Genomic DNA, 136,238 nt, shown 5'->3' on the forward strand with positions numbered 1-136,238 from the left:
TCTTCCCTTGGTTGGGAGGGACTTAGCAACAGTGGGGAGGAGAGGTATGTTTTTAGATCATCAAAAGCTTGTTGGCATTTAGGCGTCCACTCAGACTTCTTCAGCATGTGGAAGAAAGGTAGACACTTTTCCGTCACCCTCGAAACGAACCTGTTCAGCGTAGCTACCTTGCCGTTAAGGCATTACACTTCTTTTGTGTTCCTTGGTAGTGACATCTCTATTATGGCCCAGATCTTGTCTGGGTTGATTTCGCCACCTCTCTAAGACACCATGAACCCTAAGAATGTTCCAGCCATCACCCCAAATGTGCATTTGCTTGAATTGAGCTTCATGTTGTAAGAGTGAAGGGTGTCAAAGGTCTCCTTGAGGTTGTCTAAATGATCATCCTCCCTTTGGCTTTTCACTAGCATGTCGTTCACATAAACTTCGACATTTCTTCCAATCTAATGTGCAAACATTTTATTCATGAGCCTCTGATACGTTGCACTCGCATTCTTGAGACTGAACGACATCACCTTATAGTAGAAGAGGCCTTGGCTGGTGACGAACAAAGTTTTCTCTTGATCAGCTTCGTCCAATTTGATCTGGTTGTAACCAGAAAATGCGTCCATGAAGCTCAACAACTGATGTCTTGCTGTTGAGTCTACAAGGATGTTAACCTGCGGGAGGGGGTAGCTATCCTTGAGGCATGCCTTATTTAAGTCTGTGAAGTCTACAAACATCCTCCATTTTCCATTGGCTTTTTTAACCATCACTACATTGGCCAGCCAGTTGGAGTAGTAGACCTCCTTGATGAACTCCGCATCTTGCAATTTGCGGACTTCTTCCATTATAGCCTGATCTCATTCTTGGGTGAACACTCATTTCTTTTGATGGATAAGAGGGAAAAGAGGGTGACACATTCAACTTATGCACCATGACTGAAGGATCAATCTTGGGCATATCTTTATGACTCTAAGCAAAGACGTCCTGGTTTTCTCTTGGGAATGTTATGAGCACTTGAAGGACTAGCGAATTGGCAAGGGTGCCAATCCTAGTCGTTTTGCCTAGAGTTATCGAGAAGTATCTCCTCCAATCCTTCAACAGGCTCTACGACTGCCCTCTGTTCTTCAATGCTCATAGTTTACAAGTGGTCATCCATATCCAACATTGCTATGTAGCACCCTCGTGCTGCCACTTGGTCCCCACGTACCTCTCCTACTTCATAATTGGTGGGGAATTTGATCATCAGGTGATAGGTTGAAGTCACAGCCTTCCATGAGTTGAGGGTAGGTCAGCCCAATATGGCATTGTAGGCAAATGAGCAGTCGACAACAAGGAATGTAACATCCTTAGTAATTTGTTGAGGGTAGTCATTGATCGTTATAGGTAATGTGATCGTGTTGAGGGATATACCCTCGTTCCTTCGAACCCAACGAGCGGTGTGTTGGTTGGTATGAGTCACTCACTCTCGATCATCATCTATTGGAATATCAGGTAGTAGAGGATATCAACAGAGCTTCCATTATCAACCAAGACCCGGTAAGTGTTGTAGTCCCCTACTTGAATACTAACAACAAATGCATTGTCGTGTGGGTGTGGAGATGTAAAGCATCTTCTTCCGAGAATCTAATTATAGGGTTGTCGACTCGAGCCATTTTTTAGACGAAACTTGTCAGTTGGACGTTCTGAACCATCTTAAGGTAGGTCTAACAAGCCTTCTTGGATGAACCAGAAGCCGTGGTGCCCCCTACTATCATCCTTTTGTCCCTTATGGGTGGCCTAGGGCGCTCGTTATCCCTTCTAGCAACCTACTCTTATGATAGGTCTGCCCTTTCTTTACTAACAAATCGTTGTAGTTTCCCTTGTCTAATAAGAGCTTTAGTCTGCTGCTTCAAGTCATAGTATTTAAACGTGTCGTGACCGTGGTCCCGATGAAAACGGCAATACTTATCTCTGGACCTCTTGCTAGGATCTCTCTTTAACTTGCCAAGCCACGTCAAGGTCGTGTCGTCCTTGATCTGCATCAACACCTGATCAATCGGGGCAATTAGTGGGGTGAAGTTGGTGAACCTTCTAGTGGGGGGTTTGGAGCACCTTTCCTCCCGTTAGTCTCCGGTTCTAGTCATCTTCTGTCCCCTTTCTTGCTGGGCATCTTCTTGCCTTTCCCTCTTCTTGGGTTTCTCCTTTCAGGCTACAGCGCGTCCTCTGCGTTCATGTACTTAGTAGCTCGATAAATCATATTTGTCATGGTCTTTGGGTCGTTCTTATATAAGGAGAACAAAAAATTTCCCTTTCGCAGACCATTAGTGAATGCAACAACAAGTATCTTGTCATCAGCTTCATTTATCGAGAGACCTTCCTTGTTGAAACTGGTTATGTAAGACTTCAGTGTCTCGTCCTCCCATTGCTTGATGCTCATCAAGCATGCATTGGATTTCTTATACTTGTGTCCCTCGATAAAGTGCAAGGCAAATTGAACGCTCAGCTCCTTGAAGGTACCGATGGAGTTAGGCGTCAATCTGCTAAACCACACCCTTGCGGGACCCTTCAGCGTAATTGGGAAGGCTCGACACATGATCTCATCTGCCACATCTTGTAAGTGCATGAGGGTTTTGAATTACTCTAGATGGTCCAAGGGATCCTTTGACCCGTCATAGGCTTCTATCTGCAGCATACAGAACTTTGCAAGAAAGGGGAACGAAGTGACGGGTGCTATGAAAGGCAAGTCCATCTGATGGACCAACTCTTCAAGGTTGTTTGACACCCACCCCTTGATGGCATTCATCATGAAGTCCATCCTTTCCTTCATCATCTACATCTCCGCGACCATATGTGGTGGTGTCGTATCTGTGACGGATGGACGATTGGTATCTTGTCACTCTTGCCTACTTAGGGCATGGCTACCTTCTAGTCCTTCTTGGTCCCTCCTTTCGGCGCTAGTGCCTTCTTGCTCCTTTCCGTGACTGTTGGGCCCAGCATCCCTTTGGCACAGTTGTTCCTTTAGGTTGTGGTTCTGCTTGGTAAGGCGTTCCACAGCCACGGCTAGGGTCTGTACCTGTCTTTCAAAGGCAACAGTGCGTGGTTCTTCTCCAATATGGTTATTGGTTGCCATCGAGCGAGTGAGTACCATACAACTCTTTGTCTGAGAAGTGGTAATATGGTTGTTACTATTTTACTCATTCCCACAGATGGTGCCAACTGATGATGCCAAAAATCGTCAATGAGTTGCACGGTCCTCACGTGCTCTAGACAGAATCTGTGTAACAGAGACAAAGAAGACCTTGTAGAGAGTACCAGTGTGGTACCGGCCAAATACCCTTCGAAGGTTAAGTTAGAAAACTTTCACAATTCTAGAGTGCCAGAGTTGTGGTAAATTATACATACCTTGGTTTGTGAGGGTTTTGAGGTTTTTATAATAGTGTAGAGCTAGCATTCATTTCTTGGTGGAAATGGTCTTTCCTTGTAGCGAAGATCCTTATAAATACACGTAATTAGTGAGATCCTTTCCTTATAGGGATTCCCTTGATTAGGGTTAATCGTGGGGTGCAAGATATTTCCTTGTATAGATATCTGTGGGGGTTAAGCAAGGCCATGCTGGACTCATCATACTCTTTATTCCCGTTGGCTTCTTTTACTCCCGTCAACCTCTCTCTTTTTGTCGGCCTGGGGATTCCCATCGTCTCATGCAGATACCGTCAGGTATTGGGGTGATGTTGTTGGCTTATGGCATTATCAATTTCGTACTACTTCACATGTGTATGAAGCTTACGGGCTCAATGGAGTCGTCAGCTTCTTTGTATGTAACGAGTTTATTTCTTCCTAAAAACAGCCTTGTCAGTATGTATGTGTGAGGGAGGAAAAATCTTGAAACATTGAACCAAAGGAAACAAAGAATATTTATTTTTTAATATAAAAAGTTTTAAAACATTTAACCAAATGAAACAAAATAGTCAATATTTAATTTGTTATTTTATATATATATACAGGACCGGCTCAACAACTTTGGGGGCCTTAGGTGAAAATTTTAAGTGGGCTTTTTTATATTTAAATATTAATCAAATAATATATATATATATATTGAATTTTTTTATTTAATGAGAAAATATTTATAGATAATAAAACAAAATTTATAATTAAAAATGATAATTTAACTAAAAATAAAATTTAAAGTATAGAATAATAGAACCTGATTATTGAATTTTTTTTAAGTCGTGACCATTTTGAAGTCTAAATCTGCACAAATAAAAATTAATTTAATATATGGTTCAATAAATTAGTATCACTATAATATAAATGAGTTGATATGATACACATCAAATTATTAAGTGAGAAACTCTGTTAAAAAAAAAAAAAAAAGGAGGTGAGAAACCGTGTTGTATAACTATGGGCTACATTGCATAATTGCGCACTGTGCAGCCTTTGCTGCTGTGTGCCTGTGCAGCAGTGCAGATCAGCAGATGTCTAGCGTCCAGCCTGTACTCTATCATCCTATGGCTAAGTTTTAAAGTAAAAATCATGCCCTATCATAGTGAGTAGTTCTGGTGCCACAACTCTGTGCACAACTTTGTGCACAACTCGGCCACGTGGCGAGTTATGGTTGGTGGAGGGGTGATCACCATCACCCCTCCACCAACCACAACTTGCCACGTGGCCGAGTTGTGCACAAAGTTGTGCATAGAGTTGTGGCACTAGAATTTTCCTATCATAGTAGAAAAAGGTCCATATAAGAGAGGGGCAGAAAAGGGTCCTATCATAGCAAAAAACGTGTCTCATGATGGGACTCCCATCAAATTGTGCAGTGAAATAAACTAAAAATATATATAACTTAAGTTAAATAAATAGAAGAGTCATCATCTTCATTTTCGGAAAGGCAGAGAGGAAAAGAAGATTACCTCTGTAGCTCTAAATTGAAGGGAATCAACAAAGTAAAATTTTAAGCTAGACTGACTGAGTGAGTTTATGAAAAAAAGATCAAGAATCAAGATGAAGATGAAGAAAAGAAAGGTAAGAAGATAGATAGAGAGGCAGAGAGAGAGAGAGATGAGAGTTTTTTTTTTTTTTTTTTTTTAAATTTATAATCTCTATTTTAGCATATTTTAAGACAATTGCGTTATATTATTAATGAATTTATCTAGTATTAATTTTGATTTTAGCATATTTCAAGAATGAGTTAATAAATTTATCTCCTAAAATTTAAATTTGTTAGCTAAAATTTGACTATTTTTGTTTTTTTGTTTTTTAATTTTTTGAATTTTAGGATACAATTGGGCCTTTTTAATGCATTTTATTGACCAATAAAAGTGCTTAAAAATTTTTTAAATTAAAATATATAGATAAATAGATTATATATATAATTCTTTTACAAGTGGGTCCTTCTTTTATTTGAGGGCCTTAGACGATTGCATCAATTACATCACCTATTCAGTCGGCCCTCTGTCTGTGTATATATATATATATATATATATATCTTTTTTTTGAGGTTGGTAGGTTTCTTGGCACTTTGCTATTCACATGTAAAAGGAAGGATTTAATAAAAGAGAGAGCTAGCTCATTTTCACGCTTCCAAAACAAACAAACAAAATAATAATAAATAAATAAAAAGAAAAATAAGCTAAGTTTAGGAAACTATATAAATCAAAAATATGTTTTTACATCCTTATAAAATCAGTGCTACAAAAAAGAGGCAAAAGCCTTTTTTTTTTTTTCTTTTTTTTTGGGATTGACACCCACTTTTAAAAATAAACACCCTCTCTGGATCTCTTTTCCTCCCTTTCACTTTCTCTCACTCTCAACCCCTTCTCTAGAAAAATTCAAATGACATAAATTGAAACTAGTTAATATATCTTGCTACAATTTCTTCACATTCTCCACTATTCTAGGGAAAACTTTTTCATGGTCTCCACTTTTCGTATTATTCTTCCTTTTAGTTATGGGCCTACTCCGATGCAAACTGGGCTTGTCATCCTATTGACCACTGCTATACAGTAGCTACTATTTATTGCTAAGCTCCTCCCTCATTTCTTGGCTTAGTAAAAAACAATCTGTTGTAGTCTATTCCAGGGTCAAGTACCGAGCTCTTACTGATGCTTCTTTTGAGCTTTTGTGACTTTGCTGGCTCTTTGGGGACATGACTCCCTAGACCCTGACTACTCTTATCCACAACAATAATCAGAATGATATCCATATTGCCCATAATAATGTCTTCCATGACTGCACACATTAAACCTATTAAGATTGAACGTCACTTCATCCAGCCTTCATTTGCACTCAGTTTCCTCTAAAAACCAGTTTGTTAGCGTTTTCACTAGGTCTTATTCGCCAGGCCGTTTTCATGATCTTATCTTCAAACTCAAGTTGTCTTCGTCCTCAGTCCTCACCACCCCAAGTCTGAGAAGAATGTTAATATATTATCACATGTTTAAATCTTTAAGACATTAATTATCCTTGATCTTAGCCTAATCAAGGGCTACACATAGGTCAACTAAAATCAAGGAACCTGAATTGTCCCTGACCATAGCATACTTAAGGGCTCCCCATAGGTCAAATACTATGTGTGTATATATTCACATAATCACATTTGTACAACACTCTTGATATACGTAAATACAGAGATTATTCAAAAAATTTCGGCTAGTTCTTTCTTTGTCCTCTTTATTCAACTATAGGAATGGAATTCAGTGTTTTTAGTTTACTTGTAGGTCAACAGTTACTTTATCAGGGCTTATACAAGATTTAGAACAAACAAACCACAATTGAATTTAGGAAGATCCACTTAAATGCTAGAGTAGTTCCACCACCGCAGCTAGCTTTTCTGACTGTGTACCAAAATGGCATTCACTCCGGGACTATATTCTAATCTATCAAGCCTGGGTTGCTGAAATAATTACAGCCACAAAGAAAATTGCCAAACCAAATAGACCAAAGTGATCCCATAGGCTGCACTTTTTAGACTGCTTGAAGGTGTAGAGTTATGTGAGGAATAACCTGATACAGAAAACAAATTATAAAATTAAATTAAGAAAAAGAAAAAAAAAAAGAAAAAAAAAAAAGAGGTTAAAATCTAATTTCAACATTTTATTTACACGACTTGTATTCAAACACCGGGCATAAATTTATATATATATATATATATATATATATAAAACATGTAACTATAACTAAGAATAAAAGCAATTCAAAAGATTAAAAGATTTCTACTAATTACCACTGCGCACCCGTGGTGCGGTGGTCACCCCACAAGTATAACTGCTTATGGGGTGTGAGGGATAAGGGCTGAGGTTCAAGTCTCCAAGAAGTAGCTTTACACACATATAAACTTAAATTAGGTTAAAGTAGAAATTCTATCTTGTATTAAAAAATTTAAAAAAAAAATTTAAAAAAAAAACATTTCTACTCATTGTAACCATATATCAGACATTAAAGGTTGATATATTAAAGTAATTAAATACAAAAACAAAAAGAGGAAAAACTCTTAGGTTAAAGTGAGAGCATCGTAAACTTGGCATTATTCAATAAACATCTTAATTAGAATCAAAATTGGATTTGAACATATTCACTCTCCTCTAGGTTGGAGCTTTTCCTCCACTACCTCCATCACAATAGTAGTGGATTCTATTCTATTACTTCCATTTTGTCTATCACAATACCATAGAGTCACAAACATGGATTCAGATTTTATCGAAAGAATGCAGAGAATAAACCTCACAGCAGAGGAGGGTGAAATTATCCAAGTGTGTCCAAGGCAAAGGGAAAGATTACTAGAAGAATGTTCACTTAGTTTGTTTGGAAAATTCCTAACAAACAAACCAATTAATCAGAGAGTGGCGAAGAACTTGTTACACACAACGTGGAAGTTTGGCTCTAGCCTCAAAATCATCGATGTGGGAGAAGGGTTATTCCAATTCCAATTCACTATGAAAAGCCAACTGGTGTGGGTACTTAACAATGGGACATGGAGCTTTGACAACTATTATCTACTACTTCGGCAAAGGGAAAAGGGAATGAACGCGAGCACAATCAAGTTTACACACTGCTTGTTGTGGGTGCAAGTGTGGGGACTACCATTTGAATTGTTTAGTGAAGATGTAGCAATGGACATAGGAAAGGGGATTGGAAAGGTGGTCGAGGTGGATTGTAAGACCATGCAAACACCAATGGCGGCAGTTGCTTTTCAGCCCTGCGCTCGAGAGCAATGATTGTCCTAAGTTGGAACTGCCGGGGGCTGGGGAACCAACGTGCAGTGAATGTGCTCTCTCACTTGGTGAGGGAAAAAGCTCCCACTATTTTGTTTCTAATGGAGAAAAAACAAACCATTAAGGAGATGAGGTGGATACAAGATGAGTTGCATTATGATTCTGTTGGTAGTTCCATGCCTAGGAAGAAAAGGAGGCCTAGCAATGCTCTAGAAGAATGAAGTGGACTTGCACATCCAAACCTACACACAAAACCATATAGATGCCCTTATTATGTCGAATCAAAATTCACCATGGCGAATTATGGGTTTCTATGGTAAGCTGGAAGAACAACTAAGGCATGAAACTTGGTCGTTGCTCAAGCACCTGAAATCAAGGAGTTCATCCCCATGGTTGTGTATTAGGGACTATAATGAGATTTTGCTATCAAGGGAAAAGGAAGGGGGAAATCCTAAACCACTACAGCTTATGAATAATTTCCGCAACACGCTACTACACTGCGATTTGATTGATTTGGGGTATAGTGGAAACATTTTCACTTGGAATAATGGAAGGGAGGGTGATGTTTTTGTTCAGCTAAGGCTTGACAGGGCATGTGCAACAATGGAGTGGAAAGAATTATTCCTACAGGCTCGGGTCTCTCATCTTCAAGCTTTATACTCTGATCATGTCCCTATCCTCCTTACCACACATCCTCTAAGCCACCAACGTCAAGTTAAAAAAATTCCATGAAGATTTGAGGAGAAGTGGGTGACACACCTTGATTGTGAAGCTGTTATCCAACAGGTTTGGAGTAATATTGTGACTACAGGCAGCCCTATGTATTGCTTATTTGAAAAAATTAAACAATGCAGGAGTGCTTTAGTAAGGTGGAGTCGAGTCACTTTTGGTCAATCAAAAAGTAAAATCCAAGAGAAGCAAAGGATATTGGAAGAATTGACCAGGGACAATCCAAGAGGGTGCTTGGAGTAAATTAGGAGGGTGAAGGAGGAAATTAATATAATATTGTACCATGAAGAGATCCACTGGAGACATAGATCTAGATCCATTTGGTTGCAAGCAGGAGATAAAAATACAAAGTTCTTGCACCAGAGAGCAAGCCAGAGACGTCGGAAAAATAACATTTCAAGAATATTTGATAGAGATGGTGTGTGGCAGGAAACTGATGGGGGTATAGCATAAGCTGCGGAAAATTATTTTCAGGAGTTGTTTACTTCAGCAAGCCCCTCAGAAATGGATAAAGTGTTGAGTTCGGTGGATAGGGTGGTCACTCCAGAGATGAACCAAAGCCTCCTCCAACCCTATATAAAAGAGAAGGTCCAAAGAGCTCTCTTTTAGATGCATCCGTCAAAGTCTCCGGGTCCCGATGGTATGTCCCCTTTTTTCTTCCAAAATTTTTGGCATACTGTTGGAGTTGATGTCACAAATGCTATTCTATCTGTCCTCCATTTGAGTTATATGCTACATAAAATGAATTATACACATATTGTATTGATTCCAAAAAATAATGAACCACTGTATATGACTGATTTTTGGTGTATTAGCTTAGAAAATGTGGTAGCTAGAATTATATCAAAGGTTATTGCAAATAGGCTGAAATTGATTTTGCCAAATGTAATATCTGATGCCCAAAGTGCCTTTGTACCTGATAGGCTGATTATTGACAATACCACTATAGCTTTTGAAGTGTTACACAGGATGCGAAATAAGAGGAGTGGAAAAAAGGGACAAATGGCGATGAAGCTAGATATCAGTAAAGCATATGATAGGGTGGAATGGGGGTTCCTTAGACAAGTGATGCAGAATTGGGCTTTGATGAGAAATGGGTCTAATTGGCAATGGAGATGGTGAGTACAGCTTCATACTCAATCTTGATAAAGGGGAGCCAAAAGGTTTTATCCAACCATCAAGGGGTATTAAGCAAGGAGACCTCTTATCACCATACCTATTCTTACTTTGTGCTGAAGGTCTATATGGAATGATAAGAAGAGTTGTGGAAAATAGAGAGCTACATGGGGTCTTATCTAGCCCAAATGGAGTGTGCATATCCTATCTATTGTTTGCTGATGATAGACTACTATTTTGTGAAGCATTAATAGAGGAATGTTAGCACCTAATGGACATTTTGGGCCTTTATGAAGCAGCATCCAGTCAAGCAATAAATAGGCAAAAAACATCATTTTTCTTTAGCAAAAATACAAGAGAGGAGGTCAAACAAACGATTCAGCAAATGTTGGGGGCGAGAATTATAACGGATTGTGAAAAATAACTTGGTCTTCCAATGGCATGCGGAAAATCTAAGGTAACTACTTTTAAAGAAATGCAAGAGCGGATTACAAAGTAGGTCATGGGATGGAAGGAAAAATTTATCTCCAAGGCGGGTAGGGAAATATTGATTAAAACTGTCACATAAGCCATCCCCACATATACCATGAGTTTCTTCAAGCTCCCAAAATCCCTATGTGACTCTATCAACTCTACAATAGCTAGATATTTTTGGGGGAAAACAAAAAATGAGAGGAAGATACATTGGATAAATTGGAAGAAACTATGTACAACAAAGAAGAAGGGAGGAATGGGATTACGAGACATACAAGCTTTTAATTTAGCTATGCTAGCTAAACAGGCTTGATGATTGTTACACCATACACACTCTTTGTTCTACCGTGTATATAAGGTGAGATACTTTCCAGAGTGTTCTTTCATGGAGGCTGAGTTGGGCCACAACCCATCCTACGTGTGGCGGAGCTTGTTGGCTGCAAGAGAGGTGATACAAGAAGGCTCTAAGTGGAGAGTGGGGAATGGAGTCAATATTATGGTTGAATCAGACAAGTAGCTCTCCCATAAGCCTGTCTTTAAAGGGGATGTGTGACCAAGCCTAAGAGTTGCGGAGCAGATTGACAAACATTCTTGGCAGTGGGATAGAAATAAGGTGGATGGGATGTTTGCCACAAAAACATACGCCGAGATAATGGTTATCCCACTTAGTAGAGACAGAAAGAGAGACATTGATAAGGAAGGAAAACAAGAAGCACGAGTTCTCCGTTAAGTCGGCCTACCAGGTTGCTATTCGACTGAAATAAGGGGTGGAAGCGAAACACTCACAAGCTGGGGAGGAAGGCAAGCTGTGGAAGATGATTTGGGACCTCAATGTGCCACCAAAGATCAGAAATTTTATGTGGCGGGCAGTGTCCAATATTCTACCGACGCGAGATAACTTGTATAGGAGAGGAGTGGCTGTGGAGAGTACCTGCGAGTTCTACCGCCAACACCCTGAAACGGAAGCTCACTTGCTGTGGGAGTGCCCCTTTGCCCACAATGTTTAGTCGTTGGCTGGAGGAAGAGTGCAGAAATTCAGCAACAATGCGTGAGATTTTTTCCAGCTCTTCAAGTTGATGCAAGAGAAACTGACACGGGAGGAGATGAAATAGTGGTGCACTACAACTTGGGCGATATGAACGCAAGGAACAAAGCCAACTTTCAAAATGTTCAGTCACAACCCAAAGTGATATATGAAGGGGCCCTTGAGTTGCTTGTTACATACCAAACCCTCTCGGCTACTCAAGCAACTACGTGACTGGGGAAAATGTTGCTTGTTTGGTGTTTGTTTTCAAGGGTATGGTGGGGTACGTAGTGCCTATTTCAAAAGTATTGTCTTTTTAGGCGTAAAACAGTGTTAGTTTTCTATTCATTTTGCTGATATGGTCCCTCTGGTATACAACCACCGTGTCATGTTTTCAGTAGCTGCTTGTAATGTTTCTCTTTGGTCTGGTGACACACGGCCATGCATGTACCTTATTATAGTTTTCTTACATCAAATAAAGTTATATCTATTACTTCAAAAAAAAAAAAAAAAAAATGTTAGAGCATCAATTCAATTTGTGAGTTCTTAGGCCCCAAATTTCAAACTCTTCCCGTATGTATGTTAAAAATAGTTAGTATTCTTAATTTAAAAAATTAAAAAATTAAAAAAAAAAAAAACAAAAAACAAAAAACAAAAAACCTAGGTTGATCATCGCAGAAATTCACAATTATTTGTACTCGAAAGCAAAGGAGATGGGTCCAAAAAATATGTACTTCACTGGCATCCAACTAGTAACAAAGAAAATCTGGGGACTTACCATTGGTGGAAGATCCAGGCGGGGGTGCAACTGTAATAAAAGAGAAAGAACAAAAAAAAAAAAAAAAGGTGTCGGATGAAACAACCATAACATGCTTATAATATTAACAAAAAAAACTTACCAGATAATCTAAAAAGAATTGATGTACAATTTAGGCCTTCGATGAAGTCATCTTCAACATCATAGTCTAATTACATTGATCCCATGTTAATCCTTTTGGACCTTTCCCAATTGCCCAAACTATTCATCTATGAATTAGCCTTTTTAACCAGTTCACTCACCAATTGATGAAAAAGCAGTAAGCAATTTTGAATAGTGAAGAAAGTTGCGAAAGGAAATACTATCAATATAACCGTAAACAGCATTTGGAGAAGCCTATCATTGAAAAGCCCACTGAAACCTGTAAATTCTATCACGATTTTTCACACAGTTTGATCAGCTAAAGGACACGGACAACAAGATCCAGATAAATGGAGGTCCATTTTAAGGCAAGGATTTGGGAGAAAAATAATTTGGTAACAGTTCTTTCTTTTTGCCTTTTAATTACAATATTTTTTTTTATAATTTAATAATTACAAAGGGAATGGAAGCTTTTAAATTCAAATATTATGTCTTACTTTTCTTACTTCGCTCTATTTCACTTTCTTTTTCACAAATAAAAACATATCACGTATTCACTTATTTAATTAAATGTTAAATTTAAGGCTTTCTTAATTATAATAACCTAAAATAAATAAATAAACAATCATGGTATTCCCACTGCCACCACCACCAGCCTTCGCTGGCCACCCCTATATATAAAGAGCGCCGATACCATCAACATCACTGGTAATAGCCGAACACTGCCACCAACCCACCGCCTAGGAAGAAATCCATCACTCTACTACTTTATCCCTCTCAAACCCATAAAAAAAAGCCACCCAATCCTCATTCACAGACCTTTGAATCAGTGGCTATGCGACTCAGACGTCCTAGCCTCAACCACAAGGCCCCATCTCTGCTCAAACATAAAAAATTTTCCATTCATTTCTTTTGATTAGTAGGCATGACATCTATGTATAACTTCTACTAATAATTATTTGAAACCATTATAAGGATACAACTATAAGATCCACAAGAGTGAAAAACTAATAAACCAGATTATAATATGGTGATATCCTGAAGGGTTAATTTTGGTTGATGAAATGGAGAGAGGTGAAGGGAGGGTGGTAGTGTGGTGGTGCCAGGTGGGTTTTTCTTAATGGGTTTGAGACGGACGAAATGAAAGGGCATAGGTTTCGTCGGAGTTAGTGGGTTGGTGGCGGTGGTTGGCTGTGACTTGCGGCATTGATGGTGTCAGAGCTCTTGATAGTGGCTGTTAGCAAAGGCTGGCAGAACACATTGGTTGTTGTTTTTTTTTTTTTTTTTTTTGGTTATTGGAATTGGAATCGGGAAAGGCATAAATTTAGCATTTAATTAAATATGTTGATATGTGACGTATTTTTACTGACAGAGTATAGAGTGGAATAAGAAAGTTGAGAAAGAAGATTTAGACTCAGAAGGTTTGGACAATGGATATCTCACTACATGTTTTTAAAATCCTACTTAATATATTTACAGGGTTGAAATCTCTCATTCCCCGACTATATACAACTATACTTAAAACAATATTCCACAAATAAGTTTTTAACCAAAAAAAAAATTTGCATTTTTCTCCCAAAATGAAATGTAGAATATATAAAAAAAGAAAAATAGAAACTCAAGATCTAGGACTGAGGGTAAAAAAAGATATGTACATTCATTGTTGCTACGCTTCTGTTGTACCACATCAAAGGCCACACTATCCACTTATTTTTGACACTATCTCTGACCTTACAATTACACTTCCTCCAATATTTTCCCATCACTTTTATCTTTTCATCTCTCCATTACTACCGTACCATAACAATTCTTCCATCCTTTCATCATCTTTTATTTTTTCTTTTCTTCTCTCCATTTTATTTACTATAAAAACTGTTATTTTCTTTTCCAGTCCATCCATATTTTACGAATGACATCAATCAATCAAGCCTAGAGTTTGATAGCTTTGATCCTAAATTTAGGCCAAAAAAGAGAGTAAAAGAAAAACATAATGGCTATATAAGAGACTGTAAAAATAATAAATTTAGGAACAGAGTAAGTTTAGGAGTACAGTAAATCCTTAAAAAAATTGTCTGTTAATGATGCATGAAAGATTTGTCATTATGGCAAATTTTGGCCATAAAAAATTGAACCTCTATGAAACCAATTCAAAATTTCTAACAAAAAATTCAGAATTGAGACCCATAAGTTGATACTAACCAGTCCAGATCCACAGTTTAATGGATCTCATCAATTACTTTTCAAATTCATGTTCAATGGTAAAATTTAGAACAAATCTTTTGGAATTTGTGACATCAGGAACTTTAAAATATCGGAAAAGTTATGGTGATGATGAAGACAAATAATAACAGGCAAGCATTTGATGACACATCATATATACATGATTAAACCCAAACTCATCTCATTAAAAAATTCAACCAAAACATATTAAACGATATCAAAACTAAATATTCAAATAAAAACAAATCAATTTACATGTCATAACTCACAAAACAGCTAAAAGTACTCTGGTAACTCAATTGATAAATTTTGATATTTCTAACAAAGACATCCAAAGTTCAAAAAGTCCCACATCAACTATTGATGTATAAAAAAAAATAAAAAAAAACCCACAAAGCATATCAATAATTCAAATGCAAGTCACTCTAACTAAGGAAATAAAGATTAATACCACCAAAAATAACCATATAAAACCGAATTCTAATTAAGGAGAACCAAAAAAAGAAAAAGAAAAAAAGAGAAGAAGATCTGAAAAACCTTTGCATGATGACTTCTTGGTATCAATACCGCACTCCTTAGGAAGCTTATTAACCTCCTCCGAGGAAATGTTGTAACTCTTCAAGACGTCGGTATTGGATAACAAGTCGCAGAGGCACTTGAGATCATAGGTGACTGTCTCATTCAATTGCTCACAGCATGTCGCCGTTGGATTAGAGGAACCCTTTAAGTATGGTTGACAATGAACTAGGTTCTGCAAGCATGGGAATGATTCAGCACCCCCTGAACTTGCCAGACGAAATGCGTCGGAAGTTGTTTGAGAGAAACCCACAAAAAACCATGAAGAGAACAAAGCAAGCAATGTTAAAATATGCTGCTTGTTGGAAGCCATGATGTTAATTATAATGAGAACACAAACAAGGGAGGGTTTCTATATGCAGTATCATGTAAAGAGCATAGATGGAAACTGCAGCTATCTATGTTGGTTTTAAGAGTACTCCCTCGTATACAACAATTTCACGAGCCCATGGGTTTAAGCCTGTAACTCTTAAAAGTTTGTTAACTAAACTTTGTTGTGAAAATATTGTAGCCATAGCTTTATAAGGGTTTTAAATATTTGTTTTGGAAGTTATTCCTACTTCCTACTTTGTCTCTGTCTCCACTAAATAACCATTTTTTCTAGAAAAAATTATTCAATACTTTGTGATGTGGGAATGAAAAATTTTTATTCCATTTTTTTATTCCACTTGATGCTAGTATATATACATGTACTTAGTATTTGTCCAATTATTTTATTAGTAAAGTTAGACCCATTGCAATGGTGACATATATCTATTTTTGACCACATGTTATCATCGTAATAAGTTTTGTACATTGGAGATACCGGTCCTTAGCTTTACCCTATATATAGCATAAACCCTAGCTATGCATTATGGTTTAAGATTATGCCAAGTGACACATTTTTTAAGAAACAATGAGATTCTCTTCCTTTAACATTCAACCTTACCAAAATTGAAAGTTTGCATGGATTAATTAATTGTCCTATCTAAATTAGTCAAATGCATTGATTCTCATGTATTCATTCTTTATAGATGATGACACCAAATATACAACAAACAAAAGTATATACACACAGGTGTAGGTAGGGGGGCTAGAAATCAAGAAGAATAAAGCAAAGAAGAGAAATAGGGTTTTCAATGTCAAAGCTAGGATTTCAGTTTTTTTTTTTTTTAATTATTATTTAAAATTGTTTAAATTTGTTACCCACAATTACACAAAAATAAAAGTGTAGATGTGTGTGAGAGCATATGGTACGCGAACATATACATGCAATATAACACAATAAATTTAACAATAAATATATAAATTGTTAGGAAATTAAATTAAACTATTTACACAAAAAAAAAAATCACAAAAAATAATTGCATTAAAAAACCATTTTTTTAGGGAGCAGCAATGCTTTTTGGTTATTGTATGTGTGTGTATATATATATATATATATGATTGAAAGTACTACTCCTTATCTTTCAGTTTCATTTTACCCTTACTTGCCTTTGTTTTGAATGATGAAGTAAGAAAAGTAAAACATTTTTACTAAGAATATTTCCTGAAAAGTGTTTGAAACATAAAAGGGATTATAATCAAATATTTTTTTCTATGAAATATATCAGCAAAAAAATACATATAAGAGAATCCACTATATTTATAAAATAAAGAAGAAGAAGAAATAAAAAAAATTTATGATAACAAGTTTTTTGTTCAAATGTTTTTTTCAATATTTAGAATTGTGTGTATATATGTGTGTGTGTGTGCACACACAAGTGTGTATTCAGATATTTGATTTGGCCTCCCAAAATGACCTTCCAATGAAAAATGAACAAATATTGGCTAACTGAATTAGTATCCCTCAAAAATACAATTGGCTAAGATTGTCCAAAAAAGAAGAATTTTTTTTAAAACAAAAGAAATCTATCCTTTTTAATCAATTGTTCATTTTGTCAGTCATTTTCTTTATGTAGAAAAGGATCATAAATGTTTATATTTATTAAAAAATTCAGTAGTTAAAAAATTCAATATATATATATATATATATATATATATTTTGATGATTTTTTTTTAAGCCAATTTATTTTGATGATTTTATATACATAATATATTAGACTTATAGGTAACTCTAATATTAGAAAGTTATTTACTGACCAATTTATCAATCTCAAATTTGGCCTTCCAAGCAAAATTTTCTAACTTCATCTTTGCTCACAACTCACAAGGATTCGAACCTCTCTTTTTTTTTTTTAATTACAAATTTGCCACATTGTTTGCATTTTTTGATTGAAAACAACTAAAAACACCATTTTTTTTCCTACCTTTTTTCCATTTGCACAAGGATTTTTTTTAGCCATAATTAAAAATTAAAAATAGAAAACACCCAACCAAACAATATTTGTAAGTAATTGTAACAGATTTTTTATATATTCTGTTTTTGAAAAACAAAAGTTTTATCAAATGCAACCAATCAGGCTCATTCATCATTTATAAATGACATTTTAGTTAGTTGGAATTATCTGTTTTCACTAGTTGCATATACATCGGATTTTTGTTGTTTGATTTTTTTTTTTTTTTTTTTTTTTTTTTTGGCTTCACAGATAACAGAGGTTAGACCTGGGGTGAGCCTAGTTGTTAGGACAGTTTCAACCATTGGCAACTATGACTATATCATGGATTGGGAGTTCAAGAAAAGTGGTAGTATTAAATTTGGGGTATGGAAATTAAATAACCAAACCATCTGTTTATAATATTATCCTTATTGTTTTTTTTTTTTTAATTATCATTATTGTTTCGGTTGGTTTCATTCGAAATTGTGATGATCCATTTCATAGTTATAATATTATTTTTGAAATCTAACTATGTATAGAGTACTATGTCATTTAAATTTAATTTTTTTTAAAATTAAAATTATTAGTAATATATGTGTCTCTAAATATACCTTTCAAAATGCTCTATTTCAAATGGAAAGATCATTTTTGATCAAATGGTACCTAAAAAGTCTTTATGAGGCTGTTAATCATTATTACTAACAGTATATGTTGTATGCACTATTTAATTAGGTGGGTTTATCAGGTATTTTGGAAGCAAAAGCTTGAACATACACTCACAGAAAACAAGTCAAGGAAGACATCTATGGTACATTGGTAACGAAAAACACTATTGCAATAAACCATGACCACTACATCACTTGTTATCTTGATCTTGACATTGATGGTGAAAAAAATTCACAAGATGAAAACAATGAGAACAGATGGTAGCACACCCAGAAAGAGTTACTGGACCATGATTCGAGAGCCAGTGAAAACTAAACTAGATGCAAGAATTTGGACTAACAAACCAACTGAATTATTGATAGTGAACCCTAATAAGTTTACCAAAATAGGAAATCAAGTTGGCTATCGATTGGTTCCTGGTCCGGCTGCTATTCCACTTCTACTAGAGGATGATTACTCGCAGATCCGCGGCACATTTTCGAATTACAATGTATGGGTTACGCCGTATAACAGGTCAAAAAGATGGGCTAGTGGGTTATATGCTGATCGAAGTCATGGGGGTGATACCTTATTTACTTGGACAAACAGGTAATATTGCATGGTTTTTATAACGGTAAAAATTCTCTCACACTCTTTTTTTACACATTTGTACACACAATTTTCACAATTGTGTGTGCTTGATATAAAAATTTTTGAAACGAGAAAAGGGTGATATTCATCATTAAAACATGCAAAGTGGATGTGTATGGAAGATGTTAAATAAGTTTTGGGAGAATATTATTGCCCTTTTTTTAAAGTCAATATATAGCATTGGTCTTAGGGGCACACCAAAATACCTAATACTGCTTTTTCCTTCTTTCCTTTTGTCTTTTTTGTTAATAAATATATTTTTTAATGTTTAAAAGTTATAAAAAAAATGATAAAATAAAATTAAAACAAAAAACAAAAAATTTTAATTAAAAAGTATGTTTTTCAAATTCGTTATGTATCAATTAATAATAAACTCCACAATAAGTCTTTGAGTTATACTATAAAAATTTTCCCGTACAATTGATTACCATATGATTTTAAAATGTTATAATATAATCATTTTATGAGTTAACTAAAAACAGAAATAAGTTGTACTTGAAATTTATGTAATTACTAGAAATTATTACATGAGAAATATAAGTGCCATACGACTTATTCATATATTAAAAGGCCTTAATAAGTGAAGAAAATATAATAGACATGCTATCTTCTTACAAGTTTTTGAATGTTAAGATAACACTTAGTATTAAAGTGAGTAATATGTCTCATAAAAAAGAGAGTAATATGCTATTGTCTAGTTTGATTTTAAGTATTATATATTTATTGCGTGTTCAAAATATGTTTATCTAATTATTTTTGTAAGTGTATTAAAACACATGTATATTGGATATAAATTTGTTACTCTAAAGTTAAATCTTGACTCTTCCACTTGTAGATCCTCAAACTTTAGCATAAGAGGGATTTAAATTATTCACTTAAGTTTAAAGTATTCGCTTAAGTTAAATCTTGACTCTGCCACTTTTAATTTGTTAGGAACAAAAGGAGATTACTTTAAATTTAAGTGATCGTTTGGTTGCTAAAAAACTTAAAGTGATTGATTTTAGTCTCTGACAAGCTTTAAAAGATCACTTTTAGTTTTAGTATTTATTGAGCAATGACATGATGGTTTCTAGATCAATTTGACCATGTCATCTAAGTGACAAAAAATAATCACTTCAAACTTCTAAAACTAAAATTGTGCTAAATTTTAAGGATAATAGCATATTTAACTCTCTTTTTTATTAGGTACTGTATCCTTCTATTCGTTAGCTAAAACCACAAATTCACTTCGACTCAAAGAAATTATGTTGGTGGAAGGTATATAAAAGAAAATTAAAAGAAGGAAAAGAGAAAGTTTTAGATAGTGGGGATGGAAATGGGGTAGAGTTGGCATGACATGTAAAAGCCATGCCTAAGTTTATATTAATATTCAAAATAAATTTATAGTTATTTAGCAAAAAAACCTATAATTAAATACTTGAAATTTGGGTGTGGGTGAAACTTTATTAAGCTAATTAGGTATTTAAAACATACATATTGACTTGAATTAATTGGGAGGTGGAGTTATATAGAAGTAATTATTAGGAGTTCCCAGAGTATGGTGATCTCGTGTTTACTCCTCTCACATTCATAGTAGATTCCACTAATTAATTCATGGCGTTGTCTATTGTGAATTTAAGAGGAAAGTGTACTATGTTATCCTGTTCAAGAGCAACTGGTAATTTTCAGGAAAAAAAAAAAAAACATGGAAGTTTTGTTGCATTCAATTTTTTCCTGTAATAAAGCAGGTAGCAATGAAGAAAATCAAACTGGTTGATTTGGTTCATTTTGCAGGAATAGGGATATTGACAACAAGGACATAGTGTTATGGCACACAATAGGCTTCCACCATAGCTCTTCTCAAGATGAATTTCTAGTGATGCCGACTTTGAATGGTGGGTTTGAGCTCCGCCCTTCAAACTTCTTCGAAAGCAACCCAATCTTGAATTTAATGCCTCCTAAGCCTGTGGACTTACCCACATGCAATGCCATCACTCCTTAGAGGAGGAAAAAATAATCGGAATAACTAGCATCTTCAGTAGAAGTTCTAGATAAATGTTATTTGTGCTATTAGATATTCTAAATAATTGTCAACTTTTAAGTTGTTTTCAGAATAAGAATTTGAAAAACTATTAGAACTTTTAAAATGGTGGAATTTAGATTTGTGGGAATTTCAATCTCATCAATTAAGCTTTTATTAATTTTCTGGGTATATCCAAGAGTTAAGAATTTTGAAGCACTACAAAAAAAAGGTCCTCTATATGCCAAAAAAACGTGACTATAGCTTATAGCCGCGTTTTTTTAGGCCGCGGTTCAGAATGTGGCCTAAAACCTGTGACTATAGGACTGATGGTCCTATGGCCACACTTTTTAAACGCGGCCCCAGCTCGGGCCCTATAGCCACGTTTAAAACGCGGCCATAGGGTGCAGTCTTGGGCCACGTTTTAAACGTGGCCATAGGGTGCAGTCTTGGGCCGCGTTTTAAACGCAACCCAAGGTTGGACCTTAGGCCACGTTTTAAACGCGGCCTAAGACTGGACCCTTAGGCCGCGTTTAAGAAGTGTGGCCATACCCTCCATGTTGAGGGCCTCTAACACTCCTTTAAGCCGCGTTTTAACCGTGGCCTAAGGTCCAACCTTGGGTTGCGTTTGAAACGCGGCCAAAGAGTTCACCCTTAGGCCACGTTTCAAACGCGGCCCAAGCAAATACCCCTAGGCCGCGTTTTAAACGTGGCCTAAGTTCCAGCCTTGGGCCGCGTTTTAAATGCGGCCTAAGACCCCCGAATTCCTATTAAGAATTTGTCTATAGCCGCGTTTTTAAAAAGTGGCTATAGTTTTTTTTTTTTTTCTTTTTTCTGGGCAGATGAGTTTTCCTGTATTACAATATTGTAAAGCAACATAAATTTTCTAAAGCAAGAGTTTTCAACAAAATATCAAGCACGAATTTTCTCAAACCTGTCAACAATCGATATCCCTAAAGAATACAAGAAATTGATCAATCTTAATGGAATATGTCGTTCAATACAGCAACTAAATGGAGGGAAAAAGTGTAAAATCCATTGGAGACAATATTACAATCATGTTTACAATATTTTGAATATCCACAAAGTTACAATATTACAATATTCCGAATGTCCACGAAGAGTCCTCCCTATGATGTAGCGCTATCCTGAATATATTATATACATTCTATTAGCAGCACATAACAATGTATTACAATAAACACACAAGTTTCATTAAATTAAAGGCAAAGTTTGTATTACCTGACAAATTGCTTAAACCTAAACTGCTTGGCGTCTTTTGTAAGAAGGCTAGTATTTCATCCATTTTCCTCTTTGTTTCGGCCATTTCTTGCTTTGTTTCGGCCAGCTGCTGCTGATGCCGTGTTTCTAATTCACGCATTGCTTCGGCCAGTTGCTGCTCATGCCGTGCATCTGACTCCTGCTTTGCTTCGGCCAATGCTTCAGCAATTTCCTCCTTGTGTTGTGCATGCAATGACGCCATTTGGTCTTGATGCCTCTGCTCTGCGTAAGCAAGTTGGTCCCTCATCGAATTTTCCAATGCAGTCATCCGTTGGGCCGTTTCAGGGGACGACGGCCCAGGCAAACATGGAAGGTTGGACCCACTTCTTCCTGTTGGGGTTGGTCCAAAACCGACCCCACGGACACGTCCAGAACTTTCTTTGCCCATCACTTGAGCGAATGCATCATCATGTGCCCAAAGAATTCCATCGCGACGGTCTCCTTTTAGTTTGCCCCCGTTGTATAAAATTTCTTTCATTTTATCCTGTTTTCATACAAGAACCAAATAACATATTATTTGCTATAAACATTTCACACACAAAATAGAAAATAAATAGGTTATGATATAGGGCTTACAATCTTATGTAGCACTACATCACTAATAGGAGTCCCATCTTTCGTGCAGTATGCTTTTATGAAAACATCTGCACGCTCCACTGCTTGGCCGCTCTCTTTTGCCTACATCATATTCATCAGTCTCATTACAATAGTGACAATTTATGTTGGTGATATGAAGCGACAATCGACAACCAAACATAGCAAATGAAATTTGGAACATAACATGCAATATAAATGTAAACAAATTCCGTAAACATGTAGTTTATTACGTTCAAAAAGACGAGTTGTACATCAACCAAAAATTGCTTGATACAAAGCATTCACATGAAGAGTACATGTACTCTTCATGTGAATGCTTTGTATCAAGCAATTTTTGGTACCAACACTCTTGCCGTTTGAAAAAGTGCGGCCATAGCACCCTTGTTGACAACTTTGAAGACATTTTCGCCGCATTTAAAACGCGGCTATAGGCCACAACTATAGCCACGTTTCTTAAATGTGGTTATATCTGTTACCTATAGCCATGTTTAAAACGCAGCTATAACCCCCTAACTATTTTTAGAATTTGTCTATAGCCACGTTTCAAACGCGGCTATAACCCCCTAACTATTTTTAGAATTTGTCTATAGCCACGTTTCAAGAACAACCAATTGCTATATACCAAACCAAACTCTTGCTAACAAAGTGGCAAACATAAATATTAATGAAATCACTAATCAAAAACAGGAAACATCACCAGAAATGTCTATTGACAGTCGTAAACATGCAAAAAAGCCAAGTCTTCCTTACCCCAACACTGTGCTCTCCATCAATAAACTAGTTTCTTCCTTACCCCAACACATAATAATTTTAATTCAACCAAACAATATGTACGGAAATTTTGTTGTGAATTTTCCATATTGATTATTTCTAAACCAAGAAGTTGTGGATTGCTTAGTTTGGACCCTACGACAACGTTGGGCATTGCCACCATTACTGTCATCTCCATGCAAGCCCTTCCTCAATGCTAAACTCACGCCGACAAAATCTATTTTAATTTCCATGAATTCGAATCGACCATGTTCTTTCAACAACAAAATAAATAAATAGTAGAGCATTATGTCAGAAGTTCAATTAAAATATGTCAGAAGTTCAATTAAAATAGTAGAGCATTAAAACTTGGCTAGTTGTTGTATAATGCATTTCTTACCATATTGTCAGCAGTTTGGGCAAAACTTATAGGCCCTGTCCTCACTATATCCTTCTGAAATGCACGCCTTCTCTTGTTCTTATCACTTAATATCTACAAACACATTCTCGCCAACAATTTAAAACAAAGAAATCAATTAAAACACTGCACTCAGTATATCCAAATACCCCATCACATATATTACCACTAAAAAATAATAGAGCAAGAAAATAGTGCAACCTTCGTTTTAGGATCAAACCAATAGTCAACTAGTGCGCGGTAGTCCTGCTCCTCAGCCCAAGATGGTTGATTTTTAATGACATCTTCTTTCAACGCATCTTTTGGGTAGCATTTCTTTTTTAACTTACTCCTTCGGTTCCTTCTCAACTCCCCTAGTAAGTGCATTGCCCAGTTCATTTGATTAGCTGGTCTGATAATTTCTGGGTCAATGATCCACTTTTTTTGAAATGCAAAAATTGAGTTAGCATAGTGCAATAATTCACCCTAGTGAAAATGCCATTTAGCACATACACGGCTATACACAACAATTAAAAGTAGCTTAATTTGATACAACCTCTATCGCTATCCAGGCTTCTTCTTTGTATTTACGGTCGACATGCGTCCAAGTACTTGGCATAAGTGGGCAATAGTTGTGGCAGATGCATAAGGTGCCTAACCACCTTTTGAATGTTTGCCCGCTTTCTCCAACCGGTTGCTTGCTCCCATTTAACCCACATACAAGTTTCTTGTTCGCTGGAAGAGCCCATATCCGCTGCATTAGCGTTATTCCACGTTTTTTATTTAAATTATTGGATATTGGGGTTTCTCGAACTGAATCTTCTGCACACCCATCAGTGGATGGTGCGGTTTCTTGGACCAAATCTTCTGCATATAGTAAACCATTATTAGGAATGAAATTTCAAAGTTCACAATTAGAGAGAAGTCACTATATATAGCTCAAGTGCTCAACTAACATGATATATGTGATCTTTGTAAATGTGGACATTTTGATACTTAAAGAAACTGATAATAACAAATAAGTCGATGTCTCTATCTAAAAGCTGTTTTTATCCCTTACAAAAATAAAAAACTGTTTTCATCCAAGGAAGAAAAGTTGCATGTATTTATCAATCATACAAAAAAATTCAAACACAGAGATGGAGGATTATGTCTTGGGTTTGAACTTATTAGCTGCTTGTGTTACTTATCGATAATAAGTAAAAAAAAAAGTGTTAAATATCTGTTGGTGTAAAAAAAAAAAAAAAAGGCATAATGTTTGAGCGTGTCTTAATATTTTAATATTATTCTCTAAAGAAACTCTTGTAATAATAATAATTTTGTATTAGTTTCACCACATAATACACCTCATCCCCTCCCCCCCCCCACACACACACAGGCATAAAATTGACTTGGACCATAGTGATGAGAAAATCTTTTGCATAATTATATAGTCTTATTTTGTTTATTATTCTACAAGTGCTTATATGTTCCAGAAATGGAAGTATTTATTCACTTGAACTGGTAAGTTCCAGCAATTATCCCGACCAAAAATGTGTTCATGATAATTTTTTTTTTATTGGTTATCTACACAACCTCCCAGTGGTCTGTCTTGAACATCTCATTATTTTGGAGAAATGTCATTTGAGCTAGAGCTCAATGGCACAAAAATTTGAAGATAAATAGTTTCGGTCTTCTGTAAAACGTGGCTTCAGACGAAATTTAAAGCTGCGTTCAAAACGGGGCTTTAAGGTTCATTTGGGCCGCGTTTTTTAAACGGAGCTTTAGGATGGGACTTGGGCCGCGTTTTTATCAATCAAAAACGTGGCCTCAGAACCTGTCTATGGCCCCACGTTCAAAACGGGGCTTTAAGGTATCATTTGGCCCGCGTTTTTTAAACGGGGCTTTAGGATGGGAGATAAAAAACGCGGCCTCAGAACCTGTCTATGGCCCCGCATGGAAAACGGGGCTTTAAGGTTCTTTGAAGCCACGTTTTTGAAAACGGGGCTTTAGGATGGGTCTTGGGCCGCGTTTTTTATGGCCGCGGCTTAAAAAACGCGGCCCAAGGCCCCCGCGTTTTGTAGTGAAGTATTAAATTAGTTACAACAAAGATGGTAACAGGGATGATAACGAATTTGTGACATTGAAAATATAGAAGGCATATCTGAAGGCGATATCTTAGAGATTGGTGATTGCTTGTTGAAGCTGCAAAACATCCAAATTGTTGTTGTGAAGAAATTTTGGTGGAGGTCCTCAGAATCATCATTTGTCTGTGAGTTTCTGGTTTTTTTTTTTTTTTTTTTTTTTTTTTTTTTTTATTATTTTGAGTTTAAAGATAGGACTAATTATATTTTGTTTTAGTTTTTGTGTGAATACCCATTTGCTTTAGAGCTGTGATATGGGATATGAGACAAAGTTTTAATTGATGTGAAGGACTATTTAAAGTGTTTTGAATTTTAAATTTTAAACTAATATTTTTCTATTTGTTGGGGTAGGGGACTAACAATTAATTTATTTTTTTAATTAATAGTACAACAGGAGAATTTTGGACAAGGTCTGGGGAAATTACCCCCCTTGTCTCTACTTATGTGAGTGATTGATATGATATAATTTAAAAGTTACAAATAGCCCAAGTTTTATTATTACATATTTTGATACTCCTAGTTTTAAGATCCACTAGTTAAGAAGGATGTGTATAGCTTTGGAATTTTCCATTTTAGAGATGGATTGAAATGGCCCAAATAGACTGAACTAGACCGTAATGGACCATAGTGGATTGAAATGGGCCAAACTAAACCGAAGTGGACCAAAGTGAAACGAAATGGACCAAATAGACTAAAGTGAACCGAATAAGACATGTAAGCTAAAATTGGGATGTATATATATATGATAAAATTGTATTAAAAGGGGGGGGGGGTGGGGGGACCCCAAAATAAGGTGACGTGACCGATGATGTAGGGATCATTCTACAATACCCACCTATTTTTAAGTGGGTACCGTACCCACCGAAATCTTAGCCATTTATTTTTATTGTTTCAATCCTAGCCGTAATTTACTTGAGTTTAGTAGTAAACCTATTACCGGTAGAATGGGTAGGGATATAAAAGCAAAACAAAACCAAAAAGAAAAGAAAGAAACAAAGACCGAATGATTGGTAAAAAAAAAAAAAGGATGAACGAGACTGCCACTGCCACTGCTCACCATCCACCACCTTCAAATAATCTACCACTATCACCGGTGATAATTTATTTATTTATTTATTTATTTGCTGTGATTCATATTGATTTTAAATTTGACTCAGATGTCTCATTTTTGTTTGGTTTTGATTTTAAACGAGTGTATTTTTCAAATTCTCTTTATGTATCAATTATAAAAGAAATCCAGAATTTTTCTTCAAGTTATATTATAAAATTTTTCATGTACAATTGATTACCATATAATTTTAAAATGTTATAACTTAATCCTTTTATGAGTTAAACCAAAAAAAAAAAAAAAAAACATATGTAAGTTGTAATTGAAATTTCTGTAATCACTAAAAATTATTACATGAGAATTATAAGTGTAATACGACTTATTAATATATTAATTAGAAAGCCATAACAAGCAAAGATAATATAATGGATATGTTTGGTAACTGTTTTTTTCCCTTATTTTCTGTTTCCAAAAATAATTTTTTATTTTTGAGACTAAAAAACTTGTTTGGCAACCCAAAATGGATAGAAAATAAAAACTGTTCTCAAAACTCAATTTGTGAAAGAAATTGAAAACACTCAAAAGGCTGTTTTCAGTTTCTAGTTTTTAAAGCCAATGAAAATATGTGTCTGATTTAATGAATCCATCCCATTTAATAAGTTAGCGCTAGAGTTTGAATCCTAGTAATAACATATTTCAGTATTTTTTTATTTTTTTCTTCAAAAAATTATTTTTTAATTTCAACTAATCAAATATGTTTTTTATTTCAAAAATACAAGAATTTTTTTTTTTTTTTTTAATTTCTATTCTCAAAAGCAAGTTTTTGAAAATAGAAAACAAAAACTATTACCAAACATCACCTCACCACTTAGTATTAACATGAGTAATATGTCTCATTAAAAAGAAAAAATAATATGCTATTATCTAGATTGATATTAAGTATTATATATATATTGTAGGGACACGATTCTTTGAGGCCCAACAAGGATGTTGGGCTCTCACATGAAAGATCCCTCACAATATGATTTGTAGAGAGTGGGCCTGAAAAGCTTGCCTTTGGTCACGGGGCGATGTTCCGGTCTTGATTTTAGAGGAATTCATGCAGAAAAAGGAGTTGGGTTTGAACATTTAAGCAATTTTCGCATCCTATAGGGTTGGACTCCTCGGACTTGATCCGAGGACCATTAAGGTCTTACTCCGGTTACCCAACGATGGGTTTTTTATCTGATGTGCATGTGTTGTTAAGATGTTTTCACCCATGGAGTCTTTTTCGGAGGTGGGATGGAGACCCCCCTTCTTGATTCACTTGCTTTTTCTTTTATACTAGCCTGCGTTCGCTCTCCTTCGTCCACGTGTAGGGTCAACCTTTACAAGACTGATATTTGTCCCATTAGTCTAATCCAAGAATTGTTGGGGATGGTTGATAAAGCTGAAGAATACGGCTCTGTTAGGTGCAGAGTCTTATCTGGGAAGGGTAGTAAGGATAACTTTCCCAAGATATTTTAGATCTCTTTACAAATTTGTCCCTACACCCCTTTTCTCAATGGAGCTTTAGGTCTGCCGAGGACTAAGTTGTCCTCGGCTGCATCTCCGGGCCATTTTTTGCCTTACATCTTTGGGCTCGGGCCATAACCTTTTTCGGCTTGGGCCTTTGGACTCCCCATGAGCAAGTGGGCCTGGCCCATAAATTATTGGGCCCCACAATAACCCTCAAAACCCTGCTGTCCAACATCCTGGTTGGAGTGGGGGGTTTTGGTAATACCAAACATTTATTATGATTCACTTAATTCGGCCTTTGACTGACGCTGGCGACTCTTCACCTGCCCAGGAAGTGTAACGGTCTACAAGATGCTCCTCTTAATTTCTTCACGATGCGCCTATGCCGTTTGGTTATCCGAAGCGCGTCTTTAATATCTTCCCTTTACGAGACATCCCAGATGTAACGGTTATTGATGGCGTGGGGGAACGAAACGGGCGTATTCTTGTTTGCAAATTCCCTTGGAGATCTGAATACATTAAGTACTCTCCTCTTCGTCCCCTATATAAAGAGGAGAAACAAGAGTTGTTCCTCCCACAGATGAATCCCTTAGATTCCTTCCGGAGTTTACTTTTACTCTCCGGTTATACCTTAACCTGAAATACACTCTCCATAGTAATAAGCAATGAAAAAACCATTCCCCTCCCAGAAACGCCATGTCCTAACGAAACTCGAAATGGCTCGGTCAGGGCAAGGATGGCGGAGACTTAAGATTTGTCCCCTCTTCCTTTTAGCCAAAATCCGAAGCAGGGGCTCATCACGTCAAATTTTCGGCGTGACTGAGTCGAGAATTCCCATCATCATAACCAACCGCTCTCTTACGAGCATTCCTAATATGGCCCCAGTGTGTTAGGAGTCAGGAACGAGGCAGGGACTAAGCGCCTCTGCTTCTTCCTCTCTTTGTTCACTGGTGGCCCCCTCCGCCTCCCTTTCTTAGTCTTCCCAGCACCAGATCCATCCTGGTGCTTTTCCTTCTCCCTCTTTTGCTCCCTTCCCTTTCTTTTCATCTCTTCCCTCTTCTTCTCCTCCTTCTTTTACTCATGTCCTCCATCTTCCTCGTTCATCTCCTCCATCTTCCTCATTCATCTCCTCCATCCTCTTCTTCCTTCTCCTTCATTTTTTTCCAAAGAAGGTTCTTCTCTCAACATGAGCAATACTGAGGCAGAGATTGGAGAGACTTTGAAGACGAGTTCAAAAGACACCTGACTGTTTACTTATCTGTACTGCGGATGTTAGTGTTGCTTCGGCAGCTCACCTTTTGTATAGGCTTGTTTGAGCCCCTCTTTGTACGTTGTAATAATTTTTCATATTAATAAAAATTGTTGTTATTTTATTTCGCATGTTCTGTCTCTATATTTTTATAAATTTGCAAGCGCTGCTCGGCACAATAATACAGCATTTGAATCAATGACAACTAAGGCCAAAATACTTGCTAATGAAAAGGTGTCACCATAACCTTAACAGAATTGCTTGACATAGCAATGCGTACTTGTGAACAACGTTACTTGCTCGAAACAATGCCGAGATTAGAACTGGATGCTCTATGCGGTGTATGAAGTAATCATTCGAAGACATATCACCCGCAAAAATGAACAGCCCCCTTAGGCTACCGAATAGTGGAGCGCTCCACCATCGTCCTAACACCCTTATTGGCCTTAACATTTTACAGTATTTGAGCCGAGGACTTTCCCCATCCGAGTAGTTGGTTTCCCCATAGGCTTGAGTCCGAGGACCATGCAAGGCCTTGGTTCTGTCCAAAACTTGTAATTTTTCTTTTTTGTACTTGGTTTCCCCATAGGATTGAGTCTGAGGACCATGCAAGGTCTTGGTTCTGTCCAAAACTTGTAAGATTCCTTTTTTGTACTTGGTTTCCCCATAGGCTTGAGTCCGAGGACCATGCAAGGCCTTGGTTCTGTCCAAAACTTGTAAGATTCCTTTTTTGTACTTGGTTTCCCCATAGGCTTGAGTCCGAGGACTATGCAAGGCCTTGGTTCTGTCCAAAACTTGTAATTTTTTTTTTGTACTTGGTTTCCCCATAGGCTTGAGTCCGAGGACCATGCAAGGCCTTGGTTCTGTCCAAAACTTGTAATTTTTCTTTTTTGTACTTGGTTTCCCCATAGGCTTGAGTCCGAGGACCATGCAAGGCCTTGGTTCTGTCCAAAACTTGTAATTTTTCTTTTTTGTACTTGGTTTCCCCATAGGCTTGAGTCCGAGGACCATGCAAGGCCTTGGTTCTGTCCAAAACTTGTAATTTTTCTTTTTTGTACTTGGTTTCCCCATAGGCTTGAGTCCGAGGACCATGCAAGGCCTTGGTTCTGTCCAAAACTTGTAATTTTTCTTTTTTGTACTTGGTTTCCCCATAGGCTTGAGTCCGAGGACCATGCAAGGCCTTGGTTCTGTCCAAAACTTGTAATTTTTCTTTTTTGTACTTGGTTTCCCCATAGGCTTGAGTCCGAGGACCATACAAGACCTTGGTTCTGTCCCTGGGCCCCCATGCAGAACGGGCCTGGGCCGCGAATTTACTGGGCCCACGAATTAAGGGGTATTTCCGTAGTCCTCGGTCACGCGGTACTTTTTTGGCGTCCCAGTGTTCGAGGTGCGCCTTCACGAGACTCCTTTAATCTCAGGGTTGCAGATGGCGTTGGAAATCGAGCCGGAGACACTTTGTCTGTAGCATTCCTTAGGACGCTGCGTGAATTAAATGCCACCACCTTACCTTTTTAAATAAATAGGAGAGAAAGTTGCTGTACCTGCGCACAAATCCTTCAGTTTCCTCCCTTAGTATATCATGTTTGAGGCGAGGGTTGGGGAAAAGGAACTCTCTCCGCCACAAAGGCGCCGTGTCCTCCTGAGACTCGAAATAGTGAGGTATGGGCAAAGGAGGCATAAATTCAAGGGAATATTCCGTTTCGACAGAGGGGAAAGGGCGTTTCTCCCTCTTTTAGTCAAAATCCGAAGCAGGTTCTGTTCATGCCAGAATTTTGGTGTGTCAGAAGAAAGATTCTCCGCCATCAGCACCTCTGCCTTGTTGCAGGCAAATTTTTGGTGAAGGCTCCTCAACTTCCGGCTCCCTGCACCTTTCCTTCAGCGGTGCGAGGCTCAAGTTGGGTTTCATGCGCCTTTTCTTCAGCTACGCTAGCCTGAAGCTGGGCTCTCTCTGCGCCTTTTCTTCAACGGTGCAGGCCCCAAGCTGGGTTCTTTTGCTGCCTGAGTTATGGGCATGCAAAAGCATTGAGGAAGAACAAGGTCTTGAAGCAGTAGCCAACTTCTCCTCTGTGCTACCTCCTCGGCTTTATCTTATTTTCTTGTATCTTTCCTTTCGATTATGTAGTGAGCTTTGACATAAGCTGATTCCAGCTTTTCATTGTACGCTGTACTATTTCTTTGTTTTAATAAAAAGGGAAATTTATTTACTTGTTTTGAATACTGTTCTTTTTGCAACACTACTTTGTGAAAGGGTGTACTCCATGTGTGTGTTTCTTCGATGATACTTAGAGCGGGAAACCTTGAAACATAATCCAACTAATTCTAATTTACCAACACTACCAGGCATTACGACGATAATTCATAGTAAGTTAAACTTAGGAGACTAACCGAGGTAACAATTGAATATTCTGTAATAAGCGCGAGAATACTGTCCGAGAATGATAATCTCTAAATAATCCATCCGAGGAGTTGACTGAGCAGTAGAGAACTCAGATTGTTTTTCAGGCGACATATTGCTCTATATTGCATCGATCCTTTTGGTGCTGCAGATCCGAAAGCAGACTTGAGAATCCTCGCAATTTAGGAACTAACCCAATTGTTAGTGGAGAGTTTTCCTCGGATAAATCCTAAAGTCCATGTAATGTAGTTTTTCCTTACAAGTAGTTGGTTTCCCCATAGGCTTGAGTCCGAGGACCACGCAAGGCCTTAGTTCTGTCCAAAACTTGTGATTTTTCTTTTTTGTACTTGGTTTCACCATAGGCTTGAGTCCGAGGACCATGCAAGGCCTTGGTTCTGTCCAAAACTTGTAATTTTTCTTTTTTGTACTTGGTTTCCCCATAGGCTTGAGTCCGAGGACCATGCAAGGCCTTGGTTCTGTCCAAAACTTATGAGGTTTCTTTTTTGTACTTGGTTTCCCCATAGGCTTGAGTCCGAGGACCATGCAAGGCCTTGGTTCTGTCCAAAACTTATAAGGTTTCTTTTTTGTACTTGGTTTCCCCATAGGCTTGAGTCCGAGGACCATGCAAGGCCTTGGTTCTGTCCAAAAACTTATGATTTTTTCTTTTTTGTACTTGGTTTCCCCATAGGCTTGAGTCCGAGGACCATGCAAGGCCTTGTTCTGTCCAAAACTTATGATTTTTCTTTTTTGTACTTGGTTTCCCCATAGGCTTGAGTCCGAGGACCATGCAAGGCCTTGGTTCTGTCAAAACTTATGATTTTTTCTTTTTTGTACTTGGTTTCCCCATAGTAGTCTTTGAGATCACGTAGGACCATGCAAGGCCTTGGTTCTGTCCAAAACTTATGATTTTTCTTTTTTGTACTTGGTTTCCCCATAGGCTTGAGTCTGAGGACCATGCAAGGCCTTGGTTCTGTCCAAAACTTATGATTCTTTCTTTTTTGTACTTGGTTTCCCCATAGGCTTGAGTCCGAGGACCATGCAAGGCCTTGGTTCTGTCCAAAACTTATGATTTTTTCTTTTTTGTACTTGGTTTCCCCATAGGCTTGAGTCCGAGGACCATGCAAGGCCTTGGTTCTGTCCAAAACTTATGAGGTTTCTTTTTTGTACTTGGTTTCCCCATAGGCTTGAGTCCGAAGACCATGCAAGGCCTTGGTTCTGTCCAAAACTTATGATTTTTTCTTTTTTGTACTTGGTTTCCCATTTCTTGCTTGACTTATGTTTCTTTTTTGTACTTGGTTTCCCCATAGGCTTGAGTCCGAAGACCATGCAAGGCCTTGGTTCTGTCCAAAACTTATGATTTTTTCTTTTTTGTACTTGGTTTCCCCATAGGCTTGAGTCCGAGGACCATGCAAGGCCTTGGTTCTGTCCAAAACTTATGATTTTTTCTTTTTTGTACTTGGTTTCCCCATAGGCTTGAGTCCATGGACCATGCAAGGCCTTGGTTCTGTCCAAAACTTATGATTTTTTCTTTTTTGTACTTGGTTTCCCCATAGGCTTGAGTCCGAGGACCATGCAAGGCCTTGGTTCTGTCCAAAACTTATGAGGTTTCTTTTTACTCGGTTTATTTTTCGACCATAAGCCCCTATACTAGGGCGGGGAAAGTTGGCTTGAGGCCGGAAGCCCCTAAGAATGCCCGCGCCCTTGGCATTGCAAGTCGTAGCCCCTAGCAGAAGTTTATGCCGGGGCAACAACCGTATGTCGCCGGAGACGGAGGAAACCCCAGGGATTTCTGCTTGCTAGAGAGTTGACTCCACCGCCACCTGCGCCAACGCGCAAGCTTCCCACAGACGGCGCCAATTGTAGGGACACGATTCTTTGAGGCCCAACAAGGATGTTGGGCTCTCACATGAAAGATCCCTCACAATATGATTTGTAGAGAGTGGGCCTGAAAAGCTTGCCTTTGGTCACGGGGCGATGTTCCGGTCTTGATTTTAGAGGAATTCATGCAGAAAAAGGAGTTGGGTTTGAACATTTAAGCAATTTTCGCATCCTATAAGGTTGGACTCCTCGGACTTGATCCGAGGACCATTAAGGTCTTACTCCGGTTACCCAACGGTGGGTTTTTTATCTGATGTGCATGTGTTGTTAAGATGTTTTCACCCATGGAGTCTTTTTCGGAGGTGGGATGGAGACCCCCCTTCTTGATTCACTTGATTTTTCTTTTATACTAGCCTGCGTTCGCTCTCCTTCGTCCACGTGTAGGGTCAACCTTTACAAGACTGATATTTGTCCCATCAGACTAATCCCAGAATTGTTGGGGATGGTTGATAAAGCTGAAGAATACGGCTCTGTTAGGTGCAGAGTCTTATCTGGGAAGGGTAGTAAGGATAACTTTCCCAAGATATTTTAGATCTCTTTACAAATTTGTCCCTACACCCCTTTTCTCAATGGAGCTTTAGGTCTGCCGAGGACTAAGCTGTCCTCGGCTGCATCTCCGGGCCATTTTTTGCCTTACATCTTTGGGCTCGGGCCATAACCTTTTTCGGCTTGGGTCTTTGGACTCCCCATGAGCAAGTGGGCCTGGCCCATAAATTATTGGGCCCCACATATATATATATATATATATATATATATATATAATGTGAGTTCATAATATGTTAAGGTTATGTTTGGTAATAGTTTTTCTTTTCTATTTTCAAAAACTTATTTTTGAGAATAAAAATAAAAAACTTTTTTTTTTTTTTGAAATCAAAAACATATTTGGTTAGTTGAAATAAATAAATAAAAGAAAATTTTTTTGAGGAAAAAAGTAAAAAATACCGAAATATATTGTTACTAGTATTTGAACTCTGGCGCTAACTCATTAAATGAGATGGATTCATTAAATTAGAGTCATATTTTCATTGGCTTTGAAGACTAGAAACTGAAAATAGCCTTTTGACTGTTTTCAATTTCCTTCACAAATTGAGTTTTGAGAATATTTTTTATTTTCTATCCATTTTTGGTTGGCAAACAATTTTTTTAGTCTCAAAAATAAAAAATTGTTTTTGAAAACAGAAAATAAGAGGAAAAAATAGTTACCAAACATATCCTAAGTATTTCTCCGAGTGTATTAAGACAAGCGTATATTGAAAATCAAACTAGTTGGTTTGGCTCATTTTTGCAGGAATAGGGATATTGACGACAAGGACATAGTGTTATGGCACACAATAGGCTTCCACCTTAGCCCTTCCCAAGATGAATTTCCAGTGATGCCGACTTCGAATGGCGGGTTTGAGCTTTGTCTTTCAAACTTCTTCGAAAGCAACCCAATCTTGAATATAAGGCCTCCTAAGCCTGTGGAATTACCCACATGCAATGCCACCACTCCTTAGAGGAGGGGGAAAAAATCGCAATAACTAGTATCTTCGGTAGAAGTAGAAGTTCTAGTTAATTGTTGTTTGTGTTATTCTAAATAATTGTCAACTTTTATGTTGTTTATAGAATAATAATTTGAAAAACTATTAGAACTTTTAGAATGGTGGAACTTAAATTTGTGGGGATTTCAATCTTATCAATTAAGCTTTTATTATTTGTCTGGGTATATCCAAAAGTTAAAATTTAAAGTATAAAATTAGTTACAAGAAGGATGGTAATGAGGATGATAATGAATTGGTGACCATGATAATATGGTACATCTCAGGGTATTGGTGGTGGTGAAAATAATAACATAATCAGCAATAATAGTTGGTCATTGGTGGTGGAGACAATGACAATGGTAATGGTCATAGCAATACTTTTAGTATTAATGTATTATGTTGTTTGTGATGGTGGTGGTGGTGGTGGTGGTGGTGGTGATAAGCCACTTTGTGTTTAATTGAGTTGACTCTCTCTCTCTCTCTCTCTCTCTCTCTCTCTCTCTCTCTCTCTCTCTCTCTCATTTTCTTCTTTTGAGAGTACTAGGTAGGGTGGCATGTGCTACCTCTTAAGTGAGAAAATTAATATAAAATTTGTATTTGAAGAAGTATGAAACTACATACATAAAAAATATATGTCATAAAAAGTTAATCTTATTTGTATAATAATTTCAATAGTTAATTACACACAAAGTTATGGTAACTATTTAACATATGAATATCTATTTTACTATAGTAGTTTCTTAGTACTTATTTGCTAAAGACAATATCCACTCACTAAAAACTTCTAAGAATGATACCAAATATCATCATCTTTCAATAATAAGCAACTGAGTTTTTCTAGGACATTGTCACAATTTTTAAATTTCGTAATGAATAATGTCATATGCTACAATTGAATTTCTTCATCAAATACCTTTAACCATACACAATGAATTTTTTTTTTCATTCATACTTTCTTCTTTATCATTCTACATGAGTCTAGGTTGTATATTTACCTTACTTAGTTTTTAGTGAACACCCATTTTAGGCAAGAAAAGGAAAAAACAAAACAAAACAAAAGGCATGTGTCATCGAATTTCCCATTAGATAAATTATAAGTTTTGAAGATTTAAACCTAGAAAATCAATATTCTTTAGGTAATAAATAAAACACCTTATATCACCATTCCAACTTCTAAGCATTATTACCATCTAAAACTCAAAATACATGAAGAAATTTTTGGAATGTTAAAATTTAATGGGAGTATTTTAGACATTACACAATTTAATATTTTAAGAATCATAAGCTTTGATTAGGATTTAATTGAGAATATGACATATTTGATCTTATCCAAAATATTAAGGGGAAAATTTCTTGATTTTAAAGTTTAAGGAAGAATTGTGAACTACCCTAAACATAAAGGATGAAAAGTGTTTTTATCCAAAGTTTTTTATTTTTATTATTTTGTGTGTGTAAAACAATGTGTTTTTACTTAAAATGGTGTATAAAGATAAAAATACAATAAAAAATACAAAAATTTAACCTAAGAAAACTGTATATGAAATAGTTAATTTTGGCTCAACAATGTTGACTAAACTAAAAAAAAAAAAAAAATTATAGAAACACAACATAATGGTACAACATTTTTGTAATAACTTTATAATTTTGTTATATTTTATTGACTCATAAAGAATTGAAACTTTAGTAATTGTGAAAATATTATGATGACAACAAAATGTCTTAATATTTTTACAAGAGAAATGTTATTATGTAACGACTAAATTTAGAGTTTGAAATAAAGTCAAACAAGTAAAATAGTTTCACAAATATGAATTTGTATTGACGAATGTGTGGTTCGATTCTCTGAAATTACAAAAGAGCGATCCTCTGATTCGATCTCCTTGAAATATTTGTTGATTAGAATTGTGGTAATGTGATTTTGATTCGAACACCAAATATCTTTCAATTTGTTTAAGGAATGGATCGAAGATCTTTGAAACAGAATTACAACAAATCTCTAGCTATGAGCTTGTTAGAAATCCTTTATTCTGCAAGTTCTTTGTATTCTTCATGTGTTCTTCATATTTTTCTTTCATTCTTAATCTTTGAAGGTTTGTGGTGGAAACTTTTTGGGGCTTTGGAGGCTTGAATCTATAAAGCTTCACCAATTTGTGGTTTCTTGGAGTTTCTGGAGTCTTTTGAGCTTGATTCCAATGAATTTAGAGATTTAGGAAGATGATTTGGATGATTTCTCTTCAAATGTTCTTCATATTCGATTGTTTATGGCAAAAGTTTTTCGGAGCTTTTGGGCTTGAATTTGTAGAGCTTTGCTGATTTGTAGTTTCTTGAAGTTTCTGAAGGCTTTTGGGCCTGATTCCAGCAAACTTTAAGATCTAAGCAGGTAGTTTTGATGATTCTGCTTTGAATGTTCTTCATATTTGAGGTTAAAGTTCTTGAAATTTCTGGAAGCTTCAGGGCTTGGTTCTAATGGAGATTCTATAATTTTGAATCTTCCTTAATGTTGCTTGTGGCATGGATGCCTTGGTATGTCCCAAGATGTCTTGGTGTGTATCCCAAGATGTCTTGGTATGTTCCAAGATCTCTCCCAAGATGTCTTGGTGTCTTGAAATGTCTTAGAAAGACTTCTATTTATAGGAGTTTAGGGGTGGGTGAGCGACACGTAACGAAATCTGATTGGTGAGATGTGTCATAGTTTGATTGGAGGATTTTTAAGACTTTTTCTCCAAGACACATGGCATCATTTGATTGGCTGAAATGTCTTGATTTTCAAAGTGACACATGTTAGAATTGATTAGATTGTTATGTCATCGCTTACATGCACCGGATGTCATTGCTTACATGTGCTAATGTGTGGAATTGTCATTACTTACACGCACTGATGTGTGATTGGCTTTTTGCATGCTTTTTTTTTTTATGTTTTTATTCCAAAACACATGAAAAATTTCTGTTGGTTCCTGAATGGTGATGGTAGAAACTAGTTTTAGTACGTGGCACTTTGTCATTAGCTGTACTTTGTGAACTTGGTAGTATGATGTGTTAGCTTATGATAGGTTGGGAATTTTCCCTCTCTACAGTTATATTCACAATATTATCATAACAAATCATAAAGTAGAAGGTTGTTACGGGTTATTGTTGGTAGGCAAAAAAGTAATTTCATTGGTAAGTTTAAATTAGAACCAATAACAATTTAGCACCTATAATTTGTTATGAAAATATTGTGAAAAATGTTCTGGATGTCGCACTTTTTTTTCACAATACCTTTATTTTGAATTGTAGTTGGTTCCAGTATGATATATATATATATATATATATATATATTTATATATATCATTTTAGCCTATAAGAATAACACATGAACATGTTAGTTTATTATTAGTATGATTTAGTCGAGTCCTCTACAGGTGATGCATCTCGACCTCCTCCTTCTAGTGATCCTTCTGCTGAGGCGTATGTAGACCCCACAGCTACCGTGGATCCTCCACCATCTACATCGAGCAACTCTTCCTTGCGTGCTATGTTGATAACATTTTGACCGTTCAGGCGGCGCATGGACAGATTCTATTGGATGTGCTCAATGAAGTTACGGCCTTACGAGCAAATTTTGCGCATGCTAGAGGTTCTACTTCACAGGCTCCACCCTCTGATGAGTCATGATTGCCCTTTGGCAATTCGTCACAAAAAGGAGGAGTACATACGTATGGAGATAGGGGGAGATTATAGATTGTATCTAGGAGTTTTTGATATGTATTCTATTTATTTTGAATTTGATGTATTTCTTTTTATATGGGTTGTATATGTTAGTGGGAGACAGTATGTTTATGTGTTTTTATGTTTTTTTTTTTATGTTTCTTGTTTCACATATGGTACATTGATTATTGATTTATATTATGATATTATTCATGGTGTATGTCTTTTATTTTATGTTTTGTGAAATCAAGAAGTTAAATTTGTTTTACTTGTATTTTCCACACATGCGTTTATGTGTTTGTTGAGTGTTTCAAGAATTTATAGATTACTTCAGTTGTGGCTGCTATCTACTTTAGCAACTGATAGATAGTGGTTTAGGTTGAATTGTAATTAGGGCTTTTTAATTGAATGGGCTGTTTTACTTTAAGCATTTTAATTTTTGTGATGTGTTTTGTCATGAATTGCCAAAGGGGGAGTTTGTTAGGTTCTAAAACTTGAGGAACTAACGTATTAGAACTTTAATTTGTAATATGTTGGCAAACCGTGATCAAAACATAAAGTCTAGGTTTAGGCTTGCTCAAAGTGTGTTTAATTGTAAAATTGGAATTGAGTGATTGTAGAAGTTATTGGACAAAATCTACAAGACTCAATCGATTGAAAATTAGACTTGATTGATCGAAACTCGTGCAGATTTAATTTTCAACAGAATTTCAAATTCAGCCCAAGCCCATATGACGTGTAAGGTTAAGTGTTTTACTTCAAGTATAAAAGGAAAAACTCTAGCTACATTTTAGAAGTCTTTGGAGAGTTGTGTGTTGAATCTTCTGTAAGATCTAGAGATGTTTACCTTCATACACACACAAAGAGTTATCAAGATCAAGATTCACATCAAGAACTTGATGATCTCTTCAGTTGCTGCATAAAGAACTTTAAAGAAGATCTGAAACTTTTGAGTGGAGTCTTAAAGTTACAAGTAGGAGAACTTGTGGTTGCTGAAGATCAAAGAAAGAAGTAGTCCATGGACTCGAAGCTGTCATGTGGTCGTAGTAGTAATTTTTCTACTTGAAGTAGCAATAGGATGTTATTAGTCTAAGTTCTATTGTAAAAACTTCAATTCTTTCATAGTGGATTTGTTTTACCTTAAGGATAACTAGGTTAAATCCTCCCCAGGTTTTTTACTGGTTAGGTTTTTCTGGGTTATCATATCATTGTGTTCTTTATATTTTCGCACTATTTACATGATATGATTTATTTTGTTAACCTAGAATTGAATAATTTATCTAAGTAATCACTTAGCTAAATAACTAGGTTAAACAACTTGTGTTAAGAGGTCTAAAAACATACAAGTGGTATCAAAGCAAGTTAGCTCTTGTGTTTTAGATCTTTTGATCTAAGAGTTGATCATTGACCTTATTGTCATGGAACATGGTCACTCTCTTGTGATCCCACCTCACTTTGATGGTAACAACTATGCCTACTAGAAAGTAAGGATGAAAGCATTCTTGAAATCTTTTGATGAGAGAGTTTGGAACTCCGTTGAATATGGATGGGAGAAACCAACTACTACTTTTAGTGAGTGGTCAACTTCTCAAAAAGAGGCAGCCACTTTTAATAGCAAAGCCATGAATGCTATTTTTAATACTGTTTTTATGGAGAAATTTAAGAAATTCTCAAATTTTGAGGTTATTCATACTGCATGGAATATTCTCCAAACTATGCATGAAGGAACAATGGCAGTTAAGATTAATAAGTTGTAGCAATTAACTATTAAATTTGAAAGTATTAGTATGTCTAATGATGAGTGTTTTGATGAATTCTATGCTAAGCTTAATGATATTATTAACCTTGCTTATAATTTGGGTGAAATTTATGATCAACCTAAGATTGTTAGGAAGATTCTTAGATCCTTGACTAAGGACTTTAAACCCAAAGTGACTACCATTACAGAAAGTAAGGATGTGGACTCCATCCCTATTGATGAGCTTGTAGGATCTCTCCAGTCCTATGAGTTAGACCTACCCAAGATAAACAAATCCAAATCAATGGCTCTTAAGTCAATTGATGATGTTGATGGAAATGGATTTTGTGATGAACTCTCTTCTAAAGAGATTGCATATCTTGCCAAGAACTTTAGAAACTTTATTAGGAACAACAACAGAAGGGCAAAAGGTAAAAACAATGCTGAACCTAGGAATTTTAAGAGGAATGAACCAACTAAAGTTAACAATACTAATAAATCTAAAGAGAAAGTTGGTCAAACCTCTAGTAATTCTCTAGATCAACAATGTTTTGGCTGTCAAGGGTATGGTCATGTGAAATTTGAATGTCATACATTCTTGAGGTCAAAGGGTAAAGCTATGGCTGTAACCCTTAGTAATGATGAAGTTTCTGATCACGAGTCTGGTAGTGATGAAGATAGAAACTTCATTTCTTTCACAGCTACTGCTGTAGTTGATGAAAGTGTTGTGATTAAAGAGAACCCTTCTAATGGGGAACTCTCTGAGTATGCTGATTTGCAAGAAGTTTTTAATAAGCTATGCAAGGTTGCTGCAAAGGATGCAATAAGTGTAGACTTAGGATTAAAGAAGATTGCCTCCCTTGAACTTGAAAAAAAAAACTTGTTGCTGAAATTGCTTGATGCTAATAATTTGATTGATAAGGTGAAGACTAAAAACATGATGTTGCTTGATAAGATTAAGAATCTAGAACTAGAATTATCTGTTGTTAAAGAACAAACTAATAGGTCTGCTAGTTCTAAACTTGATCACATGTTGAGTGTTCAGAAGTCTCCCTTAGACAAAACAGGAATAGTTTTTGTTGATAGCATCTATGTGTCTGAAACTCATTCCACAAATTTTGTTTCTTCTTTTGAGCCTCCCAAGATTGAGATTGTCAAACCAGTAGAAGTTATACCACCCCCTAGGAAGATTAGGGTTGATCTTAAAGAATCTAAGCTTAAGAATCCTAACCTCCCTAAGGATAAGAAGTATGATAGACCTTTGTGGGTTTGTCATTTTTGTGAAAAGGCTAGGCATACTCGCCCAAACTGTTTTAAGTTGCAAGCTGCAGAGCGAGCAAATAAGCCAAGAGTACTTGTGCCTCAAGCACAAGATCCTATGGTACTTATTGGTGAATTGGTAAAGGCTTTAAACCTTTATACCAATCCTGGAGTTGCACATCATTCTAATATGAATAATAACTCTAAAGCCAGAGCTGCATCTAAGAAGTTTAGGATACAAAAGACTCAATCTAATTGAGTCTTTCTGACATGGTCATTGTGCTTCATCTCAAAATTCTTTGTCACCATTCTTTTCTTGTTGTTTTGTTTCTTTTTGCTTATAGGATTTGCATTGCATTACATTCATGCATTTCATATTAGGTTGTTTTTGTTATTTCTTTAAACAAAAACAAAAACAAAAAAACAAAAAAACAAAAAAAAAAGAGGAAAGAGGGATGTGTTTTGCATTATATATCTTGGATTTATAGTTGAGGTTGGCCATATTTTGGTTTATAACATGCTTATGTACCTTGTTTAGCTTGGATGAGCTTTTTTATTTTTGCATTTTGCTAGTTTTAGCTATGTAATGCATGTTGTGTGGGAGTGTTTATAGTTTTTGATCACATGATCTTGATTTTGAAGTCATATGCTTTTGATTGTTAGGACTAGAAAATCCTAAGAGAAATGCATAAATAACCATCTCACTATTGTTTACTAGCCAATTATGAATACCTTAGTGCATATTGTATGATTTTGTGCTCAAGAAAGTGTAGCACATGCACAAAAAGAAAATAAGGTGTAACCTTGGAATAATAATAAAATTAGTGTGTACATTATGTGGCTATAATAAAGATTACACAAAGAAATAAAATTGGTGTGTACATTATGTGGCTAAAAATAAAAATTTCACAATAAAATAAAAATGGTGTGTACATTATAAGGCTAAAAAAAAAAAAATTACATGATTGCAAGCTTGTTTTCTAGGAAATGTGAGAGTTATATGATGTAACTCTTTAGGTGATAGTCACTTTCAAACTTATGTGATAAATAATATAGAAATTGTGATTGATTACTATCTACATATCACCTTACATGTGTCTCATACTGTTACTAGTTGCACACACTACACAAGTTATTCTTTGCTAAACTTAGTACAAGAAATTGTGTGTGAAGTTTGGTTTGACCATCCAAGATTATATGTTTCTTGATGTTGGTACAAAATATGTTCATTGATTGATTTTTGGGGACAAAAAGTGCTACATTCTTGTTTTGGAAGATCTGGGTTGAATTCCAATGTTTTTGAAAAACTTTTAAACTCATACTCATGCATTTCATTCATGAAATAAGTTGGTTTGAGTGTTTTCTGCATAAAACTTCTTCTGTTTTTCAAAATTTTCAAATTTTCAGATTTTCGATCAATCGAGGGTGTTTTTCGACCAATCGAAAATGCATTAAAATTTTTGGTTTGAATCTGCCTAACTCGATTGGTGCTTGATTGGTGCTCGATCAATCAAATCTATTTTTCGATCAATCGAACCCCAATTTCGACCGATCGAATTTCAAAAGATAAGTCTTTTAAAAAGCTTCTCCCTCACATGCTCTTCATATTTTCAAAAGCTTTTCAGACTTTTTCTCTCTTTTTCTCTTCGACCAATCCAATCTAAGTGATTTTTGTCTTTTTCTTCCTCAAAATTCTCCAAGGTTTTTGTTCTCAAGCATTGGTAAGACCTTTATACCATTTCTTTTTCAATTTAATTACATGTTTCATGCATTTTCATGATCTTTTCTTGAAAATTTCGAACATAGGAATTTAGGGATTTTTTATTATTTCAATTGTTTTTAATCATTTTTTATCAATGGGTTTTTGTTCTTAGTTCATATACATGTGATTCCCATGCATTAATTTGATCAATTTTGTGATTTAAGGAGAATTGAAAAATCTAGGGCTTGGAACTTTGAGAAATTGGGGTTTTTGTTCAATTGGACTATAATTGATGAAATTGACTTGTGTAATTGATGGATTAATTCATTATATGATGTTTTATAACTAGTATAATGGTTAATTGATCAATTTGGTTTATTTTTTGAAATTGGGTTTTTCAAAATTTGGGGTTTTTGGATTAAAACTATATATTCAAGTTAATTGTTGGTTTATAAAGTGAAATTGAACAAATCTTAATGCATTAGAGCTTGCATCATATGTGCATTCATTACATGCATCATATAGATTGTTATTTGTTGCATTTTTGTGCTCTAACCCTCTCTAATGCAGTCTGCCCTTGGTTTTCTATTTTGTTTTTATTTTCCTTTCTTCTAAACTCTTAGTATCATGGTTAGGAAGACTAAAACTAAGAAAACCCCCCACCCCATCTATTCCTGAGTTCTAGAGTGATAAGTTTAGGACCTTAAAAAACCAAGAAGCTTATGAGAAGCTTAATGTCTTTAGACCGGTGTAGGCTGAGCGTAGGGTTATCTTAGATGAGGTTGATCCTGAAATACGTAGGAATTTTAAGTGTAGGGGTTGGTTACCACTCTTAGAGGTAGAGCATCCTCCTTCGACTTCATTGATTAGAGAATTCTATTTGAACCTCTCTGTCCACTCCAATGATTCCAACATTCAATTTATGAAGAGTAGGATAAAGGATGAAAAGTATATCATTACTCCTGAGGTAGTGGCCTCTACTCTTGGTGTACCTTTCATACAGCAACCAATGTACCCTTACACAGAGACCCCTCACCTTGATGACATCATGTCTCTCATCACTGGTACTTCCATTAGTTGGGGTACTGATCCTCGTGTCATCTCTCATAAGCTTACTAAGCTCAATTATTTGTTTTTCAGGATTTCTTGTCATTGTATTTGGCCTATATCTCATCTTCATACTATCCCTATTGAGAGATGTACGTTCTTGTACACTCTCATCACTGATGCCCTTATGAGTTTTCCCACTCTTTTCATTCGCTCACTTGTTGAGATTCATAGGTGTAGTGCCAAATCCTATGGCTTGTTCTTTCTGGTCTTTATTCATAGGATTCTTTTGAACTTAGGATTAAAGGACTCTCTCGGGTCCAAGCCTATACATATCATAGCTCCTATAGGTGCCACCTTCCTTAGGCAAAGAGCTGCTCAGTTGAAAGCAAGCTCTAAGCGTCCTAGAGTCGAGTCTTCTACAGGTGATGCATCTCGACCTCCTCCTTCTGGTGATCCTTCTGTTGAGGCATATGTAGACCCCACAGTTGTCATGGATCCTCCACCATCTACATCGAGTGACTCTCCCTTGCGTGCTATGTTGGATAACATTTTGACCATTCCGGCGGCGCATGGACAGATTCTATTGCATGTGCTCAATAAGGTTGAGGCCTTACGAGCAGATTTTGGGCATGCTAGAGGTTGTACTCCACAAGCTCCACCCTCTAATGAGTCACGATTGCCCTTTGGCAATTCGTCACAAAAAGGGGGAGTACATACATATGGAGATAGGGGGTGATTGTAGATTGTATCTAGGAGTTTTTGATATGTATTCTATTTTATTTTGGCTTTGATGTATTTCTTTTTATATGGGTTGTATATGTTAGGGGGAGACATTATGTTTATGTGTTTTTTTGTTTTTTGTTTCACATATGGTACATTGATTTTTGATTTATATTATGAGATTATTCATGGTATATGTCTTTTATTTTATGTTTTGTGAAATCAAGAAGTTTAATTTGTTTTACTTGTATTTTCCACACATGTGTTTATGTGTTTGTTGAGTGTTTCAGAAATTTACAAGTTAATTCAATCGTGGTAACTGTCTACTTTAGCAACTGATAGATAATGGTTTAGGTTGAATTGTAATTAGGGCTTTTTAATTGAATGGGCTATTTTACTATGAGCATTTTAATTTTTGTGATGTGTTTTGTCACGGATTGCCAAAGGGGGAGTTTATTAGGTTCTAAGACTTTATGAACTAACGTATTAAAACTTCAATTTGTAATATGTTGGCGAACCATGATCAAAACATAGAGTCTAGGTTTAGGCTTGCTCAAAGTGTGTGTAATTGTAAAATTGGAATCGAGTGATTGCAAAAGTTATTGGAAAAAATCTGCAAGACTTGATCAATCGAAAATTAGACTCGATCGATCGAAACTCAGTACAGATTTAATTTTCTATAGAATTTCCAATAAGCCCATATGACATGTAGGGTAAAGTGTTTTACTTCAAGTATAAAAGGAAAAACCCTAACTATGTTTTAGAAGTCTTTGGAGAGTTGTGTGTTGAATTTTCTGTAAGACCTAAAGGTGTTTACCTTCATACACACACAAAGAGTTTTCAAGATCAAGATTCACATTAAGAACTTGATGATCTCTTCAATTGCTGCATAAAGAACTTTAAAGAAGATCTGAAACCTTTGAGTGGAGTCTCAAAGTCACAAGTAAGAGAACTTGTGGTTGTTGAAGATAAAAGAAAGAAGTATTCTGTGGACTCAAAGCTGTCACGTGGTCATGGTAGTAAGTTTTCTACTCAAGGTAGCAATAGGATATTAGCGGTCTAAATTCTATTATAAAAACTTCAATTCTTTCATAGTGAATCTGTTTTACCTTGAGGATAGCTAAGTTAAATCATCCCCAATTTTTTTACTGGTTAGATTTTTCTGGATTATCATATCGTTGTGTTCTTTATATTTCCACACTATTTACATGATATAATTTTATTGTGTTAACCTAGAACTGAATAATTTATCTATATACTCACTTGGCTAAATAACCAGGTTAAACAATTTGTGTTAAGGGGTCTAAAAACGTACAATTTATGTTCTCTCGGATTTGTAACAGTGTTTTTTTTATATATCAATCATGGTTTAATGATTGCATTCTTAATTGATATCCATGTTTGTTTACACAATATTACTATGCATGTTGAATATATGCTTGCAATTGTGTTAATTGATATCCTTGTTTGTCTTGAACTGTAATTGATTATTATTGTTTTCCACATGATATATACGCCTATTGTGTTTCGTTTTGTAATTCAAGAAACAAAGTTATAAAGCTTATCACGTTAGTCAGCCAATTCCAACCAGTGGCTTATTAGGGCTGATTGATTTTAACAAGTGTTAGTGAGTCATTGATGCATTTGTATTCTTGGAAGTTTTCCGATATTATTGTCAGACCTAATGACTAATTAAATGGAATTTTTGTCCGTATGCATCTTTTCCTGTAATAAAACAGTTAGCAACGAAGAAAATCAAACTGGTTGATTTAGCTCATTTTTTCAAGGACATAGTGTTATGGCACACAATATAGACTCCCACCATAGCGGGTTTGAGCTCCGTCCTTCAAAATTCTTCGAAAGCCATCCAATTTTGAATACATGTCCTCCTAAGCCTGTTGACTTACCCACATACAATGGCACCACTCCTTAGAGGAGGGGAAAATAATCGGAATAACTAGCTAATTGTCAGTTGCGTGATTAGACATTCTAAATAATTGTCAATTTTGATGTTGTGTGTAGACTAAAAATTTGAAAAACTATTAGAAATTTGAAAACGGTGGCATACATTTCAATCTTGATCAATTAAGCTTTTATTATTTGATCAATAAAACACATACTCCCCTCACCACATTGATGCAAAGGTATATCTAAAAAATAAATTTTTATAGTATTAATTTACTTACAACAATCTATGTTAAATCACAATGATAATGAAATGGACCAATCACAGACTGCCGTCTCTGTAGAAGTGACATTTGTTGTGAAAGTCTTTGTATTCTTAGACTTATATTTACATTGTCATTCTTAGACTTATAGTTTACATCGTCATGAATTATATTTGCCAACACTAAACCTAACCAAATTATAAATTTGTAACTATAGTAAATACAGTACCTCACTATATTTACCAATAAAGGGTAATATGACTATATGAGTATTTTTTTTTATGTTGAGAATTCAGATGAATGACCCAATTTTTTAAGAAAGCAAATAAAATTCTTAATAAATAAAAGATGGACAAAATTTGGTTACAACCAATAGCTACAACTCCCACTAGAAATACTAACATGAATATGTATTTTGAAAATCTAATCGTTGGATTGTATGTTCTTTATATTCTTAACAAACATGTCAAATTTTGTGTTAATTATATGTTATTTAATATTAAATCCATAAACTTATTTTTTATTCATAATTTTAGACTACAAAAATTTAAAATTTAAACATTTGATTGATGATATAGCTATTAATATTTGATTTTATGGAAATTTTGCAAATATGAAAAATATACGAAAAACATGTAATCTAATAGTGGATTTGTCAAATTTCATATTTAATACAAAGATATTGAGTGAAGTTGTAGCAAAACTTTGTCCATAAAAGACTACTCAAAATAAAGGGTTCGGAGCTATTCATTGAAAGTCCAAATCTTCTGTCTCATGATTTCTGTTTCACTTTATACTTTACCAATAAAAATAAAACATATACACGCCCTCTTTTAATTAAATCCTTATTTTTAGCTTTTTCCTTATTTCAGTCTCCTAAAATAAATATAAATAAATAAATAAATAATTCAAACCAACCCCACCACTACTGATCACCACCAAGGTGCACTGCTAGAAAGATCTCGTCGACCTCATCAGCAGCCATACACCCTTGCCGGCAGGAACCAAAACATAATAATAAAAAATAAAAATAATAACCAAACAGAACCCCCACACACCCCAACTAGCCACCACCTCGAGGGAACCAGACATTTGGATCTGGAAATAAACAAAGGTTCTTGTTTTCTTTTGTTTTGGTTTTGCAAAGAATCAAAAGCGAAGTTTACAATATTTAGCAAGAGCTAGAAGTAAAACAAGGCAAGAGGAGAAAGAAGCCACCAAAAGAATGTGGTAGCACCTCCTTTACTCAAATCTTGCATTTAGTCTTATAGTGCCTCACCCACTAATGATGCAATTATTAAAAGGAAATACAATTTGTGGTTTCACAATCCATCAATGCCGCACCGTTGCAATCGATTTTGAAGAAGATGAATCAGCCATATGGTACCTACTAGGTGATGGCTATATATATATATATATATATATATATATATGTGTGTGTGTGTGTGTGTGTTATTTTTGGTTACTGCCATGGTGGTGATGGCCGTTGATGATGGCCGGTGAAATCTTTCTAGTGGTGCCCGCAAAGGACGTTAGTGGTGACTGGTGAAATCATTTATTTATTTTAGGAAATTGAAATAAGAAAAAGTCTAAAAATAAAGATATATTTAAAATAGGTGAATATTTATTCAATTTTTATTGATGAAGTATAAAGTGGAGTAAGAATTATAAGACAGGAGATTTGAACTCGTTAACTTAAGAAAACAGATAATAGGAGAAGTTTTTGTAAATCTTGCTTTTACTTAAATTGTTAAAAGAGATAAAATATGACCATTGAATGGTCTTAAATAAGTTATAAATTGCCATTGGGCATTCCGAAATGCTTATTTAAGAGCAGAGGCTTAATAACTATCCACACAAAACCATGGCTTCAACTTTGAAACCAATACTTTTCTTACTCCTATCCTTCCACATCTTCTCACTTGTCTCAAGCCACCAGCACCACCCTCTAGACTCTCTAACCCCTTCCGAGTTCACCCTGGTCCGAACCATAGTCAATAAAACCTACCCCAGCTCAAAGCTCAACATAACTTTCCAGTACATAGGTTTGGACGAGCCAGACAAACCCATCATTTTCTCATGGCTATCAAACCCCAAGTCCAAACCCCCACCTCGCCGCGCCTTTGTGATTGCACGTCTCAATAAACAATCCCACGAGATCATAGTCGACTTATCAACCCGTGTGATAGTCTCTGATAAAGTTTACCATGGACACGGCTACCCTTTGCTTACCCTTGATGAACAATTTGCTGCCATCGAATTGCCACAAACATATGAACCCTTTATAAAGTCTATAAAGAAGAGAGGCTTAAACTTGTCTGAAGTTGTTTGCTCAACTTTTACAGTTGGGTGGTTTGGAGAGTTGAAGAGCAAAAGGGTGTTGAAGCTTTTGTGTTTTTATATAGATGGAACGGTGAATTTGTATGCGAGACCAGTGGAGGGAATAACGTTGGTGGTTGATCTTGATGAGATGAAGATAGTTGAATACAATGATAGGCTTATTGTGCCTGTGCCAAAAGCTGAGGGAACGGAGTACAGGGAATCAAAGCAAAAGCCACCCTTTGGTCCTCGTCTACATGGTGCAGCCTTGGTGCAACCTGATGGGCCAGGGTTTAAGATTGACGGGCACACTGTCAGGTCAGTCTTCTTTTTGTTTTGTTTAAATGTCTTTCTTATAGATATTACGTAGTCAAGGTAATTGAAGTTCTGCTTGGTACATATATTTAAACACATGTTTTTAATTTTTAAATAATATTATATTTATTTTCATACACTTTTTTACACATGTATTTTCAATAAATACAAACAATGTTACTAGAATAACATTATCAAACAACCCCTAAGTTCATTAATTTTTTTTTTTATCGTTATTCAAAGTCTTTGACAGACACCTAATTCTTTTTTTTTCTTTTTCTTTTTTTTTTTTGGAGAGACCTCATTGTTAATTATATGATATATTGTATTACAATCAACTCAACCTAGGGTTTATAAATTAGACAACTCTTAAGTTATTTCTATAATTAATTTATACATTTTTACATATACATCATATAAGAGTTTATAATATGTTTGAGATTTTATTTTTTATGGTGAAATTACAACTTATCTACCTGTGTGGTTTGGTCGAAATTTAAATTGCCTACTTGTAGTTTTAAATTTATCACTTTACCCACCAGAGGTTAATTCAGTCAAATTTCCTTAACCCACATCTATTAAAAACATGACTAAATAAGTGATTTTGCTTCACTCTCATGTTTCTCTCCTCCAAAAACACAAAAAACATAAAAATACAAGATCAAATAAGATAAAAAAGAATCCAACGGAACACTTACATCATAGGATTTCAAATCACAGGTAAACAACTTAAATTTTGATCAAACCTTAAGTGGGTAAAGTATCAAATTTTAAACCATAAGTAGGCAATTTAAATTTCAGTCAAACTACAAGTGGATAAGTTATAATTTATCTTTTTTATTTATAATTCAAAAATATTATTAATGAAGCTAAAATGATAATACAACACCCAATATATGAGCCTTTCTTATTGTAGGAGTTCTATTTTACATTCATTAATCACAACTTATAATATATTTATTTTACATTTTCCTTTTAAAGTAAATAAAGTTTAAAATAAATATTTAAAAAAATTAACCCTTCCATACTAACAATTAGTGTAGTCTAAAGTAAAATACAAAAAAAGTGAGGGTTAAGATTTTTATTCAATGACAGCTAATTAAGTGGCAAAACAAATAAGAGAAGATGCATCGGCCAATAAAGAAACAGATGGAATTTTCAAGCCAAAAACAAGGCAAAAGGCGTGAAGCGTAACATCTATAAAATAGTCAGGACAAAACAAATTAATGCCATATGTCTATCACTCTTCGTATAATATTCACTTTGGCAAGGTTTGACACTGCTCTTATTGATTGATTTACGCATCTGTCTCTGTCTGTCTCTCTCTCTCTCTCTCTCAATTTCTTTGATTATACAATGACTACTACCATTGACCATCATTTATATCAATGCTGAAAAGATGGGACTACAGAGCTCACCTAATACTTTTGTGTTTCTTTTTTCTTAAAAAATTTTAAAACCACGTAAAAATGCCACGACTTGACGAGTAGCAGAATGGGAGAGATAATACATGTTTCCGTTGCATGTGTCTTCTTCTTATATGGGGTGAACCTTACCCCTAAAGCATGGGATCTACCTCCATGTGAGGAGATAACACATGCAATAAAAACAACCTATACCACCTCCAGAATGTGAGCTATAACTCCCTACAAAAGAGATAGATGGAAAATTATAATCATAAAATAATTGTGATTAAAATTATGAATTTTTATGTGGTAGTAAAATTATTTTTTGAGTAATTCTAATATCACATAAAATGTCACAATTATCCTGCATGTATGTTAGATTGTGACTAATTGCCTATTATTTTTACATAAAATCACTATTTTTTCTTCACTATTTTCAATTTGTCACATGAATAGTTGTGGTATTTTTACATAATTTTAGATTTCTTTTTTCTTTTTTTTTTCTTTTTCTTTTTTTTTGGGTTTAGATAGCTCACCTAATCCTAGGTTACACAGTGCGGGCGGAAATGTATCATTGAAGTTTCATGGTACGTTGAAATTGTGCCAGTACTAAAGTATTACACGATTGAAGTTGCCTTGTAAAAGTATTACACGATTTAGATTCAATGGACCAAAATTGTAGCAGTCCTTTTCGGTTATATATTATTATATTAAACATTTAGACTTTGACTCGATCAAGCAACACGTCTATGTGATAAAGTACAATATTTGGCTCCACATGCTGAGGATGCTTGCCCAAACCTCGTGAAGTTGACCTGGTCACAGCCGACCTCGTTTGGGCTAGTTTTTTTTTTTTTTTTTTTGCTGAAACCTCATTTGGGCTAGTTGGGAACATGTCATTCATTTGCTGCATAAATGACTGTTCTAAGTCTTTTATATCTATGGCTTAGAGTGAATTTAGAAATATTACAAATTTTATGTAAAAGTTTTTACAAAACTTATTGCAATCCTGGCCAAATTTAAAGGGTTGGGCTAGGACTACATGTTCTTGAACCTGAAAATTTTAACAAGCCTCAATTTTTCTTTGTATTTAGTTGGGTCAACTGGAAATTCCACTTAGGATTTGACGTACGAGCTGGTCCAATAATTTCTCTAGCATCAATTTATGACCTTGAGAAGCAAAAATATCGCCAAGTTTTATATAGAGGATTCATATCTGAGTTGTTTGTGCCATACATGGATCCAACAGAGGAATGGTACTACAAAACCTTTTTTGATAGTGGTGAATTTGGGTTTGGTCAATCCGCAGTGTCACTTAAGCCCTTAGCCGATTGCCCTACCAATGCAGTATTTTTAGATGCATACTATGCTTCGAGCGATGGTACACCAGTGAAGATATCTAATGCCTTTTGCATATTTGAAAATCATGCTGGAAATATAATGTGGCGTCACACTGAAACGAGTATTCCTGAGGAAGTTGTAAGTGATATTATTGTGATTGTTGTTGTATTGTTTGAACAAGTAGTAGTTTTAGTTGACAATTTTATGGTATTGCAGATTAGGGAAGTTAGGCCAGATGTGAGCCTAGTGGTGAGGATGGTCGCAACTGTGGGCAACTATGATTACATTATTGATTGGGAATTCAAGCCAAGTGGCTCCATCAAATTGGGGGTATCTTATCAACTTGAGAAATATTTTTCCATCAACACTACAAACACCAATAAATCTCATAACAAATTTTACAATTATATATTGAGCTAGCAAATTTTGATTAGTATATCACTTTCACTTAGAACTATCACTGACATAATTTATATTGTACATCAATCACAATCTGTTACTACAACAAGTCAACAATTGTGAAATTTATTATGACTTCATACTTATTGTCAATTTTTCATCAAACCTAAAATTTTTGTCAGTATACATAGCAAGTTCCTATGAATTAATAGTATGTCTTCCTATTTATTTCTGTCTCTTACTATGAGTCTTTCTCAAACTATCTTAACAGATTGGACTAACAGGAATTCTAGAGATGAAGGGTGTGATATATACTCACACAAATCAAATAAAAGAGAATGTGCATGGCACATTGTTAGCAGAAAACACTATTGGTGTGTACCATGATCATTTCTTAACGTACTATCTTGACCTCGACGTGGATGGTGAAGACAATTCCTTTGTCAAAAACAATTTGGAAACAATCAAAGTAACAAACCATAGCTCACCAAGGAAAAGTTATTGGACAGTAGTGAGTGAAATTGCTAAAACTGAATCTGATGCCCAAATTCAGTTTGGCTTGAAACCAGCTGAGCTAGTAGTTGTGAATCCTAATAAGAAAACCAAAGTTGGGAACAATGTTGGTTATCGTCTAATTCCAGGATCAGCGACACGCCCTCTCTTGTCGTACAATGATTATCCACAAATTCGAGGAGCCTTTACTAATAATGATGTGTGGGTTACTCCGTATAACAAGTCTGAAAAATGGGCAGGAGGACTATATGTTGATCAAAGTCAAGGAGATGATACCTTAGCAGTTTGGAGCCTCAGGTAGTAGATAATGAATACAAATCCTCTATTCTACATTTAAACTTTGCTAGCTAGAAATTTACAAGAAAATAATTGTTGATTATGGTACTTGTGACTAATGTTTTCTAATGCACTTTTTTTTTTTTGGTATTTTTTTTTTTATATAAATGCAGGAATAGGAAAATTGAAAACAAGGACATAGTATTATGGTACACCACTGGATTTCATCATGTGCCTTGCCAAGAAGATTTTCCAGTGATGCCAACCTTGAGTGGTGGGTTTGAACTCCGGCCAACCAATTTCTTTAATAGTAATCCAGTCCTTAAAACAAGACCTCCAAATCTTGTACGGTGGCCTAACTGCACCAACAAACCATGAGATTTTACATCATAGTGTAGTAAATCAGATTCAATAATGATATCCTTTGTCATTGATTATCATAAAATGGATAATGAATCCAAATAAAAGATGAAGCTTTAGATACCATTTGGGGTTGAGTTTTTTTGCGTACAAGTTAATATGAGGGAGTATTGAAATATTAAAACAGGACCTAAAGTTTTTAAAGTAGATGGAAGATGATCTTGTTGGTTTCATTAATTTGAGATTGACTTCCATTAGTGTTGAGAAGAGGAGAGACATATAACTTAAAAATGGTCGGTGGAAAATGGTCAGTACAGACCTTAACATCCTCTTCTTTTCTCTTATTATAATTGATCATGATATTATCAAAATCTGATTTAAATGTTGTTATCAATGGTTAATTTAATGTCCAAGTTACATTAAAGTACATCTCTAGCTTCCCAGAAATCACACAACTTAGAACCCAATTAGAAAGAATTAGATCATCCTTTTCACTCTCCTCTTCGACCTGGTTCAATTCAATGTGCCTTCTTCCACAAATTATCTCAAGTAACCAAATATATTGTACTATGGTAATCAAGTACAAAATATAAGTAATGCTAGGGTAACTAAAAATTTAATAAAAAAAAAAAGGAAGGTAGAAATGACAAACTCCTAACCATTTACTCACACAATTGAGCTACAACTAGTGGGGATCGTTACAATAACAACTTCTTGGGAGCATTGCTCCTTAGATACTACAGACTGAGCACAAAATATATCTATCTATAAACTATAAGATGCCATTCCTGAAGCCCTAAAAGGAGAAACTTGGAGCATACAGTGTCCACCTGTCCATCCTATCAAATTAGCTTGATTTTTTTTATATATCTTGAGCTTGACTAAAGCATTTGTCATAGCAAATCTAGGACACATCTATGTATGGAATGGGGGAGATGGAGAAATAGGAGAGGAAAGTAGAGAAGAAGATGGTTAGAATATATTAAAATATAATATATTCAAACATATGGGTAATGTTATTAAAATATACTTCTTGTGCCTCTCCTTACTTCCTCTCATTTTCCTTCATCCAAACATATGGGTAAAGTCATCATTTAACTATCTTTTTAGGAAGGTAGGACAATCTCTACCTACAATTTAGGGGGCAAAAAAGTATCCAATTCTAAAGGTTTTTTTTTTTTTTTCTTGAAATTTGTTAAGACTGCTACGCTAACCACTACTTCTAAAACCAATTTATGTTAAGAAGAGACACACTTTAGTTTTTGCAGGACGCAAAGTCCGGCCTCTATACATGTTGCAAGTGAGCATAAGAGGTTTTGCAATGCATTGTCCCACAAGCTGGGCGGTCAAGCACCAATATACTATGCTTGCACATTACAGCGACCCCATAGGGTGACCACTAAGTACCATCCCCCCATAAGGCCAACAAAATTATTTTAACTATTTCTCAAAAAAAAAAAAAAAAAAAACATTTTAACTAGAAAAAAGGGAAAAGAAAATGTCGAAATTGGGTCCTGCGCACTTTGACTGTCCCATAGTAACCAAAAAAGGAAGAACTTATTATTGGTTCCTACGTCTCCCTTTGACAGTTTGGATTAAAAGTTAGATTAGAATATGACAGCATTAACACAATACTTCTTCTTTTTTCAAAAAAAATTCTTTACTTTTTTTCCATTTGAAATTGTACTCTTTTTTTTTTTTTTTTTAAAGGAAAAATTATTACAATCTTTTATTCTTCCCTTTCTTTTTTATTTTAAATTTTAGTTTTGATGAGTTTTATTAATTTTTTTTTATGTTTCTTAGTGTTTTTGATTGTATGGTAGAAAAAATTGGGTTTGAGAAAGTTAATTTAAAACTAAAAGAATCATTTTTAAATTCTATATACGTTTTCAATAATATACAAAATATTATAAAAAAAATTTAATAAAAAATAATATCTTCACTAACTTACTTTTTAAATTCTTGAGAAAAATTGTATTGTTTTGATTTTGATACGAAAGAAATTATATATATTACATTTGTGATTATCGCTATATATAATAAATGAAAATATGATTGTGAATTACATTATTATTTATTAAATTAGTCCAAATTGAAAAATGTATATATATATTAATGAGACTATCCTAAAAATATTATCACGTGCGAGGTCCGTGACTAGTTGAGGCAAAAATATATTTTGAGCAACAGTTGAGACAAAAATAGGTAACATTGTAAAATTAAAAGATTCTATAAATTTCTTGTAACACTCGGCCTCTGCCATAAAAAATGGGCAGCCTAAGTTGTTGTTTTGAAGTTTGAAAAGAGCCCCATTTTGAGCAAAAGAGCTCGATTGAGCTCATTCTTCCACCCAACGCCACGCAAATCTGCCACGCATCCACCACCACCATTCTGACCAATTTCCACCCATCGCCACCCAAAACCTACCACCTTCCATTAACCTCAAACAGCACATATTTAATTCTGCCACAGTCAATATAAATTTTTAAGAGGGAGTTGCTCAAAAACTTCAAGTTCATCCACATCCCTTGTATCCAAAGGCATGCAAGACTCGACTGTGTAAGCGAAACTGAGCTAAAGCAAAACGCATATTCTATTTGCACAAACCAAATCAAGATAGAACTCCCTGATGCTGGGACACCAAAAGTAGGCCATAGGTGCCCACTTTTCAAAAAGAGTAAGAAAAAATTTGTCACGGAAATTAGAAGCAAATTTATTTTTATTATAATCGCAGTGAACACAACTCAGCATATCAGATACAAGAACCGGCACTATCTTCACAGGCATATGTTCCATGTACAACATAATAGACAAAATCAAACAACATAAGGCAAGTGCAACAAGAAATAACTGGAATCCATGTTCTGATCTAAAATTAGTTCACATCTATCCTGCATGCTGTGCGATCTTCCTTTCAAGAGCACTTTTGTCTGCCCCAACAACCTTGTCAACCTCCTTACCATTTTTAAGAAAGAAAAAGGTCGGAACGCTACTAATATTCCAGCGTGCGGCTACGTCCTTCGCCTCATCTATGTCAACTTTCAGGAAAACAACTTTTGGGTACTTGCCAGCTAAGCTTGTGTAAAGAGGAGAAATCATACGGCAAGGACCACACCATGTTGCAGTGAAGTATAGGATTGCCAGGCGAGCTGTTTTTGAAGCAGCATTCAACTTTGGTTCCAGTTCACTAACAGAGTGAATACTGATAACCTCCCCTGTTATAATTCCAAAGCATGATAAGATAACCTCCAATAAATAATTGCAAACAAATTATCATATAACTTCATGCCTCAAAGTGGTTTTGACATACTAGAAGTTATAGCAAAGGGAGCTTCGGCTTACTATCTGTCAATCGAGATGGTCAAATACAAAAGGGAACTCTTAACTATTCCTCTAGCCTCAAAGCACCCCAACAGTCAAATGCCCAAAAAGATTGAAATTCAATCATCAAACACCACCCCAAAAATATGCAACCACAAAACTTAAAACTCTCTTTTATAGAAAAAATAATAATAATAATAATAAAATAATAATAATAATTTACCCATCTCACTATTTATTAATTCTTATATTCCCAATCAAATTCCAACAGAAACAAAAATCCCAAAACAAAACTTCCTACAAAAATCAAAAGTATAAAAATTTATCTAATAACTTACTACATCTTCATCTTATAGAAGCCGTTCTCCATCTCATCATCCAAAAGCCTCATAAATCTGTTCATCCCCTTTAACATGGACTCAACCCAAAACCCGTTCTCCTGGGTGTAGTTGTTATCCATCTCATCATCCAAAAGCCTCATAAATCTGTTCACCCCCTTGAACATGGAGTCATCCCAAAACCCATTCTCCTGGGTGTAGTTAAGGCAGCATCGTTGATGTCCAATATAAGGTAACTTATAGGGCACCATGAGAGAGAGTACAAATAATTTCTGGGGCTTCCAGCGGAAAAGAGTGATAGAGTTAGGGGAGGGGGTTCAAGAGCTGCTATTTTAAGTTCCATGTGTTTTGAAGTGGCTTAATTTCTTGGAGTTCAAATTAAGTTGGTTACAACTTTGAAACTAAGTTTGACTTGTATTAGGTTTTCATTGGGCCTTCGCCGTGTACAAGTGGTATTAGGACTTTCGATTGATACTGAATTATTTCAAACATATATATGGGCTTGCTCCCTTGGTTTGTATGTGTTCTCTCTAATGTTGCAGCTCAAGAATAGATTCAAGAAAAATTATCTTCTCTTGTCGTATGCCTGTGATATTTGAGAGAGAGAGAGAGAGAGACTATGGTATATCTGGGGGTTTAGGTTTCTTGAGAAAGTCCTTGTCACTGTTGTAATATCCCTATTTTTATAGTGAAACTTTCTTGTTCATTTTGTGTGTACTTGTTGATTTATTTTATCTTTACAGTTATAGGTTTGAATCTTGAGAGTGCTATTTACACAAATGGTATCAAAACAAGGTTATCATTGAATGGTTACAGTGAAGATGACAAAAACCAAGTATGACATAGAGAACTTTTGTGGTAAGGAAAATTGTTCTCATTGGAAAAGGAAGATGAAGGATCTCTTAATCCAACAAGAGTTCATAAGGCTTGCTTGGGAAGGAAAAGAAGCTCAAAAATTTTGAGTGACGAAGATTGGAAAAAGATAGGTGACAATGAAGCCAATGCAATTCGTTTTAAACCTGGGTGATGAGGTATGAAAGTTCAAAAACGTGTAAAAACACCTTTGAACGTTTAGACCCCCAAATAACAACTTAATCAATTCAAGCAATATGTCAAACAACTAGTGCGCGGAAACTTAACATATGCTATCATACGAAATTGATTAAATACTATCTAAGCCATAACAAAATAAAATCCACAGCAGATAATTTAAAGGCAAAGATAGAGGAAGGAAGATGCAAACACAAAGACAACACGCGATGTGTTATCGAAGAGGAAACCGAAGTCCTCGGCGAAAAACCTCTTCGCCGCCCTCCAAGCGGTAATCAATCCACTAGAAAATATAGTTGGGATACAAGGACAGCAATAGACCCTCCAAGCCTAATCTACCCAGTGCACCTAAGCCCTCCAAGCTTCTTGCTCCAACGAGGTTGCGCCGAACCTTTTTCTTTTCTAGCTTCCCGGATTCCGCTACTAGACCGTAGCATCAACCAATGAAGATTGGTTCCTTCCTAACTGCTTCCCAGAAATCCAAACAGCAGACTCACAAAGATGATGATGGTGAGAACCTGGTTTGGTATAATGCCTCTCAAGGATTTGACAATGGAGAGGAAGAGAGTTGAGGAATTTGAAGAGATTCTAAGGTAGAGATTGTGGGTGAAACAATCTGGTTTTTCTTTAGGGTTTCTCTCTCAAAATTCTCTCTGGAAGCTCTCTTTCAATCGTGGGTAATAGGGGTATTTATACTGGAGTGGAGAGGAATGTGAAACGTCAGAATTCTACAAAACAGGGGTGGCTCGCGGCTTGACCTCGCGGCTTGACTAAGTCGCGAGATCCAGTCGCGAGATAACCGTATGGCCAGTTGTCCTGTTTTGTCCTGTAGTGCTCCAGCTAGCAGACTGTTCACCTTCCAGCATGCTTGGCACGTGAGGTTGCTTCTGGCGGCTTGAAGCCGCGAGTCACCCGCGAGACCCAGCCGCGACACTCTGTTTTCTTGCACACTCTTGAGCAAACTTCACTCTATCTCACTCACTACCCTTACATCAAACCCACCTAAATACAGGGTTACTAAATGCTGAATTACAAGCAAATTTGGCACGGAATAAAGCCAATAAGATGGTTGAATAAATTCAACCTTACAAGGTAATTCACAACATCCTATAAGTACAGACAGTAGAGCAGATTTGGAATAAATTAGAAAGTCTCTATACGAAAAAGAATCTAACAAAGTGTTGTACATGAAGAAGCAACTTTACAGTTAGTAGATGAAGGACTATTCAGATTTGTTGGAGCATGTCAATGTGTTTAACATGTTGAATACGCAGCTATCAAATTTCAAGGTAAAGCTTGAGGAGGAAGATAAAGCAATACTTCTATTAGCATTGCTCCCCACATCTTTTGATCATCTGATGACTACCTTGATGTATGGGAAGGAGACTTTAGAACTTGAAACACACACACACACACACACACACAGATAATGAAGAATGGTGATGACTCTTAATTGACTTGTAAAGTCAGAGTCAAACAATCAGGGTAGATGAAACATGCAAAGTTAAAAGGAACTCCAATAGAAAGAGATCACAAATATCAGTGTGAAAGAAGAGAGGAAGAATGAAAAGGAGACCCTCAAAATCAGCCAATGTCGCGAAAGAAAAATCTAACAGTGAGGTTGATGCATATCTACTTTAAGTCTCATCAGGTAACGATGCTCAATCAAAATCATAAATTTTAGATTTCACATGTTCATACCATATTTACCAAGGAAAGAATGGTTTGGCACATAAACACCTTGCAATATAGTTATTGTCCTAATGGGCAACTTTGTTGCTTGCCCGATCATTGGGATTGGTACTGTCAAGATCAAGATGTTTGATCGAGTTGTTAAGAGACCTTAGACGTGCCATACATGTTGAGAACCCTTAATTTCTTTGGGATTATTAGACGATTTAGGCTGTACTTATTCATCAAAGGGTGGAGTCATGAAGATCGCAAAGGTAATGCAATAACATCACAGGTTCCTTCAAAGAAAGGGTGAAAATGATTGGTTTTGGCAGGTGGGGAGGTAATCCTTAACCCTAAGGAAGATATTCTGCGCCTCAAAACACGTCATAAAGACGAAATTCTCATTCATCAAAATCTTCCTTTACAAGGCCATAGCATGGCTATTTATACAACAAAGAGTTAGTTGTGATGTCATCACTGTAACTAACTAGATCCTAAGCACATGGGTGAATAAATTTGATGCGTGCTAAAATATTCACAAGCTAAGCTAAACATGTTCTAAAATATAGCTCTGCTTGGATGTAGTGACTTGCCGACATGGTTCTACTTGAAATGACAATGCTTTTTTGAGTTTGTGTGATACAACCTTCTCTGAGTTGTGATGCCAAGGAAATCCTAGGTGTGATATCTAGAAGTTCATTATTTTCCATTCTGTTATTGAACAATAGCTTAAAACCTTGAAAACACAGATAGTGGTTTGTCTCCTTTTAAATCCTAAATCCAAAACTTCAAAACCCTAAACCACAAATCCATCAAATAACCCTCAAACAGTAAAAATACAGTTTATATTACTATTCACATCTCTGGAACAGGAACCCAAGTCTTAGTTTTCCCCCTTTATTTCATCTCTAAATCCTAACTATTCCTTTTCAGCATAAGAAACCGCATACTCCTTACTATTTTCTAGCCCTTCTCCCACCAAACGCTATTCTTAATCCCATAAAATCTCAGCTGTCCAGATCTGCCGTACTCTCTCTCTCTCTCTCTCTCTCTCTCTCTCTCTCTCAATTAAAAAGAATATTAATAATCAACCATTTTGTTTTGTCTTGTTGATTTTCACAACTAACAGAAATTACTACTTAATGATAATATAATTACCAAACTGTGTATAACCCATAACAAGGTTTGCAGATTTTTTGAAACTCTACTCTAATTTTGTTCTATTGATAAAGCTCTGAATCAAAATACTTATATGCATATATAGTATGAGTTACAAGTTGTAACCCAACCTATAGGATAAGATTCTAGGGATATGATTCTTATTGACAGGGCCTTCTTCTGACAATCAATAGACCTTCTTAAAAAAGCAAACAGTTAATCCAGCATTTGAAGACATTATAAATGGAAAGGGGAATCAGCAGCCATACCATCCTTTAAAGCAGACAATGCATCTTGATCCTGCACAAAATTCAAAAGGGCTATAAGAATCAGAATCAAAGTGATCAATCTCTAATATGGGCGATACCTTGAACCAGCATAGGGATAAACAGGGAGTGATCATAATAATTCAAAAAAAAACAGGGAGTGATCATTCAATTACTTGAGATTTATGACCCTTAAGTATAACAATTCCCAACCCTGAACATCTCCAAAATCCCTCAGCAACTCCAAAAGGCAAAAAAGGAAAAACAAATTCTAATAGCAAAGCTCTGATTCGAGGCCTAGTTTACACTTCATACAAAAATATGACATTTAATTGATATAAATGTTGCCAATGGACTTAACCATAAAGTTAGCCAGGTCCACTTTCTACCTAATAAATGAGAGGATTTTTAAAAATGACTTAGAACTTGACAACAACCCAACCGACTCTGCTAAAGATGAAAGCATCTAGCTAACATTATCAGATATACCAAGTTTTATTTGATGTAATATTATGTAACACAGAAAAGGAAACGGAAATGAAACAAATAAAATGATGTTTACTCTACTTACTGCTTCAGCTTGAGGCCTTTTCCTTTCACGTTCAGCTTTTTTAAGCTCCCTTTCTTTCCGCAAGCGTTCGTATTTCCTGTGATGCTCTTCAATTTTGCGGGCATTGGGTTCAACCTACCAATGAACAAATTGTCAAGCAACAATTCCTTTGGCAACTTTTCAAATCAAAAGAAGATGCTTTACCTTTTTAAGCACCAAACCAATCTCCTCATCATAGTCCAATGTTGATGCTACATGCAGATCACTTGCTGATTCTTCCCACCGGCCCAAAATGGCCCTTGCCATTCCTCGTATTTTATATCCTTTGGCTGAGTCAGGGTTGATCTAGACAAACAAATATAGATCTTTACGTCTAAAGAACACATAAACAGAGTTCTGGGAATCAGATTAGTGTCAGACATTATAAATTATAAAGTAAGATGCATGATTAGTTCATTTCTAATTTTAAGAGAAACTTGATGTGCCGATTTTAAGGGCCATTAACCAACCTGTAAAGCTGCATCAGCATCACAGATCGCAGCATTTGGTTTTTTCAATTTGACAAAGACACTTGCTGAAAATGTGAAAATTAGGCTTCCATGAGAATAAAGCAGTGATGGGGTAAGGCCAGACAATAAAGGCCAAAGAAGGTTGACACAATAAATTAAGAAACTTTCATTTGAAAACTATTACCTCGACTTGCATATAATATTGCTGAAGTTGGGTTCAGCATGATGGCTTCAGTTAGATGATCTATGGCTTCATCCATTTTACCTGAAATACAGGATCTAATTAACAGACAGAAAAGCTGCCAAAAAACATAACCAAAGAAATGTTCAATTGAAAATGTTAATAATAACAAAGGACGCCATGCCTTCAGAGATAGCATCCATAGCTTTTGATTTTTCAATTTGCGCAGCTTCCCGATTCTCTTCTGTAACTTCAATGGAAGGGTTTCCCATCTGACATTAAATAATACACAAATCTAATAGTTTGAAGACTAATTCAATTATAAAACAGGCAAAAATATCAGGCCTAAGCATCCTCAACCAATTTTTTATACCACCCACCTTTTGTGGAGGATCATTATCAGGCTCCACAACATCAGTAACATCCAACTCAATATCAGACTCAACAAGTTCATCATCATCATCATCTTCAGTAGCTGTATGAGGATTTTTGGCATCAAAATGTTCCCCAGTGCCTGACATTTTGTCACCACCTTTTTCCTGCATATTACTCTTCTAATAATCAGAGCATGCATTATCACAAATATCTAGCAAAATGAACTACAAAGAAACTGATGAGAGAAATGAAAGGTTAAGCGCTAGGATGCACAAACACGGACAGGGGTACGGATACGATACGACAACACGAGCAATTGTTGGAAAATTATAACATAATAACACAGATAGGACACCATTATGACACAAATATGACATGAGTACGAGACCCCAAATGATGCTTTCAATGGTTTTGATGGATTATTGGCAAGGAATAATAGGACCATTGAAGGTATTGAGATAGGAAGCAACACCGCGACATGAGCAATTTCTGAAAAATTATAACATAAAACGGCCTGTACACCACAGACAGAACCCTAAATGAAGTGTCCGTGCTTCGTAAATGGTGTTGAGCAGACAAGTCATGTACTCTTTTAAGTAATTGATTTTGAGGTCTCTATACAAATAAATAACTGCTTTAGGCAGTATCCCTTTTGTCTTGTTTTGATCTAAGCAACAGATACTAGTAGTTTGTACTAAAATAATATATTTAAATTCAAAAAAAAAAAAAAAAATCCTATAGATTGTAAATTGCAAGGCTAATTGAATTGAAGCTGCTAAAATAATAGTAGTAGTTTGATATTTTTTTTAAAAAAAACTCACCGTTTTTGGTTCTGGTGGAATTCGAGCTCCCAAGCTTCAAGCAAAAAAGAAATTCCAACGTGACTCTCAATCAAACAGAGAATTAAAATCAATTAATATATATATAGTAAAAGTAAAAGCACCTTTGGAGATAGGACTTGAAGAAAGCAAGAGAGGGGTTGTGGATAAGTGAGGGGTTAGACTTGCATTCGCTTACGAATTGCTTTAGCTCTGATATCTTTGCCGATTCCATTCGCTGCCTACTGCCAAACCCCAAACCTCTCTCTCTCTCTCTAGATTCTGGAAAGTGATTGAACTATGGAGAACTTTTTGGAATTGGTCTTTTTCTTTTCTTTTTCTGAGAAATGGAAAATTGGGATTTTATGCGGGTGAGCAATGTCGCTTGTGATGGATCTCACTGCCAATCATTTGATGTCAAAGATACAAGATGGTGATGGGGATGAAGATGGAGATGGATGTCGTGGTTGGTAACATACTAACATGGGAGAGTACAATACTAATGATGGGCCTGATCGACCACATTACTATAGTCACTACCTTTGAATATATTCGCGGGCACGGATCGATTCTCATATGGGCCTGTCTGCCGTTATGACAGAATAATTTTATCCGAAAGAATTTCAGAATCGAATTCCTTTCAAATAAAATTATTTTCGTTTAACATGTTTAAACATCAAAATATGTATTTTTACTTTTTTTTTTTACCTATATATATTTTTACAAAATTTAAATAACGTTATTAAAAATCTCTTACCAAATGGGCCTTTATTAAAATACAGCTAATATGAGCTAAGAGCACAAAAATTTCAGTATATTTTTAGCATATAAAACATTTTTTTTTCTATTTTACATACTTACTTATTAAAATACTCTTATCACATTATTTATTTTACAGATAACACTACATTTTACTAAAATATTTATTTTTCTTAATTTTTTTTAATTAACTCTTTCTTGACTCATATCGACGACTCTTGACTTGGAATGGTGTTTCAATAAAACTAATATACAAATTAAAAAAGCAAAAAATAAAGAGAAAGTAACAAAAAAGAAAATTGACCTACCAAAAATCATTATAAACCAACCATAAATGAAACTTCATTCTTGATTCTACAAGAATTTTTATGAAAGCTTTTCATTTTCTTCTCTTTGATGGAAGTCTTATTTTCCCAAAATATATCCTAATTTTTGGTTTAATTCTTCTTCTGACGATCAATTTTACCTCTGATTAAAAAATATATACCTTGGTTATATTTCTTCTCTTCAAAAGTTTAGTAATGAGCATAACAACCCATTGTTCCGATGGAAAGAAGAACCTATGATTAGCTTTTCAAGAAATTTCCAAAGGAACAATTTCAACAAAATCTTGCAATTTCTTTTCTAGGAGATCACCAATTTGTTGCGTGTTAGAATTTTTTTAAAAATTGAATAGTATTAAAGGAAAAGAAGTAAGGAGATATATATTGGTGTAGTTCTAAATTCTTGAAACTGTGAAAACTAATTGGAGATATGAAATGTGGGTAGAAGAAACTATTTTTTTCAAATTTATCTAAAATTTATGAATTTTTAAATTAGTAATTTTACGTATCTAGCTCTATTATCTATACTTTAGGCATGTAAAAGTAGGAATCCAAATAAGGAAAGCCCTTTAAATTGATGTTTGAAGCTCTTGGCCTGGAATGGTGTTCTGGCAAAAACACGGATAAGTAAAAACTAATGTATGAATTAAAAAAGCAAAAAATAAAGAGAAAGTAATAAAAAATATTGACCTGCCAAAAATATTATGAACCAAAAATGGAAGCCTTATCTTCTTTTTGGGAGAGCACCAATATTTTTCCGTGTGATGGAATTCTTTTCAAAATTGAATAGTATTAAAACAAAAGAAGTGGAAAGGTTAGGGGAGGTTGTACATAGGGGTGTCAATTGGGGTTAGCGTGTTCGGTTTGTGTCGTGTCGAGGTAGGGGTATTCAACTAAATGGCTCAACCCTAACCCGTCCCATTTAATAATCGTGTCATAATCCTTCAACCCTAACCCGACCTGTTAATAAGGCGGGTTAACCTGATCCAACCCATTTGACATGCTTAATAAACAAGTCATGTTGAGTTGATACAAATGTAATACAACCCATTTCAACCTGCATAATATTAAATATAACATCCATCTAGAAATAATTTTTTTTACATCCCAAAAAGCAGTGCATACACTTCAAGTCTTCAACCCACATTCAAAATAATATAGTTCAACAAAAATATAACATTAATCTAGAAATAAAATTCTTTACATTCCAAAAGAAGTGCGTACACTTCAACCCAAATTCAAAATAACAAAGTTTAACAAAAATAAAATAACATAGTTCGACAAAAATATAATATCCTTGGAACTTGCCAAATGCTAAGTATCAATATTGAAAGAATTTGAGTAAACAGTAGACTAATCTTGACTATGACCACGATTACCATCTATAGATTCTTTGTTGATGTCCAAATTCATAACGTCATCCGCAAGCTCATCCAATTTCATTTGTGCAAGTTCTATGCCAAAAAAAAAAAGGTATTAGTGGTTCTAGGGTCTATAAAGTTTCAATTTCCAATTATATCCCTTGTAAATTTTTGTAATTATTCACTTTTCTTTTTAAATTTAAAATATATGTTGGATATAAAAGGTATTTGACAAATCTAAAATAAAATAAATATTTATTTGTTATACGAGTTAAACGGGTTGTGTTAAATGGGTCATTTCGGGTTGACACAAATAAATTGGCGTGTTAAACGTGTCTATTGTGGGTTATATATGCGGGTCGACCTGCTTATGAGACATTTCTTATCGTATCGCTTTCGAGTCAACCCGTTTATGACCCAAACCCATTAAGGCCCAACCCTAACCCAAAAAAATCCATTTCGGGTTCGTGTCATATTCGCAGGTTGGGTCGAACATTGACACCCCTAAGTTCTACATTATCTTCAGGGGGTTCATTTGATATATATCTTATATATATAAGGACAAAGTTTAGCTAACTTTAACTACAAAATTGATTGTAACTTTAGGTTACAACCTTACTTAATATTTTTTTATTGAAAGTAAATTTTGACAAATCCACCATTGGATGACATCTTCTTTTTATATTCTTCATACTTGCAAAATTTCTAAATAGCTATGTTATCAATAAATTGTTTAAATGGCAAGTTTTTGTAATTTAAAATTATGCATAAAATATAAGCTTATAAATCATATAATAAATAATATCCGATTGATACAAAATTTGACATTTGTATTAAGAGTGCGAAAAACATGCAATTCAACGGTTAGATTTTCAAAATATGTAGTAATTTTTATTTTATTGAATAAGGTTGTAGCCTTAGGCTACAACCTTACTCAATATCTTTTTATTAGAGGTGAATTTTGACAAATCCACTATTAAATTATATCTTCTTCTTATATTTTCCATGCTTGCAAAATTTCTAGAAAATTAAAGATCAATAATTATGTTATCAATAAATTATTTAAATTGCAAGTTTTTGTAATTTTAAATTATGCATAAATTATAAACTTATAAATCGTATAGTAAATAATATTTGACTGACACAGAATTTGACATGTGTATTAAGAACATAAAAAACATGCAATTAAATAGTTAGATTTTCAAAATATGCAGAAGTGTTTATTTTATTGAGTAAGATTATAACCTTAAGCTACAAACTATTTTGTAGCTAAACTTTGTCCCCTTTTTTTTATTAGTTTAATTTACACTTAAAAGCATTTTTGCACCCCCTAATCACAAATCAACTGGTATGCGTATATAGTATAAATATAATATAACTTACACACATATATAGGGGAAGGGGGATGAGATAAGGGAATACACTCACACACCAACACCAAAACTGCATGTGGTAGGTAGTATCGCGGAGCAAGTGATAAATCCCTTCTCAATATCACACCTTACCGATGTGGAATGACTCGACAACACTAAGTATCTTTTTTTATTTAAGAAACACACACACATAATAATAATTATTAAAAAACACAACGAGCTTGTTACATATGTGTATTATTATTATGTTATAATAATTTTTTATTATAAAGTCAGTGATTCATGGAAAAAAAAATAAAGTTAATGACATTTTAAGCATTTGATTAGTTAAGTTGATTCTTAAAAAAAAAAAATATATATATATATATATATAGTTAAGTAGATACTTAATGTATTATTTATGTATAGATAAATGTAGATATGCGTGTCAATAATTAATACAATGCCAAGGAATTGAGTTTTTTCGTTTAGTTTAAAATATTAAAATAAATAAATAAATAACGATAAGTGATAACCACCTAAAAATACAAATATTAAACAAACTTAATAAAATATAAAATTATCACACCTACTCATTGACAATAAATAATGACAAATTAATGATAATGAACTATCACCTAACTGTTTCAAAATACGAAACAGTCTTTACTTCTGCACAAAGGTGACGGCCAATGGTTCAAGGATAGGAACACAGCCTACGGTACATGGAGGTCCCGAAACGAAAAGCCAGTATATCGAGATGAAGCTAAGAAGAACCACATTGGTTTTGTGAAGACTCTTACTTAATTTTGTGCCCAATAAAGGGTCAGAACATTGGTCGATGGGTCATGCATGAGTTTAGACTCAATGGATGCAATAAGCAGGTAACTATCTTTGAAAATTCTGAAAGAAAGAACGTATCTTTGTTGCATTTTTTATTTCTTGTGGTACCATTAATTTCAAGATTCTATCTTTGAAGGATATTTTTTGAAGTCAATAAAAGGCTCCTTTTAAGGAAAAAAGTCTAGGAGTCAGAGGTGAGGCTGGCACTTGCTTAGACGCTCGAGTGAGAATGCATTAAAAGGCTCCTTTTAAGATCCTTGAGGTGAGGCAACTCTAATAAGGCACTCACTTTTTGTGACTAATTGAACACCTTGGTTGAGGGGACAGGATTTAGAACGGTGCTTCACTGAAATAGTGACATTTTTACTGAATTAAAACTCAACTCAAGAAATTTTTACCATTTTTCATATTTTCTACTAATAATTCTGGCTTTATAAAATAAAGAAAATTCATCAAGGCCTATATATTTTAAGAGTAAAACAAAGAAAATAATTAAGGCCAATATATTCTTAAAGAGTAACAAGGCCTCATGAACAGCATGAGCATCTCAAATATTGGTGCCTACTTTACTGGGGCCAAGTGCTTATTTTGGCACGAGGGCCTTAAATGATTAAGGGACATACTTCTTTGAGGTTTTCTGTTACCCTTTCCTACTTTGTTCCTTTTGTAATACTGTATCTATGACTGTTGTTGCTAATTACTAACATCCCAGGACCGTTTCTGTTTTGTTTTGCTCAACTGTTTCCATAATGCTAGATGCAACATTAGACCCATCACAAGAATTTGGCTTGGATTCAACTAAATTTCAATCAAACTTGAGGGCCTTAAGCATCTCATAGAATAAGGTAGTCATGATGTTATAGACTCAAAACATTTTCACGGGCATGCTATGAGAGCAAAACTACCTAATTTTGATCATAGAATTGGTCCGGATCTTTCTAGTGGAAAGTATATTTGGCTGATCCCTTTCATCAAGTAAGATAGGTGACATAGAGTGAGTAGGCTCATTACTTGATAGGTGACATTAACTGAGTAGACACATTTTTGTCAACAATTAGAGAATGTTGATATTAGCCAATTGAAGGAAATAGTTGGTGAAACTCAGGTGAGTGTGATAAGGATTTTATATACATTGTTACACTGAGCATTGATAAGCAGATCTTAGTTATTATGCCCTTTCCACCCACAGTATTCTCAATTGTTACCAGATGTTTACAGACCTTGTAAGTTGCTTCATCAATAAGGAAAAATCGGTTCCCAATTGATGCAATAAATTTTACCAATAGGCTTCTTAGAAAATTTTAAAATCCTAGTAAAAAAATAATTTTAAAATGAATTTTATAAATAAAGTTCAGAACAAATGTCAAATCATCAATCATCAATATATATATATAAAAGCAGAGACCTCATGCGAGAGAGCATGAGGTTCTGCCATGTGTTGCACTCTATGAATAAATTAAAATACTCTTAATCCACATCAGAGATAAGAATAAATATAAAAATAATGACTCTTTATTTCTTTTGATTCAATGTTTCATGACTAATTTTTATTACATTTTTTATTCAATGTTTTAAGACTATTATTTGCTTCATTTGATTGTTTCAAGACTTTTCCTCTTTCTCACACACAAAAAACTTTTTGCATTTCCATTCCCTCTTTTAACTTCTACTCATTTATATACACATGCCCACAACCCTTGGCTTCATGCCATCCCATCTCAAATACACTGAGACAAAAAAACGATACCATTTACCTTCAACCTTTCAACGACACCTACATAGCTCTAACATTGCAGTACCATTTGATCCTAACCCATATGAGTAGGCTTTGACCAAGGAAAGGGGCTTGAGTTTTTATTTAGTGACGGAAGCTTACGGTTTTGATGTTATAGTCGAACATTGTGGATTTTGTGAAGGTTGTGATTCGCTTTGAGTCTTTGGATGTTTGAGATTTTGGTTTGGGAAAGTCATAAATGTATTTTGTTTTAGAACTAAAGAAAAAGGAAAAGAAAATTCTAATTGATTATTTATGAAGTTAGCTTTTCTTTTTTTCTTTTTTTATTCTGTGTTAGAACTCATAATTTGTAGGTTTCTTTTTAGGTTTTTTACTGCTATTTTGTGTAGTATGAGCCATAGTGATAAAAAATCAAAATCGATGATGATTTCAAAGAATTTTCCACTTTTTTTTTTTAAAGGATACGGAATCCCAACTAAAGACAATTAAATTTTGAAAAAAAATCTTATTTATGCTTTAAATTCTTATCTAAAGATTTCAAAATCATTTAATCAGTTTAAAAAATAAAATCTATTTTTAATGGTAAATATTATAATCTGTTATAGTCTTATAGCGTTATACAATTTTTTAAAAATAAAATATGAATTAAGAAAATCAAGTTTCAAAGTATTCAACAATATTGTGGGCAAACATAAATATTATTATATAACAAAAAAAAGTATTATATGTAGGTCTTAATATATATAAAAATGATTTCAAATGAAATTGGAAAGTAATCCGCGCATCGCGTGGGACATCATCTAGTAATAGATGATATCCAACTGACACAAAATTTGACATGTGTAATGAGAGCATAAAGAACTTGCAATTCAACGGTTAGATTTTCAAAATATGTCATAATTTTTATGTTATTGAGTAAGGTTGTAGTTTTAGGTTATAACCAATTTTGTAACTAAATTTTTTCTTTTTAAATTTACATATTTTATAAGCCTTAATATTAGCCCAATTACATTAACCCAATATATTTGCTTAAATAACATGTGTTTTTAACAAAATTTTCAAATGTTTAATATATTTTTAAAAAAATTATTGTAATTGCCAAAACACCTAAAATATCCCATTACAGCCAGTACAACCCAATATTTTATCTGGAACATTTTAAAGAGAGTACCAGTACCAATTTAATAGTCGATATGATAAATTTTCCTGGTATGACCAAGTATTGATATGGTATTGTCTTCTTGACTTAATCCTCCTGTGGTAATATCTATGCAAATAAATGGTGAGTTCATGTAATGACTCATGCCCATGTTATCTCAACATAAAATAGTATTATTAGGGAGTTTTGTGTCACATTCAAACCCTCCAATGGATGAAGGGTATTTGAAACTTACATGGATGAAGTGTTACACAATTAACAGTTTATACATGGCCACATAAATAATCTCTATTTTTTTTTAGCACCAAAACAAATTATATAACGATTCATCACCTTATCAAAGATAAAGTAAATCTCCTTTCTAAACCGATAATAAATTTTCATCTTCTTTCTATTAAATTTTATACTTGAACCATGAGATTGTATTATCTAGCTATATGAAATTAGTTTAGTTCGATTAGTCTTAATTTATCAAATTAACTTTGATTTAGTTAGTACAAAATAAATTTATTTAATTAATATTTAAATTAAAAGTTCTCATTTAAATTTATTGTGTTAGGCCTCAACCATATGGAGCCGGCCCTACTTGGGTCCTTGGGCCGGAGTAAGCCCAATGACCTTTTAGTGGTATATATTGGAACCCGTTACAATTAATTAAGGATTGAAATGGTTGTTAATTTTAGGACACGGATTCTCTACGGGAAAGGAATCTATATAGGAAACTACATTGTTAAAGGTATATTGTTGCCACCTAGAGGTGAATACGAGTTAGGAGCAAAAATTTGTTTAAGAATTTTCATTAATAGCAAAACTGATTTTAAAATTTCCTATATATTGTTCTTCTGTGTATTGTACTACATGCTATCGCAAGGGTTCTCTCCAACTGATCCTCAAAATTTTGTAATTCACCTTCTTCCTCTAGTTTTGTTCCTTTCTATTTTTTATTTTTTCCTAGATGATGATTCTATCATTGGGATCTTGTATAATTTCCTCACTTCTTACATTTTTCTAGAGACCAATTGACACTTCAACATAACACTTTATGCATGTTTCTCCAAGTGAGGAAATGTTATGTGGATATGCTATTTTAAGTAAAACATGTATTATAATTTTTATTAGTAAATTAAACACGCACCAAATGGATCTTGAACCCAGAAGTTATTTCATGATGCATGGTCTTATAAGGTTTAAGTTAGAGCTCATAGGCATTCAAAATTCCATATTATGGTTTTTGGTATTTGATTGAATCACCATGCATGCTTAACACTCTTAAAAAGTGATCACAATTGTAGTATTCTTTCCTTCATAAATGATATATGTATCTACCAATATTTCTCAAGTAGTCTTTGCCTCTGTAAGGTGTGCAGTAAATGGAAACGATGAAGAAGTTTAACTTGGCTCGCAACCACATGAAACTCGCGATTGTGCTAATGGTTATGACCCTCCTGCTTACTTCGGCAGCCGCCAAAGGTAGATTTGGAGGTGGAAGCAGAGGTATTGGAGTTGGAAGCAGAGGTATTGGAGGTGGAAGCAATGGTATTCAGCCACGGGCACAGCCCATCCCCTACTACCCCTACTTCCCCTACATTCCCATTTTTAGGAGGAGTAGTTCAAACACTACCCATCACAAAAGCAATGGATCTGCCTTGGGTGCATGGAGCACTGCAACAATGATATCCCTTGCACTAATTCTCTATATGATCTAAACTCCAATTGTATGCATTCAATGTCTGGAAGGTTTGACCTCTTTAATGTCAGCCAGTACAATTCTCTATTACCCTACAATAGTAGGGATGTAATACTAAGATTTCTTATACCAAGGTATCGTTTGACAAACTTGATTGAATTGGATTGGAAATGAGAATTGAATTGAGTTAATACTAGACTTGATTAGATATCTTAAGTCCTTGATACTTTAATGTACACCCTAATTAATTATGTTCTTTGTTATGAGGGATTTAAGAATTTTCATACGTATTTTATTTATATTAAAAAAAAAAGAATGTTATATATATATATATATATATATTCTCTAGGTAATTGATTAAACACATTTATAATTTCTTATAAAATTACTCAAAATTTTCCATACAATTTACTTTCAAATGTTCATCCAGACTAATCCCAATACAAAACATTAAGAAATGCCTAGGTTGAACAACGTTGGTATGAAAACAAAGAGTGTGGTGGATTCAGGTTGGGAAAAAAAAAAATGATCATATGAAAAGTGAAAGTACCCGGCAAACATATTCTCAAAAATAAAAACGAAAGTGATGGTCTTGACCCATTCTTGACTCCCCATCCGTCTTGGATCCAAATTCTCTCCATTTCACTTTGAAACGAAGAGTTGTCCACTTAAAGGTCAGGATCTATTTAATTAATTAATTTTTGGACCTTAATGTTTTGTTTCTTAACCACGGTTGAATTTTTTTAGATTTTAGCATAATCTATTTTCTTTTTGATGAATAGAAATGTTTCTTCAATGTCCACAATAAAATCTCACAACATTTTCACAAGAAGTTAATTTCTCAAATCGTATTGCTTAAAATAAAATAAAACAAATATGTGAAGACCCACCACAACTTAAAACAAGAGTATTGTGAAAATATTGTGAGATTTTGATGCATCTTTGTATTTTTCAGAAGGTATTAACTATTTTAGTTGTAATTCAAATTTGATTCTAATTAAAAATATTTGTGAGTTAACTTTTGGTAATAGGAAATGTATGATTTCCCATTATCAAACTGCTTTCCATATTTGTTAGTTGACTTAAGGTTTTTTTTTTTTCGAGAATAGTTGACTTAAGGTTGATTTCCTTGTATTGGTATCATCTTTGAAAACATAGTTTTCTTTCTTTTTCTAGCTCTTTATATTTTTTTTTGAGGGAAAACTGAAAAATGTTTTTTTTTTTTTTTACTATCATTAAGTCACCAAAATAATTAATAAAAAAATTGAAACAACATTAGCTATTGGATCGATTTCTACTATCATGAAATTGTTAACAAAACTGATAGTGCTCAAAGTATAAGCATTGAAAATTTGAAAATTTGAAAATTGAAGCCTAGTACAGACTCTCATTAAGGCTAGTAGCATCAAAAGCAAAGCTGATACAGTTCCACTTATATATATACAACATTGCATAGACAAACTGTTGGGAGCATTTTAAGACTCAAAATTTGTTGACTCCTCAACTGGGATGCACGGACGCGGCTCCCAGGCCCGCGCACCCGCGTCCGACACGGCGGGACGCGGCGACGCGGGAGGGACGCCGCAGACCGCGCGTCCGTGTCGTGTCGTGCTGCGTCCCGCCACGTGGCAGTTCCCGAATCGGGCCGACGCAGGCCGACGCGGCTCAAATCGGCGCCGAAGTGGCCAAAATCAGCACCGATGCGGCCGAAATCGGGCCGACTCGATCCGTATCGGCCGAAACGGCCGAGTCAGGCCGAAATTCAAAAAAAAAAAAAAATGGTGCAAAACGCACCGTATGACTAAACCTAAATACCCAGACCCCCTCAAACCCTCACACTTCGTCCAAAACTCCCAAAGGCCCTCTCTCACTCCGCCCCTCATCTCCCTTCTCTGTGTGCTGTCACTGTGCTCCGTCCCTCATCTCTATTCTCTGCGTTTTGAGCTTTCTGTGAGTGCTGTGTGCACACTGCACTGCTTCAGCCTTCAGGTGTGCTCTCTCTGCTCTTTTCTTGAATTTTTATTCTTTGTTCTTTACAATTTCTCTCTGAATCTGAAAATTTATGTCTTGACTGCTTGCTGTGTTTTTTTACTTGTTTTTTCAATTATTTCTTGTGGGAGTTAAAGGGTTTTGTTAACCTATGATTTGTGATTTGTGGTTTGTGGGAGTTAAAGGGTTCTGTGTTTTTTTTGCTGTGAACCTGGTTGCTGTGTTTTTTTTACTGTGAACTTGGTTTGATTTATCATTAATTTATTTAGTTAATAGTTATTATTTGTAGGTTATTTGTGGGAGTTAAAGGGTTTTTTTGGTTTTGTGGTTTTGTGTTTTTTTGCTGTGAAGTTCACAGTGTGAACCTGGCTGCTGTGTTTTGTTGCTGTGAACTTGGTTTGATTTATCATTAATTTGTAGGTTAAATTGAATCTATTGAATTTACAATGGACGAAGTTAATAGCACAGAAAGTTCACAAGAAGTGTCAAATGCTGAATCCCCTCTTTGGCAGTATGTGACTAAAGTAGAAAAACCAGCTGGTGCATCTGTGAAATCTGGTGGAAACACATATTTTAAGTGCAACTATTGTGATATAGTTTTTATGGGATCCTATTCTAGGGTTAAGGCTCATTTATTACAAATTTCTGGCAAAGGTATTAGAGCATGTCGTAATGTGTCAAAGAGCCATAGGTTGGAAATGCAGCGAATGCATGATCAAGTTGAGGCTAATAAGTTAGAGCAAGAACAGAGAAGTCATATTCCCTTACCCCCACCTCCCCCAGGCCGTGGGATACCTATTTCCCCATTTCGGAGACAAGAAGGGAGTGATAGTAGTCATAGTACAAATCCGGTTGATGCTAAGAGGAGGAAGGTGACTATGAATACTACTTTGGAGAAAGCATTTCAGAATAATGCTAGACATGATTTAGATAGTAGAATTGCTAGGATGTTTTACACCGGTGGGCTTCCGTTTAACTTTGCAAGGAACCCACATTATCGTAGTTCCTATGCATTTGCTGCTACTCATAGCATTCCGGGTTATCTTCCTCCTGGATACAATGCTTTGAGAACAACACTTTTGCAAAAGGAAAGAGCTCATGTTGAAAGACTCTTGAAACCAATTAAGGACTCTTGGCTTGAAAATGGTGTAAGTATAGTTTCTGATGGATGGTCAGATCCACAAAGGAGGCCTCTTATTAATGTTATGGCTGTATCAGATGGGGGTCCAGTGTTTATAAAGGCAATTGATGGGTCAGGTGAGTTCAAAGATAAGCATTACATTGCTGGGGTGTTGAAGGATGCTATAAAAGAGATTGGACATGAAAAAGTTGTCCAAGTCATCACTGATAATGCAAATGTGATGAAGGCTGCTGGAGCTCTTATTGAGGGTGAGTATCCTAAAATATTTTGGACACCTTGTGTTGTCCACACTCTCAATCTAGCTTTGAAGAATATTTGTGCAGCAAAAAACACTGAAAAGAATGAAGTTACATATGAGGAATGTAGTTGGATTACACGTGTTGCTGATGATGCATCCTTCATATGTGTTTTTATCATGAACCATTCTATGAGGTTGGCAATGTTTAATGAATTTTGTCCATTAAAATTGCTCCAAGTTGCTGATACTAGATTTGCTTCGGTGGTTGTAACGTTGAAAAAGTTGAAGTTGATAAAAAGATGCCTTCAAGCCATGGCTATTAGTGACCAATGGGCTTCTTATAGGGAGGATGACGTTGGAAAAGCTCAAAAGGTGAAAGATATGATTCTAAGTGATCTTTGGTGGGATAATATTGATTATATCCTTGAATTCACGGCACCCATTTATGATATGCTACGAATAGCCGACACAGATAAGCCTTGTCTTCATCTTGTGTATGAGATGTGGGATTCCATGATAGAGAAGGTGAAAGCAGTGATATATCGGCATGAAGGCTTGGAAGATGATCAATATAGCTTATTTTGGGGTGTCGTGTATGATATACTCATTGATCGATGGACTAAAAATTCTACACCACTACATTGCTTGGCTCATTCCTTAAATCCTAAGTAAGTACATTTATTATCTATTTTCCTTAGTTCACCCTTTTAGTAAAACACACATTTGATTTATATTTAGTTTTTAATCTTTAACTAGGTATTACTCCATTGAATGGATTTCGGAGAATCCAAAACGCATCCCTCCACATCGGGATCATGAAATTTCTATGGAAACAAGCAAGTGTTTGGAGCGATACTTTGAAGATGAGAATGACTTAACGGTGGTGAAGTATGAGTTTGCTAAATTTTCAGGAGGGAGGTTTCCTTCACCAAGTGCCTTGACGGATAGGTGGACCTTACTACCTTTGGTTTGGTGGCAATACCATGGCTCCGCATTTCCAACTCTTCAAACCCTTGCCCTTAAACTTCTTGGACAACCTTGCTCATTCTCATGTGCTGAGAGAAATTGGAGCACGTACAAATTCATTCATTCCTTAAAAAGAAACAAATGGCTCCTGCACGCGCTGAGGATTTGGTATATGTGCATTCTAATCTTCAACTCTTGTCAAGGCACAATGAAGAGTACATACATACCGCAACAAAGATGTGGGATATTGCAGGAGACTCTTGGAATGAGAGCGACATGCATGGAGGAGCTGGAATTCTTGAGAATGCAGCTCTTACACTTGATGAGCCAGAGTTGGAGGCTATAGTTATTGGGAATGTTAACACTAGTGCTACTACTAGTGAAAGTGAAGTTCGAAGTGAAGCTATTGATCTTGAGGATGATGATATTTGTGTTTGATTGCCTTGTAGATTATCTTTTATTTTGTTTTAGTTTCAAACTTATGAGTTGTATTCTAATTTCCAAACATCATGGAATGTTTTAGTTTCAATCTTGTGGATTATATTTAATTTATGAACATCATGTTTTAGTTGTTATCTACTATTGCTCTTAAATTTGGTATTTGTTTATATAATGTGAAAAAGTAAAAGTATGCTTAGCAATATATTAAACATATATTATAAAAATATTTTTAATAATTTTTTAATCGCCGAGTCCTGCCGCACCCGCACCCACCTTTTTCAAAAATTGCCGAGTCCCGCACCCGCACCCGCACCCGAGTCCTGAAACGCACCCGTGCTTCATAGCTCCTCAACTACAAGCAGAGGATCTATTGGGGGAGGAAAAAAGAAGAAAAGAAAAGAAAGGTTAGGTTGATGTCATTTCATTTCATCTAACTGTCAAATATATAATTGTCATCTTTTCATCTATACTCTTCTTTTAATTTTGCAATACTAAAAATATAGGGGGTTTTTTTTCCCTTTGTAGATATCGTCTTTTTGGAAACACTTTTATAAGAAACTTTCAATCTTTATTTGTAATAGAGATGAGCTGAATAAGCTAATTTTTCTGACAACACATTGAAGCCTTTATATGGTGCTTCCAGTCCTATTTCTAGCCTTATCCACAATCTATTATCAAACATTTTTGGAGTAATGAATAAGGGTAAATGATTTCTGCTTTGCATGCCTGTAGATTTGCCTACTTTTTTTGTTTGTCTTTTAATGAAAATTCTTTAAAATAAATTAAAAATTAAAATAAATAAATAAAAACCATAACAAAATCAAGTGAAAAGTGCACTTGGTACATATAGAACCCATGAAAACACAAGCATGCTTGACAGCTTGAGGCCAGGATAGATGCATGTAGGACTTTGAGGCTTCATTTGCTAGGGTAGGGATATAACATCCTTCAGTACCAGCGGAGAAATTTTATTGGTGGAAATCTGCATTTCCCTTCCTACCAGTTCGGCTATATCCCCATAAACTTCAGATTCTTGCCGATTCGCACAGTGATTAAGTAGGGAGGTGCTAAAACTACGTAATTGTTTGTTAGTATCAGGATGTTGGTGCATCCTTTTCTCATTAAAGTGACCAAAAATATTCTGATAGTTGAGCATAAATCTGTAGCCTTGCTAATGCAATTCGAGTTGCAATCACCTAAAATTCGATTATCCATCATGTTCTTACAAATAAAAGTTTCTCCCCTCCATTTACTTCGCTTATTACCTGTTGCTTGAACAAGTAGGATTGCCTACCACTGTAAGCCGTGTACTGTGGACATCCGATGATTTATCTGTGTAGCATCCTGGTAACAGATCCATGATATGCCATAGTATTTTATAGCATAGAGCTGGGACGCCATCTGGTCCAAGAGCTTTTATTGTGCTCATTTGGAAAAGGGCATTCTGCAGCCTTTGCACATCCTCAGGTGTAAAATCTGTATTTAAATATCTTTGCTGATCTTCACTCAGGCTTGCAATTCTCACCTCAAGCTTAAGTTGCAGCAGCATTTTCTCTGTTGTTAAGCTCTTAGTCACTCCATAAATACCACTAAAATGAGCAACAAGCAGTTGTGCTATCTCCTTGATTGGCCATTGATGATGCCGAAAATCGTCAGTAAGTCGCACAATCCTCATGTACTCAAGACAACACTTGCACAACACAGAACAAGAAGACCTTAGGAGAGTATTAGTGTAGCACCGGCCAAAGACCCTCTGAAGGTTAAGTTAGAGAACTCTTCACAACTGTAGAGTGCCAAAGCTGTGGTGAATTCTGCGTACCTTATTTTCTAAGGGTCTCGGGTTTTTATAGTAGTGTAGAATCAGCCTTCGTTTCTTGCATCAGAAGGTGTTTCCTTACGGGAAAAGATCAACATAAATGCGCGTATATTACGGGATCCTTCTCACGTTGGGATTCAATTAACTAGGGTTAATCATGAGATGCAAGTTGTCTCCATTTAGGATTCCTTGGAGGCCACTTAAGTCATGTGGATGCCACGTGGCCTTGGGATCCGTCCACCTCATGTCCGTGAATCTTGGATCCATCCATGTAGAAATGCTAACCATCCATAATCTAGTGTCGTCAGGTCTAGATCCGTCATCCCTAATTTTGTACTCTTCAGTTGCCCCCTCATTCCATGAGTCCGTCACCTCCCTTGGACAGACCCGTGGAGTGACGGTTTGACTTATCTCTTGAGAAATGCACATAGGTTGATAGGTTGGCCTAGAGTCATTAATGTCGTAGGGGTACTTATCATTCCCTTAGTGGCCAATCTCTTGGAACGAAGCGTCCCTTCTTCTTCCGTGCCGTTCCTTCTATATAAACCTGCTTTCTTACTTCTCTTTTTCACTTTCCATGGTGAATTCATAATCAAAGCACTACCGTCTACTTTGTTAAACCATCATACCGTCTACTTGGTGCATCCGTCATCTACACCTTTCCTACTGCTCATCTTCAACTAGTAAGTATTCTTTACCTTCTGTTAAATTCTATTGTTATTTTTTTGACTTTGCACACCCGTCGTCTATGTAGATCCATCAATGTCTTAGGGTTTACCCGTCACATGTAGGTGACAAATGTCTAGTGCGTCAAGTAACCAATCGTGTGTCCACGAGGGGGCGGGCTACGATGAGGTATTCCCGTCAGGTCAGAACGACCCTGGCACCTCAAGTGAAGAAAGGAATCTGTCGGCCACCTCACCTTCCACAAGGGATGAGGATTTGGACACTAATAGGTCAAAGGGTGACTCTATTGATGGCCTAATTGGTGCTAAACCCCCAACCCAATCTGTCATAGGTCCTTACATATTTAGGGAGTTTATAATACTTCCCTTATGGACGGTAAACAACTTCATTTCTACCATCAAAGAGTCACACTTCAAAATGCTTATGGAGAAGTACCAGATACCCGACCACATACCCCTCCGTCTACCCTACAAATCAGAGAAGTGTTACTACAAGAGCGTAGAAGGCATCAAAGTCTATGAGAAAATGCTGAAAGCAAGGCTTAGATTCCCCCTGAGTGCCCTCCACCATCGCCTCCTTCAGTACTTAGGGTTGACCGTCACCCAAATCGCCCCAAATGCCTAAATAGTTTTCCTTGGTGTAGAGGTCTTGTATGGGGCCGTGTCCAAAGGGGCACGTAGGTTGACGGTGGAAGAATATTTTCACTATTACCGTCCGACTAAGATCGTTCAGTCCAAGGGTATGTACAGTTTTGTGCCCAGGAGCCCGTTGTTGAGGCTCATGTGTGACACCCCCGACTCTAACAGAAATTGGAAGAGTTGGTATTTTTTCATAGAAGGTGACGAGTGGATGTGTCACCTTGGTGACCAAGAGTTCATGCCCATCAACAAGACATGGGGTATAATGCCCTCAATTTGTATGCATCTGTCCGTGTTTAAGTTTTTAATTGTGTTAATTTACTCGCTACTTTAACCATCTCCTTTTGCAGCCCGAGACCGTCCACAAGTCTCCCTTAAGCAGTGGAGCTTTTTGGAAAAATTTTTTAACAAAACTGAGCTGTCAGAGAGGACGTGGGCTAAGTTAGTCAACTTAGATACTCTCTTTTGGTATTGTGACGAACCAGAACCCACAAAAGCTACCTGACGATACGGCCGTCAAGTTCTTCATTGTAAGTCCGTCACCTATACTTTAGTTTCTTTTCTTTGTTTTTACATTATCTAACTCCTAGTATCCGTCCACCTTTGTGCAGAAATGGAAGACAGCAAGAGAATGGCCTATATTAAGCAGCAAGCTGTTGCGAAGAAAAACCAACAGGGGAGTCAACCCCCTAAGGGGACGGGTTAAGCCAACTCGTCCACCAAGAGGAAATTGTCAAAGAAGACTGACCGTCTTCCAAAAAAGCCAAAAGTTGTTCCCGAGTCCATTGTGGGGTTAAAGGCCGAGACTAAGAAGACGGTCATTCCAATTGGTCAAGGAAGGGGCAAGGGACTCATGACGGGCCCTATCCCCGTTACTGAAAAACCACCCTTCCTCCTTCGTGAGGATTCTATGTATATGTTGGAGCAACTCTCGTCCATGATCACAACTAACAACTATGAGGACTTGAGCTACCACGCGCAACTGAAGCCATGGGGGAGACGGGGCTTTTTAACATTGCACAAGTAATTGTGTCCATCCACTTTCTCTTTTTCTTCCCTTTAACCTGCCTAGTTACTAACCCCTCTTTTACTTATAGGCGATGCTAATGATGAAGGGATTGATGGGTCGTTTCCTGAACCATAAGACAGCGTTGGACGGTATTAGGGCGAAGGTGAGGTCAACAGAGGATGAGCTGGCTGAGTTAAAGGCCTAGAAGACGGTCCAGGAGAAAAGCTTGCTTTATCTGAGCAAGTTAGAGGTGAATTGGAGAAGTAGATGAAGATGCTAAGGCAGGTCCTTGAGAATAAGGAAAAAGAGATAAATGCTGCTAAGGATCGACTCTGTCAGGTGAAGGAAGACGTGACACAGGAGTACCGTGACTCCGACACCTACCTGACAGAGCTTGAAGGCATTTACGCCGATGGCTTTGATGACTGTCTCCGCCAAGTCAAAGCTTCTTTTCCAAACCTGGACCTGTCGCATGTATCAATTAACGCTCTGGTCCAGACCTCAATTCAGCCCGTCCACTCCGAGAGCACAGATAAATTATTCACTGATAATGCCTTCGTTGACGACCCTCGTGGTGACGGAGAGACTGCTCCAGTTAAAGCCAAATCAAACCCGTCGAGGACAGCGCCCGTCAATGTGATGAGGTTCAAGTTGTAAAGAGAGATGAGGACGCTCCCGTTCAGCAATAGTTTTTTTTTTTTTTTGGCTAAAATGTAAAGATTTTGAAGAACAGTTTATGTTTAATTTAACCGTTGCTTTTTGTATCTAGATTTCTCCCTTTTTGGGCTTTCGTAATATAATGATTACTTACTTTAAATTATCCGTCTACTTTTATTTCCTATAGATGAATCTGTTTAGTTTAGGGTTATATAAATATAACTCATCCTTTAGGACGAATTCATCTACCTTGTAAGTTTAAGCAAAAACTTTGGAGCCCGACAGGTTTAAGTCATCCCCTTGGGATGATCCGTCCGCTATATGGACTTATCAAATGTTCTTTCAAGATAAGTCCGTCCACTTTATGGACTTCAGGTTGAACCTGTCCACTTTTATGGACTAATGAACCCATCCTCTTATGGACTTGTGATTTTAACTCGTGGTTGAACCCATCCGTTTTATGGACTTACCATTGGCCATCCTCTAGGGATGAGGCCCGTTCACTTTGTGGACTTGATAACTTGAATCTGTCCACTTGACAGGCTTGTCTTTAGTCATCCTTTGAGGATGAAACCCTTCCACTTTTGTGGATTTGAATCTGTCCACTTTATGGACTTATAATAACTATCCATGACTTTAATTTGTTCACTTGACAGGCTTATCATTATTCATCCTTTGAGGATGACACCCATCCACTTTTGTGGACTTGAATCCGTCCACTTTATGGACATAATAGCCATCCATAACTTTAATTTGTTCACTTGACAGGCTTATCATTAGTCATCCTTTGAGGATGACACCCATCCACTTTTGTGGACTTGAATCCGTCCACTTTATGGACATAATAGCCATCCATAACTTTAATTTGTTCACTTGACAGGCTTATCATTAGTCATCCTTTGAGGATGACACTTGTCCACTTTTGTGGACTTGAATCCATCCACTTTATGGACATAATAGCCATCCATAACTTGAAATCGTTCACTTCATGGACTTATTCATTAGTCATCCTTTGAGGATGAAACCCGTCCACTTTGTGGACTTGAATCCGTCCACCATATGGACCTCATACTTTTCTAATTATCCTCTTAGATGAACCCGTCCTATTATGGACTTGATTTTAATTTGTTGTTGAACCCGTCCACTTTTGGGACGAGCCCGTCTATTACGTAGGCTATAAACAACTTGAGATCATCCTTTATGGGATGAGCCCATCCATTACATGGACTTTTTCCAAATCATCCCATTGGGATGAATCCATCCCTTTAGGATTTTTAATGAATATGTAGACGTGTAGATATCATACACAATATTTCTGAATAACTCCTCTTATTGTGTGGTAAACATGCGTGTAAAAATTGTTCTTAAAAAACCTGTCCTTTGGGCTTAAAAGAAACTATGAATAATAAAATCTTAACTAGAAAGCAATAACTGGAAATGAAGTATTATATCATTGTTCATGTTGTCGCCTAATGATAGTATTTCTTCAGATGCTCTGTGTTCCATGGGTGATGCAGCTTTTGCTCGTCCAATGTCTCCAAGTGGTATGTTCCCTTCCTGTGCCATGATGCAATTCTATATGGCCCTTCCCAATTAGGCCCTAATTTTCCCTGGAAGGCGTCCTTTGTGGCACCTGTTACCTTTCTCAAGACAAGATCTCCAATCCGAAAGTCCTTGGGTCTAACTTTGGAGTTGTAATGCTTGGCCATGAGGTTCTGGTACCGTGCTAACCTTTGCTCAGTCGTTGCTCTGACTTCGTCCACCAGATCAAGCTGCAGGCGCATAGTTTCATCATTCTTGCCCTCGTTAAGGTTCACTATTCTGTAGCTTGTAAGTCCTACTTCAGTCGGGATGACTGCCTCACTTCCGTACGCTAGTCGAAACGGTGTCTCTCCTGTACGCGTTCTTGCCATCGTCCTGTATGTCCATAAAACACTTGGTAGTTCATCCGGCCATATACCCTTCCGCCCCTCAAGCCGAGTCTTGATGATTTTGTGCAAGGATCAATTCGTGACCTCAACTTGTCCATTAGACTGAGGGTAAGCAGGCGATGAGTAGTGATTCTTGATCCTTAGCTATGAGCAGAAGTCTCTAAATACGTCATTGTCCAACTGTTTCCCGTTGTCCGAGACCACCACCCCTAGGTATACTGTACCTACAAATGATGTTCTTCCATACAAAGCTTCGCACATTCTTTTCAGTGATTGTGGCTAGGGCTTCTGCTTCCACCTACTTGGTGAAGTAGTCTATATTGACTACTAGGAACTTCAACTGTTTAACCACCGTTGGGAAAGGGCCCATGATATCCAACCCCTATTGAGCGAACGGCAAGGGGCCGTCATTGGGGTGAGCTCTTCTGTCGATTACCTGATGAGGTTGCCAAATCTCTAACACTTGTCACAAGCTTTGACATATGCATAGGCATCCTTTTGCATGGTTGGCCAGTAGTATCCTGCTCGGATTAGTTTATGCACCAACGATCATGATCTAGAGTGATTTCCACAGACTCCTTCATGGACTTCTCTCATGACATAGTCTGCCTCCTCGGGGACGAGGCACCTTAGGTACAATCGAGAGAAGCCCCTCTTATATAGAATGTCTTTTATCAAAATGAAGCGAGCTACTTGAACCTTCAACTTTCTTGCGGCCTCCTTGTCATCTAGTAGCACGCCATCCCTCAAGTAGGAGGCTATTGGTGTCGTCCAATAATTCTCAGGACCTATCTCATGTGCACTGGTATCGTCTATTAATGATGAGATTTGAACGAAGGACAATACCTGATTGGGGATGAGCATGTGTTTTGCTGAAGCAGCTTTAGCAAGTCGGTCAGTGTGCTCGTTCTCCTGCCTTGGGATTTGAACAAATTTTACTCGGAGGCTTCTAACTCGATCCTTCACCTACTCAAGGTCTTTTTTCATCCGTTTATTCTTGCATTCATAGTCGCCATTAACCTGACTGGTTACTACTTGGGAATCATAGTATACGACCAAATTTTCAACTCCTGCCGCCTTGGCGAGGTCTAGCCCTACTATCAAGGCTTCATACTTTACTTCATTATTGGTCATAAGGAAGTCCAAATGGACCATGCATTCGATCTTATCTCCTTCCGGGTTATGGAGTACCATACAAACTCCGCCTAGTTGCTTATTGGAGCATCCGTCTATGTGGATGCTCCATTGTGGGATCTTTTCTGCCCTCTGGCCTTCTACGATGGCGAATTCCACGATGAAATCAGCTACTACTTGCCCCTTCATAGCCGTACATAATCGATACTGTATGTCAAATTCACTTAACTCGACTACCTATAGTGCCATCCATCCTGCAACTTCAGGGCTACACATATCTCTACATAGGGGCTTATCTATCAGGACAATCATAATGTGCGCCTGGAAATATGGCTTGAGCATTCACGCCATAGTTACTAACGCAAAAGCGAGCTTTTCCATCTGAGGGTACCGCTCTTCCACTCCTCGGAGTGCTCAGCTTGTGAAGTATACAGGCTTCTGCACCCCATCCTCTTCTCTGACCAAAGCCACGCTGATAGTAGTTGGGGAGACGACAACGTATAGGAACAATTTTTCCCTTGTCTTAGATGGGCTTAGTAATGGCGGAGAAGAAAGATATGCCTTCAAGTTTTCAAATACTTGCTGGCACTCAGTCGTCCATTCAAACGACTTCCTCAACGTGCGAAAGAAAGGTAGGCATTTGTCTATTACTATTGAGATGAACCTGTTTAATGCGGCTACCTTTCCATTCAGGCTCTGTACCTTCTTGACCGTCTTTGGTGATGCTAACTCCATTATGGCCTATATCTTTTCCGGGTTAACCTCAATACCCCTTTAGGATGCCATGAATCCTAGGAACTTTCCTGTCGTTACCCTGAACACACACTTGTTTGGATTCAACTTCATGTTGTACGACCGCAGTATGTCGAAGGTCTCTTGGAGGTCGCTCAAGTGGTCATCCTCCCGTGTACTTTTTACTAGCATGTCGTCCACATAAACTTGCATGTTCCTTCCAATCTGATGCGAGAACATCCTGTTCATCAGCCTTTGGTACATGGCACCCGTGTTCTTGAGTCCGAACGGCATCACTTTGTAGCAAAAGAGCCCCTGGCTGGTGACAAATGAGGTCTTTTCCTGATCAGCCTCATTCAGTATGATTTGGTTTTAACTAGAGAATGCGTCCATGAAGCTTAGCTGCTGGTGTCTTACGATTGAGTCGACCAAGGCGTCAATTTGCGGGAGAGGATAACTGTCCTTGGGGCAGGCCCTGTTTAGGTCTGTGAAATCTACGCACATCTTCCGCTTTCCGTTGGCTATCTTGACCATGACCATGTTCAACAACCAGTCGGGGTAGTACACCTCTCGTATGAAGTCTGCTTCTTGTAATTTTTGAACCTCCTTAACTATGGTTTTGTCCCGCTCCTGTGCAAACACTCGCTTCTTCTGCCAGACGGGAGAGAATGAGGGCGATACATTCAACTTGTGGACTATGATCGATGGATCAATCCCTGGCATGTCCTCATGACTCCAGCCGAACACGTTCTAGTTTTTCCTCAGGAACGTCGTAAGTGTTTGACGCACTGGTTGGCTAGCCAAAGTACCTATCCTCATTGTTTGTTCAAGCTTGAAATCATCAAGGAGTACTTCTTCCAACCCTTCCACCGGTTCTACTACCGTCTGCTATTTGTCTATACACATAGTTTGCAAATGATCATCCATCTCCAGCATGGCGATGTAGCATTTGCGTGCTACCATTTGATCCCCTCTTACTTCTCCTACCCCGTACTCGGTGGGAAACTTGATCATCAAATGGTAGGTTGAGGTCACGGCCTTCCATGAATTCAATGTAGGACAGCCTAATATGGCGTTGTACGTGGATGAACAATCTACAACTAGGAATGTGACATCCTTGGTGATCTGCTTAGGGTAATCTCCGACCGTTACCGACAAGGTGACTGCTCCTAGGGGATGCACCCTTGTTCCTCCAAATCCTATAAATGGTGTGTTGGTTGGAATCAATTGTTCTCTCCCTATTCTCATCTGTTGGAATGTCAGATAGTACAAGATATCGACCGAGCTCCCATTGTCCACAAGGACTCGGTGGGTGTTGTAATCCCTTACACGTATGCTGACTACAAGTGCATCGTCTTGTGGGTGATGGAGACGTCGGACATCTTCCTCCGTGAACCCAATTACGAGGTTGTCAATTTGTGCCATCTTTGGGACGTACCCTGTCAGTTGGACATTTTGAACCATTAGTACGTAGGTCTTGCGTGCCTTCTTGGAAGAACTAGAAGCTGCGCTTCCCCCTATAATCATCCTCATGTCTCCCAAAGGTGGCCCAGGGCACTCGTTTTCTCTCCGGGCAGGCTGTCCTTGGGGTTGCTCTGTCCCTTCCTTACCGATGAACCTCTGCAACTTTCCCTGCCTGATGAGAGCTTCTATCTGCTACTTTAAGTCATAGCATTCGAACGTGTCATGATCGTGATTGCAGTGGAAACGATAGTACTTGTTTTTGGACCTCTTGCTGGGGTCTCCCTTCAACTTGCCATGGAATGTCAGGGCCTCTTCATCCTTGATTTGCATCAAAACTTGTCAATCAAGGTGTTTAGAGAAGTGAAACTTGTAAATATTCCAGTTGGAGGCTTGGAACGTCTATCTTCCCTCCTATCTCCTGGCCTGGCCATCTTTTGCCCTCTGTCCCGCCGTGATTCCTCCTGCCTTTCTCTCTTTTTGGGCTTCTCTTCGTGAGCCAGTAATGTGTTTTTCACGTTCATGTATTTAGTAGCCCTATAGAACACATCCGACATGGTTTTCGGGTCATTCTTATACAAGGAAGATAGAAACTTACCCTTCCACAGCCCATTTATGAACGCGGCAACGAGTATCTTATCATCAGCTTCATCGATTGAAAGCGTCTCCTTGTTAAAGCGGGCTATGTAAGACCTCAACGTCTGATCCTCCCGTTGCTTAATACTCATTAGGCATGCAATGGATTTCTTATACCTGTGCCCTCGATAAAGTGTGAGGCGAACTGGGCGCTTAACTCCTTAAAGGTACCAATGGAATTGGGCGTCAACCTACTGAACCAAATCCTTGCGGGGCCCTTCAGCGTAATGGGGAAGGCCTTGCGCATAATCTCATCTGTCATTCCTTGCAAATGCATCAAAGTCTTGAAAGACTCCAGGTGTTCGAGGGGGTCCTTGGATCCGTCGTAACTTTCCACCTGAGGCATTCGAAATTTTGGTGGTAGGGGGAAAGACGAGATGGATGCAATGAATGGTAAGTCAGTTCGATGGACCAAGTCGTTGAGGTCACTAGACACTCATCCCCTAAAGGCGTTTATCATGAAGTCTATCTGTTCCTTCATCATCTGCATCTCCGCGACAATGTGAGGAGGAGCCGTATCTGTGCCGTATGGACGGCTGGTATCCTATCGTTCTTGTCTGCTTAGGGCGTTGCTACCTTCCGACCTCTCTTGGTTCCTTCTTCCAGTGCTGGTTCCTTCCTGGGTGTTAAGCAGTACATTCTTTTGGCGTAGCTGCTCCTTTAGGTCATGATTCTGCTTGGTAAGGCGTTCCACGATTGCTACGAGGGTTTGAACCTATCTCTCTAAGGCAGTAATGTGCGGTTCATCACCCTGATTATTAGTGGTTGTTGCCATCAAATGAGTAAATACCATGCAACTTTTTGTCTAGGAAGCGGTAAGTATGGCTTATCTCGCTTCCCCACAAATGACGCCAACTGATGATGCCGAAAATTATCAGTAAGTCGCACAATCCTCACGTGCTCAAGACAACACCTGCACAACACAGAACAAGAAGATCTTAGGAGAGTACTAGTGTGGCACTAGCCAAAAACCTCCAAAGATTAAGTTAGAGAACTCTTCACAACTCTAGAATGCCAGAATTGGGGTGAATTATGCGTACCTTATTTTCTTAGGACCTCGGGTTTTTATAGTAGTGTAGAACCAACCTCCGTTTCTTACGTCAGAAGGTGTTTCCTTACAAGAAAAGATCATCATAAATGTGCATATATTACGGGATCCTTCTCACGTTGGGATTCTATTAACTAGGGTTAATCATGAGATGTAAGTTGTTTCCATTTAGAATTCCTTAGAGGCCACTTAAGTCATGTGGATGCCACATGGCCTTGGGATCCGTCCACCTTGTGTCCGTGAATCCTGGATCCGTCCATGTAGAAATGCTAACCGTCCATAATCTAGTGCTGTCAAGTTTGGATCCGTCATCCCTAATTTTGTACTCTTCAGCCATTATGTAGTTTGAGTCTCAAAATTCTATTGATAAACCTTCTCTTGTTCACTAAAAAATGATAATATTTAGCATTCCTCTCTCCTTTTAACTTTAAGTACCAGTCAGCTCTTGCCTTTTATGCCCACATAATTTGTTCCTCTACTAAAGTAATTCTACTAATATAAATTACAGATTGTCCCACAAGTTTAGGCTGTTAGGAAATGATGAATTTAACTATTTAACCAATATTCTAATGTGCATATAGAACTCTGTCTCTTGATACATCTTGTTCTGTATTGACAGACTGTTGCCGTGTGATAAGACCTTGCTGGAATATGAATATGAATTGTGGAAAAGTAAGAATGGTGAATAGGAATTTGTAGTTGATGTAGGCCACTTCAAGGGACCTAGACCTCCATAGAGAAAGAGAGAGAGATTAAAAGGCCTTAATGAATAATATTGGAGATTAAACCACCAACTGATCAAATAGTGGCTTTTTTGAAAATTGTTAGAGATCTTGCATATTAAGAATTAGGGTTCATACCCAAATTGGTGGATTTTGTGATTTGGCTATCAATCCATTGAAACGATTTCTCAATAATGTAATTAAGGGTCCCAATTTAATATATAAATCCCTAGTTTGGTTAGAGTTTGACCAGAGTGAAGTTATTTAACAAAATATGGATTTTTTAAGTATTATTTCATGACGATAATTAGGGTTTTTCAATTGGGTAATGGGTTTAACCATATTGGATGAAATATTACTTAATTGGGACATATAATTAGGGTATGTAACAAAAAAATGTGTGGAAATATCATAGATTTGGTATTAATCAAAGAATCAAAATTGCTAAGATTAGGATTTAGGTCAAATTTAGGGCTTTTGGTGTTCTTGATGATTTTATGTCAAATTGAAGGTGCACTTATTAAATTAAGATAACTAATTACAAGTTTGAATACATAATTGGGTGAGGTGACTAAGACCAAAGGTTAGGGTTAATTTAAATTTATTTTAGGTTAGTATAAGGATCATTTTTAAGAAAGGCAAGGATCAATCAGTCATATACTTATTGTTGACACTTGGCCGCCAATCTTTGGATCAGTTAGTCATATACTCAACTATATCAACAACTAGTCACTAACCCTTGCAATGCACGGAAAAACTATTGACTCTGAAAAAAAAAATGATGAAATATTTAACTTCTCTACTTTTCCATAGTTTAAAAGTGTTGTCTAACATTGAACATTCTTGAGTTGCAAGTGCATAGTTACCGAAACCGACAGTAATTTACAATTATTAAATTAATAAAGCAAAACTCCTAATAGTTATATATACACACACACTCAAAACTAATACAAACTGCAAATATATAAACAAAGATCATGATATGAGGAAGACACACCAAGTTTCAAATTTGAGTAGTAATATGACTTTCTTGTATTAATAACAATATAGACAATTCAAAACATGGAACAATATCAAAATTGTAATACCTAATTCCATTATCTTTTATGTTGAATCCAAACAAATAATTAATTGAAATTAATCCAAAAAAATAATTAATCAACCAAAAATCATAGCTTTTAATAAGAAAACCAAAAATCACATGAACCTAAATAAAATGCAATTAAGGTGAAGAATTATGACCAACTTGCTGAGACGCAAATACCAAAAACCCCAAGACTTAAAAATTCAAAATTTATAGAATCTCCAAATTCTACTTCAAAACCAAACCAAATTCAACAAATTTATATATAACATACCAAACAAAAATTTATCGTTCCCTGGGCAAGAAGACATAGGTTGCAACTTTGATTTTTCTTCAAAAAAATAAAGATGCTTTATCTGCCATGTACAATATAAAAAAATAATTAGTAGAAATTTCAACCCAAAAACCAAACCCACAAAAACAATGTCAATATAAATATGGAGATTAACCTAAATACTCAAAAGAAAACAATTCTAAACATAACAAAAGAATAAGATAGAAAGAAAATCTCAAGCACATATGAAAGCAAAAAAAAAATTCGACATAAAAGTTAAAATTCATTAATAACAATATAAACAAATATCCACATATGCTGAATTGAAATTTTATTAATAATAAAAATATAAACAAATTCGACATAAAATTCATTAATTAAATTAAGAAGAAAGTTGAATCATATTGCTTGAGTTTTTTTTTTAATTTTTTTTTTTTTACATTAGTCTCTATTTTTTTTTTAAATCCTAAAGTGAAGTTAAGAGGGTTTTAAGATTGTAATTGCTAAGGTTTTGAGGAGGGAAAAGAGACTCCTAACAAGAGTCCTTCTCTTCTTTTTTTTTCTTAATCCCAACTTTTTTCTTTTTTCTTTTTGGGTTACATGAGTCTCTTTTTTTTTTTTTTTTTGAATCCTAAAGTGAAGTTAAGTTTAAAGTTTTGAGGTGATAATTGTTAGGACTTTGAGGAGAGGAGAGAAAGTCCTAACAGGAGTCTCTTTCTCTCTCTCTCTCTCTCTTTTCCTTAATCTAACGTGTCTTTTTTTTTTTTTTCAACATGAGTCTCTCTTTTTTTCTTTTTCTTTTTTGAGTCCTATTTTCAACATGAGTCTCTTTTTTTCTTTATTTTTTTTTTTTTTTTTTTTCCTTTTTGAGTCCTATCAGAATTTTTGTTTTTATATAGATTATCAATGTTTAAGTTTGAGTTTAAGTTGGACTTATTAGAGAGATAGAGTTTCACTTCTTGTTAAGTTTTGATTAAACAAAAATAATTTTGTTTAAATAAAATGATAATGATGAGTTTGAGTTTAAGTTGGACTTGTTAGAGAGATAGAATTTCACTCATTGTTAAGTTAGGATTAAATAAAAATAATTTTATTTAAATATTGTGCTGATGTAGAAAATTGTGAAAGTTTAAGAGGTTTCAGTTTATATATATATATATATATATATATATATATATCTAACTCATTTTCCTTTCAACAAGAAGTCAACAACAAAAAAATTTATTTTCTTTTGGGCGCAAGTCCTAACCTCAACTTTTCTTATTTGATTGGGGTATGCAAGTTAGGCCTATCATTTCCATGGTTTTTATAAATATGATAAGATTAAACTTATATTTTTCGCTTTATGATGATTTCTCTTTGCCATGACTAAGACCACCAATTGGTCATTGATATAAATAGGATTCAAACCAAATTTCTTATTTGACAATAAGAGATTATTCTAATTGAGCTAATTGGAACTTATTTCCCTTTCCATTTTAATATATATAAAGTTCAGAAGAAGTTCAATTAGAATCCAATTTTGCGTCATGTATCTAAATTTATGTGAGGACCACACCATAATTATCCACTTAAGCTTATTTCATGTGTCCACTTAAATTTTTTAATCTTTGTGCCAATGAATGCAAAATACTAAGAATCTAATATTAATGAACTATAAAATTTAAAATAATAATAATCACAATATACTCAATAAAAATCACCACACAACAAAGATCACCACACATTCTATCTTATTAAAAATTAGAAGAAAAAAATGATCATAAATAGTATTAAATTTGGTTAAGAATTTTAATATATGACTAATTACGTTTACATTTTTTTAAAAATAATTTGACTATTCATTTATATTTTTATGATAAAAACTGTGTTTAATTTTAAATCTATCCATACGTATGCATGTGTTACATGCTATTTTTTTAAATAATTTAACTAATTATTTATATTTTTATAATAAAATTTGTGTTTAATTTTAAATGTATCAATGCATTTGCATGGGTTATATGCTAGTTTTTTTTAAAGCAACCTCAATATCATTTAATTAGAAAAAGAATCCAGATACAAGGCCTCTAAAGCTGGGGGTGGAGAATCTTCCAATCAAACAATATCCTCATCTAAATGCTTAGCATAGCAAGCTAAGGAATGAGCTACACCATTGGCACTTCGACTGATACTATTAAATTCCACATGTCACAAACCTCCAGCCAAGCAACGAATGTCATCATAGATATTTCCCAAGCGAGACAAATCTGATCGGGCTGAAGTAATATAATTCATGACAGCTGTATTATCCCCCTCCACAATCAAATCTAAAAAACCAGCATCCATGGCGAATTCCAAAGCTTTCTGACACGCCAATACATCTGCCTCTTCACTGTCCTGAACAGCACCACCCATCGAAGACAAAGCAACCATAACCTGACCGTTATCATTCCGAATTATAACCCTAATACCTGAAGCCGGCAAGTCCACAAAAATTGTCGTGTCAAAATTGAGCTTGTATACTTGTCCTTCGAGTGGCTGCCATGTCTGTGAGCCCCCATTTGAAACCAGAAGAGTTAGCTGCATTTGTGCCTCTTGAAACTCCCTTAGAAGACTGTCAACTCTCTCATTTAGCCTACCCGGTTCCTGCAAAATTCCTCCATGCAAAACCAGATTGCGTTGGTTCCAAATGAGCCATGCTTGGACCAGAAAAAACTCAAAATCCTCCTCTGATAGCTTATGCATCAGATTCTCAAAAATCCGCATCACACTAAATTGATTAGTCAGCCTCTTTTGCAAAATTCTAACCCAACAACCAGCCCACACATCCTGAGCAGCCCCACACCCCCACAAAGCATGAATAGAGGTTTCTGGGAAATAGTGGCAGATTGGACATGAATCATCTTCAATAATCCGTCGTTGCTGTAGCTTCTCTCTAGTCGATAAAATGATGTGACAAGCACGCCAGCCAAAAGCTTTTATTTTATTTGGAATGTGGAGCTTCCAAATCCTCACCCAAACCATGCTGCTTGACATCTGACCTGACCCTTCCCCCACCTGGCTAGCTTCACGCAACAACCTCTTCGCAACATAGTACCCAGAATTCACTGAATATCTTCCCTTTTTATTTTGCAGCCAAACCAAGACATTAGGCACACTATGTCGACTTAGAGGAATCCTATAAATAGCCTCGGCATCAAATCCATGAAACACCACATCTATCAAACCACGATCCCATTGAATGTTCAACCAATCAATTAAATCCGACACTCGCCACTCCTCATCGACTTCATGTGGTGGGACAAGAATTTTGTTTGTTGGATGGCAAGGAAGCCACTTATCTATCAGAACCCCAATAGAGGATCCAGTGCCCACTCTCCAATAACAGCCCTTCCTTAAAATAGGTTGGGCCACTAGAAAACTTTTCCAAACATATGAACTATGAGGATTATCAGTAGCCTCTAAAAAGGAACATCGAGGAAAATATTTTGGCTTGAAGCACCTGTAGAGAAGAGTCTTGGTCATTCAACATCCTCCACCCTTGCTTCACTTTTAAATAAAGGAATGAGATATTTCTCCCTCCTTAATTTTTATAACATCCAAAATTCCAAATAAAGGAAATAGATTAGCTCCATTCCCCTTTCGGGCAATCACACCCTCTACTCTTCTCTCCTTCTAATCTTCCAAATTGAATCTCGACTGTAGAAAGAGAGGGAGGGGAAGTGAAAAAGATCACTTACCATAATAAACCCATAAACCCAATAGTCCTCCAATGGATCCAAAGAAAAAAAATTTCCTACTTTAGAGAATTATAAGATTTTTGCCTATATTTCATTTGCGGAATAATATAAAACTTGCACCAAAATCACATAAGCTTTTTTTTTTTTTAGCCAATCAGAAAGTGCCATATAAATGATGTGCTTGTCTGCCTCCTTTTAGAAGCTCAAGAATGACAATATTGATTTCCAAGGACAAAATTGCAAACTGTTCAGCTTTCTTCGAAAAAAACAATAAATTCTGCCCAGTTAAGTATAAACTAATTTTTCCTCAAAAAAAAAAAAAAAATGTATATATATATAGACTATAATTAGCACAGGAGATCATTTCTAAGAACTAAGAAGTAATCCCATGCACTGCAGATGTACTTTAACTTGCCAAAAAATTGCTCCATTTAGAAGTGTTCAGGGATGCAAAATATGCTGTCATAGTCACATAATTGTAAAAGTATTATTGTTTAGGCTGAAGTACAATTTTTTTTTTTTTCATCAAAAAATAAAATAAAAAAAGGACCTTCAGCGTAAACAATAATACTTTTACAGTACAATGAAAGTGATGATAAGGTACAAGGTGCTCATGAAGTTATCAATATAATATAAAATTTAAAAATAAAATAGGATACAGCTAATACATTTGTCTAAAACTTGGGGTGAAAAGAATTGAGCTTAAAACAAAACAAAATTTAATGTTAATGATAACACTCCTTAGATCTCTAAAGTAGTGTGTAACTCTTCTTTGTTCCTCTCTATTGGTCTATTTGATTGCTGGGAGAGGACAGGAGCCAGAGGAATTGGCAGAGTAACCCACACCATCAGGTCCAGGAGTGCTGCAGTCTGGATTATTCTTGCTGAAATAGTATGGTGTTGTGCTCACCCTGAATGTACACAAGCAAAATTTACTGCTCAGAGTTCCAATTCTCAACCCAGCATATAAAACAGAATTAGTGAACAGCATCTACGGCATTAAACACCAAAATTTTCAGTAATGTAAATAACTATTGACTAACCGTACACGACCTCAACCACATGTTTCCACAACTTAATTACAATGGAGAATAATGATCTTTAAAGAACCAATATGCACATAGAGCCTCTTGGTTGCGAACAATGAATCAGCCATTGTGTGGTCAGTCACAATTCATTTTTCACCAGTAGTCCATAGTATATTAGAACTTAAATGATGAGCTCAAGGTTTTTATGTAAAAGAAGATCCATAAGGTCAGTAGAACTTAGGGAAACTCAAACCGACTCCATGTCAGAGAGTCCAAACTGATTCTCAAAAATAATTTGCCAAATTGTTACAGTCCTAAGGCGTGGGCTAGCTAATCAAATTGGTAAATATAGTTCCAAAACAAATAACAGTTACTCACATAATTCACTTGAGGCAACTAAGAAGAATTATGAACATTGCTCATAGCTGAAAAAAATCTTGTGATGGACCAATGAAAATATATACTCAGCTTGAAAAGGAAAAGTAAACTAGTAGTTACCTTTCCCTGCGCTTCTCTAAAAATCGAGCCAAGGATGCTTTACGCGCTTGAGGCAAAGCTACTACAAACACACACAAAAAAAATAAATAAATAAATAAAAAATCTTGTTAGGCTGAAATTAGTCATATAGTTTATAAGTCAACTCTGTTATGCTGATATCAACTATAGAGTTTATAATTTTGACAAATGAAACAAGAACCAAGGCATAAGCTCTACACAAACACTAAGTTTTACCTGTTTGAATTATGGTTTTAGCAGCACATCCTGCTGGGCTGACTACTTTAGGAGGCTCTGAATGTTTAGTAGGAAATGATGAAGATCCCCTGGGTTTTCCTGTCACTACTTCATTGGTGCTACTTGCTACTACTCCAGACTGAGAACCAGCTTGGGATGTAAGAAAAAGAGGACTTGGAAGCCCTGGGAACAGTGTTGTGGTATGGGACTGGGTTGTAATCGAATCACTTGGGGAAGACCGAGGAATCAATGCCCGCTCTTGAGCTGTTGATTGTGTTATATTATCCGCTGGAGAAGACCCATTTCCAGCCAGTAGCATAATTGCTTGAGCCTGAGCAGAGAAATAAGGCATTTCAAATGAAAAGAAATCACATATTGAGTTCAATAGACATATCAGAGAATGCTTGAAAGATTAATACCTTCTCAGGAGTCACATCATCATAAACACAGACTGAGCCAGCATAAAAGATTGTTAGCTGAGTAGGTGCCTTGGAGGATTTTGAAGCATCCCTACAAAAAATAAATTTTTAATAGAGCTTTTCCATTAGAATTGGTAATTGGTACCTATTTTTTCAGTATTTTTTACTTTTTGGTACCTGAGATCAGTGGTACCAACCATGGAACCTCTAAGTGGCACGACAGAAATAGGGGCTGTGATTCCTCCAAGAGGTTGTGGTTTTATGGTAGAACCAACAACATTCTGGCTTGTGGATGCAAGATGAGACTGGAGAACAGTAGTGCCCAAAGCGATTGGACTTGTTTGATTTAGTTGATTGGAGACTGGGAATATTCTCACTTCTTGGGGGCGATGAACTGAATGTGCATCAAAGTGTTGTATAGGATAGGCTGTCATTGCATAGTGGTTCCCCGCTTGCTTATCAGTAATTAAATTCTTCTACAATAGTTAACATGAGAATGGAAAAATAAAATCAGTTCATACAGAACCAACCAATCCAAAGCTTATTAAAACAGCATCCAAACTTCACTCAAACTAATATAATCAGCAGTTCACAAAAATGATGTTGTACAAAATTCCTAGTACATAAGGTGTTGTAGGTAATTAAACTTTTAATTTTCCAGCTCAAGATAAACTTTAATTGCTTTAAGAAGAAAACTAATTTGCAATTAAGCGACTATTCTACATCATAAAAGCAAAAACAAAACGAACCTGGATTACTGTGTAAGATTTCTGGTTAGAGTCAAAAACATTGGCAGTTGAAACAGTCATAAACCCGGATGTTGCTAGTGAATCATTTACATTCTTTCTCGGCCTATCTTCCTGTGCAGGCCTGAAAGACAGGAATTGAGGAACAGCAGATACCTTGTTTGAGAATGACCACTGCATGCCTGAACCTCTAAGCAGGGCTGAAAAAAATCAAAGAAAATGGAAAGTGATGACCAAGTATGTATACCAAACATTAGAACTCCCAATTGAACTAAATATGAAATAAAGCTCAGGTCATCTTTATCATATTGAAAACAAATTCCTTTAGTACCTCAAAATTAAAATGTAGCAACTTGATGTAATTTATGTCCAAAGAAAAAGAAGAAGGGAAGATTAACAACATCTAAAAAAAACTATATCCCAACAAGAATCATTCATGACCCTCTTACAAGGTAAGCATAAGTAACAGAATCAAATATTCTCAAAGTGTTTAGTAAAAATGACAAAGTAAGATTAAGGTATCATTTACATCCTTAAAAAAAATAGATTAAGGTATCATTGTCATAAGAAATCCTTAACAAGAAAAGTTCCCTACCAAAAATCAAAAAGAGGAAAAAGGAATACAGCACATTGACAACTTACTTTATGTCACTTAGCGTAGAAAGAAAAAGAGAACAAATTATGACCGCAAAGACTTGGATCAATCCTAAATAGCCCAAAAATGGTTTTAAATAATTAGTCAGAAGAACATTGAGCTATACGCTTTGTAGTAAGCACAGACTGTAAATATATTACCCAATGTTAAAAAAAAAAAAAAAAAATGTTTGTTCGGATGGTATTTTATTGTAATTCAGATAACAACTGGCCAGACAATACTTTTCACTTTTCAGAAGATCAAATTTTAAGAAAACTAAAAAAATAAAGAATATTAATTCCTTATGATCACAGCCATTATTTAATTGTAATGCACCATATAAAAGAACAAAATAATTTCATTTGGGTATACTTTATTTACAACGTTTTTTAATAGGTTTGTACTTTTATCATAAAAATTGTAGCACCCTGGACAGGCACAACTGTTTAGTTTAATAAACATTTTTGTTTTAAGCCGAGTTTTTAAGGTAATAATAATAAACTATGGTTTTTTAATAGGCAGCTCAACGTGACACATTAATTTAATACACCCAATAAGCACATCATGCGCATGTTACCAAAATAAAGATGATCCTATCACTAATGCAACAAGCTAAAGTATGAAAAGGACAATGTTAAAAATTAAAAAATATATATATGACTTATTAAAATAAAAGCAAGTTCTTCTTCTTGTAAAAAATATTTCAAAAACATATAAATATTAATACAACTAACCAACGCTCCAACCACATAGTTCTCTGATTGACTGACCGACTGACCCACAGTTAAAAACTTCAAAGTTCAAAGTTCAAACCTAGCCCAAATTAGCACATATTAAATTGTAAAAAATTTCATAAAAATAAAAATAAAAATCAATATTAAACTAAAATACCGTACGAGTTCAAGGCAAACTGTACTACATAAACAATAAAATTTGCAACAAAATGTGATTTGTGCAACATTAGTTTAAAATGAATCGCTAGAATCACTTTTATTGTCACTAATCACATCATCTCACTAGATTGTAATTTTTTACAATTTGTGCAACATCAATTTTAAATGGATCGCTAGAATCATTGTAATCGTCACCAATTACATCATCTTACCAACTCGGCAATTATGAAAAAAGTTGTGAAACTTATTAAAAAAAAAAAAAAACCTATGTCCCCTCTATGAATTACTTAACAGGCACTTTTACTATGTTCTCAAACTATTGTATTCTGTACCACGAGCTTTTATTTTCACTAGTGGTGGTGGTTAGCCAAACCAAGGCCCGCTGTATATTGTTTGTACCTTAGGCTAAATATACTTGTACCATGTGCCAAAAATGCATCGTACTAGCTCCTAAAGTTTCTCATGGTGTAAGAATTTTCCCGCGAGAAGATGAAACAAGAATCTAAACTGTTACCGTATTCATGTTATATATATCATCACTCTCAAACTATGTAAACAAGAAAGGTCATAATTTGGTTCCAAATAGAGCAAAAAAGCTATTTGCAAACGCAAAAACCTGCAATTATAAGTATCCAATTGAAAAAAAAAATTGAAAAAGAAGACATGAAAAACCATACCTGAGCTCATAGAGATAGAGTCATCATTGAGCTCCTCTTTCACTGTGACTGAAACATTTTTTGAGCTCAAACCCAAGAAGTCCCTCTCCATCTCTCAAAATTTATATCAAAATTACAAACAAACAAAGTGAAAAAGAAGTTAAGAACACACACCCCCACTAACAAAAAAGAAGAAGAAGAAGGAAGCAAAGCTTCTAAACCATGCAAGAAATGTCTGGTTCTACTTGTGTCGTAGAATTAAAGAAAGAAAGAGAAAGAGAGAGTGTGGAGGGTGTGAAAAGCAAGCTTTGAATAATAGCCTTTGTTTTAGGTAGGTTTTTTTATTATTAAAAACGTGACATGTGGAACGTGGGATGAAAAAAATAAAAAAAAGATTCGTTTTGGATGGGAAGGAGGGTGGTGACCGGTCGATCCGGTGGGGGACCGGTGGTACCGGTCAGCGACCACGTGCAACAGCGAACCTCGAAGACTGGTGGGGCTCTTAAAGTCTGTCTGACACGCGCCCAATAGTGGTGCCACTTTTATATCTATTTATCTATATTCTCTTCTTCTCCTTTTTTTCCTTTTTTTTTCTTAATACTTTCAAAAATAAATAAATATTATTTGATCCTAGAATATTTTTTTATAATTCAATAATTGGGATCCGAATTTAAGTAATGTATGAGTTAAATGATTCAGAATGATATAGTAAAAAGAATAACGATCAAATTTAAAGATAATTGCTTAGATGTATTTTTATTCGTTAAGTGCTTAAGTCAACTTGTGATTAATTAATAAATGAAATTACGTGATTAAATTTAATGTGATAATAAATACATTTACTAAAAGCTTGTATCTAAACATGTCTGTAAGACTGTAAGATAAATTGAAGATACAAATATAAATTGAAAATTACTAAATTCTTCACTAAAAATCCACACATACGTACGTTTCTCAAAAAAAGAAAAAAAAAAGAATCCACACATACGGACTCAGTCTCAAAATAAATGATTGAATAAATATGTTTAAAAGCTTAAAGCTAAAAAATTCAAAATTTATGATTTAGGAATATTTAAAATATAAAAGTTTGTCATTAAAAATAAAATGTCTCAAATTTTTTTTTATAGATACAATAATATTTAAATATATGACATTTGCTTTATGATAATTACCTTTTATCATCAAACTAAGACATTAATTAATTTATATATATATATATATATGTAAGATTTGAATCCAAATCCCTTATTTGATCATAGTTTCAAAGCATAAGTGTATGTCTATAGAGTAATTTTTACAATGAATCTTAATATACGGTATATTTCACAATTGTTAACATATCATATTGAGATTGGTATTTAATAAAAATAATATCGATTGTGTGTATTATATATATATATATATATATTATTTATAATAATTCAGTAGTTACAGATAATGAGATTTGAATCTTGCAGTATTTCATTAAAAACACCAATAATATTAGCTATAAGATTATTGACAATAATAAACACCAGTACTTATTTGAAAATGATGTTACTTCCACTCTAATAAATCACAATATCACATAAGAAACTTATTATCTAAGCTAGTGAAATAGTAAATTAATGTAAAAAGTAACCACTCATAAATCATAATGTACCGTATAAAAGTTTTAACAAAGCTGATTATCCTAGTGTTTAGCTAAAAAAAAAAAATGCCGATCATCCTAGAAGATCTCTTATTTTCACGAGAATGTAAAAAATGATTAACCAAAAAAAAGAGAATGTAAAAAATGTTGTGTGTATACACTATACACCATTATTAAGTATTATCTTGTACTACCCAAAAAAATATTAAGTATCATCTTGCTTTTGCTCCTTATCCAAAAAAAAAAAAAATATATATATATATATATATATATATATATATATATATATCTTGCTTTGGCTCGTTCTTCTTTCTGAGTTGTGACTTACGTGTGTGTGAGTCAGTGAGTGTGATTGAACGCTTAACGAGGAAAAAAGTTAGTTGATTCAATGAGCTTGTCAGGTTAAGCGACAAAAATAGTGTGAAGATGCAATTGCATTGTGCCACGTCGCCAAATGTCAGGACGTATTTGAAACTTGCGGCGTTCCCTACTCAGTATCAGTGTCTCTCTCAGCCTACGGAAGATTTTTTATTTTCTTAAGTCTTTTTTTTCTTTGGATAAAGTTTGAAGGGTCCGGTTAATGTGTGCCCTTAGGGCACACATTAAACTTTCTATTTGTGGAAATACTTTTTCGAAAATTGAAAAAATTGTCATTACTTTTTCAATTCTCGAGAATTTTTTTTTCAAAAATAGAAATTAATGTATGCCCTAAAGGCACACATTAATAAAATCAAAGTTTGAATCAATGTCCAGTTATATTAGTTTCGTTAAGATTATAATATGTGTCTATTTTTATACACATATTATAATCTTGGATTCAGATCTTCTAGAGTTTCTAGGGTACTCTACCGTATAGAGTTTGTTTAATCTTGACCTCTCATTTAAAAACTAGTGGTTTAGATTACAACATGTCATTAATTATGAATAAAACCTTAAAAATAGATGCCACATCAGCTATTAAAATAGACATGGCACATTTTGAATTTGTTTTTAGTTTTAAAAAATTTAAAAACTCAAATCTGAACCCCAATCTCATTGCCGTGCCAACACCCAACTGCACTAAAACTAGTCTTCGGTGAGATCTCAGTGCTAAAATGAATAGAGAACTTGGCAGCAATTTTCAATGACAAAAAAAAAAAAAAAATAGATTTGTAGAACCATTATTAACATAAGTCTGTGCAAATTATGTTTCTCTAGTTGTCGCATTTTTCAACTACTAGTATACTTGCTCTTCAGGCGTAATGGCCTGGGACAATTTTTGTACCAATTTTTTTCTAAGTTTGTTTCTGTACGCAATTGAATTCATTATTATATCATTTTATTTGGTAAGTAGAGTCCATACTTGTAAAATAGAGAGATGACTTTCTCTGTAACAAAAGGTTCGCGCTTCTGTCTATAACCCAGATCTGAAAATGTAGCCTTTTCACCTTGCCACTGAAGCTCTTGGCGACCCAACCCATACAGCTCCCCCACTCGCCCCACTCTAGCAAAATACCTCCTTACCGGCTGCCAAGTTCTCTATTCATTCTAGTGTAGAGATCTCATCAGAGACAAGTTTGGTGCCGTTGGTGTTTTTTTTTTTGATGGGTGGTGCCGTTGGTGTTGGCACGGCAACAAGATTGGGTTCAAATTTGATTTTTTAAAACTAAAATAAATTCAAAATGTGACATGTCCATTTTAATAGTTGATGTGACATCTAATTTTAAGGTTTTGTTCTAGAATTAATGACTTGGTGAAATCTGAACCATTTGTTTTTAAATGAGAGGTTAAGATTAAAAGAACTCTATGTGGTAGAGTACCCTAGGAACTCTAGAAGATCTAAATTCTATAATCTTAAGGGTCCAATGCATTACATGCACTGACCTAAGTCTCACCCTTTTTGCTTTTGGTTAGATCTTTTAGATTTTTGTATTTCTTGACTTTTTTTTTATAGCCCAATAATCTTAGGTTATGTTTGGTAGGAGAGAAGGAAAAAAAAAAGGTTGAGGAAAATGAAAAAGAAAGGGTAAAAGAGAGAGATAATTAAATAATAATAATATTTTTTTATTTTTATCTTTATAAATTATAAATTATAATTTAATAATTAATTATGAGGATATAAAGTTAATTTCATAAAAAATTCAAAGTTTCCTAAGAGTATAAAAGCAATTTTATGAATTTGGAGGGAAAGAAAAAAAAAATTGGTGGGACCCATAAAAATTATTTCTCTTCACATTTCCTTTATCTCCTCTATTTACTTCTAACTAAACGAAGGAAAATAAATTATTTTTCTTCCATTCTCTCCTATTCTTTTTATCCAAACATTACCTTTAAATTCAAGATATGAAGGCTTTACTCACCCTTTTTAATTTATTACAATTTTTTTCTTTTTATGTATTTATTGATAGTAGGAGAAAAAAGATATGATTCGAATTTTAAACATGAGATACTATAAATAATACAATTACTGCTAAACTATCACTTAAACTTCAATATAAATTTTTATGTCAACAAAGCATGTTGGAGCATTTTAATATTCAACAATAAAAATGAATTTATATTACAACATAAATGTAAAGATGTGGAAGTTAATATAGAACATGAGGAGTTAGTGAAAATATTTAATCCCACGTTAAAAAAGAGAGAGACTATTTTATTCTTTTTAATTGTGATGATTAATGGGCTAATATGAAGAGCCATTAACCCACTTAATGGACTAGCCATTTGGGGCTTTTCATTCTTTAAAACTCCTTTTCTCATCCATTAATTGTGTAACTCCAGCTCATTAGATTAATATCCAGAAATTAGTCTTGTAGCACCCATTACATCAAAATAATAGACCTAATTAATTAGATTAATTTGAGTAGTAAATTTGTGGGGACCATTGAGCCTATAAATAGACTCATTCAAGCTCATTCCAATGTACACCAAAAAATCTAGCAATTGCAAAGAAGGGTGTTCTTTCTGGTGGAGTTTTGGACTTGAACACACCTCACTCCAAATAGTGTTTTGTATTTTTTCTCTTCAAATTAATAATATTTAGATGTATGATTTAGTTTCTCTTTGTGTTATTTCCATTATTATTGTGTTTGCACCAACAAAACATAATCAAAATGTTAAGATATTATTAGTGCAATCCAAAAATTGAGTTGAACATGGGAAAAAAATAATGAAATTGTGATATCACTTCCAAATTAAGGAAAAATAAGTTTAAAATGGACAACCTCATAATTTTTACGTTGGGATTATTAGTATATATACTTTATGTTAAAAATTATAGCCACCAACTAAGAGTATCGTAACCTAAAAACATTACTTAATCTCTTTTACGAGGAGAATCAAGATTTAAATATACCTACTCACTCTTTTCTTTTTATCAAGTGAATTATCAAAAAATGAAAGAAAAAAGCCATAACTAGGAATCCACCAGACTTGTTAGTATCAAGTGAATTATCAAAAAATGAAAAATAAAAGCCATAACTAGCAATCCATTAGACTTGTTAGTTGTTTCTGACTTAGAAAACTCTAGAGAGACAACTACCCAAGGATTATATGGAGAAGTGGATTGAAGATCTTGAGGTCAGCACTCAGCACCCTCAAAACCTTCTTTTTTTAATATTGATCTAGTGATTTAAAATAGATAGGTCCGAGAATAACATATTTTAGTAATTTTTTTTGGGTGACCTTCTTATAATTAAATTGATTATGATATATTTTAGGTTGCATGGAGTGTCTTTGACGAGTTGCAAGAGTTTTGAAAGTAGGCATCAATTGATGTATGTAACATTTTTTTTACTAGTTATATTTTGCTTCAAATATATGGATTAGATTCAAGTTACACTTGGTAACTCTAAGCAATGTTACACCACCCGATATTTTTTTAATTAAAAGTGAATTTTGATAAATCCATCGTTGGATTATATTATTTTTTATATTCTTCATCCTTACAAAATTTAAAAATGATCAAAGATCAATGGTCATGTTATCAATTAATTATTTAAATTCAAGTTTTTGTAGTTTAGAATATTGCATAAAAGATGAGTTTATGGATCGAATAGTTTACATCCGATTGGCATGAAAATTGACATACATGTTAAGAACATGTAGAACATTTAATTCAACGATTGGATTTTCAAAATATGAATTCAATAACAAGTTATTGAGTGGTGTAATATTATTTAGAGTTACATTAGGTGTAACTTGAACCCAACCCCAAATATATATATATATATATGATGTTTTATTTCTTAAATAACTCTTTGTCATTCTTATAATTTTTTATTTAATTATTTTAATTACACTGATTTAAAGAACATAACTATAATCTCTTCCTTGTTGAAATATTATAAATTAATTTGATTCAGTTGGTCATTTAGAAAGTTTCTATTTTCTTCAAAGTCGGATAAAGCATTTGTAAATTTTGTGAAAAAAAAAAGAAAAAAATGACCACAATATTTGTTTGAATTGTAATATTATGATACGTGATTTTTGGATATGTATTTAAAGGCCTATTTGGATTTAGGGAGGAAGGAGGGATAGTGGAGGGGGGTAGAGTAGAGCTAGCTAAAATTAAACTAATTTTGAGTTAATTCTTATATACTTTTCTCTATTCTCCCTCACTCGCTCCTTCAATCCAAACGGACTATCATGAATTGGATTTATTTTGAAAATCAATTGTACAAATTGGTTATGCTTTAATCCTCACCAATGGAGGTACACATTGGAATAGAAACTAGTTTCTTCTAGGCCTTATCATTGACCTACAGCGGGTTATGGGCCTAGTCATGGGGATGACCATAATCATAAAGATTATTAATTATAAGAAATCTGATCAAATATATGCATTGTGAGTCTTTCTCCCCCATTCCCTCGTGTGTGAGTATAATTTAACTATGTTTATCAACCAAAAAAAAAAAAAATCTGATAAAATATATGCATTGTTTTAAGTCCAGCGATTTTTTTTTTTTTTCCATTTTTGAAATTCATTGTAAATTTTATTTATATATATATATGTTAATTTACCATATATATATATATATATATGTTAATTTACCAATTGAATCGAGATTCAATCTCTAAGCATATGAGTTTTATCATATATATAGTTTAATTATTTCACATATGTATATGCTTGATCCCATTATTTGGGATTTTGTTTACTTCTTGAATAGTTGAGCTCAGTAGTCCTTATAATTTCAGATTTTTGAAAGATTAGCAAGTTTGGGTTATTGTTGATCAGGTAGTACGCATGAGAAATGCATTAGGATTTGACACTAGTCTCTAGCGATAGTTGGAAGATTTGAAATTATGAACTTTTCAATCAATTGTGATTTTCTATTAAAAAAATCAAAATCTTTTAGCTATTAATTTTTGGAGGTTAGCAAAAAATGAACTATTAATTTTTATTTCTGTGAGAATATTCATTGGAATATATTTGCTACTAACTCGATCTCTTTTAAAGATAACTGTTGAAATTTTATTGGGACCTTGCACACTTGTAAGGTGAACCTTTATATGTGTGCACCTAAGTACTTAACTCATACATTGAGTTTGGGTTTGGAGTGTGACAAGAATAAAGGAATATTTTATTCTTGTTTCTTTCAACAAAAAATAACATCAGGTAGAAAATATCAAAATATATAGCTTGTATTCAAAAAATAAATTTCTAGAAAATTGATTTGTTTTTTCGTATTTGATTTACGACAATGAAAAATGAGCTAAAAAACATATTTTGTTGGCTTGGCTTGCATTAAAAAACATTAATATTTACTTTAATTTTAAATTATTATATTAACAAAAAATTTTATTCATTAAAATAGACCCTAAATTAGATAACAATTTTTTATTATAATGATCAGTTTTAATGAAAAAAAAAAAAAAAAAAAAAGTCATCTTGAAAAAGATTCAATTGTGGAACTGCCAGTCAGAGAGAGAGAGAGGGAGAATTTTTTGTGGTGGTATTGGTATGTAATATTTTAGACACGTTTTGTGATTATTTAAATTTGTTTTTTATTGACTATAAAAAACATTTTTTGTATAGTAACTTCTATTTTTTATCGTAACTTCATACTAAACATCAAAAAATGCATAAAAATGTTTTCTTTATAAACAAATAAATTGTTAGGATCCAAAATTTTGCTAAATCAAAGAGTTATATATGACTTATGAAGGCCTTTGTGATTTTATTAAAGTATGATATAAAGACAGGGTATGGGAACGGTATATTGAGAACAATAATAAATTAATAATTAATAATAATATGAAATTTTTGCATGTTCAATTTTTCAAAATAAGATTATTTTTAAATCAGGAATATATATATACACAGTTGAGAAAAACATATGTCACTAGTGACATTTCATTCCTTTTTTATTTAATAAATGTCCTCCATCAAACTTAAAAAAGCAAAATCTTTTTATAATTAAAAAGAAAAAAGCAAAAGAAAAAGAAAAAGAAAAGGTCACTATCTATGTCATTATTCCAGGAGGAAAGCCAAACCATAAAATTTATTGCAACAAACAAATACGTAAATAACAAGAGGAACCTACCACTAAAAGTTATCCAATAAAAAATCTAGCGTAATGGTGGGGGAATTCAAATCTATCTAGAAATAATAAGAAAGAAAAGAAACACATGCAAATAATGTTCTCTCTAAAACACGGCATGTGATTGGCGGGTCCTAAGTCCCAATCGGTCCCCGCAGTGCACAACCCCTTTAAAATTAAACCTAATCTTCTCTCTAAAACAAGACGGTGCCCACTCTCTCTCTTTCTCACTTTCACTGCCCATGTAAATAATGTTTTGCCAATTTGCAAGGTGATGTGTTTTCATGCTTCTTTATTAATTTGGTTTGGTTTTGGTTTTGGTCCCACCGAGCCATTCTTCATTGTACGCACACACACCTTTTCTATTTGTTTTTTGGCCATAGATAAATCTTGGTGAACGTACGTGTTAGGATTATTATAGTAGTACACCACTTGCTTGAAACTTTTAACCCTTTTTATTTTTGGTGTCCCACTCCATTGTCCATACCATTAGAATCACATGGAGGGGGAGGAAATAGTTTATATTCCAGGCGCATGAGACTATTGTCTCACTTACAGGTGGTTCTTGTACCTATCAATGAGACAATGGTCTCATGCGTCTACTGCAAGAGATACCATCTTCATGAAAGGGTATCACTTATTAGTAGAGACAATAGTCTCATGCGCTTACTGTATAAGATATCATCTTCAAAGAAGGGTATCTCGATATTAACCTCTTACAACATTTAGATCCTACAACATATTAATTGGTGGGACTCACGTGTACATACATATTAGAAGGGAACTGTTGCACAAGATAATTCTTGCGCTTCATGATAATTTTACTAGAAACACTTTCATAAAAAAATATGAAACCAAGTAGTATCTTGCACTTCATGATAATTTTGCTAGAAACACTTTCATCAAAAAATATGAAACCAAGGACTACTATATTTTAATTGAAACAAATTAAGAGCATTATGATTGTGGGGCCCGAAATCTGAGGTCCCATCCCACTTTGTATTAGAAGCCCAAGCCCAGGCCGAGGAGCCTTACTGCTAAGGACGCGCAATGAAAGCTCCTCAAAGGTCCAAGGATGTGGCCGAGGACGACTTTAAGCCCAACATCTTACAGAAAGGCCTGAAGAAAAGGACAAATTCAGTACAAGATAAGCACAAGGGGGAAGGCTGCCAACGCCTTAATGTGGAGCCCAGTGCCTGACAAACCCACACTCATATCCTGCTATCCAGCCTTCCCCAACCACTCTGACGTGAGGATTGATAAGACAAGTAACCACCCTGAACAATGAGAAACGGACACGTGGGTGAAGAGTGGGAAGGAAATACTAGTATAAAAGGGAAGCTCGTCGTATTGACAAAGGGGGAGAGAGAGAGAAGGGGGAGAACTAACTCATAAAAAGGAGGATGGTGAGGACGAGACGCTCCTCGGACCAATTCCGAGGAGATAGATCTTCACACCCCATCCGTGTAAGGCTTAGCCACTCAGGCCAAACCCATCTTTGGATGGGCTTCCATGAAAATCCTGACAAAACCGTTGCCCATCGACCAAGGTCTAGCCTTTTCCAAACCCACTCTCTACAAATCATATTGTTTGGACCCTTTACACATAAGCCCAATGTCATCCTTGGGTCGTAAAAATCGGGTCCCTACAATGATCATGATCATATGCTCATTACTTGCTTTTGTAGTCAAAAGGTCACGGTAGGGGATCCATCGTTTTATCAATTTCAATTAATCATCTATGTTATGAGATAATTAACTAATTATTCAAAAACCATAATTATCCACGAAATATATTTTGTGCAAAGTAATACATCCTCATCTTAAATTGTGATACGGCACATACTAATTAATTAAAATTAAAACCAATCATAATTAATGTCATAATCACATTCTTTTAACCATAGTTTACAAGATTGTATCTTAAACATTTTTTTTTTTTAAATAAATGTATCTTAACCATTAAAACTTGATATAGCTTTATTTTATTTTATTTTATTTTTTAGAGAGAGATAATTACAATATGCTGCTAATCCCACAAACTCGAGCTCTTTTCTCTTAGAGTTCCCAAAAACTTTGTGTAAGAAGATATGCCAATTTAGTTACTATGCCTTTAGCAATATCACTTAATATTTTGATTCGACAGTCCAATTTTTGCATTCAACATGACATTTTAATCGCTGAGCTCTATTTTATTTTGACTCAAGTTATTGTTATTTTTCATTTAACACTTCGGATGATGTTTCTGCATTTTCATGGTTAAAATTACTGTTTTGTCCCTAATTTGTAAATTTGAGCCCAGCTGGGTGCAAAATAAGGTATCTACCCCGTCTAGATTGTACAAATAAAGGAGGTTTTAGTGTTGATCTGAAGGGATTTGCACTGAATTTGTCGATTGTGTACTGCTTCAGGAGCTAGTATATATATATGTGCATTTATATTTTGTTCTTCTGTTGTTAGTGATAAGTTCTCTGATTAAAAAAAAATCTAAATTAATAAGATTGATTCATACTTTCAATAATTAAAAATTTTGACGGCACTATAGGCCAATTTGTAACCACTCTTTCTCTTCTTGGGACATTGTTTCTCAATCCAACGAGACACGAGTACATACATGCTACCGTCCATGCAATGTAACAGCCCAGATTCGTGCACTTGAGAAGAAAAGAGTAAAAAACCAAGCTAGATACCAGACTACCATACATCTTATCATGCAATTTTTATTTATTATTTATTATTTTTATAAGTTTAAAGCTACAATACAAGTGGCCCAGTCAATCAATATAATGCTCTTTATTTTACTGATAATATAATTAGTGCTCTCTATTTTTTATACTTTTCCAGGATAAAAAGTTGTAATCCACACTTTCGGCTTGTATTTCAAATAGATACATGGGCATGTGGAGGGACAAGGATGAAGCCAAAGGCTTTGATCATATACTAAGGTTGGAGATTACTTGCCAAAATAAACACTAGCATGGAGATAGAAAGAAATGTGTCCCCACCTTTGCTTTGGATAAATAATTGTTTTGGACGTAATATCATAGCCGAAACTTGTCTTCTTGATTTTCTTTTCCTCTCTAAAAATCCAATAATAGTCCCTAATATTAGTTTCATGGTTATTAAATCGAGGCTCAATCATAGTTTACAAAACGTCAAAAAAAAAAAAAAAACCCTTCTATATGCATTTAAAAATACAACCCAAACTTGTCTAAAGGAACAATTAGTTTATTAGATATTTGATGCGTTAAGAGTAATTGTTCATGCATCTAATATATTTATCATTTTTCATTGAGTGTGGATCCCACACTACTGTAAAGCCATAAATTATGATTATATCTATAATAATACTAATACTCTTTCAATTTGTTTTTGATAGTCCCTTTCAATTCAGTCGGACAATTGATCTCCCTCGTGCATTATAATTTTTCTTTTTCTTTTTTGTTTATTATTATTACTATTTTTTTTTTTTTTGTGACATATAAAGTTCATAATTTTAGTATTTGAACTTAATTATTCGGGCTTCATTGCAACTAAGAACTACTAGTCGCAAATCCGTGCAACACACGAGCTAATTGTGAAAATATATATTTATAGATAATTGATGGTTAATAAGTATGAATAAATAAAAAATGAAATTGGACTATTTGTAAAAAAATAGCTTACCTAATTTAGTTAGAATTTTTTTTTAGTTTTGGATCCCTTTATTAAATTCTAAATAGTTCTAATTAACATAGTTGAAGACCATATGTAACTCTTTTTCTTTTTTTTGATACCATAGAAAACAGTTACAGGACACAAGTTATATAACATAAGATTTGGAGAGATCCAACAGTAATTGGGTCGAATAATGAACTGCTAGAGAATTGAAGCTACTTCTAACACATTACACATGATAGTTTTTGATACAAAAATGGTGTGAAAAGTTAAACCTTATTAAGTTAGAAAATGCAAGACTGTTGTCATAGGTTGTTCCTGCAATCTTGGTTAACTTCTTCCATTGCAAACTTGTTCAATCCTTTTGCAACCACTGCCAAACAAAATTAGTGTAAATCCAAGGTCTCTAGCTTTTATTGCAACCTCCACGATTGCATCCTGAAATGCTGCTGGGTAAGATGTTGACAGACTGCTAGGCTCCCCCACTAATATTAGATCTCTCTTCAAGTCCTTTGCTTCATATGCATAGCCACTCTATTTCAATTTCCTTTTCCTTCAATAAACTACTTTGATAATGAGTTGCCAATCCCTATTGGAGACATCTTTATGAGTTGGTATGATGTGATCTTGATATTAGGATTGTCCATTTCTAAAGGCCTCTTGGTACCTGCATAAAAGAGATTTGGTAGTGAGTGAGAACAACATTTATCAGATTTGGGGTCTTCCCATCATGAACCACTTGTTTTCTATGGTTCCATAAGGACCATAGAATGGTAAAAAGAGATTGAAGATATAGGTCCTTTTCCTGATTGACTATATGTAACTATAAAAAGTAAAATTTTAACATATACATTAGAATAACAATGTAGAAAAATAGCATTTCAAATGGTTATCTATCGGAAATCCCAAGGGATGCAAATTAAATCACAATTAGCAACTTGCCCCATCGTCACTAAGGGATGCAAATCTTGAGGAGATTGTTTTTTGTTAAAACTTTAAAAACAGCTTACATTGATAATATGGGACAGAAATAATTCAATAACCTACAACAGAACATTAATTATTCAATAACTGAAAATATACTTGCATTTTGTTTATAGTAAAAAAAAAAAATAATAATAATAATAAGAAGGAAGAGAAGAACAATTATGAAAATTTTCAATTTATAATTAACAATACTACTTTGGAAATGAACTCATTCTCTCAAGTCTCAAGCAAAGAAAAAAAAATGAAACTTAGAAACTCATATAGTCTTTATAGATTTAATACTTCAGTTTAGCACATAACATATGCAACAATGATAATTGACAATTATCAGTGGTATACTTAGGCTTCAAATCATTAGTGGTATACCTTTTCCTTATTCCCATATCTACATCAGATTGGCTGAAATCACAAACATGAATTCTACTTGATGCAAATGTGCTGCAAAAAATATTAATGATAAATACGAAAAAAAAAAAAAAAAAAAAAACACTTTTGAGACACTAAACCATGATCACAAAGTATTGGGACTGGACCATGATTTCTCTCTAGTACAACAAATTCATAGGAGTCACATAAGAGGAAATCAAGATTGAACATGGTGGCTCAACATTTCAGAGAACCTGTATAAGAGATGTTAGCAAATTAATTTTTACTAAATTGGAATTGAAAATTACAGGAGAAACATTATTATAGACATAAAGTACAATATTGCAAATAGAACTCAATTTAGAAATTGCTTTTGGCTCAAGTGACAATTTGCCAAAAAGAATAACTTGCCTTGATTCACTCTATCAGCCATATCTTCAATTGAATAACATACTACATATCCTTGTCTTTCTCTATTAATATTTTTATGTGACTAAGCATTTGTAGCAATTGCAATACCTCAAATTCAAAATATATATGATAAATCATTGTTAGATACTTCTGCAACCTAAAACCATGTTATCACCCAACTAACCTAACATTCCAAATCCATTATTAATAGAATTAATGATTGGTCAACCAACTGCAAAGGGGGAGGTTTCTCAACAAACAAACAAAAACCTAAATTTATGCCTTTTCAATCAAATAATAATAATAAAACGAAACTAAATTTAACTCCCAACTATTAAAACAAATTAAAATAGAGACTCACTTAAATAGCAAGTTCCATACAATTACACACCATATGAATTTATTTCTATTTTTTTCAAAGAGAATCCACATTGGTTCTTCCAATGACATTATTTAGAAACACCCTACCCTGTGGTCAAGTTTGAGACTTCCCCTAAAGTATTTCAAATTATTACCACTCTTCTTCATCTTAGCAAATAATTTTTTGAATCAAATTATAATTTTTCAGCTTACAGAGATTTACAAATGATGTGAACTTTACATTAGAATCTTTGTTTTCCCCAAAAGAAAATACATCTTTTCTAAGCACAACTCATTTTGGCATAAAAGTAAACCACAATCAAGTGAACAAATCAGAAGTTCTCATAGCTTTAAATCAAGGCAGTTAAAAACTAAAAACAGAGTTCAACACATGGAGAAAAGATGTTGACAGTGTGCTTCAATTAATTGAAAGGCATGACCTATAAAGTATAAACTGACCGGCACATATTGAACACCTCCACCACCTTGATATTACACAAATATGTGTAGAATTGCATATACGTAAAGATCTCTACTTTTAATTTATATTAGAGGAAGTGATTCGTCCACTAACAGACTAATCTGTAGTAGCACGCCAACATTATTTTATAACCCGTGCTATTTCAGGTAAGCTTGTAAATGCATTGTTAAGCTATTTGATAAAAATCAAGGTCAAGTTGGCTTTGAGTTCATACCTCATACCACTTGAGTTCCTATTGCATTTGTAATGCGGCCCCTAGAATTAACCAGCAGGACTTATTTTTTCCTAGCGTGGCTGCAAGATGCAATGCACTGTTCCCTTTATCATCCAATTTTTGAAGCGTTGTATCTTTGAGTAACCTGCTTTCAAGCAATAGCTGATATACTTGGGGTTGTTTGCTCTCCGTTGCCAAAAGTACTATATTTTTTCCTTCACTCGTAACATCATGGATAGCCATTGGAAACTTTTTGAGTATTTCCTCAACTTTATGCGATTTTGATTGAAAATCTCAAAAAATAAGAAATAGAAGAAGAAGAAAACGAACCCTAATTTTCTGAAACAAAGTTCTAATTCAACCATCTGATGCAATCTGTATATTTTTTAATGAAAAAAAGCAGAAAATTTCAGATCCAATGTGAAATCGTATAGATTACCTGAAAATACGCTGAAATCGGCGAAGAGCGAGCAAAGCAAGAGTGAATGAGTGAATGAGGATAGCTTGTAAGAGAGGTTTGAGGAATAAAGAGAGAAAGGGGAAACGACAGCAGGACCCAAGACAAAGCGGAGAGAGAGAGGGGTCAAAGGTTAGGGTTTTGGGTTTTAAGAATGCGTATAGGTTAGAGAGAGTCAGTCGCATAAAAGACTGAAAAAAAAAATCGAAATTTAAAAAATAGAATAAATAAATAAATGCTGATGTAGAAAACTGTGGGAGCTTCAAAAGTTTCGGTTTTATATATATATATATATATAGATGACAGGTGACAACTAAAGATATGTTTGGAATGCTAAATGGAGGTTACGTTAGGAATAGTAATAATTAGGGTAAATTGTAAATTACATCCCTAAAGTTTAGGAGTATTTGGATTTTACACCCTAAAATTTCAAAAATTAGATTTTATCCCATAAATTTTAGGGTGTTTGAATTTTACTTCCTAAAGTTTAGAGGTGTTTGGATTTTACATCTCCAAATTTTCAGAATTTGGAGATGTAAAATCCAAACATCCCTAAACTTTAGGGGGTAAAATCCAAATTTTGAAATGTTAGCCTGTGTTGATACCCGTTTTTTATTAAAATAAGGTCCAATAGCAAAAAAGTCCAATAACCAGCAAAGAGAGGTGGAGAAAAAAGATTAGTAAGCAATGGTAGAAACAAAGGACTATGAAAGCCCTAAAGGAAAGAGAGAAAGAAATAAGGCCTAAAGGGCTAGCCCGGCAGGAAGTAACAGCAATTAGGCCCACAGGCCCAAGAAGAGGTAAAAGTGGGGCAAGCCCAATAAGCCCATGTCATCCTCTATAGAGGATAAGCATGGGCAAAAAGGACGCAGAAGTAGAATTAGACAAAGTTGAGCAGCAACAGCAGAAACAACATGGGAGAGAAAGAAAACAAAAATAGAGAGTAATGGAACAACCACACCATGGTCAAAGCACCACCAATCTGTACCCAACTAATACAAAGGAGGTAGGCCAACAGTCAAGGGATTTACAGAGAGTGTGGATTGGTGGAGGGGGAAAATAGCCTATTTTCGATTTCCAACCAAGGCCTCTTTTGGGAGATGCTCTGTTGGGATGGCATCTTTGCCCAAAATGGGTGGTAGACGGTTGAGACCACTTGATGCATGCCAGAAAAGAAAGCGGAGAGAGACCCAAAGCCTTATCCGTTCAAGTAAAGGGGAAAGGCTCATGGCAGAACCAAACGAATTGAGATCTGTTGTGGAAGAGAGAGAATGTACTGGGCATGCCTAGATGTAGTAGTGGCTAAACAACCAATAGGGTAGTGGGTAGCCCTAAAGAGGTGTTCATAGCAGACAAAAATGGTTGATGAGCAATAGGGGTAAAAGAGAGAAATCCTATAGGATTAGCCCAGTAGCAAGGTTTTCCAAGTTGGGGTTCAGGTTCTCTTTGGTTCACCTCTTGCGAAAAGGCTTACCATTTTACATTCTGCTGTGTCATTCTTACATTCTGCTGTATTATTTTCACATTCTACTATATCATTTAGCATTCTGCTATACTGGTTATGTCAATTATGTCCCTGATTATTTTTTCCCCGATGTAACTTAATCATCCTCCTGCTACAAGATATTTGCTCCTGAACCTATGAATGCATGCTAACATTTGTGAATTAGTATACATGAATTTGTTAATGGTTGTTGTCTTTGTTTTTTTATGTTGGATTTGTGCAAAGACTGGCCCTTTAGCAAGGTCCTGCTAGAATAGTGGGCCAGGCCCAACTCTCCGACCCACAATAGTATAGGCCTTAGGCCAACAGAACAGGCTCAGCCCAATAGCACAAAAGGCCCTCATATGGTGTAAAATCCAAATTCTCCCAAACTTTAGGGGGGAAAATCTAAATTCTGAAACTTTAAGATGTAAAATCCAAACACCTCCAAACTTTAGGAGTGTAATTTGCAATTTACCCTATTTTTTATTATTGGGAATAAAAGATATTATAATATAATTACTATTTCTATTCATAAGTTTGGTTTTTTTTCTTTTAATTTATAAATTGGTTTTGATAGTTACATGTGCAAAGTTTGTAAAAGAAGATACATATGGAAAGTTTATAGTTTTTGGAAATATATTAATTTTAAAAGTTGTTACATATATTAAATAATAGGCTAATAGCTATTACAACTATCTTAAAAAGGAATAGCTATTCCTTAATGTGGTTACATCGCTCTTTGGGTCAGGAGGAGTATGCATCGGCCAAGTGGACTAGGGCGGAGAAAAGACAATGGAGTCGCCACCTAGTTTTATGGCCTAGGAACCATGTATATAGCGCCCTTACGTGGAATGAATAATCTTACTACCAAAGTATGGGTTTGGAGTTTAAGTACGGCTTGGAAAGGTGGTGGGCATTTAAGACTGCCCGACCCGTAGGTCGACTTCCACTCATTGTGTCTTACGTCTTAATCTTATTAAAAACATGTTCAACATTGCATCTTAAACTCACTCACACACACACATACTAACATACATCTAAGCATATAACATGGCATCTTCATCCCAAACCCTAGCATACATCTATCATGGCATATCACATCAAACCTAACATACATCTATCATGCATATCACATTATCTCATCCAAGGCATCAAGTAAACAAGACATTCGAGGGCAGAAATATAGACATGGCAATAAGATATTAACATCAAATATATCCAAGCATTTTAACATAGTATCAAAGCATTAAACAAGCATGTTCATCAAACCTAAAAAAGATCATATCCCAATCAAATGCATGTACATATGAATGTATGCCTTACCTTACTGCGTCACAGCACCTATACATCAATGGATGGACATGTGAATGCATGTTCATGGTGTATCAAAGATTTAATTGGAAAGAAACCCTAATCTAACATATGAAGCATAAGTAAACACAAACAAAGAAACAGAGGATCAAAAGCATAAAATAGAGAACAAGATAAAGGCATATATTATAAATGAAGGGAAGGAACAGAAGTAGAAAGATGCAAATTAGGGTTTCTGGGCTTGAGTACGCATATGCATACATAGGGCTTGCGTACGCAGCCTAGTTGTATGCGTACACATACATCGAGTATGGGTACACATACACACCCAAACCCTAACCTAGAAACAACAAGAACAAAACAGAGCAGAAACAAAACTATTAAATCTAACAACCTAACATGCTTTAAAACTAAAACAAAGAAAACCTTAACTTAAACAAACATGTTATATCACAAATAAACAAGAAAAAAAAGAGAACAGAAAGATTAAAACAAGGAAAAGCAAAGAAATGAGAAAAAGAAAGTTTAGAACTAATACCTTAAAACAAAAGCTCTTTGGCTTGATTTTGACTATTCTCCTCAGTTAAATTTATTCACAACCAAACAAAATTGATTAGTAAACTTCAAAACTCGAAGATCAAGACCAGAAAAGGTCCTATTCAAAAGAAAATTGACTTAAGAATGTATTTTGAAAAACTTCCTATTTGATTCACTATTTCTAGTAAATCTTAGGTTTTTCCTTAGAATTTTCTGTATGTTTTGAATAGGTACCATGTATGGCTTTATATAGTGAGAAAATTGGAGTTTGGAACGACTCCCAAACGATGTGGGATTGGTTCCAAACCTCAGCTTTAATGTAAAAAACTTGTCTTTCATAGTTTTTGGAACCCTAGTATGCGTACGCGTACGCGAATTTGGAGCATGTGTATGTATATGCATGTCTGTGTACGCATGCCCTAGGGTTTCTATGACCTTCTTTTCCAAAAATAATTTTATTTAGCTCATAAAAGAGTTATATTTTCCATAAAAACCTTCCTCAAGTCAAATTAAGTCTGATCGGACTCTAAACCAACCTTGGGCTTTAGAGTTTTACCATCATTGGGGAACGGGGGCCTGAGTTGTAAGGGGTACAAAATGCGGTGTCTACAGATACCCCTCTTTTAATTTGTGAGCTCTGTTAACAGAATCAAAAGAATAAAAGACAAAATATTTTGATTTGACGTACGGCTTAGGCCCAACCCACACACATGACACACAACACGTATACATAGGGCGGGGTGCAACTCCGTAAAGTTGCATGAGATTTGTATATCCGAATTCCCACCTTCGTTGCTTAGGAAAAAAGTAATGACTGATTCACTATCCCAAAACCTATTTTGACAATTGCCAGCAAAAGGCAAGTGACTTACTATCCTAAAGTCACTAAAAAAGAAAAACAAACATGGCCAACGGCCTCAACCATCAACCAAACAAACAAGGTGCTCTTATAAGCTTAAAAGGATACATATTAGTGGTGTCCATTTGGGGCTCTTGCCTCAAACTTCTCCAGGTGGCTTGCACCTCTTGTCTTTCATCTCTATCTCTTCTTGTTCTGGTAAGGCTTTTGCCTCAAGGTGACCTTGGTCTCTACCTTTATCTCTACTTCTTCTAGCGTGCCTATATATTCAATTCCCTTGGGATATGTGCACAAATTCTGTATTCTTCTTTTTTGACTTGTATAGGATCTGTGCCTGCATATTCAATTCTAGGAGGATATGTGCACAAGTTCTGTACTTTCTCTTTTGACTTGTATGGGATCTGTGCCTGCATATTCAATTACTTTCGCTTCTAACTTGTATGGGATCTATGCCTGCATATTCAATTCCTAGAGGATATGTGCACAAGTTATGTACTCTCTCTTATGAGTTTCATGGGATCTGTGCTTGCATATTCAATTCCCGGAGGATATGTGCACAAGCTCTTGGTGTTCTGACTTATGGGGAAGTCCTTGATGAAAGATCCACTGGGGAGAATGATTTGTTGAGGAGTGTATTGGTGACACGCAAGGGAGCCTTCTTGATAATTTTGACTTATGAGGAAGTCTTTGGTGTGTGACCTATTGGGGAAAATAACTTTGCTGATGAGTATGTTGGCGATCCATTGAGAAGACCTCTTGATGGTTTTGACCTACGAGGAAGTCTTTGATGGTATGTAGTTTGCTGGGGATAAGAAAACTTGCTGAGGAGTTTTACTGGTGACTTTGACCTATGAGGAAGTCTTTGATGGGGTGTAGTCTGCTGGGGAATAATCTTCTTCTTTTCTTTCATGACTCACTAGGGAAATTTTGTTGACAAATAATTTTTGCCTCTTTCTCATTTCTGCACTCTGATCTTCCCCCTCACAATCTCTCATCCCACACTCTCTTTCTCTCCTAAACTCTCTCATCTCCTCGGCACCCAAGTCCAAGAAAAGTTCCTATGTGCTTTCCGACAATGTGTTCAACCTCACCCGCTAGAATGAGGCTATAAGGCTAAATGAGCCTCTTTCGTTGACCCACAGGCCACATGATCATCTTTTAGAGAGTGCAAGGACCGGATTGGTAAGTTTTTCAAGTTTTTCAAGTTTTCGAGTTTTGCTTTGATCTTCCTTTTCAATATGTTTTTGAACATATAAATGCTTGGATTTTGCTATGGGATGGGTTTAGATGAAAACCTGATATTTTAGGGCGCGTAGGAACATGTTTAGGATGAGTTTGATCAAAGTGTTGTTGAAACTGTCGAAGAAAACTTTCTGTCTGTGCTCATGCGTACTTAGGTATCGGCTTGCTTACGTAGCTTGCATCCATGCATACACGTACATTACTTATGTGTATGCAGGCTCCCTTCATGCGTACGCGTCCGTGGATTTTAGTTTACATGGACACATGATCCAATTGCATACATGTGTGGCATCCCTGCATACATAGACGCGGGTCCGCGTGCACATGTTGGCACTTAGAAACCCTGTTTTGACTATTTTAAATCCTTTTACGCTTATTTTCTCATCCGACTATCATTTTAATGCTCTATTTTCATCATTTTTGCAGGCCTTGCCCACTTTCCCAAGTGGGGACAACACCAACCATGTTGCTTCATGGTACTAGATCATGACCTAGGAGACCAAAGGCTACATACATGCTACAGGCTTTAAGCCTATCATCTGCCTGCTACCAGAGACCTCTACTAGCACTATTTTGGTGCAGTGCTTAGGTGAGAGGTTGTGGGACACTACCCACACCTTCCATATTGCTGACCGGAAGATAACGGTGACTCCTCATGACTTTCACTAGATGATTGGCCTTAGGTGCGATAGGACGTTCATCAACCTAGAGGGTGCTTCAGGTGTGCAGTTAGGCATTGATTTGCTCGGGAGGAGGTACTCGATGGATACAATCCATTACTATGATATTGAGATGGATTACAGGCCTCTCCCAGAGGTGACTCATGATGATTGTGCCCAGATGGCTATGGCTTTTTTGATGTATATCTTGAGGGCGTATCTCTTTGCCAATGGAGGGCAGACGGTGTCTCCGAGGTAGCTGTCCCTCTTTCGAGATTTCGAGAAGGCTCGAGAGGCCAACTGGGACCAGGCATGTTTTGCTTACCTGTACTCATCTTTGGACACACTCAGTAGAGGGATTCTGCATCAGCTGGTGAGGCCTTGGAAGCTCCTTGAGGTTAGTTCTCTCATTCCTTCTAGCATCTTACAATGCATGTGTCCCCCATTCTTGTAGTTGTGCTTATTTATATCTGATCTAGGCTAGTGAACTATGCTTTGCATTCTTGCCACTTACATCAACACTTGTACCTTGTAAACTGCATTCATATCCATATCTTGTACTCATTCCTCTTGTAAACTATCATCTTGCAAATTGTCATCTTGCAAACTGTTATCTTGCAAATTGTATTCATACCCATATCTTGCAAACTATACTCATTCTCCTTGCAAACTGTACTCATTCTCCTTGCAAATTGTACCCATTCTTCTTGCAAACTGTCATCTTGCAAACTATCACCTAGCAAACTGTACACATTCATCTTGTAAACTATTATCTTGTAAACTATACCCATTCATCTTGCAAACTGTCATCTTGCAAATCATCATCTTGCACACTGTCATCTTACAAACTGTCATCTTCAGCGCTGGGTTGTGAAGTATGGTATTATTGCTCGTGGAGTGGAGGTGGATCTAAAGAGCTTCTCCTTAGTTAGGACTCACTTTGACAAACTTTCTTCTAAAAAGGTAAGTTTTTCACTTTCTCTCGTATGTTCCTAGGTCTTTCCTTCTAACCCTATGCGTGGTCACAGGTCATTTGGAGTCCATGGGCGGGTGCTCCTACTATTACGGACCCAAACTTGGAGACTGTTGCCATCATCACTTCCGAGGTCACCCAGCCTTTTGAGGGTGCTAGTCTAAGGGTTATTTACTTGGCAAAGAAGGTATGCTACCAATTGGTGGGTAAGGACGTACCATGGGTCCCACTGGATCCTCTGCAGTTCATGCTTACCCTGCTTTCCATGATAGATGTTGAGTACCAGCTATGGAGGGCCAGTATCCCTTATGTTGAGCATTTCTTGAATGACATGGAGTATGATGAGTTTAGCGAGACTTGTCTCATGCCTGCCCTCATTCAGGAGGTATGCATCTTTTTCTCTCCATTTCCCTTTATTCTTCTTTTCTTGTATTTTTGTACATAGTGATGTCCAAATATGATGCTCAAATCAGGCTGACCCTATTGCTAGTGGTCCTTTTGACCCTCCCCATCTATCCTAGTTAGTCTATGCCTATGGTCCTGATGGCTTTGCTCGAGAGCGTGTAGTGGGACGTAACACAAACGTCATGAGCTACCATTTTCCTGAGGGTACAAGAGCGGTGAGTCACTTTTTTTTTTTATTCTTTTTTCTTGTCTTGTCTTTTCTTTTCTTGCATCTGTCAACTCTTGTCCTAACATTGTCTTCTTTTTAAATTCAGCCCATTGTATAGGAGCATAAGGAGCTTGTCTGACTCGCTAGGAACCTCAAGCTGGAGGTGACTGAGTATTCTAGGCGGATTTGTGGTCCTGGAGGATTTGCTTACCTTGGCGCTGGCGATGATGATGATGGTGACGGTGGTGATGGTGGTGGTGCTAGCGGCTTAGAAACCACTCCTAGCTATCAATCGAGGAAAAGGCGCTACCAGTGATGACCCTGCAGCTTAGACACAGAATTATTCCCCTTTTTGTTTCTTTTCTTTTCTTTTTTATTAGCATGTATTTCTGCACTTTGGATTTTATTTGAGACATTGGGTTGTATTTAAGAATATCATATTTTATTTTTGCTTTTATTTGGGGACACGTACTTAATTTACAACTTATGGGGATAATTGTATGCAACTTTATTTTCCTTGATCCTTGATGCTTGAAAATCTAAGCTTGATTGTGCCTTGAGTAGTTCTTTAGGTCGTGTGAGTCATGAGAGGAGCCTTGATGAAGGAATCACCCTCCATATAGGAAAAGGAATTTGGCTCTACCTTATTCCATACGTGCATGTACACGAGCCTGCGTACGCAGGTGTGGACCATGTGTACGCAGCCTTAACCATGCATACGCATGCCGCAAGCAAAAAAACCCTAGCCGCCTCTTTTAAGTATAAAATAGTTGTCGGGGGCCTCTAAACCCTCACAAATCGTGTTCTAACCTCAGAAAACACCTCTATGGCTTCCCATGGCATAATTAACTCCTTTATCGATTTCAGCATGGATTAAGAAGCTTGACCCCAGTTTCAAAGATGCTCTCATCCCCCTCAGTCTCTCTTGCATCTTTCCCTATCATCAAATCAAAGTGAATGAACCTCTTTTCCATGCTGCTGTTGAGTTTTGGATCCCTACTCAACATGTCTTCCAATTCAATGGTATGGAGTTATGCCCTACTCTTGAAGAATTTAGTGCAATCATGGGCAAATCTAATATTAATTCCCTTATTCTCCTTACCACTTATGAGGATTTTTCTATCATGGCCTAGCAACTTTTAGGGATTTCTCTTGGCACGGCTCAAAAGTGGTGCATGCTTAACAAGCTTAACATCCGCAAGGTTTTCATGTACTTCTCTTAGTAGAATGTTCCCTTGGCCAGGGCGTAATGCTCCCACTATCTCAATACTTTCTGTCCATGCCTTCTTGCAAGGTATTTCTTGGTGCATGAGACACCTCATGTGGATCAAAAAATGCTTTCAGTGATCATCAATCTAGAGAGGGGAAGTTTCATGGGCATGATCTTGGTCGAGACTCTCAATGGCTTGGATGCTGTTCATAGAGGGGAAGCAAATTTCTTTGCAAGGAGTCCTGTCCTCCTTTAGGCATGACCCTAACTTTTGCCTAGGTTCTCAACCTAGCGGGATTCCTTTAATTTTTGCATGGATTGCCTTATGGTTTTCAACCCATCAAGGCTCTTTATATCGTCTTTGCATTCATTACTTTTCTCTCTTTCTTTTATCTCTCCTTTTTCAACACTCATGTTTTCCTTTTCTCTCATTCCTTCTCTTCTTCTTTTTTAGATATGGCTGTTTGAAAGGCTTCGATTACTTCGACTTCCATCTATCCCTTCTAGTCTATATCTACCAAAGCATTATCGTGACCATAAACTCAAAGACAGGGAGATGGATCTTGATGAGTTCACTGAGTTCTTGAGACATCTCTCCAGGGATTCAATGGGTGGTGGAATGGTGGCGCATCACCAGCATGGTCAATCATGTCTTCAAGGACAACTATGTTTCTTTGATTGGGCTTCGCATCGCTGTTCTTACTACTATGCATGTTGCATTGCAAGATAACTTGGTAACTGCCAAGGAGTTCCTAATGATGATGGCGTCTTTCACATTTCAGTCTTCACTAAGAGGGTTTTGGGTAGAATCCTTGAGACTTGGCTGAAGAGGATGATGGCTAAGGATAGTTGTTTCCCTTGGTTTCTTCATCCTATCTCGGGTTACAAGGCTTGGCTGATTGTTGACATGAGATCGGTTCGTATGGAAGAGAAAGATTATCAGAAGTCCAATAAAGGAAGAAGACCGACTGACTACCTTAATATGCCCAAAATTTTGTGGGAATTTTCGCCATGCCTATGGTTTTTTCCCCTATCTTTTGCCTGGATCGCCCTTTCGAGTTTTCAACCTACGGGGCTTCTTTGCCTTAACTTTTGCCTAGGCCGCCCTTCTAGGTTTTCAACCTAGCAAACTTTTTTCTTTATCAAATGTTATACTTCCGAAACCAATTCATGTTGAAGGCAAAGCATTTCTTCCCCATCCAAATTTGTGATTCTCGTAGCACCTACTGACATGATCTTCTTGATAATAGAAGGCCCAGACCATCTTGACTTCATCTTTCCTCTCGGATCAAAATTATCGTCTCTAAGTATCTTTAGGACTAGGTCTCCTTCCTTAAGGTTCCTAGGCTTCACCTTTTTGTTAAATGCTTTAGCAATCCTCTTTTGATAACCTTGTGCATGGTATTGTGCTATAACTCTTCTCTCATCTATCAAAGCCAATTGTTCATATCTTTATTTTATCCAATCCTCCTCTAGGACTTTGGTTTTTAACAGCACCCTCAAAGACTATATCTCTACTTCAATGGGAAGCACCGCTTCACTCCCATAAACCAAAGAGTAAGGGGTTGCCGCAGTCGATGCACGGATAGTAGTTTTGTAACCCTATAAGACAAATGGAAGTTTCTCGGCTCAATCCTTGTATGTCACTACCATCTTGGCTAGTATATTCTTCATGTTCTTATTGGCTACTTCTACGACTTTGTTAGCCAATGGTCGATATGGTGAACACTTATGATGCTCAATTTTGTACAACTCCATGATCCTCCGAACTTCCCCCTCAAAGTGGGAGCCATTATCTGAGATGGTTTCTTATGGTACTCCAAATCGACAAATAATTTTATTCTCTATGAATCGAGCCACATGCTTGGCTTTTAGCACAAAGTAAGAGGCTGCCTCTACCCACTTAATAAAATAGTCAATTGCCATTAGGATGAACTAATGTCCATTTGAAGCCTTAGGGGTTATCCTTCCAATCACATCTATGCTCTAGACTGACAAAGGCCATGGAAAGGTCGTGTTGTATAGCTCACTAGCTGGCACATGATTCAAGTTTGCATGTGTTTGGTAGTCGTGGCAATTCTTCACAAAATCCACACAGTTGGTTTCCATCATATTCCAATAATGCCCCATCCTTAGAACCTTCTTTGTTAACATTCTCCTATTTATGTGAGGACCACAAATTCCTTGATGGACTTCTTCCATGACTCTTTTGGCTTCTTCTTTCTTCAAGCAACGAAGGTGTATACCATTATAGGATTTCCTATAGAGCTAACCTCCACATAGGATGTATTGCATTGCCATCATCCTAATCAAACGACATTCTCTCTTATCAGCAATGTCAGGATATGCCCATAATTCTAGGAATTTGATGATGTCTTAATACCAAGGAACTCCTTCTTCTTTTATAGCCATGACTGAAGACTTTGTCCCCCTTTGTGCACCAACTCATAACTTTGTTCAATCTTTAAAGATCATGTCCATACTCCTTCGAGTATTTCAACCTTGGAGGCTAAGGTAGCCAAGGGGTCTGCAAACTGATTCTGAGCTCTAAGGATGATAATGTATATAATCTTATCAAAGGTTTTGATTAGATCCTCCAAATACTGCTGATAAGGTTTCAAGTGCTCTTCTTTCACCTTCCATAATTATTGTGCTTGAGCTATAACTAAAGTCAAATGTCCAAAGACTTCTACCTCTTTTACCCTTAACTCTCGAAGAACTTCCATTCCGGTGATACAAGCCTCATATTCTACCATGTTGTTGGTTGCCTCAAAGTTCAACTTGACTGCCAAAGGTATATGAGATCCATTGGGGGTGATCAAAAGTACTCCTATTGCATTTCCATATTGGTTCACAGCTCCATCAAAATACATCTTCCACGCTGCTTGTTCGATGTCGAAAATATCCTTATCTAGAAAATCCTATTTACCATCCTCTCCTTCAATGGGGTTCTTAGCACAAAAATCTAACACTGCACTTCTTTTGATAATTTTTCTTGCCACATACTTCAAATCTAATTCTGTCAATAAGATCAACCATCTTGACAACTTTCCACTTGAGACAGGCTTCTCAAATAGATACTTCAATGGGTCCATTCTGGATATTATCCATACTTTGAAAGGTAGAATGATGTGTCTCAACTTTTGTATGGCCAATACAAGAGCAAAGCATGGTTTTTCTATGGGTGTATATCTAGTCTCATAATCATGGAATCTCTAGCTTAGGTAGTTAATGGCTCTTTCATTCTTATCATCATCCTCCTATGCAAGCATACTCCCCACCGCATCTCCTATGATAAAGAGGTAGAGTAGTTACGGCTGTCCATGCTTTGGGGGGACTAAGATAGGCAGATGGAGAAGGTATTCGTTAATGGTTCAAAGGCTTTCTAGAACTCATTGTTCCATGCATAGGATTCATTCTTCCTCAAAATCTTGAAGATCAACTCATAAGTGGAGGTGAGCTTGGCAATAAATCGGCTAATGTATTGTAATTGTCCCAGGAATCCTCTTATCTCCTTCTCACTCTTGGGTGGAGGCATATCCAATATGGCCTTGATCTTTGATGGGTCAACTTCTATTCCTCTATCACTCACCAGAAAGCCTAATAATTTCTCGGCAGTTACTCCAAAGATACATTTTTGTGGATTCAACTTCAATCTATACTCCTTGATCCTTTCAAATAACTTCCTTAAATTAACTATGTGGCCTTATCTATCTTTGGACTTTACAGTCATGTCATCAACATATACCTCAACTTCATTGTGCGTCATGTCATCTAATAAAGCTGTAAGGCCTGTAGCCATTCTTTAGTAAGCTGCACCCGCATTCTTGAGCCCAAATGGCATCACGGTGCAACAATAGATTTCTCATTTTGTGGTGAAGGTAGTCTTAGTCATGTCCTTAGAAGCCATCTTGATTTGGTTATATCCCGAGAATCCATCCATGAAAGACACCAAGGTACTACCAATGGTATTATCTACTAAGACGTCTATATGAGGGAGAGGGAAATCGTCATTGGGGCAAGCCTTGTTTTAGGTCTCTAAAGTCCACACACATCATTACCTTTCCATCCTTCTTAGGAACATGCACAACATTGGCTATCCAACCGGCTTGGTGCATAGGTTTGATAAATCCTACCTTCAACTGTTTTGTGACTTCTTCCTTGATCTTAAGGAACCATTAGGGTCTCATATGTCTCAAATTTTGCTTAACGAGTACCATATGAGCATAAGTATCAATGTGGTATTGGGCTATCTCAGGATCAATGCCAGGCATATCTTTATAAGACCATGCAAACACTTCTTGGAATTCTGTGAAAAGCTCTTTGAGATCTTTTCTTTCTTTTTCATTTAGGGTTGAGCTAATTAAGTGTGGATTCTCATCATCGCCCAAATTAAGAGTTTCGAAAGTTGGTTCCATAGGTTCAAATTTATTTCTCAATTGTTTATTAATTTTATTTTCAAATTCATTAGAATCATTTAAGTGCAAAATTTCAATATTATGGGACACATAAAAATAAGGCAAATCAGAATTCATCTTATTGAAAATGTTGAAAAGTACATTTGAACTTGTATTACAAATTCCTTTCCCATATTCTTAGAAAACCCAACCTAAGTCCCATTATTAAGTTGTCTCATCGCAGGCACGATGAAGGCAAAAGGATCACTTGACTCCTTGTGGTGTTGGTGAGCACGGCTCCCTCCTCTTTCAGCATAGTCTCCATTGCCTCAGCATCCATGTAGTCCATCTAGTTGACTTCTTCTTGAATTTCTTTAATCACCACAGTAAGTTTCTCCTTGAAGGTGAGCTTTTTATTAAAGAATATTTCCCAGCCGGGATTCACTTTTCCATCTTTATCCACCCAAAGCTCAAGGAAGCTACAGAAAGGGAAGTCCCCTCCTTCTTTCACCAAATTCCCATTTAGAGTGCCAAAGTTCTTCTTGATTCCATCGCAGCCTTCAAAGAATCCCAAACCTTCCTTGGTCAGTTGAGTCTTGAAGTCGGGGAATTCAGCTACCCCTTTTCCTTCTTTTCCAAGACCTATACCAGGCATGTACCCCATGTTTTTTTATCATTGCAATCACCTCATGGCTACAATATGGGAGTAAATATGTGGTGTACCTTTCATCCTTCAATCCATAGTCAGCCATGTTCACAAACTCAAAACCACTCATTTGAAGCTCACTTCCTCCTTCTTAAAGTCCACAAACAGGAGCCAGGATCTTACCATCACCCAGCACCACATCAATCCCTTCTTTCCATGAAATCTTCATTTTTTGGTGTAGATTGGAAGGGATAGCCCTAATGGGATAAAGCCATGCTCTTCCTAAGAGGAGGTTGTAGTTAGGATTGATGTCCATCATGTGGAATTCCACAATTGTCTCCAATGGACCAACCTTGCAAGGAGCTTTGAAAGTTCCCATAACCTTCAAAGCAGAGGGGATGATTGTCTCTATATCTAGCCCAATAGTGAGAGCAGACCTAAATGGGCATACATTTATTGTGGATCCATTATCAATAAATACCATTGGAACCTTGGCACCCATGCACTCAATGGTGATTTGCAAAAGGCCTAGTGTGGGTGGCTCCTTCAGGAGGGAGTTCTTCATTGAAAAGGTGAGGGAATGGTGAAATGGAGCCTCAACCCCTATGAGAGCTAGCACTTCTTGTGGAGTAGTTTTGATGGGCACTTCTTTTCCATTCAGAGCATCCAAGAGAGCATTACGATGCTTGTGAGAAGCCGTCAACAAGCCCTATACAGACACATGAGCTTGAGTTTTCTTTAATTGGGTCAAGACCCTATCTTCTTCCTCTTTCTCTTCTTTCTTGTTGGGTTCCATGGGCTTGGACCCTTCTCCTATATTTCTACCAGGGTGGTCTTTCTCTAAGAAGGATGGCTTGTAGTGTTTACCACTCCTAGTAATGTTTGCTACATTGTTTTCTAGGACCCTCTTTTTCAATTCAATCACTCCTTTGGGGAGTATCCCCCATACAGCCACCACACTCTTCGACATCTCATCCTCTTCATCCTATATCCCTTGGACTTCCACCGTGTTGACCTCCACAATTTCTATCAACTTTGAACAATCCCACTCAATTTCATCTACTTGCACCCAATTCTGATATGGAAGAAGGGCTTGGTAATAATCAAGCAAAGGGTTCTTCCTAATGTCAGGCTTGGTGATGATGTTCGGATTTGGAAGGGTTCCATTGTCTATTAGGTCTTTTATTTTGTGCTTGAGACGGAAACAATTATTAGTTTTGTGGCTAGATTTTTTACGGAAGTGACAATACTCATGAGGTTCCAAGTAGGAGGCACGTGATTAGGCATGAGTGTAAGGTCTAAGGATTTGATGAATCCTTTAGAGATCAAGTTCTTACATGCTTGGGCAAGGGTCATTCCTAGGTCAGAAAATTCTTGACGAGCTTTCTTTGTGAAGCTTGGGTAGGCTAAGGTTTGTTGAGGTATGATGACACTTACATTTACGGGATTGGGTGCTTTAGAAGTGGCCACTCTTCCTCCATATGTTTTCTTGATTGGAGGCTTGCTCTCACCTTTCTCCAATTGCCCATTATTGATGGCATCCTCAATCCTAGTTCCACAATCACACAACTTTCCAAAAGAACTAATAGGCAATGACAGGAGCCAACTATTATATGAAGGAAGCAAATTCTTGATGATCATGTTGATTTGGTCTTTTTCATTTGGCCTATTAACCATCCTAGACACCTTTCCTTTCCATCTCATCATGTATCCGGAAAAAGTCTCCCTTACTCCTTGCTTGGTAGTCTTGAAATCTCTTAAAGTCACATCAATCATAGTGTTGAAGATGAATTGGTCCATAAATAATTCCACTAGTTCATTCCACACCTTGGTTTTACTTAGGTTCAAGCTATAGTACCACCTAGATGCACCTCCTGTAAGTGAGAGAGGGAATGCATGCAAAGTTTGCTTCTTATCCAACCCCTTCATTTCAACAATGCCTAGATACCTCCTAACGTGTTGCTTTGGATCTCCAGTCCCATCAAACTTTTTCGCATAAAAAATCTTGAACTTTGGAGGCAATGCAATGGGAGTCTTGGAGCTTATGCCACCCATATTGTAGAGACAATCATCTATCACTTGGGCCTTGCGAAAGGCTAGTTGCATCTTCTCCATTTTTTCTTTCATAGCCATGGTGTCCGCGGTGAGCTTCTTAAATTGTTTTTTCTTTTCATATTCAACCTTATCCATTTCATCCCAATCCTCTCATTCTTCTTCATCATGTATCTTCACATGTATGAGATTTTTAAGTTTGGCCTCTTCTAGCTTAATGAGGAGACCCTCCATCTTTTTAAGAATGTCGTTTTGCTCTTCTATTGCCTTGAATATCTTTTGTGCGGTCTCATCATCAATTGGAGCGGCCATGGCTTCTTAAGGCGCTTCTCCTTGAGATGTCTCTCCTTGAGATACTTCTTCTTGACAAGCTTCCTCAATCTTGACCAAACGTCTTCCATTCTTTTCTCAGACCCAAATTGGAGTGGGGACGTGCTTTCTTGATCTTGGTAGTGCAATGGTGCATGAAAAGAAGTCCCATTTTATTAAGTCCATGTCCCAATTAAAAGGTCCTTTGTATTATCTTAGATGTTCTCTTTCCACTCATGAACCTTGCCTCTTGTTTCATTTGGGGAGTAGTCCATTTACAACAAGTTCTTGTCTTACTCTCATGGGCTTTCATTAGAATGTGCTTAGAGATTTCCAACTCTTTGTCTCAAATATGGGCTTACAATGTATTCATTACCTTTGGACTCCTCTTTTATCATTTATTATTATCATTTTTTTTTAAGTAGCTCTCTTGCTAGAACATATTGTAACATTCCTTTCAAAGTCCATGAATTTCTCATCATTTCGGGCCTAGGCATGTAACAAGGAGGCATATATTATAAATGAAGGGAATGAATAGAATCAGAAAGATGCAGATTAGAGTTTTTGGGCTTGAGTACGCGTATGCATATATATGGCCTGCGTATGCAGCCCAATTGTATGCGTACACATACTTTGGGTACGCGTACGCATGCAGGAAGCATGTGTAAGCGCATACATGCCCCAACCCTAACCTAGAAACAGCAAGTACAAAACAAAGCAGAAACAAAACTATTAAATCTAACAACCTAACATGCTTTGAAACATAAAAGAGAGAAAACCTAAACTTAAACAAACATGTTATGTCACAAATAAACAAGAAAACAAAGAGAACAGAAAGATTAAAACAAGGAAAAACAAATAAATGAGAAAAAGAAAGTTTAGAACTAATACCTCAAAACAAAAGCTCTTTGGCTTGATTTTGGTCGTTTCCTTTAGTCAAATCTATTCATAACCAAACAAAATTGATTAGTAAACTTCAAAACTCAAAGATTAAGACCAGAAAAGGTCCCAATCAAAAGAAAATTGACTTGAGGATGTTTTGTGAAAAACTTCTTCTTTGATTCACTATTTCTAGTGAATCTTAGGTTTTCCCTTAGGATTTTCTGTGTGTTTTGAAAAGATACCATGTATGGCTTTATATAGTGAGAAAATGAGGGTTTGGAACGGCTTCCAGATGATGTGGGATTTGTTCCAAATCTCAACTTTAGTGCAGAAAACTTGTCTCTCATAGTTTCTGGAACCCTAGCATGTGTACGCATGCTCATGTACACGTATGCATACATGAAGCTTGGGTATGCGTACGCGGATCTAGAGCATGCGTACGCATATGCGTGTCTGCATACGCATGCCTTAAGGTTTCCGTGGCCTTCTTTTCCAAAAATAGTTTTATTTAGCTCATAAAAGAGTTATATTTTCCATAAAAACATTCCTCAAGTCAAATTAAGTCTAAATGGGACCTAAACCAACCTTGAGCTTTAGAGTTTTACTATCATTGGGGAACGGGAGCCCAAGCCATAAGAGATACAAAATGCGGTGTCTACACTCAATTTAAGGAATAGCTATTACTAAGGAATAATTATTCCATGTAATAAAGGAAAAATTCTTAGATACTCTTAAAGTACGGAGAAATTGTGTTCCCTCCTCTTGCATTCATGATGAACCCTACTATGAATGTGAAATAAGAGAACACTATTCTCCATGTTCCGAAAGTACCTAAAAAGTACTCGTGATAAGGATGTAACCAAATAAATGACACAAATTTTTTAAAATATTTTTTATAAATTATTGATGTGGCAAATTCTTACTAGTTCTTATCTGGGTCCATCACTAACATTACTTTTTTATTTTCCAATAATCACCCACCACATAGTAATTTGTAAAAATAGTTTATAACTCTAGCATTTTCTATAGTTATTACTCATAAGAGTAATACTTCAACTGGTTTGGGTCAAATTACATTTCAAAGAAAGTAAAGTGAGTAAATTTTTTAAGTTGTAAAAAATATTTGAATGTAGAAGTTTAAAGATAGATCTAAGTTTTTTAAGTTGTAAAAAATATTTGAATGTAGAAGTTTAAAGATAGATCTAAGTTGGGTACAACATAAAAAGAAGAGAGAAAATTATTCTAACCTGAATGATTGTTCTTTAAGGATATAATGTGCATCTAGACTCTTGTATAAGCTCCTAGCCCATGATTGTTAGGTCATCTTATAAAAGAACAACTTAGGGAAATTTCCATCAGAAGGAACCAAATCATTTGTAGGAAATATATCCAAATTGAAAAAGCTAAATGTGAACCAAGAGCACTAAATTGGACGTCATTGATGCCTTAACTTCAAGCTTTTTGAACCAAGAGCACTAAAAATGATATTTAATCAATTTCAACTTCCTTTCTAGACAACCTTTTCCCAAGCTCTAGTCAATTAAGAATGCTAATATATGTTCAAATTCTTGAAATCAAAGCCAAAATTTTATTCTGCATCATGAAAACGACTGAGTTAGATTCCATTAAACCTTACATATTTTACAATTATAGCAAAAATAAATTTGAGTGACTCAATAATCTTTTAGATTCCATTAAACCATACTTATTTTGGTTTCATTAAAATGCACATTTTCCAATTTCTCATTACAAATTTTAATGATAACAAAAGGGAGAAGACATTTTGGAGTTGAACAAAATATATTTTCAACAAACGTATGTTAGTCATAAGAACAAACAAAAAAAAAAAAATCGAGTACTTCTGAAAATGTATCAAATGCATAAATTCTATAATGAAACGTTTCTAAAGAAGCCTTACATTACAAAAGTTAACATCACAAGTTCCAACTATACCGAATTGTATAAGTATAATATTTGTACCAGTTGCATAAGTAGCTCTAACTAGCCCACATCAAAAGGTTAAACAAAAATAAAGCTTTGTGACTTGTAGTCAATAACATGAAAGAAAAGGTTAGTAAAAGTACATATTAGAATCTAAATGATAGAAGGAGTATTTTGTAACACACCATATGCATGAAGTTTTTAAGCACCAAACTCCCAAATTGATATGACATGAAAACATATCTTATTTCTCAAATTTTCTCAGCAACCCTTTTCTTTCTTTTTTCCATTACTCCTCTCTATCTCACTTCAATACTAAGCTACAAAATTTTGGCTCTACTAAGTAAAGA

The 136,238-nt window shown here is 35.7% G+C and overlaps 7 protein-coding genes and 1 pseudogene across 8 annotated transcripts; 3 read left to right on the forward strand and 5 right to left on the reverse strand.

Moving 5' to 3' along the window:
- Positions 1-14,334: 14,334 nt before the first annotated feature.
- LOC115964632 lies at positions 14,335-15,524 on the reverse strand. Its single transcript, XM_031083902.1, has 2 exons — positions 15,173-15,524; positions 14,335-14,366 (listed from the first exon to the last, which is right to left on the reverse strand). Exons 1-2 carry the CDS (start codon positions 15,522-15,524, stop codon positions 14,335-14,337), a joined length of 384 nt encoding a protein of 127 aa, XP_030939762.1.
- A 68-nt stretch (positions 15,525-15,592) lies between these two features.
- LOC115964633 lies at positions 15,593-20,785 on the forward strand (annotated as a pseudogene).
- Positions 20,786-21,842: 1,057 nt separating this feature from the next.
- Positions 21,843-22,560, reverse strand: LOC115962948. Its single transcript, XM_031081834.1, has 2 exons — positions 22,046-22,560; positions 21,843-21,951 (listed from the first exon to the last, which is right to left on the reverse strand). The coding sequence occupies exons 1-2, from the start codon at positions 22,470-22,472 to the stop codon at positions 21,947-21,949; spliced, it is 432 nt and encodes a 143-aa protein (XP_030937694.1). The 5' UTR covers positions 22,473-22,560; the 3' UTR covers positions 21,843-21,946.
- Positions 22,561-49,723: 27,163 nt separating this feature from the next.
- On the forward strand, positions 49,724-54,915 carry LOC115965673 (primary amine oxidase-like). Its single transcript, XM_031084953.1, has 5 exons — positions 49,724-50,500; positions 52,998-53,382; positions 53,461-53,574; positions 53,915-54,453; positions 54,606-54,915. Exons 1-5 carry the CDS (start codon positions 49,728-49,730, stop codon positions 54,808-54,810), a joined length of 2,016 nt encoding a protein of 671 aa, XP_030940813.1. The 5' UTR covers positions 49,724-49,727; the 3' UTR covers positions 54,811-54,915.
- Positions 54,916-57,493: 2,578 nt separating this feature from the next.
- LOC115965637 (TPR repeat-containing thioredoxin TDX) lies at positions 57,494-65,600 on the reverse strand. Its single transcript, XM_031084900.1, has 10 exons — positions 65,158-65,600; positions 65,036-65,069; positions 64,220-64,378; positions 64,024-64,111; positions 63,843-63,923; positions 63,659-63,723; positions 63,354-63,494; positions 63,171-63,284; positions 62,603-62,633; positions 57,494-58,007 (listed from the first exon to the last, which is right to left on the reverse strand). The coding sequence occupies exons 1-10, from the start codon at positions 65,265-65,267 to the stop codon at positions 57,679-57,681; spliced, it is 1,152 nt and encodes a 383-aa protein (XP_030940760.1). The 5' UTR covers positions 65,268-65,600; the 3' UTR covers positions 57,494-57,678.
- Positions 65,601-76,938: 11,338 nt separating this feature from the next.
- On the forward strand, positions 76,939-78,218 carry LOC115964634. Its single transcript, XM_031083903.1, has 2 exons — positions 76,939-78,144; positions 78,195-78,218. The coding sequence occupies exons 1-2, from the start codon at positions 76,939-76,941 to the stop codon at positions 78,216-78,218; spliced, it is 1,230 nt and encodes a 409-aa protein (XP_030939763.1).
- An 11,205-nt stretch (positions 78,219-89,423) lies between these two features.
- LOC115964635 lies at positions 89,424-89,819 on the reverse strand. The gene has a single exon (XM_031083904.1). The coding sequence runs from the start codon at positions 89,817-89,819 to the stop codon at positions 89,424-89,426; it is 396 nt and encodes a 131-aa protein (XP_030939764.1).
- A 7,366-nt stretch (positions 89,820-97,185) lies between these two features.
- On the reverse strand, positions 97,186-102,014 carry LOC115965455 (protein TIFY 6B). 2 transcript variants are annotated; one of them, XM_031084687.1, is made up of 7 exons: positions 101,707-102,014; positions 99,515-99,702; positions 98,934-99,232; positions 98,757-98,847; positions 98,338-98,668; positions 98,104-98,164; positions 97,186-97,488 (listed from the first exon to the last, which is right to left on the reverse strand). In XM_031084687.1, the coding sequence occupies exons 1-7, from the start codon at positions 101,795-101,797 to the stop codon at positions 97,368-97,370; spliced, it is 1,182 nt and encodes a 393-aa protein (XP_030940547.1). In that variant the 5' UTR covers positions 101,798-102,014; the 3' UTR covers positions 97,186-97,367. The 2 variants fall into 2 exon arrangements, with proteins under 2 accessions (XP_030940547.1, XP_030940546.1); XM_031084686.1 differs by having other exon boundaries at positions 99,506-99,702.
- Between the last annotated feature and the right edge of the window lie 34,224 nt (positions 102,015-136,238).

The sequence above is a fragment of the Quercus lobata genome, chromosome 10, assembly GCF_001633185.2.
Source record: "Quercus lobata isolate SW786 chromosome 10, ValleyOak3.0 Primary Assembly, whole genome shotgun sequence".
NCBI classification, from domain to species: Eukaryota; Viridiplantae; Streptophyta; class Magnoliopsida; order Fagales; family Fagaceae; genus Quercus; species Quercus lobata.

Coding starts and splice junctions, on each gene's coding strand:
- LOC115964632 (XM_031083902.1), bottom strand. CDS start 15,524: ATGGCTTCCAACAAGCAGCATATTTTAACATTGCTTGCTTTGTTCTCT. Junction 14,367..15,172: donor CAAGAAGTCATCATGCAAAG/GTTTTTCAGATC, acceptor GCCTAAATTTAG/GATCAAAGCTATCAAACTCT.
- LOC115962948 (XM_031081834.1), bottom strand. CDS start 22,472: ATGGGCAAAGAAAGTTCTGGACGTGTCCGTGGGGTCGGTTTTGGACCA.
- LOC115965673 (XM_031084953.1), top strand. CDS start 49,728: ATGGCTTCAACTTTGAAACCAATACTTTTCTTACTCCTATCCTTCCAC. Junction 53,383..53,460: donor CGAGTATTCCTGAGGAAGTT/GTAAGTGATATT, acceptor ATGGTATTGCAG/ATTAGGGAAGTTAGGCCAGA. Junction 54,454..54,605: donor TTAGCAGTTTGGAGCCTCAG/GTAGTAGATAAT, acceptor ATATAAATGCAG/GAATAGGAAAATTGAAAACA.
- LOC115965637 (XM_031084900.1), bottom strand. CDS start 65,267: ATGGAATCGGCAAAGATATCAGAGCTAAAGCAATTCGTAAGCGAATGC. Junction 64,379..65,035: donor TTCCACCAGAACCAAAAACG/GTGAGTTTTTTT, acceptor AGTAATATGCAG/GAAAAAGGTGGTGACAAAAT. Junction 63,724..63,842: donor AATATTATATGCAAGTCGAG/GTAATAGTTTTC, acceptor TCACATTTTCAG/CAAGTGTCTTTGTCAAATTG.
- LOC115964634 (XM_031083903.1), top strand. CDS start 76,939: ATGCAGCGAATGCATGATCAAGTTGAGGCTAATAAGTTAGAGCAAGAA. Junction 78,145..78,194: donor GGGATTCCATGATAGAGAAG/GTGAAAGCAGTG, acceptor TGATCAATATAG/CTTATTTTGGGGTGTCGTGT.
- LOC115964635 (XM_031083904.1), bottom strand. CDS start 89,819: ATGAGTATTAAGCAACGGGAGGATCAGACGTTGAGGTCTTACATAGCC.
- LOC115965455 (XM_031084686.1), bottom strand. CDS start 101,797: ATGGAGAGGGACTTCTTGGGTTTGAGCTCAAAAAATGTTTCAGTCACA. Junction 99,703..101,706: donor CTCTATCTCTATGAGCTCAG/GTATGGTTTTTC, acceptor GATTTTTTTCAG/CCCTGCTTAGAGGTTCAGGC. Junction 98,848..98,933: donor GTTGGTACCACTGATCTCAG/GTACCAAAAAGT, acceptor TATTTTTTGTAG/GGATGCTTCAAAATCCTCCA.